Source organism: Abramis brama (genome assembly GCF_963993115.1).
Source record: "Abramis brama genome assembly, chromosome: 11".
NCBI lineage: Eukaryota > Metazoa > Chordata > Actinopteri > Cypriniformes > Leuciscidae > Abramis > Abramis brama.
In genome coordinates, this window is record NC_139973.1 from 6,086,513 (window position 1) to 6,230,691 (window position 144,179).

A 144,179-nucleotide genomic window follows, 5' to 3' on the forward strand; every position below is an offset into this window, starting at 1 on the left:
AATGCTATTTATTCCTGTGATCAAAGCTGAATTCAGCATCATTACTCCAGTCTTCAGTGTCACATGATCCTTCAGAAATCATTCTAATATTCTGATTTGTTGCTCAAGAAACATTTCTTATTATCATCAATGCTTGAAAACAGTTGTGATGCTTAATATCTTTGTGGAAACTGTGACACTTTTATATTCTCTGAGTTCTCTAAGTGGTAGTTCTTATGTACATGGCTAACACTATAAGAACAAATGCTTTGAAACAAATGCTTTGACAGCAGAAATATTTGGTTAATGCCACTTTAAGACCTAATGCACAGATCTAAACATGTGTTATCTTTCTCTACTGTTTACATTCAATTAAGCCATAAACGACTATATTTACTAGGATATTCGCCGAGATGGGCATTAATGTGAATTTGTCCATTAAAGCACAAGAAGACGTGAAAGAGAGCTCTATTTATCTGAGACATTAACTGTCCCAAGCGTCGTGGCCAAACACCATTTCATATACTTGCCAACTCCGATTATTACTCGCTTTTGCAGTTTGGGGAGTGTTAATTTTAGGCCCTGTTGGAACGTGTTCAGATAATGATGTCTTAACTGGAGGCAGTTAATTAGTCAGCCAGTGGTATGTTAATCTTTCTATCTGCAGAAAGCAAGTTGATATCTCAAGCTTTGCGGATGCAGCGAGAGGTGATATGCCGGAGATACATTCCTTTGCTGATATGAGACGTGTTTTGAGGTTTCTTCAACACAACAATCAAGGTTTGGTTGGGGTAGCTGGTCTCAGATCAGTGCACGATGAAGTGTTGAGAGTGAGATGCTTAGCATATCAAGCCACACTCATGTCACGAAGCGTTAGCAGACGAGAGAGTTGCTGACTTCAGAACAGGCTAATCTTCTCATCCAACAAGTCTTATCACTAACACTAGACAGCAAATGGTAGATGGAGAGAGTGAAAGAATGAAAGAAACAAAGAAGAGTCAGAGCTAGCAAACATGCCACAGGGGGTTGTATTTTCCAGGCATTTGCTCACAAGATCTACAGAGATTAATGATAAAGTCAAGGATCTCGGGTTTTACTTTTCGTGTGTTCTCACTTGGGGAATATGTCTTTGAGCCAAATTGAGGAAACTCCAACATGAGAAGAAATGTGTTGTGAGTAGACCTTTGAAAAACATTTTCATTTTTCCATTCTGCTAATCCCATGTTATTACAGAAATCCTTTGTTCTTACAGAACTCATGTCCATCACCTCTAATGCTTCTAAATAATCTCCTTAATGGCAACTTGTTATAATAACTTATAACAATAGTGAAAACATAAGTTATGAAAACCTTTAGGCTTTTTTGTGTGCTTTATTAAAAATGTAGCCGTCAGTGAATTCATTGCAATTGGGGATGCAACAATACTGAAGTTCTGTCTGACACCAATACGACAATAATTCTTTTCATGTTATGGCCATTGACTGATTAAAAAGCCAATATTAAAAATTATCGGTAGTAATTTCTATACTATTTTGTTAAAATATAAAATAAAATGAATATTTATCAAATAAAAAATAAAACGCTACAAAGTAAAATCAATTGTTTTAAATGAAAAGCAATTAGGCATTACAATATTTTAATGTCCAGTATTAAAAATCTGTCAAATATATATATATATATATATATATATATTGCATACATATATAATGAATCTAAGATATGCATTTGCTAAAATTGCAGTGCTACAGAATTATCATTGTTTTTAAAGATAAACTCTGTGTGCTGTTAGTTGGTGGCAAAGGCAATCTAAAATTCAAATAGAGGAAATTAACAATTAAATATCCAATAGCTCCTTGAGAATATTTCGAATACATCGGAAAATATCAGGCAATAACTGATATGGTACATATATATGGTGCATCCTTAAATGAATCAATTTTACGTTTACATGTTAAGGACTACACAACTACATTTAAGCAAAGAAACTACTTAGCAAACACTTAACTTAACTTAACTTAACTTAACTTAACTTAACTTAACTTAACTTAACTTAACTTAACTTAACCTGGCAAAAACTCGCTGCAGCAATACAAGCACTCTAGTCTTTACTTGTTTTTTTAGGTTGGATGTGGATTAATCTGGGTCAGAGTTAGAGGCCAAAAGTAATGTGGGGAATTTGTGAAATCTCTCAGCTTCGTTATTTGTTATTTATTTCAGTTTCTGGCTCCTTTGAAAGCTGCAGCTGTTGTCAGACTAACCTCTGGAAGAATAGCCGGAGCCCTGCTGGCAGCACTGCACTAATGACCCACTGTGTGCGTGTCTAAATGCCTGTTGCTCCGCATGTTTGTGCATACAAATGTTTATTTTTGTGCCTCACACACACACAGAGAGTCAAAGAAACACACAAGGGGTCAGAGGTCAGATGGCTAATGTATCTTCCATGTGGCATCAGAACGGGAATTGAAATATTCCAGGCTATGTCTGTGTGGAATTCTGGATGAAAGAGGGGCAACATTGCCGGGATGCTTCCCATGTTGCTCTGCTCTGACTTGTTTGGGCATCTGTTGTGCTCTGATTATGGAAAAAAAGACATGCAGATAAACATCAGTGCAGATAGAGAAAGACTAAAAGTGGCGTATCAGACGAGCAAAGGCAAAATCTCCTCTGTCTTAGACCACCACTGAGGGAACCCACAGCAGGAGGTCCACTTACACCCACAGAGCAACTTTTCTGTGTAGAAATAGACACTATTAAATGTAAATAGACTGCTGACGCAAGTATTTCAATTAACAACCAAAGAGCAAACATGCTAAAGCTAACCGTTTCAACCACAGTCACAGCTTGTTTGAACATAGTCAACCACGGGTGTAATGCAAGGATATTTACGAGTCATTAGGCAGACTATATATAGTCTAAATGTCCTGGACGTGTTTTAGGGTGAGTTCTTGTGTAGAGTTGGCAACTTCAGTTTCTTTTTTAGGAAAATAAGGGACATATACATTTGAGATTGATGCCTGCAGCTATACGAACTGCCTGACTGAATTAAGTGCTGAAAGGCATTTCAGATGCAATCACCAATCACTCTTTGGCTCAATTACATTGCATTTGTTTAAAAAAAAGAAGTTTTTTTGATGTCGTACTTTAGTGTTAATTTAGCTTCTACCTCTCTACACTAGAGAATTGTAAATCAATGTATATAAATAGTTCAAGATGAACAAAGCAGTCTTAATATTGTTAACTAAAACTAGTAAAATTGTTAAATATATATATATATATATATATACAAATTTTAAAAATGCTGAAATGCTAAAATTACTAAAACTGTAACCGAAATAAAAAAGGATATAGAAATATATATATATATATATATAAAACTAATCAAAATGCTAATATATATATGAAAATATAACAATTAAAGCTAATCCAAAATATTAATGAATACTATAATAGTATATAAATTATAATAAAATACCACGGGAACAGAGTTAAAGTTAATATTTTAAGTGTTTATTATTTTAGACATTTTAATTGGTTAATAATAGCGCCCTCAAACAAAGGTGAAACATGTCTATCATGCCTTGTTTTCCACTCTAATCTGTCATTTTTAACATTTAAACTCTTACCGACAAAACAGATTCTACATGCAGAAGCATTCTCAGCTGTTTAGGTGCAAGATGCTAAAATACAACACACTTTTTAATTTCAGAACAAATTTCTTTTCCCGCACTCAATATATATATATTTTTTGTTTGTTTATGTAGTGCTGACTACTTTGCATTGTGGATGCAGCATAAAGCAAATTTTTTCTTTGTAATTTGCCATTGCAGCTGATGCACATAGTCAGCCATGATTAACTTATTCCACATGCAAAAGTGAACCCGGTGTAAAATAAAACAGCTTTTTATCAGGCTACTGATATGACTCTTCATCTCATTAGAGCATTTATGATTTTAAACAACTGACTATTTCTTTCTTTATTATAATAAGGGGAAAATGAAACTTTATAAATGGGATGATTCTGCACTGTAACAAATGCCTGGGAACCCAATCAGTGAGCATCTGCATTTAAAGTAAGTGTTTGTGTGAGTGTGCATTTGCAGTCACCCAGCTGCCCGATACCAAACCGGGATGCGAATGTGTGATGATTAGACAGTGGATCTTATCTTATGCACAGGGGCATGATTCTGCTTTTGTTCCGCGCCAGACCCCCTTCTCGCCCACCTGGGCTAGGCTGGACCTCCTGCTGCTTGGACGACCGCCACGTGTTAGCCTTCACTGGTCTGGAACCGCTGCGGCATCTCTGGTTTAAACTGAGGAAGCGAGGGTGGGGATATACTTTCTTTCATATCTCAAAGCACTAAGACAGAATTACGCACCAAGCCAGCACACACACTAAAGCCACATCACCACATGATCAAACAGATGACTGATTGCAGGCCTCAGGGGAAAGAGAGAAAGGGGGGATGAAGAATGAAATGGGTGGTGGTTTTCCAAAGAGGCTCTGCACCTCAATGACATCAAATCTGTGTGTAGAGTGTGTGACAAAGAAGGCAGCGAGACAAAAAAATGGTTTTGATTAGAGAGCTGTTTGTGGTTTTGGGTGCATGGGTGTGTTAGATTGGAACCTGCCGCCATTCTAGACAGCAATGTGAAGGGAAAATCCAAAAAGTCAGCAGAAAAAGGAGAGAAAGAGAGAGAGATTATGTCCATAAATGTGTGTGGAAACCAAACGGATCCTGTGGGGGGCGACGTAACCACGTCTTGGAAATATAATGTAACACTTCTCTTCTTCTTTAATGAATGGTTAAAGGTAAAGGTGTAATTTGGCACCATTAGTGATACCAAACAAAATTCCTAAAATGATGATTGTTTTTAAACAGGTTTCCCAAACAGTCCGTCTCCCATTGGTTGGACAAACAGATGGTCCTGCTGCAAAATTCGTGCTATTGGTTGAGTCAATGTTGCATTTTTAGGCTGGTCTGTGTGTTTTAACTAAAAGAACAATGTTTTGAAAGCACCAGAGACACTTCTCAGGGGTTTTAATTTGGTTTGGCATAGTATTGGGATAGAAGAGCGTATCCTAATGTATTTTATTACCTAAGCAGTGAAATAACAATAAACTGTGTATTCATGTCATCTCTCATTACTAGCAAAACCAGTGGTGATCCTTATGAAACATGAACTGTACTGACCGTTACCTTTTAATTCTGAAATTCAGCTATTATTTCCTCAAATAAACTTGAAATGTGAAGAACTGAGTTTGTGCAGCTTGCCTGGCAATTAGACACTGAATTTTATCATCACAGCAAACCACAAGTGGTGAAACGCAGCAACATGGTCTGGCGCTCCTCAGGGTTATGTCCGCAGGCCAACTCTGTTCTCACTCATCACTTCTTAACTGCAACAAACACATTACTAAATGAATGATTGAATGACACAACAGTCACAAACAGTTATGAGGCTGCACAGATGGCTTAACAAAAATGCATATTCAGAATATGAATTTAATTCTTAGTTCTTGCGGCAGTTCAGATGTGAAAGTATTTCAAGGTTTTGTAGGTTACAGATTTAAATTACCTAACCTAGTCCACTAAAACACTCTAATCCACCCCATGCACTTCCAAATCCAAACATATAAGTGAACTCTTGAACTTCTCAGGAACATAACACAGAATCCAAATCATGCAGGTCATAAACACTTCAGCATGCATTGGCTGACGCATTGAAACCCAAAGTGCCAGTTTCAAGGGGTTCTCATCAGCATGTTAAACACCATAAGATTTATACACATATTTTATTACTTATAAACCTCACATGCATTAGATAAATGTAATATCTTATAATAGTAGATATATTATTTAGAGCTGATATTTTATCTAGGGTCATATCAGATTTATTTTGTTGGATTATACTTCCACTGTGTTATCTCTACTGTATTGCATTTCAAAACTATAGTGGCTGGCAGAGTCAAGATAGAATTGCAACATACTGTACATAAAACGGCATATATAAAAAACTTTTCTTCTTGGATGGCACAGTGCCATTGCTTTTTAACACCTACTATACACATATTATATGTGTGTATGAGGTAAAGTGAGAAAAGATTTAAAATGACAGAGTTTATGCAGGAAACCATTGCATCTGTCAAAATTAAATATATAAACATGTGTGTGGGTTTGATTAACACATTTATGTTTAATTTAATGTTGTGGGCAGGTTTCTCAACTTGCTGGCTTTGACTGTGCCCTTTTGCACCTTACCCTGCTCCCCAGAGGGTTAATGCTGGGAGGTTACAAGTTCCCTCCTCTTTTCTCTCTCTCTCTCCCTCTCAGATTCTCGCTCCGCTCTCTCAACTGAGTAACCCAAAGACAGACTCTAACAAGCACCACACAGGTTTAACATCACCAAAGAGAGCACAGAATCAACAGGCGACGTATTTTCAAGCACTATCAAGAAAGGAGATCTTGCAAACTCAGTCAAGGAGTCCTACCATGAATGGAAAACTTCATGTTTGAAGATGAAACGTATCAAAAGTGGATTAAATTAATCTGCATATCTGGTAATATCTTATCTGAAACGCTCTCATTGACGTGTGACTATACAGGAGAGGAGCATTTCCAGATTTGTGTCCTTTATTTTTAAGTGATTTGGAGAGTATAAGTACCTGATCATGGCAGGGGTGAGAATTATTCACCTGTTGAAGACAATCTGGATGGTATTTCTCATGCAAGGTTAGTTAATTTGTTGTCTTATACTCTCTTTTTCTCTGTCCTTTGATTTGAAGCAAATGGATTTACCTATTTCAGGACACTATTCAAAATGCTAAAAAGTGCATGATTACACTTCTGATATATTAACTTTTGAATTGTATGCACTCAATATTTTCATCCATCTCTTTTGGTTCCCATAGAACCAAAATTGTTTTTGGTCATGCCACTAAAAAACTTTTTCAAGTAATACAAAGAGCTTTTTATTCTCTAGTTCTTTAGAAAACAATCTGTTGCTTTAAAGCAGTGGTTCTCAATCCTGGTCATTTTGAATGTCTCCCTTATCTGACACACCCAATTCAGGTATTGGAGCCTCTACTAATGAGCTGATGATATAAATCAGTTAAATAAGTGAGACATCCAAAATGCGCAGCGCTGCAGGACTTCAGGACCAGGAATGAATGACTGTTGTAAAGAAACCAAATATGATTATCTCAGCCTACAACGCAATGGCATTAATCTAATTAATCTAAAAAAAACACCACAGAGCAATTTAAGAACACTAAATAGCCAAAAGGATTCTGTAACAAAAGTGTTCTTTGCTGAACCTGAAGAAACTTCATTTTTTTTGTTATCATAGTACAGCCTATATTTATCATTTATCACAGATCCAAGCAGGCAAAACAGTCATTATAAATCAGAAACATATACCTATGATTACATGATATGGCACATCTAAATTAATGAATGTTATTATGGTATTAATGTTAATGCAAATTATGAGAATCTTAAGTATAAGCTTAAAGCTTAAGAATGACTTCTTGTTAATGTGTGAAAGTATGAGAGCTGCCAAGCAAAACACCTTCATTATCGAGACCAACAAGTCTGAGCATTTTCTTACTGTATCAAGAAAGTTTTTTACAGCGTGCCCCCCCCCCCCCCCCTCTGGATTTCACAAGTGTAATTAGGATCTAAAGGATGACAAAGAGCTCAAGATAAGGTTCGGTTAAAGTTTTGGGGGTTAATTAACCTTAATAAAACCCATGACGAAACTAAACTTGAATTGGCAAACTTAATATGCATGGAAGAAAAACAAAAGAAGGTTTTTCAGCTTTTTCAAAAACTCTCTAGTGGTTTAACTTGCCAATTCTGCTTTAAAGCTTTCTGTGTTTAAATGCAACTCATGCTTACTGAACTAATACTGCATTGGTCATTCTTTGCTGTTGATATCATTTGTGCATGTGCACAAAAGTCTAGAAAATGCTTCTATTTTGCATGCAAAAGTGTTCATTACAAATTTATTTAATCAGAATAAGAGTTTCAGCAAAAGGTTAAATTGTAAAATGTTGAATTTCTTAAAAAAGTTCTTTGCGGCACCTTCCATTCATCGTTGTGGTCTAGAAGGTTCTTTGGAGATGGAAAAAGTTATTGATGTTACATTTATAGGTTCTTCAGATCATTCTGGTTTCTGGCTTCTTCAAAGCACTGTGATGGTTTTTGAATAAAAGTTGTTTCAGGAAATTTAAAAGGTTCTCCAAAGGTTATAATTTTCATTTTTAAGAGTGCACAAGTAACAGAAATTTGGCTTGTTCTCCGGGAAAATGAGTCAGTCAGGTGGAGTTTAAAGAGGTCTTAATATAAATGGCAAAGTTTGGCACGGCTCTTTTCACCTGTCAGTCTGCTCCACGGGCCATGGGCCCCGGACCCCTGTTTTTGATCCAGACTCTTTTAAAGTTAGCAGGGGTGTAGAGGAGGCCATTGTTTCCCGTGACAGCAGATCACAGCGATGGAACTAATGCCACCATTAAAATAATGATTAGAGTAACAGGCCAACGCCATTAACGACCCCTTCTGTTCGTATGCCATTTAGGAGCTGTTTTTCTTCTACGCTTTCGTTCCTTTCAGTCAGGGATGGTTAGGGTGATGAAGAAAGCAATAGGCTTCTGTTCTCACTATCAGGGCGCCTATACAGAACAACAGAGAGAGAGAGAGAGAGAGAGAGAGAGAGAGTGAAAGACTGGCGCAATTACACCCGCCCCTCACTAACTCATGGCAGTTACCCATGACCTCGGAGCTCAGCATGTGTTCATTTATGTGCCTGTACTTACTTGGCCTTTTTTCATCAAACAGCTGAATTAGATCTGCGGAAATGATTAATATCATGCCCATATGCTTGAAAATTCTTCCAAAACAGATAATAAATGCAATCCGGTATATTGCAGTTGGCTGTGACACTGTCTGCTTTGATTTAAAGGGGGACATTATGTAACACAAGGTGATTTTACAAAAACGTATGCCTCAATATTGATAAAGCACGAAGGTTTTCCAGTGTTACACGGAATCAACACCATAAATCTTCCAGCTGCTCTGCATCCATTCAACCTTTTTTTTAAATATGTCTGCTTTGAAATGCATGAGTAATATTCATAAGCAGAAGACATGAGAGAAAGCCTGTCAGCCATTTAAAAGGAGGCCCAGTACTTGTCAGAGAGAGAAAACCATCAATCAGCTGTAGGAGTGAAAGATCAGACCAGTTACTAAATGACTGTCACGTTAACTGATGTGGAATGTGGTCAGCAATGGGTTGGATTATATGGTCGACAAAATGCAAAAATATTACATAATATAACCCCATTTGTATATGATATTCAATACCATTCAAATGTTTGGGGTCATTAAGATTTCGAAAAAATATTTTTTTATATTTTTATTCCGCAGCGATGCTTTAAATTGATAAAAAATAAAAGATGTCAAATCCAGCTTTTACATCACAGGAATAAATTGCATTTTAAAAATATATTTAAATAGGACACAATTATTGTAAATTGTAATAATATTTCATTATATGACTGTTTTACTTGTATTACAAATACATGAAGCCTTTGTGTGCATGAGACGTCTTTCAAAAACATTTAAAAATCATACCGACCCCAAACATTTTAACAGTAGTGTATAAAATCACCTTTATATATTGATAGTTAAAAAAAAGATTTTCAAATACATGTCAAAGTGAGTCTTTGCATATATTATTGAATATCACTGAAAACGTTTCTTTCTTTTTTTTCCTTTTAATTAGGATGGGATGTGGCATGACATACTGAAGTTAGTGTAACATAATCCCACTTGTGTTCAGTTAACAACAGCGAAAGTTGTGTTCTCCATGGATTCTCCATGATGGCAGATCAAGTTCAGAATTTAGTATGGTTAACTGCATTTGTGCCATAATGTGCCTTTAATGCTCAATCACCCTAACTAATAACTAAAACTAGTTGTTTTTGGTTAGGTTAGCAATAACTAGATCCAAATACTTAACAAAATTTAAAAGAATTAAGTTTAAGTTACTCAAGAGTTCTGTCAGTTAGTCACTATCACAGTGATATTGAGTTAACCTTCGGGTAACTTAGTTTGGTGGAGAAACTTTCTCATAATCCCTTATCTAAATAAAAACAATTGCTGGATTAGGCAGGTTTAATGTTCATGAAAAGACAACATGCTGCAGAATTACAAGGAAGTTGAATGATGAGAAGGATTCTGAGTGGGAAAACATGTACGCACCCACTATAGATGACCTCTGAACTGCTCTGTACACAAATCTTATTCACACTCACATGCACACATCAATAGACAAACATATATTCTCCAACCCTTTTCATAAACATATGCACATGAACATAAGCGTGCACACACCTTTGTTGCCCCTAGCACACATATGCATGCACACACATGCAGACTTTACTTTCAATATGAAACTTTACCTTTCTGTAACTGTACATCATCAGACAAAAATAGTGTGACAGAGGGAGTGAGAGAGAGGGGAAGAGAGGAATCTGAGCTCTATCCAAAGTAAATGAGGTGTAAATGGGAGTTTTTTCATCAGGGAGCAGTTATCAAAGCAGGGGTGGGTGGGAGAAAGAGGCGGCGGGCGGCACAAAGGCATTTCATGCATACTAGTACAGTGATGATGGTATCAGATGGTGATACTCTGGTACTCTGATATATGGTTCTGAATCGTTACATTCATATTGTATACAGTACGATACAAACGTATAAGATCATTTAAACCTGGAAATAAATTAAATTTTTTGGATTTTAACAAATGTAAATTAAAGGCCTAGGACAAAACAAGAATGGAATGATGACAATGAAGATCTTCTCGTTAATGTGTGTTCGATGTGCTGTACTGTTTTAAATCTGTCATTTAGCTCTATGCCTATATAGTCAATCTACAGTATAGCTATAGACTTTTTTTGTCCTCTGGAATCACGTGTTTTTTTTTGTTTTAAATGTTTTATTGAACTAATAACTGAAATTGTCTCTCTCACCTCCCCTGTTTCATGCACAGCATCTTAAATAGGCAACGGCAAATGGCAGGAGGAATAGTGCTAGAGAGGAAGGGTTATTTTATTTTTGGCCACTCTTCAGTAATGACGCATTCGGGTGAGTGAGAGAGAGGCTGCCCAAATTGAAATGACAAATAAAAACAAATACATGAAACCAGTCGGAGGTACTTTTGCTAGCCTCGCTTCTTCTATAAATCAATGTCTCCAGTGTGTGTATGTCCGGGGGTGTTGAATGGTTGGAATATTAGGACAGGTAGTTTACTTTGGCTCACACTAAAGGGAATTGCCTGCGAGCAAAGAGACCACACACATTCTACCACAGCCCCCTCTGCTGGGCAATATGATGAACTGCCGCTTTGTTTGGGACAGGCTTCTGTGCCATTCACTTGGAGATAGAAAGATAAGAGAGATAAGAGACTGAGAGAGAGTGTGTGTGTGAGATTAAGAGATTAAGATTAAGAAGTTAAAAGATAGGATCTTCTCCTCACACTGAGAGCGCGCTCCCATTTTGATAAAAACAGTATTGCGCAGACAATCATAAACTAAACTGCCTCATTAATATTCATGAGCTTTGAACATGATCTCAGAGAGTAGCAGTTAAAGGGTTAGTTGTTCAGACAAAAATGAAAATTCTGTCATTACTTACTCGCCTCATGTCGTTTCAAACCCATAAGACATTAGTTCATCTTTGGAACACAAATGAACATATTTAAATCTGAGAGCTTTCTGTCCTTCCATTGACAGCCTACGCAACTACCACTTTTAAGCCCCAGAAAGATAAAGACATCATTAAAGTAATCCATGTGACTCAAGTGGTTTAACCCCATTTTTATGAACAATGAGAGTGCTTTGTTTGCACAAAAAACCCCCACATATTTCTCTCTTTATTTACAAACCATTTATCTCCAAAGCACATTCATGCAACAACGTGAATGCAATTCTTGCATTCTTTCATGTGTCATGGTGCTCTCATGAACACGCATGCGTCCTATTGTGAACGCGTGTTGGAGATTCATTTTTAGCCTATTATAATAGAAACTTAAAATATGACTATACCCGTCCAATAGTAAAGAATTACAATTTTAAATATGTTATAAAATAGCTTTGGAAATGACCCTGGATAAACAATTTCAAGTGTGAAAAGCCCAGAAGCGATTTAAACTGTCTGTTTGTGATGTCCAAGTGATCTTAATACAGACAGAACCTCAACTTGATTATAGGCTGTTGAACCATCTAAAGGCGACTGAGAGCACGTTAACTCTAACATTATATCACGTTATTGTGATCATGAGTTAACAAGTCTTCTTTCACATCGGAAAAACCCCCTCAAAACAGCAGAGCCTGGATCCCTCCCAAACAGCATAAGGAAATAATTCCCTCCTTTAGGGAGCAAACAGCCTGACATTCTCAATAAATGCTCTGTAATTATGCAATCAGAGAAATTTTAGGACCACAGTTAACAAATGGGAATAAAAGCTTTTCTGTTTTGTGCTTTTCAGAGAGCAGACTTTAGCCTATTTGATTAGAAGCTCCATCTGATGGATTAATAAACTAGTATACAAATCTCAAATTTCATATTTTACCTCAAACCCCCCAAAAAAGCACAACTGATTTCAACATTGATAATAATAATAAATGTTTCTTAAGCAGCAAATCAGCATATCACCTTTTCTGAAGGATCATGTGACACTGAAGACCGATGCTGAAAATTCAGCTTTGACATCAAAGGAATAAATTACATTTGAGTTATTTTAAATTGCAGCAATTAACTCCAATTTGATTATTTCTAATCAAATAAATGCATCCTTGGTGAGCATATAAATATTACCATCTCAAATGTTTGAACTGTAGTGTTTATTACAATTATAATAATTAATTAAAATTTGAAAGTTTTTAAAGTCTTATACATGGTACTTTTTTGCTAAGATTTTTAGAATTACAGACAATTCATGTGTAAAACCTCTCATCCCTAATTCATCACAGTATTCCCCCCTAGTTTTTGGGGAAAATGTGCTTAATTTTCATAGAAAAAAATGTCACAATGCAATAATCTTAATTGTTCTAAAAACAGGATTCATTTTCTGTTGATTTTGGGGTTAAATGTGACTTGGACCTGTAATAATTATTGGACATTTGGCAGAGGAGTAAATGATGTCCCAAATAAACTGTTTCTCTCCTCTCAGCCTTTCCTCTTTGGATGAAGTTTGATACAACAGCGCACATTTTTGAGTCTGCGTACAGGGAAGCACTTCTCAGCAAGCAACTTCCCAAAGCTCTGCCTCTGCTAATCAGGTTTACTACACCATTTATCTACAGTGTTCTTACTCAAGGACAGCTCTGCGGCGAGGCCTACGGCAAGGAGATTTACAGATCAAACAAAGATGCCCAGTGCCATGTTGACCAATCTCACTCCTCATGAGCTCGAACCATGTTTGCCTTTCTGTCTGTTTAAAAAAATTGTCAAAAATTGTTGTTTGCATTGGCCAGCGTCACATATCCCTTCCCGTTCCCTTGAAGATGGTGTCTGATTGAAGTGACAAGCCAAACCTCTGGCCTCCTGCCCTTCACCACAAATCCTGGTCAGAGCAGGATTGGGATCTATATATGGCTCTAATAGACTTCATCACGTTTCATTACACGGAAAATTACAGAAATGCAAAATCCTTCAACCACTTCCAGTTAAGCAGAATCCTGTTTATAGATCGTAAAAGACCATGAAGTGAAAATGCTCCTCTTGGAGTTTTTTTTTTTTTTTTTATTGCTGGAGGTACCAAAGCTTTTTGAAGTGTCTGAGGTTTTTTACAGGCTTAATTTATTCGGAAATGTGGCTACAGAGTCAAGAAAAGAGATCAGCACATTATTGCAAACTTAGACCTTCTGGAACGATTTCAGTGAAGCCCTTTGGATTTAATACATTGGCAGCTCTTACATGCAACAACAATCCACATAATCTGTTAATTAAGACTAACTTAAAACTTATGACCCAGCAAACATTTTAAAACAGTATCTTTTTATTAAAAAAAACAAATATAGAAACCTTTTAGGGTTAAGAATTTATATATGCTTTGCTTTTTGCATGACGGCTAATTCACAACTTCAATAATGATAAGAAAACAAAGAGTTAGCAGGTTGTCAAAACCCGACTCTTTGATATAAACGAAGCTTGCATGCAGGCAGATATAACAATGCAATATGATATTTTCTGTGTCTCCTCAGTTTTGTGTGTGATGGGAAGTAAGTTGTGGGAAGTGCCCACCGCCCCCCTCGTACCCCATGCCAACCTCAGCACGAGACTGTTTTGGGAGCCACAGTGCCAGGTTCAGCTACGCCATCTACAGAATGAAGCGAGAGTCACAGCCACCATACCACCCAAACTGGAGGGCCACTGGGTGTCAAGCAGGTGAGAGGCCCCTAGAAAGACTTTTCTACTTTTAAAGTCAACATGAATTCAAATTTTACCCTAATTATGTTCTTAATACAGAATCCTGGCCTTATTGTGAATGATTCATCAGTGCTTGCATATTATCACTGCTGAGAAGTTGAGTAAAGTCAAGCAACTTGTTCAGTAAATCTTTAAAAACAATGGCTACCTTGAAATATTTAACAAATTGTACACTACCGTAAAAAAGTTTGGGGTTGGTAAAATTTAAAAAGTCTTATTATTTAATAAAAAAATAGAGTAAAAACAGTATTATTTTGAAATATTATTAGATTTTAAAAATAAATGTTTTCTATTTTTATATATTTTAAAATGCAATTTATTCCTGTGATGGAAAGCTGAATTTTCAGCATCATAACTCCAGTCTTCAGTGTCACATGATCCTTCAGAAATCATTCTAATATGATGACTTTCTGCTCAAAAACTTTATTATTATCAATGTTGTTGCACTGCTTATTTTTGTGCAATTTGTGATACATTTCTTTAATTCTTTGATGAATAGAAAGGTTAAATAAACAGCACTTATTTGAAGTAGACATTTTTGTAACAATGTGAAAGTCTTTACTGTCACTTTTGATGAATAAAAGTATTAATTACAAAACAAAATCTTACTAACTCTGACTTTTGAATGGCAGTGTAGCACTTTAAGGGGATAATATATGTATAAATGTGAAACTATCAGATGATATTGAATGTTGCAATAATAGAGTTTTAAATTCTACAATAAATTCAAAAAATCAAGTCCCATCCAACATTTTGTCTCATTAAATATCCGGTTTCACTTGGAAATGCATCAGATTATGGGAGTAAAATGGTTTGCAATTGCCATATTGACTAACTTCCTGACTATATTTGTTATTTTCTTCTCAGATGTGAAGTGCGACCCGGTCCAGAATTCCTCACTCGATCCTACTCATTTTACCAAAGCCCCACACGTCTCTTCAGAGCCCTCCAGCACTATTACTCTGACAGTGATTGCCACATCCCAACCTACTCTCTTGTGATCAGGGGTAAACTGCGGCTACGCCAGGCCTCATGGATCACCCGTGGAGCCACAGAAGCAGAGCACCATCTCCATAAAGTAGGGATGGTCATTCACAGCCAGAAAGCCATCCATCATCTCGCGACCCGCCTGCCCTCGTCCTGCCTTGGGCTCAAAGCTAGAGGACACCTGCTGCCTCATCGCTTCTATGAACTCTTCAATGCCAAAGCAGAGAAAGACTGCCTGGGTGCTCTTGGGTTCTCCATGATGGAACTGGAGTTGCTGCGGGTGGAGACCCATCACCATCCTCACAGCCGGCCGGCTCAGGAGCTGTTCCTAGGGGACGTGCACACAGACTGGAACGAAAGGGTGCACCATAGACCGACTGGTTACCAGGAGCCTCTACAGAATGCTATGGTGAGATTTAAAGAGAAACTGAAAATCCTGTCAACATTTACTCACCCTCATGATGTTCCAAACCCATAAGACTTTGGTTAATCTTTGAAAAACAAGATATTTTTAATAGGAGTGTAACAGTACACAGAAGTCACGGTTTGGTACGTACCTCGGTTTTGGGGTCATGTCTTCTTCTGCTCTTTTTCCTGTTGTGGCGGTTAGCAAACAGCGTTGTGTTGCATTACTGCGCGCGCCCCCTTCTGGATTGGAGTGTGGATTGCCTGTGACTGACTGTATTCGTCGTCTGACTATATGCACCGAACCGTGACGTCCGTACCTTGACGGTTCGGGATACTACATGCACTTTTTCACCCCTAATTTTTAATGAAACCTGAGAGGTTTCTGTCCCTCCATTGAAAATCCAGGTATTCAAAACTGAAAAGAACCAAAAAGGTTATAAAGGTGGCGTAAAATGAATCCTTGTAAATCGAGAGGTCTTCTAATTTTTGGGTAAACTATCACTTTAAGGCTAGAGTATTTTTGCTCAAACTGCTTAGGTCTGCTAAAATGTTTCAAACGATGTTCATATTCAAACTTATAGAATATCATGTTGTGCCACCAGACTAAGGTAAGAGTGCATGTTAAATATAACAGGACTGCGTATTCGCTTAGCACTACAGTCAATGTAAAGCAAGCAAAAATAAGGTTAGAAACAATCAAGAATGCAGATGCAAATGCTTACATATATAGTTTATACCTGGTACAAATGTTTAGGGGTTGGTAATTTTTTTTGATATCTTTGAAAGAAGTCTCACTAAGGCTGCATATACTTGACCAAAATATAGCAAAAACAGTAATACTGTACAATATTATTACAATTTAAACTGTTTTCTATTTTAAATTATTTTAAAATGTAAGTTTTCTGATTGTAGAATGTCCAGCATCATTACACCAGTCTTCAGTGTCACATGATCCTTCAGAAATCATACTTGTATGCTAATTTGCTGATCAAGAAACTTTTTATTATCAATGTTGAAAACGATTGTGCTGCTTAAGATTTTTGAGGAAACCACGCTACATTTTCTCCTTGATGAATATAAAGTTCAGAAGAGCAACATTTATTTGAAATAGAAATCTTTCACAACATTATGAATGTTTTTCACTTTTGATCAATTTAATGCATTCTTGCTCAATAAATGTATTAATTCCTTAAAAAAATATCTCACTGACACCAAACTTTTGAATCCTGTAATAATATAAATATTATAAAATTAATAAAAATCCTTGTTTTCTCTCTCAGCACCACATCCACCCCTGCCCAGTGTGCGCCCTGGTATACCGAGCCTCTGAACAGCATCCACCCATTCTTCCCCCATCCCCATCCATCCCTCTGGATCTAAACGGAAATTGGGTGAGCCAACGCTGCGAGTCCCGTCCATCCGTCCTCTTCCTTACCCGCCTTTTTGTTTTCAACGAGGAGCAACGCACTTGGGAGGGGACCTACCAACATTACTCTGACCCAATGTGCCGCCAGCCCATGTTTACATTGTTGGCATCAGGTCATTATGCTAAAGTAGGACAGTCCGTTAAAGTGCGTGGGGCCACTGAGCTCGTCTTCAAGGTGACAAGGGCAAAAGCGATTGTGTTTGACCGTGCGTTGTTGCGGGAATTGAATTCAACACAAAATGGAAGATGTGGACAGGTGGGCAGGTGGGAGGTGGGTGTCGAACAGGACATAACCTGGACGGACGGTTGCGAAGCATTGGGGATACGACTTCCGCACAAAGAGTATGAGCTGTTTAAGATGGGGGTGGATCATAAAGGCCGCCCCCTGTTGTTCAATGGGGAGAGGCCCACGGATGGATCCAGTCCGGATCGACCTGCAAAAAGGCCAACATCCTTTCAGACACCAATGGTGCAATGCAGCACAAGGGTCAGGGTGGAGCCACGCTACAGTTCCTACAGTGATCATTCAACGGGACTCAAGACCACAAGCTCTGCTAATGCACTGCACTCTTCATTGATTCTGCTGACCGTTCTAAATGCATGGTGCTGGAATATTCATCTTTTCTAAAATGCGACGTGCCATTCATGTTGACTGTTCAAATTCTAACCCATTTATAATGGGCATAGCACAATCTAATAGACTGAAGGAGGATCGGTCAGTTCGGTGCTATAGCAAAATGCTAGCTGTAAATGCTCTGAAATATGACTTTTTTTATCTAAAGAGATTTTCATAAAGCAAAAATGTACATAGAAACCTTTTAATCATATAGTACATCAACATTAATTTTAATATCTGTTATTTGGGGTGTTGTTTCATATTTTGATAAGAACTACAGATAAACGAATATCTATTCAAAGAATGATTATTCTGTAGAAAATGCATTTACCAACATTCCAGCAAGTTAACAAAGATGAACAGTTAAAGGCGAAGTACTTTAAATACTTACCAGTGTACAACCAATGGTGCGATTATCTGTGTGACCGATCAATAGGAGGTGGGGGTGTTTGGGGAACCTGTTTCAACACAATCATTATTCTGTTTGGTGCAGAAATGACACACTTCAGCTTTAAGACATGGGAGATATAGATGGATATCCAGATTCTCGTTTGTCTGGGAATGAAGAAAGAAGATTTCCCAAAATCTGGTAATATGTTTGAATTGAAGTGCATATTTGGACTAAATTTGGCATTAACTACCCTGTATTATTTCAACATTAGGGCCTTGTGTTGACAAGGCGACGTAGCTCATTTTTGCCATCTTATACATTTTATTTAGAGTTAATCTTCCAATAATGGTGAGGGTGAACATATTTATTGCCACCATTAAAGTAATTTTGATAAGAAACACAATTTTGTTTTATTTTGAACATTGATTTTCTGTTATTTATGTTTACACACATATTACAAACGTATAATGTGTGACTGTATGCACGTTTAGTGAGCTCTTGCACAATGGTTCAATTCACATCCAATGTTGAATACATGTGCAATGCATTTGAACAGACCTGTCATATGGCTTCCACATTATGCTCATGCTCGCCAATATCTGAAGCGTAAGTTCTTAGAACTCTGCGTACAAATCTCTCCCTCTGTTTATTTGGAAGAACAGGAAGTGTTCAACTCATTCAGTCTTAGTTTAGCAGAGCGTGCGATTTTTCTGTTTTTACAGAGTGGAGTGATTCCTTGTTCTGGAGGCAATCTTCAAAAAATCTGAACTGAAACTGTCAAACATTAAAGTGCATGCATGATATTGATTGTTATAGCTTTGACACAACCCTTACAAAAATGCACCATAGTAGCCATTGTTTCCAAAATACCATATAACCATATAAAGCAATAAATAAATATTATATCTTAAAAAAAGAGATCCTGTTTATTTATTGGTTTATATGGTTTTACAGTATAAAAAAAAAAAGCTGTAGTTACAATGCTTTTTATTGGCAACCAGTTACCATTATAACATTTTATAATAGAATCCTGAGGTAAGTGCATAAGTATTAATGAATCAGTTAATATATACAACATGGTGAATGTGATTTCACGTGATTTCAAAATCTTTGTTGATCCTGGAACAACATTCCAATCAACCAATCAGATTTAAGGGACAAGTTTACTGTTTATGTCAAGTTTAGGCTGATATACAACCCGGGTTAGATGCTTCAACATCAGTTTTATTCAACTATAATTTCCCTCAGATTTTATGGATAATTATGGGTAGGGTTAAGTTTAGGGCTAAATGTTCGGACTGGAATTTTGTTCCAGGATCAACAAAGTATGTCGATCTAGGAACATGTCTTACTTGGGAAAAATCACAGTGACCATACTCAGTCAATTACTAAATAATCAAAGATTCTAGACACTCAGCTCATGTTCAAATATTGTACACAGAAAAATCATCTGTTCTTCATTTAGAAACTGATTTTTAGCAATAATGAGAACCTTTCAAGAGCATGTGCTGACTTGATGATATGATATGCTTCTGTAAAAGCCACATTATTTACAATGATTTGTGAAGAACTACACTACCCATGATCCTGAACAGACCACCAGTCAGAGAAGTCACTGCATGGAAACAGCAAATACCAAGAAATTACAGCAAAAGAACTCCGACTTTCACCCAAGGTCTTTCTACAGTCTCAAACTACTTATCTTTCACTATGTATCCAAATATTTTCAAACACTTTATAATTTATATATATTGTACAGTGTTTTTAGTGCTTTTTAAACCATATTTCTTAATGGGTTACACATTTTTTTTTTTTTTTTTTTTTTTTTTTGGGTCACATTAAAATGTTGCAATTCTTATAAAATCGGTTGTTTGGTTTATAGCCTGTAACTCTATTAAAAAAGATTTCAAAATCCCGATGGAGAATGCAGAATACAGAACCAAATTAAGGCACTAAAAATGTTTTGCAGTCACGGTTGCCCCCCGTGAAAAAATAAAAATCTGCTTGTATGCAACAGTGACAATCTTAGTAATCAAAGATGATCTCAACATGTGCACTTGCCAGATAACAGCCAAACCCAGAGTTCAAACCTAGCAGACATGAAGGATTTGGGATAATCCTTAATTTTGCGACGTCCATCTTCGCAAAGCCTTAAAGGGATAGTTCACCCAAAAATTAAAATTCTTTCATTAATTACTCACCCTCATGTTGTTCCAAACCTGTAAGACATTTCTGTCCCTCCATTGACAGCAACACAACTGACACTTTGGCACTTCAAATAGTTCATAAAGGGATTGTAAAACTAATCCACATGAATTGAGCAGTTTAGTCCAAATTTTCTGAATAGACTTGATCGCTTTACAATATATGATGAACAGATTGAATTTAGGCTTTTATTCACACACTGTAAACATTGATCAGCGTACATAAACAGAAGCTAACTGAACCAGCGTAACAAATGAGAATGAACCTCATTGGTTCTTGCTGAAGCTCAAACGTGCTGCGTAACACGAGAATGAACCTCATTGGTTCTTGCTGAAGCTCAAACGTGCTGCGTAACACGAGAATGAACCTCATTGGTTCTCGCACGTCACACGAACATGCTTGAGCTTCCATTTACCACAACTGATGTGTGAGTTGATGAATTTTTATATGTGAATAAAAGCCTAAATTCAATCTGTTCATCATATAAAGCGATCAAGTCTCTTCAGAAAATTTGGATTAGTTTTACAATCTCTTTAATGAACGTCAAAATGGTAGTTGTGTATACAGAAAGCTCTCAGATTTCATCAAAAAGATCTTCATTTGTGTTCCGAAGATGAACGAAAGTCTTAGGGGGTTTGGAACGACATGAGGGTGAGTAATTAATAACAATCTTCATTTTTGGGAGAACTATCCCCCTAATGAGCAATGTCATACCCAACTGCATTTCATGCAACCATTACCCAAAATACTCCAGCGACTTCCGCTTGCTACTTCATTTCTTTTTACTTATTTCAAGCTATGTCGTTAAAACCATCTGCAGGCATATTCCTGTTAAACAACTCTTTTGGAATCATAAAATGATTGAGTTTGTGGTTTTTCTGTTAAAAGTTATGAAATAATGGTTGCTGGCCGAGGGACGTAACGGAAGAGAACGTGGAGGGCAAGGCGAGTCAGTGAGTCACATCCAAAAGGCAGCAGATTGTTCAAATTAAATCTTGTCGGTGACGGTGGCTCTGGGTGCCATGAGGTAATGCTTTCTGGTTATAACAAGAGTTCCAAAGGTTGGGAACTTGGAAATAATAAATAGAGAGAGGGAGAACAAGGCACATTTCCATACTGACACTCAAAAGCAGTTGCGTCTGTTAGAGCTTGCCAACAACAACAGATGAGTCCAAGCTAACTCTAGAAGTCCAGCAAAACGGATAAAAAATAAGTGACAATTCTTTCTGTGGTTACAGTTAAATTAATAAAAGCTAACTGTCAGAAGATCATATTGCAAAAAGGCCTTCGGCTTGTAATCACGCTTCTTGCTTGTCAAAAGTATCTATAAAAAGATTTAACACAAGGCCTATTTTACACTGTTCAATGAAAGTTACGAAGCATAACAGCGTGACTGTGTCCTAGTTACAATGTCTTTGCTCCATGCTCCACTGCTCCAATTATTATTGCTAATGGGATGGGCGTACTTTGATCATTGGCTCTTGTGATCAAAAACAACACACTAGAGCTGCCGTAGTGGGTCAGGATAACAAAATAAACCGGCTTAAGAACTTTTAAAAAGTCTTTTGTTGTTGACATCAAAGGCCGTGCGCATTTCCCACTGGTAGAAGCGAACTAGCGTGACATCCTCAAAAACCACGAACAAAACAAGGTGAACAAAAACATAACCCAAACTGCATTAAATTCACTTGCAAAGCGGATGAACATGGAAAGTGCACTGTGTGGTGAAGAGCAAGTAAAGTAATGCGATTACAATTCAAGAGATGTTTCAAAGTCAGTAAGGTTTTTAAAAAAAGGAAATTAACACTTTCATTCTAAAAGGATGCATTAAATGTATCAAAAATGCATTTAGAATGTTACAAAAGATTCCTATTTCAAATAAACACTGTTCTTTTGAATTTTCAATTTACCAAAGAATCCTGAAAAGAACAATGCATCACAGTTTCCACAGAAATATTAAAACTGTTTTCAACATTGATAATAATAAGAAATGTTTCTTGAGCAGCAAATAAGCATATTAGAATTATTTCTGAAGGATCGTGTGACACTGAAGACTGGAGTAATGATGCTGAAAATTCAGCTTTGCATCACAGGAATAAACTACATTTTAAAATATATTCAAATTGTAAATTTAAATTGTAATAATATTTCAGAATATTACTGTATTGTGATTAAAAAATTCAGCCTTGGTGAGCATAATAATCGTACCGACCCCAAACGTTTCAATGGTAGTGTACATCATGTTAATAATTTTGCATTTTTTTAGACTATGCAGTTTGATAGTAATACATTTCAATATTGAGATAAAGGAGATTTTTGTTTACTTTTATACAATAGATCATTCTGGTGTTGGTTTGACACTCGATGTTCACTTTAAAATCAGGAAATTAAAAAATAAAATATGCACATCTACAAATTGCCTCATGGTGCACAACCAGCAATCAGCCATAAAACAATGTTTAATTTTTGAATGCTAAATAAGTGTTTTGGTATCACGCATTGCAAACATAATAGTGCGCTTATGTATCCATGAGAACCTGGATTGCTTATATTTAGACTGGAATCATTGTAAATAAAGTAAAACAATAGTGCTCAATTTGGACATGGACCAAAGGATCAAATCAACTGGACTTGACATGCACAGTCCACTGGGGTGAAGTGGTCCAAATTTGGCGGTAAGTTCGCATTTTGCAACCATGCAGGAGAACACGTTCCTGGCTGGCAAACGATAATTAAAAAGACGTACAACAACACAATGCCAAAGATAAAAATTTTCCTTCAGCAAATTGATGCATCCAAACCTCAGAATCTTTGTGGGTTTGTCATAATAATTCCCTTGTAAGGAAACAATCTGAACCAACTTCTTAAACAGATGATGAAATCCAGCCCTTCAACGCAAAAATGACAAAAGTACAAAGACAACATTCCATACTTAACAGCAGCCAAAAAAATCCCCTCAGTCGGCCAGACAACTGACATCGCTTGATGTAGCAGAGATGCTTAAAAAAAGTGTTATTATATCTCATTACAAAAGTATTCTTAACACATGGTAAGCATTTGCACTATTTATAAGAGTCATTATTTGATGGTAGTCCTTCCAAACCATCGTGAAACCGATTTCATCCCACAAAATGATACTACCTCTTGAAACCGATCTGGTACAAGCAAGTTGCTTTATAAAAGTCTTCCAGAGTACAGTAACAGCCTCAAATACACACAATTCATTAATACTCCATCATCTAAAATGGGAAATTCACATTGCTAAAAGTGTTACGTCAGGGCCATATATGCCCTTTTATATTCTCGAATGTACAGACCTCCACTCACAAGCTCCATTAGAAACATCCATTATAAGGCTGTACAGTTCAGAATATATGAGCTGCAGCTGTCTAATAAAATCTCAACATCAGCAAGACCATCTGGCTAAACCACTGACAAAAGGAAATATTAAAAGACATTACATATCTATACGGTCTCTTCTACAGTTCTGTTTTTAAAGTGTAAGTGTGAGGTCCTGTATTGGCTCAAATAAATCCTTATGAAAACCAGGGCAAATGTCTCTAAGATTGACCTCATTCCTAGTCTTTAGTTACGTTTCACGTTTTCAAACTATGCCTCTTGTTTTTAAAGGGACACTGTGGAGAAATTGTGTTTTTGTCAAACAGCAACCCCTAGAGTCGCTGTGGAATACTTGCACTGTCGTAAATACCCCTCCACCCCTTTGTTGTCTGTTAACAGCTCTGATAATCGAAAGCTAGCTAGACATATGTGGAAATTATTGGACTGGTCTAATTATCAGCAATGGATGAATGAACAGCATGTAAAAAAAATTTACATACTACAAGCAAGCGCAACAACATACAACATAGAATGCAAACAAGTTTACAAATAAGAGATTTATTTACTGGCCACTTCGTGCGTTTTCTCAGATCGGATAGCTATCAGATTTATCAAAACGATTCTATTTACACCATGTGTTTTTGCGAAACGGATTTAAATCCGATCTTCAATTCTCGTGCTATATGCAGATTTAATGGAGTGCACGTCACCGAAAGCAACAGATATGAGCTGCATTTTATTGATCATCAGCTAAAATGTCAAAATCAAAGACCGCAATAAGAGAGAGCAGCAGCAACAGCCCTGGTAAGATCATTTTGTTTCTTTACTTTTAATGATGATGATGATTGTGTGATAAGCGTCTGCGACTTACTTTCACTTTGATTTGCGATAGTTTGCACGTTGGCTTGATGATCTGATGCTCAGCTTCTCATCTGCGGTGATGCGTGTTCCAGTAGCGTCGTCATATCTGGCAATAACATATAGCCTATAACACGCTCTCACACGGTTTTTTTATTATTTATTTTTTAGCATTTTTGGGAGGAGTACAATTTACATATGTGGTTTAAACAACCAGATGCATTTACACTTGTTCAGTTTCGTCTGGAATGCGTCTCAGACCTCCTCCTGAAGAGGTTTGAGCGTCTTGAATGCGTTTCGGAGGGCATTTACACCTGTTTTTTTCACGATTGGATAGCTATCCGATCTGAGAAAACGCATGAAGTGGTCAGGTCTAAACACAACAGCCCCCATGACAAAAACATACGCATGAAAGCCGAAAACAAACGCTGGTTGGCATCTCACGTCCATAGACAGTATATAAACGCTCACGTCCGAATTTGAGGAAGTGGTGGGGGAAGTGACGTATGCTGTAAAGCAGTCGAATTTTGTAGTTCTTTTTGTGCTCTGGTTACTACCCGAACCCCGAAGTTACATAGTGCCAGTAAAAGCGATACAGACCCCGTCAGGCTATGACAGACGTGTCATTCAACCTATTGTAAGTCGATGTACCATCACAAGGGTCTTGGAAATATATTATGAAGGTTGAAAAGTTACACGGTGTGGCTTTAATGTAAGCAGCAGAATATCAACCAAACAAAAAAAGTGGTTGTGAGATGCAGTATATATGCCATTTATCTTCATAGAAACCAAGTTGGATAGTCTTATTATGAAAATTCACTGTTACATAGTGTTTGAACATAAAGGTGTGTCGGCAGTGTGTGTACACAACCACCCTATAATAAATATCCACCGCAAGTTTTCTATCATATTTGTGTAAACTACAAAAACGGTGACGGCATGCACATGCGTTTTACGTTTTTAGTAAAGGCATGCGCACTTGGCACGAGTGCTCTGTAAAAGAATGCGCAAGTGCACAGTGTTTCTTTACAAAAGGACATCTCTGACTACTGGCCTGGATTTCTCACCACAATGTTGTTTTTGTGATCTTGAATCTGAAACTCTCATACATATATTTTGTAATTGTAAATATTCTGAAGACTTTTGGAAGCAGGTATCTATGATGGTTTTTGATACATTCTACAAAATAATTAAATAGATGAGGCTATGATATTATTCTTGGACTGCAATACTGGCTCAGATATACTTGATAACACATTAAAGTTAATAATTCTTCTTGGGAAGTTTCATATACATAAAGCTAAAGTAATGTCTATAACACCCTCCTTTAATTTTTTCCGTAAAGATTTTAAAATATTCGATGACTCATTGAATTCAATCACTAGAAATAAGAAGTGCATAAAAAGATCTCTTATACTGAAAAAAATAATTTGTAGAATTCAATGTTTTACTCTGTACAATGTAAGATCTGTTATATGTTTTCCCCAGTATCCGTTTGTCTTATGTTTGATGCTAAATGTCTGTAAGCTTTTATGAAAGTAAAAAAAAAAAAAAAAAAGACTAGGGGAGACTGGGGACAGTTGCAACAGGGGATGGTTGCAACATGTCATTTTTCTCCAATCAGAAACAAGCTAGAGTGATGACACTCATACTGTACATGCACAGTTAGACCCTCCCCCCACTAAGAAGACAGTAGACATATTCAACATCTGCTGCGGCATTTATTGAACAAAACTTGTTTTGGAGGTATGAAAGTAAATTTTTCATGAGATATATTTTTTGTCATACTGTCCAGACATTTTGTATGAATTAATCAAAACTTACTTAGTTTGAATTATTGTTTTGTTGACATGGTTAGCATGTGTCAAAGTCAGTGCATATAGCAGGAATATTATGTTCTGTCATGGCTCATAGGGTTGGGGACGGTTGCAACAAGTTATAAATTGCATGTTTAATAAAGGTTTGTTGCATTGCAAATTGTTCAATTCTTCCTGTCTGACACTGAAATATGGAGGGATTGAATAGCATCTGTAATTCCTGCACACTGAATCTATGTAGGCCTATGTTCTACACATAAACAAACAAAACTCAATAACTGTTATTTGATAAATATGACTAAATAAATAAATTATAGGCTACAATAATATTATTGAAATAAATAATACTATAATATTATAGTAGGCCTAAAACAGTTAATATTTTCAGAATTATATGCTCATTGAGACAAAAAGCTCAAATTAATTAGAGAAATTTAAGGTATTTTAATGTGTTGCAACCGTCCCTGGTGGGTCGGGGTCAGTTGCAACATCTGACTTCTTCCATTCAAATAAATACTGTGAACGATATGTCATATATAATCATCTTTAAATGGTATGGGTAATTGGCAGACAAATGCAAGTTTAATATATACAAATTTGGTTGGTCTAGTCCAAATAGTCTCTGAGTAACTGAGAGAAATGCAAGTGTTGCAACTGTCCCCGGTCTCCCCTACTGGCCTGGCAGCATAATGCAGGTTTTTAAAATCGTTTTCGCGGATCAATTCAAACGGGATAGTTTTGATAATGTTGCCATTAGTACAAAGAAAAAAGTTTTTAATTTTTAGTAGCCTACATCGTTGTCAACGTACCCTCAGAATAAGCTGTTTGCAGTTTCTCCACGACTGTACACAGTCCACCATGTATATCTTCTTGCCAGAGCATTTAACAGCAGTATTCAAGTCAAACAAGCTTAGGCTTCCTAACTTTTTTATATACATTATTTTTGCAAGTTATGTATACATTTGTGCAGATGTCCTGTCATTTTCTGTAACTTGAACATGGTGTAGATCTATTTGTGGGTAAAATAACTTTTTAAAGTTAACATTAAAAGCACTGCGGTAGAGCCAATGGTGGAGTTTAATGATGTCAAGTCTATAATAGAGGTTTACTAGTTTTTCACCTCAACCATAATGTTTGAGACAGTGAAAATTAAAACTCTTAAAAAAAGGTAGACATGGTAGACAAAGGTAAATATGAAAAGTCACTTACAAGGCAGCTGACATAGAAACATCCCCAAAATTCTACCAGGAAGTCCAATGACATGCAAAATATCCATCATTTTGTCAACTATCAAAAGATTAATAAGCATTAAAATTTATATCAGGCACACAGTTCACAATACATTCAGACAATGGAAACTGGACAAAAGAACGAACAACACGAAGTTTTGGTCTGGGGCTTTATTGATTTAATTTATTAAGATGCTACATAGTCCAACAAAGTTGGGGTTTCTTTATATACCATTATAGACTACTTGACTAGGAATATCAACCTTAATTTTCATCTTAGACTCATTATTTATTTATTTATATACATACAAAACGGTCACCTTCATGTTTACATCGTATGTGAAGGTTTGGGGCACTATAATAAGGTTTTCCTTTAATTATGAGCCAGCTGATTGGCTGATAGGCCCCCAAATCCCTCCCTCTCCATGGCAATCATACTCCTTGGTGAACTATACATAAACTGCAGTCCAAAAATCCCTATACCCTGAATGTCTCCTTAAGATACTCACAAAGCAAAGTTTTGCCGTTTTTCAATATCGTAAGCTCCTCTGTTCTTAGAAATCCAATATTTAGCAATAAGATGATTAACTGAAACTAAAGCTTCTCAAGGAGGGGGGTAGAAGAGAAACATTAAAGAAAAAAACGCCCCCACAACACCAAACTATGACACAAATACACATCAGGTCACAAAATGGTCCCCTGTAGGAAGAGTCTCTCTTCGGGTGTCATTTCGGTTATTTCACAAAGACCAGACCGTTGTGCATGGGAAGATGACATTCTTTATATGTAGTGCATTTTTAATATAAACAGTTCTGTGCAATAAAAGCTTTATTCATAACTTAAATCCAAACAAACGACTAAATTAACATCAGAGGACAGCAAAGAAACAGAGGGCTCAGGAAAACAGTGCAGAAATGTCAGGAGTGTTTTTTAAAGCCTTATGCTGCGAGATAAACCAGTGTTGTGTACATTTCAGACCACCGACAAGGCATATCGAAGCCATGCATTTATCTGGAAATGAGGTGTAGGCTTGGCATGGCTAAAATACAGGTTACAATACTCACATGTGTCAGTTTTTAAAAGAATAGTTGCCCTCGAGAATAAACATTTTATCACCGTTTACTCCCTCATCATGTTGTTACGACCTCATATTAATTACTTTCTTCTACGAAACCCAAAATTAGATGCTATGCGGATTGTCCGAGCTGCTCTTTCCCATAAACGTGGATGGGGATTGATCCTGAAATGATCCAAAAAGGACAAAAATTAAAGAAAAACACCATACAGCTTGTGTACCATGTTCTAAAGCCATGCAATATCTTTGTGTGGAACTGGCTAAACCGTTTGTCACTCATAACCTCATTAAGATATCAATTCGTATGCCAAATCTCATTTACATATCATACCATATGCAAAATCTCAAACATATCAAATTGTATACCAAACGCCATGAACAAATTCAGTCCATCTCTAACACAAATCTATTCGTATGGCTTCAGAATAGTGTTAAAGATCTTTGGACTAGTTTTATTTTTGTCCTTTTTCACAGCAACATACTGTAAATCGTGTATGGAAAGAGCAGCTCTTCCTAACAACTTGTTTCACAGAAGCAAACAATTTGGGGTTGGAACAACGTGAAGAGAAGTAAATGATTATAAAATGTTAAAGCCTGGATTTACTTTTCCTTTAACTACTTTTTTTTGTTCTTTTTGAAAGGGTAAAGTGAGAGGGGATCAGTGTTAATGGACCTGATGGTGAAAACTCCTCATGGCATCTTCAGATAGAAAGTTCATAGGGAGAGAGACCTTCAACCAGTTGCATGTACATGGTGCATCAGATATTACGCTTAGCAGCTGCACTATTATTGTATATAATAATGACTTGATCAATAAATTAACTTAGGTCGACAGGCAGCGAAATGGAAACTGAGGTGTGCTAAAAGGGCCTGAAAAGGATATTTCACCTATGGAGCAGCTTAATAAAATATAAAGTATTTTTTTGCTCTAAACAGAGCCATGCATTCAAGCATATATCCCTTACCAAAAGAAAATAATAATAAAGAAAGGTGAAAAACCTATTCTGTTCCTGACAGGGAAATCGGTTTGTGCAAAGCATCATCGGAAGTGTTGGTTTCAGAGACATCAGCTCTGCGCCTCACCGACATACAGAGAAATATAGTTTCAAATGGTTTTTGGAGCAAATGAATAGGTGAACGGACAAAGGGTTTCACCAACACTTCCCCAGTAACAGCAGTTTGAAATATCAGTCACTAACAGTCCATTTCTTCGCTGTTGATTTAAGATGTCTAATCACCTAATAGTCAAACTGTGTTTGCAAGTGAACATTACATTGGCATGAAACGGTGATGGTCTTTTAACAAAAAAATGTGGGTAATTAGTGACGACATCATATATTCTTGCAAAACTGCATGTTATCTGATTTGTCGAGGAAATATATGTTGAATCATAGTACTTGTTGGTACTCAAACATATCTGCTGGACTGAACGGAAGATATAAAACATGTTATTTCAACAACAGTGTGACTGGGGAAGATACTAGAAGGCTTGTTTTTATCATTTACCTGGAGAGTGATTGAAAATATAAAGGCTAAACTTCAGTGAACTGCTGCTTTAATGCACGATGTTTGGGTATGCACAAATTAAATGCACACGTGACACTTTTCAAAGATGTTTAGCATTTGTATACAGATTCAATTTGCTTCTGACCCATTGAAAAAAACAAAAAAAAACAAAACAAGTGATAAACAACATTCACTCTAGCACAACTCAGTCGCACATCTGGTGTTAGAAAATCCCTACAACATTTTAGTGGTTAAAATCTATGATATATTTGAACTTGCATCAGAAATAATTAAGGAAGAGGGGCCAGAATGATTTCACAATTTTGAGGCAAGAGCTGTGTCAGATTACTATTATTAATTTTTTTTGTCTGAATTTATTTCTTTGCACATAACATGATGAAATATCTTGATCTCTTTATTAATTTTACACACCTCGCTAATCCAAAACTACCCCAATGATATGGCATTCGGATTAAACGAATTCTGCATTGGTTACTTGTCTGTTTTGTTTTTGTTTCATCCGCAATGCATGCTTGTAACACTCTCCTCTTGGATTTTACAAGGCCAACTTGCCGACGATGACACCCACAACAAAAAACAGCACAATTAGAGCGATCACCCTGGTGCTCAGCCCCTCCTCCTTCACTCTCATCGCTGAAGAGTGCGGAGCGGACATTACTGTGCTCTTCCTCATCCGCAGACCATCATCTTCCTGCTGGGGAAGTGGAAGAGAGAGATAAAGATAAAGACAGTTAGATGACAGAAATAATCTTGAGAGTTATGAAAAGCGCTTTTGGCCCTGCACGCGTCTCATTAAACAAGCAGCGGTAATGGCCCCCAGCTGAAGCTGATGAGTAAGGGCAGATTATCTTCAGTTCCGACTCTCGATATGCTCAACATCCTGAGGCCGTTAAAAATTTGAACAATATGGTGGAAGAGAGCACAAGTAATGCGGTGGTCAATCAGTATGGCTCAAAGACAGATATCTATAGAGAGCAGGGTGATGGATATAAATGTAACATTGCTCATTTTAAGTGTTTCTTAAAGGTACGGCAGACGAACACTGAACATTTTTATTCTGAAATTATTTTTGCATGAAAAACTCAAATAGGTCAAATAGGCACACACAAAAAAATACATTTTAAGTGGACATCAGTGGGAAGAAATTAATATAAATAAATTATATAAATGCTTTAAAGTAATTACATTTAATTAAATTCAACCTTTCTATTTTGTTTCAGTCTATTGGTAATTTAAGCATCTTTTTCATTGCCTCTAAATCAAATGAAGTGACCACACAAGAACTTACCAAAAAATATTTGTAGAAATCCACATATACTTTCTATTTCCTCTCATTTACAGTATTAAGTTGTTATACTATATATATATATACCAAACACAAAGATTGAACGAAAATGTTATGGTCCTGCGCCTTCCACAGACGACATGTATTTATAAAAATACATTTAGACCGCTTAACAGAGCGATTGCTGTCAGGATACGAGGAGACTATCAACCAGCATAACAAAAAAAAAATTCTGCCGTGAATCGCCTACGGCACCTTTAAATATATAGGCCCTACGGGGGGGTTAGGGAGTGCCATTGGAAAATGGTTTCAGATTCAGGGCTGAGAAATATTATAACATTGTTCTACATTGCAGAGAAATAATAAACCATAATAATAATTTAAAATATGAATTAAGCGCTCAAACGTACACTAAGCTTGTTGCAGTGCACCGACAAAAGTTATGAATGTATCAAAAAAAAAAAAAACACTATCTAAAGACAATCTGAACATCTTAATTTAGAACTTAATTCAGAACAAACACTTGGATATGTGCCTAATAATAGCGCACATTTATCTAGGTTAGCGGGAGAGCGAGTGGGCATGTAAAGTGGCTAACGTTAGGCTACTACTTCCATGTTTTAAAGGTCGATGAATGTTAGGTGAATGTTTAAATGTATATTAGAATGATTTCTAAAGGATCATGTAACACTGAAGACTGGAGAAATGCTGAAAATTCAGCTTGGTCATGACAGGAATAAAATTATATATTTAAAAATATTGAAATAGAAAACAATTTAAATTGTTAGAATATATGTTTTCATTGTATTTTTGATAAAATAAATGCAGCCTTGGTGAGTATAAGAGACTTCTTTCAAAAATCATTCCGAGCCCAAAATTCTGAACGGTATTGTATATAATGTCTTTTTGATGCATAATTTTGTATATTTGAATTCTGAATTTGAAAGAAAATAGCAAAAAAGTGTCTAATGTTTTAACATATTCATGACTATTGCTGACAATGATATTTATGAGAACGCAAATAGCAAACACTCACCCTGATCTGTTTGTTCTCCTCTCGTAGCCGCTGCACCTCCGTCTGCAGTCTTTTACATTCCTCCATGATCTTCTTGACCTCTCCATCATCCAGACTGGAGGCAATGGACTTCATAGACAATGTGGATGATTCCGACTTTGAGAGACTGGCGGATATCTTATTGCTTTCCATTTCATGCTGTGGCCAAAATCAGGTTCACAGACACACACAGACAGACAGACACAATCATAAGCAAATGCATCCATAAAAGAGCCAAGAATCTGTTTTGCTTAATAGTTTTAGGAGAGGGTAACATGAATGTAGTTATGCCTTCTGTCATTTCACACACTGCCTACAGCTCAGAGCTAACATGAGGAAAAACACGAAAACCCATCCACTCACTGTTTTCTCATTTTCAGCGGGCATATCAAAGACACATCTCAGCTTGGAGTCCATCAGATCCTCTGGCTTGGCATCCTTCCACTGCAGGAGAGAACAACAACATGTGTAAACAAGAGCCTACATTTGATTATACACCAAATAAACACCTCATGAGCCGTTTACAAACCGTAGCGACCTGCTTACATACACAACATTTTTAGACATCATAGGAAGATTTCCACCATGGAAGATTTCCCCAGAGAAATGTAGATGATAAAAAGTATTGCTAGAAAATCTCTGAACAATTAAAAATGCACAACTGACTAAAATATTTGTGTGCTTTGTATTTCTCATGCTTGTAACAGCATTGATCCATTAGCCTAACCACATGCCACCTGAGCCAATTGTGGACGTTATGCATTAATAAGTTGCCCATGAAGAGAGTTTCAAAGCAGTCATCTGCGAAGTCTCGGATCTTAAAAAGGTATCCGGCTATGTAGACAGCAGACAGTGAGGCAGCTCCCTCGGTTTTGGAGTCGAGCTTTGGAGCCATCAACAAGCAATCGTGGAAATAGTTCAGGACAGTGAATAAGTAGCCAGATCTCTGCTCTACATTTTCTTTCCGCTTTTCCTTCCTGTCATTTTCATAACCTATTTACCATTACATCTGCTCATGCACACAAATGTTCAGTATGATCTATTTCAGAAAGCTCAGAGAGAGTCATGAACAACCAAGAGATTTGGATATTGCTCTTGGACCCTGTCAAACACTAGAGTTATGTGACAACCCCAGTTATATTACTTGAACAGCAAACTCACACCGCTTTGTATCATATATTGTTGATCTATGCCAGAGGTTATCACAATATTATTGCTTAAATCATTAAATGGCATTGTAGCACACTTTTGATGAAGTCTGTATATAGAAAAACTTCAAAAATAATTGCAAAAGACTTGTGTTAACTAAAAGTTTTTTTTTTTTTTTTTATTGAAATAAAGCTGAAATAAAATAAAATAAAATTATCAGATGGAAAAAAACAAACAAGAAATGCTGCCTAGGCAACTAACTGAAATAAAATAATTTAAGTTTAAGTTCTCATTATCAAAACTGAAATTAAAATAAATTAAGGCTTAGTAGAAATACTTAAAAACAAAAACTAATTAAAAAAAAGAAGACAAAAACACATACAATTACTTAAAGCTGCAGTCCGTAGTTTTTCCTCTCTGTCACCATTTCTGTTCGGAATCTGCACTTGCAGTTATTCGCAGAATTATCAACTTTACGTGGGTTGTGCCTCGGCACGGCACAGCGCGGATGAATCCAATGTTTTGAGGAGAACGTGCGGCTGTCAGTCGCTTCGGTGTGGATACTGTCATTCGCAATCACAGATTCTACTTTTGGGAAGTATGACCAACATAAGAATTTTCACCGGAATATGTAATCTGAACAAGTAACATCCACTTTTGTTCTGACCAACTAAGGGGATAAAAGCATTGTTGTAAATCACGCTGATTAAATCTAATGATCGCTTATCATATTATGTCAAACGTGCAAATTATACTTTGTTCTCAAATTGTTAATGTTAACAACATCAGCATTGCGTGACTACATTTAATGCCCTTCCGATATTATCCTTGTTTTCACATGAGCCCGGTTGCAGTCTCTTTTTTTCTGTAGCCACTCCGAAGTCAGAAGCATTGCATTTTACAATGAGTGAATCTCCAGTTGTCACTGGTGATTGTTGTTTGAACCTTTCTGGATCCGCCATCAAATTGATAAGTTTAATTATATCAAGTGCTGTGAGAAAAGGCTATAAATCTCCACCTCCAACATCCTCACACGCAATATAGCCTACTAACCGAGACTCCTCCTTTATGTGTACAGACGTGACGTAATGACGCAAAGACATGCTCGCATTTCCTGCGGAAATCCACCAGTACCACTGGAATTAAAAACATTATTAGAAGCTTACCGTTTTGAATCGAGCTAAGGCAAGCAGATAGTCTTCTGGTTATGTACTTGCTCAAAGATTTATTTTGGATAATTTTTAACCCCAAAAAAGTAACGGACTGCAGCTTTAAACCCCAAAATTAAAACATAAATAAAAACTAATTCAAAAAAAAATATTGATAAATACTATACTACTAAATAAATAAAGCCAAACAAATAACACTGTTCAAGGCTGGTAAAAACAATCACCTGCAATTAGCAGTTATAAAAGTACATTTTGGACCCAACATATAAGACATCAAGAATGGTTTTATTATATATATATATATATATATATATATATATATATATATATATATATATATATATATATATATATATATATATATATATATATATGGGCTGTCACTGACTAAAGATTTTTGCTGAATAGAAGTTTCTTTAAAAAAAGATTTAACAGTACTGTACATAATTCAAAGCGGTAATCTCTTCTATCTATGAAAACACGATCTATGAAAAAAAAATTCATAGATAGTGTTACTAAAAAAAGGAGAAAATGCATCCAAGAAAAAACAGACCTGAACAAGGGAGTATAAACCTTCAGAAAGCAGGTGGCATGGATCAGTACTCACCACTCCCTCAGTGTCGGTCATGTCAGGTGGGGCCAGCAGAGACTGTACCATGAACTTGTGTTTGCTTTTCTCATTCGGATCATAATCGAACGGTTGCAGCATCACTGTAAGACAAACACAAGAACATAAATACAGTACACATTAAACAATATCTTTAGCGGTTTCCTCATTTTAGTGGGCAGGACAGTCATAAGACGACAGGCAATGTTGGGGGAGAAGAAAAAGGAACCGGATCGGAAATGATCTGAGCCAGATTTGAATTTTGATTTTTTTTTTAAGGAATACAAAAAACTATACAATATTAACATTTCCAGCAGATAGGTTTCTCAACAGTCCAAGGGCCAGATTTACTAACAGCTTGTGCCAGCGCAAACCCTCTTTTTTGCGCTGAAAAACTACTGTCAGGATTTACTAAAGACACGCAGTGGAAAAAATAGCGGTGAAAAGGCGTGGACAGTAATTTTTGCGGCTGACCTTATTGAATATGCATTTGTAGGAATTTTCTTTTCAGATGCAACATTTATGGGAGGAGAGTATCTAAATGAATCATGCAAGGTGATTTTCTAAGGTTTGCGCTAGTCAGTCTACGGTTTTATTGTGGTATTGTTTACCGCCTAATTTGCGTTGGTCATTATGGAAATGACCAGCTGTGTCTGTGTTCTTTATTTTGCAAGTCTTCAGTAGATCACGCGCAGAACTTTGTTTTTTTTGGAATTGCGCTCTTACACTAATCTGCCCTGTTTAGTAAATCTGGCCACAAATGTGATAAAATATTTGGGCATAAAACACCCATGTTTCACAAAATGACATTACTCAGAAAAACAAAAAGACTTAGCTATTCATTTCATATAATCCCACTACAAACGTTGCTGATAAAACTTCAGTGACCCCAGAAGGGCAATTTTTCTTACAGCTCCTAAACAGTGTTTTTCACGTTAATAATAACACATTCAGCCTTTAACTCAAACCAGGTGTTAGTGTGAGGAAGTTCACGTCTACAACCCCATCAGCACCATCCAAAGAAGGCCATGTTATTTGATGTCATTCCAATGAGCAAAAGCTAATTTAGAGCTGTTACCATGATTTACAATGATCACTTTCTTATGCCTGGCGTGCGAGGGCTCTGGCACGGTTGAAATCAGTATTGAAAGCCGATTTCACCCCCATCACCCTTTTTAAAAGACACCATTCGGATTCAAAAGGGTCTTTTTTTAGGGTGAATGTGTGCATGATTTAGGAAAACTGCTGCTAAGTTTCATTAAAAACAAATGATCTCTTAATTTCAAAGGCCCTCTTAGATGTGGCTACTACTGCCGAGCTCACAGAAGATGCACGCCAACTCCCCCGCGAGTTAAAAAACCTCACTTTGGTTTTGTGTGCCATTATGGCAATCAAGCGCCGTCGATATTGCAAACTGAAAACAGACGGCTGAGACAGATTGGGAATGTCCTGTTTTGTCAGTCCCAATCTTTCCGACTGCACTAGATCGGTATTTCACTAGCAGCATCAAGGGGGTATTTTTAAACGTATCAACAGAGGAAGAGGGATTAAATGAGTCTTGACATGACTTTATTTGTACAGTTCACATTAGTAATATTACTAAACGAAATGTGCACTGTGCAAATATTCAGATTTCTCACCCATAGCTGTTGCTATCCTTGACACAAGATGTGGAGAAAGTCAAAGTATCAGTTCAAGTTCACACCATTCAGCTTTGCCATCACAGGAAAAATTACATTTTACAATATATTACAATAGAAATCATTTATTTAAAATTTTAATAACACTTTACAATAATATCTCATTTATTAACATTAATTAATGCATTACCTAACGATGAGCAATATATTTTTATGCCATTTATTAACCTTTGTTCATGTTAGATCACAGTGCATTAACTCATGTTAACAGATACAACTTTTGATTAGTAAATGTTGAGATTAACATTAACTTAGATTAATGAATGCTGTAGAAGTATTGTTCATTGTTAGTTCATGTTAACTAATGTAGTTAACCAATGTTAACAAACGAAACAATGAAAAAATTTACCATAATATTTCACAATAATAAAAACTGTATTTACTGTATTTTTGATCAAATAAATGCAGCCTTGGTGAGCATAAGAGACTTTAAATTTTTTAATGGTAGTGTATATCAGTTGTCACAGTAATGAAAACAGCAATAGACGCTATCGCCCACGGTGTATGACGTTATATACAAATTGCATAACAAATGAAAAACAACTACTTTTTAGACTGAGGATGCGTTTACACGACAACGATGTACTGAAAACAGAAACGTTTTTACTTTGCTTTTTTGAAAATGTTAGCGTACAGACGACAACACTGCCAAACGATCCTCGTTCACACGGATCTACGAAAATGAATAAAAACTTTGTATTATGCTGCCAGGCCGGTAGTTGGCGATGTCGTGTTGTGTAAATGAATGGCCAAAATGCATAAAAGTTTGTGGTAAACAGTGTTGTGTGAATGTGAATTTAAAAATAGATTTCCTGAGATTTTTTCGATGTTCAAACTGCAATCAAACTTTTTTTTTTTTTGCTAAACAAAGCCAGAGACTTTATAGTCTAAGTATTAGGGCTTTGACTTTTGCCCAAAAATCATATTCAAAGTTCGTTTGTTTATTAATATTAATATTTGAATATATTCTAATATTTATTAATAATATTTTGACGGAGATAGCATGGAGTCGATTCTGGCCTGCCTCGCCCCCCGATCCCTCCCCCTCCTCCTCTTCCAGCTTGCCGGGATGTAGTGTTGACAGGTGGGCTCTCGTGTGGCTGGTCGTCGTATATGTGAGTTTGGTCCTACATATTTTACACATCACTTTGTCCTTACTCGTGATTTTTCCCTGTTTCTTTGGGAACCCAAAGTAGCGCCACACGTTGCTTTTCAAATTGTCAGGAGTGTAGATTTCGAACTCCTCGTCAGCCGTGGTTGTTGTAGCCGTTGGCGCGGCCATTGTTTTGGTATGCAAAATAGGCACTAACCAGGACGCTAACTTCACCTACAGGAGCCCTGATGACCAATAATAGCCTTGCTAATGAGCTCGCGATTCATAACTTCACCAGGTGTGAAAAAGCCTCGGAATCTGAATTGAAAACAACGTTTACAAGCAAACACATTTACAAAAAATAATGCCCATAACAGGTTTGAATATTAAAGGCTGCCTAATATTCGTTCGAATATCATTATTTTTTTTAAATATTCGAATTATATTCGAATAACGAAGTTCGGAGTCAAAGCCCTAATAAGTATTAGGTGTTATTGTCTTGAACAATAAAATGGACGGCTCCATGCTGACTATGATTGACAGTTCATTCTCTTGCAGTGATTTAATAATTATTAAAGCACAAGAGCATGATTTCTTTAACAAAGAACATTTTTATGTGATGCTTAAATTTGCAGAACATGGAAAATGTTAGCCCGAAGACGGTTGGAAATTTACAAGAAACAGAATAGTGAAAATAAATTTGATTATATTTAGCCATTTAATGTGATTGACCTGATAATATTACAAAATATTAACTAATTTACGCTCTGAAGTATGCATACTTTTGATCAGATATCTCGAATGTGCAATGTAGAAAGACGAGGATTGTTCATGTACAGAAAGGTCTTTCTGGATCTCCTTTTTTGTTTTGAAAGCAACCATATTTGGCACAATCTCAGTCTTTTACACAAATTTTATGAGCTGTCTGCACATACTGTTCTTTCTTGTATTCTTAAGAGAACTATTTCTAATCACACAGAGCTTGTGTGGTCACAACTTGAGTGGTCATCTTCAAGGCTGTGGACTGTCTGGGGGCGGGACAACTGCAGAAAACTGTCGCCCTGGGCCATGTGCATTCAAACAAAACACCTGACTGCAGACAATCATTCCTCTGCCTAATTAACTGGATCCCTGCAGATAAAAAGCAGAGCAACTCCATTAATTATGAAACATGACCTCGGAATCCCCTCTGCAAAAACTATGAAGTCTAAATGGAGAGAGGGAGAAAATGTGAGGACATCCAGACAACACTAATGGTTTAGAGAGGCATACTTAACTTACTAAGTTCCAAAGCAAAGGTTCTGAGTCATGACAGGGTATTAATACGTATAATCAACAAGTAATTTGATATTATCATGACAGGATTATAAACACTAAGTGATTAACCATAATAAACCATATTCAGCATGTCTCCACCTTGAAGTTAAAGAAATATCATGTCAAAAATCCCAATTACTGATCTCTTCATAATGTTTGGATTGATGGAATTATAAAAAATGAAGACTTAAAGAAAATGTTTAAGAAAAAAACAATAAAACAAAACATAAGTCAACCTACTTTCTGTTAACTCGCAGAGTGTCACAATCACGTTTATCGGTAACCACAAATATGTCTTTAAATTGGAGTTACTTCGCTTAGTGCAGCCAAAGAAATGTTGTTGCTGATCAAATAAAGGCATAGAAGCGTTACATAATGGTGAAATTGGTGTGAGTGTGAGTGTTAAATAAGTGTGTAGTCTTCAGACAATGTGGAAGTGGACATACACTGTATAAAGAACTTGACAAAGGTAAAGTTTCTTCAATCATAACAGATTCATGAGGGATTCAGAGCTTGAAGTTGTTGCTTTTGAACTGTCAACAAAAAACTTCACAACCCAGACAGACAGTGATGTTTGAGAACGGATGGAGACGTGAGGCTCGTCTCATAGGTCTGGATAAAAGTCAAAAGCCCATTAACCAAAATCCATTGTGCATCCCCTCTGATAAACACGCGAGGGAATACTAAAAAACTAGCTTGTGATTCAAATACAGTCAGAGCTATTGTACATATTGACAGGGAGCAGGCATCTCACCATGGAGAGAAATCCCAAAACATCGGAATCAACACAAAATAATGAGAGCAATTTAAGAATGTTCGTGAGATTCCAAGAGGCTCTGAGATTTCAAATGAGTCGAGTTATTAGGAAAACTCTCAAAGGTCTCAGAGACCAACACTGCTGTTGGTTATGTAAAGGCTTCCGTCATGCACAGAGAGCAGTTGGGTAATGGATATAAAGGTGCTGTAACAAATGTCTCCTTCATTTTGCCAACCACAGTATCTCACAGGAGACGGGTCAAGTGTACTCCAAAGACTTCATTAGCTCATTTGCATAAAAAAGTTACATATTCTCATCTTAGCCGCACTGATGGACACGGCCACATCACTCTTGCTCATTTCACATCATAGTTTCTGGTCGTTTTATCACTAATCACGGTCTGCAAAAGTGCCTTCAAATCAAATATTTTAGCATTATTTATTTACCTTTATAGCTTCATTTTAATTGTATTTATATATAGGCTTATTTATTTTTATTTCAGTTATAGCCATTTTAGTTCGTCATCGTAAGCTTTATTTCTGTTAGTTGCCAAGGCAGCATTTCAAATTTTCTGTTTAAGATTTTTATATAATATTTATTTTTATTTCATCTTTTTTTTTAATTACTGAAAATTATTTTTAATAGTTTTAGTGAACCAATTTTTTTGGGGGTGATTTTTGCCATTTTTCGCTTCCATTCTCACCTTCCGTTCAAAAACAACAAACGGTCTGTGTTTCTGATGAGTTGATTCTCTGTAAATTCACACATACAGAGACCAGGACGTGTATAGAAAAAAAGTGTGCCTGCAGAAAGGGCTAACACTTATAACAGGGACGGGAATCTGGATCCGCACAGACAGAAATGCCTAAGGATACACGTCAAGCTGTCAAGCTCACACAAACAGATTTCCTGTGACACATCGACAGAAAAGATCAGAAATGACTCACTATTAAACAATCCCTTTAAAAATGTACCTAAATAATCAACCGGTCATATTGATCAATTACCTGACAGAGTTAATGATCATTTGATAGCAACGGCAATTTTAAGCACTTGGTTCTTTGAAAGACCGCTAATGGCGTTTTCATTACAAACATCTGTCATATGATACACAATATTGACATCATCATCGTCAAAGTGGTTCCTCCACAATATAAAGACTTGGAGCAGATGACTCATAGCCTGTATTTAATGTAATTAAACTATATATGGCTCTGTATCTGCAACAGTGTTATAATTTATTTAAAAAAAAAAGTTATTAAAGGAAGGCAGTGCATGTGTTCCTGTAAATGGAGAGCATTTCTTTTGAGTTTATAACAAAGCAAGCAAAACAATAAATATTAATATAAATCAGGCAGATATAAATAATAAATTACAAATTAATATTAATTTTAAATAACTATTATTATTAATTACGACGCAAGCACAACAATAAATAATATTAATATAAATAAGAAAAGAAGAATAAATAAATACAAACATATATTAAAAAATACGAATAAATAGTAAGAATAAGAATAAGTAGAGGTAGTAATAACAATAACACTTTTATATACATGTAAATTAATATTTATATTTATTTAATATCAGCACTTTAATATCTTATTTAATTCAATTCAATTAATCACAACCTCTCCATTCAACTTGGTTCATCAACCATAACTCCTTCCAGTATAGCCAGGAATCTTGGAGTTGTGATTGTTGATCAGTTAAGCTTCACAGACCATTTTGCTACAACGGCCCGGTCCTGCACATTAGGAAGATTAGATCCTTCCTAACGGAGCATGCTATACAACTCCTTGTCGAAGCTCTTGTTCTATCCAAATTGGACTATTGTAATGCTCTCTTGTCAGGCCTTCCAGTATGTACTGTCAAACCTCTTCAACTGATCCAGAACGCCAGAGCAAGAGTGGAAGAGAGCGCACACACCTCTCTTCACCGGTTTGCACTGGCTGCCAATAGCCACTTGCATCAAATTCAAGGCTGTATTTGCCTACAGAACAACCACTGGCTCTGCACCACTATACTTAAAGTGAACGGCGCTTGGTGGTGCCATCCCAAAGAGGCATAAAATCACTCTCACAGACCTTTTCCTTCATAAGCATTACTTGTTCTATTCTGCTTCTCTATTTACTTATTCCGTCCAAGAATCCAAGACTCAGCTTACTGTATTTATAAAGTATTAAATTACCCAAAAATGTAAATTCTGTCATCAGGTACTCACCCTCATGTTGTTTCAAACCTGAAAGATTTTCGTTCATCTTCCAAACATAAATGAAGATATATGTTTTATGAAATCTGAGAGATTTCGGATCCCTACATTTAAAGTCAATTCCCCTAAAACTTAAAAGATCATCTTATCTGTGTAAGATATTCAACAAATGCCTGCATTGAAAATGTACTGCGTTAGAAAAAAAATTAGTTTACAGAGTTTCAGTAACAGTACTACATTAAACTACTAATATAATGTATAATAATGCAATGGGGTAATATTTGTGGGTCCTGATAATGCCAAATGTCTGATTTTACCAGTAAAAAGGGCTTACATTATTTATAGGCTACTATGCATAGTATAATTCTGTATTTTCAGGTTCAGAATCATGAATATTTTTATTCTGGTGTCACAACTGCTTTACCTGTTCTCTCTTAGGTTTCAGCTATCCCAATTAAAATTCAGTTTTACGGTTCAGACACACCTATTCAATTGGTAATTTACATACAGAAGGTTCAATTAAATCTTGAAATATTGTTAATTCTTTAAGTTGTATGTACAACAAAGTTATTAAAAATTATGTTTTGGAAATAAATCTGTTATTTCAGTTTCATTTTTTAATTTTGTTCAAAATATTGTGATGCGTATCGTATCGTGAACCCAGTATCGTGATACGTATCGAATCGTGAGCTGAGTTTATCGTTACACCCCTAATAATTATAATAATAACAACAACAACAAGAACTATGAAGGCAACAACATTCTTGTCGTCATTTGGAAGCTTTGACAGTTTAAATCAAGAGTGACCAATGGTATCAAAATGCTAATTTTAAGAAAAATGAGGTGTATTTACCAGAGACGTTGATGGAGGTTCCAGCATCAATCACTCCGCTGTTTGGCCGCACGCAGTACCGGCGCGGTGCAGTCGTCTTTACTTTAAAGCACACATTTCTGTCTGTGGGATTAGCGAGCTTTAGAGTGGTGGTCACCACATCTGTAAATGGACCTGAGGGGAGAAAGACAGGACATTCAATTGTTACATTCAAAACTCAGGTGTTGCTCTGTGGTTGTTATCTCATTGCCATGCAGTTGCTAGTGTGTGATGGGTGATGGCTTGCTGCAAAAACATCTCAAACAATATCTGCAGCCAGACTGCTCTAAGTGACCGCATCGATTTACAACCTTGTAACCGATTTCACCCCACCAAGACATAATGACTCGAGACAAATCACATTAGTGGCACATTACAAAATTAGTGGCACATCAAAGGCCAAAAGACCACAGTATTGTTCTCAACCCTGGCACTCGTTTTACACTGCGGCAAAGAATAAGGGTGATTTTCAGGAAAATGGAACAAAGAGAATTGGTTCTGCCAAAGGCTGATGCTAATCAGTCCATATCACAGAATCAATTCATTTTAATGTCTGTGGTGATGAACAGAGACTTGTATGGTGAACTATAAGTTCTTGTATATGAACTACGTACAAGTCACCACTTGTATGGTAAAACTATATGGTGATAGAGAGAAAATTTATACATGCTTTTCAAAATCTTGGGGTCGGGGGTTGTGTTTTTGAAACAAGTCTCTCATTCTCAATAGGTTTGCATTTTAATGAAATTTATTTCCAACCAATTCCTGATGAAATCAAATAATTTTCAACACCTTTTCGAATATTTCACCTGGAATCAAGGTTGAATCGTTGATATGGAGCAACTGGGATATGTTTTTCTCTGTAACAAGAAATAAAATAAAAATGTAGAAAAACAAATAGGCCTAAATTTAGTAGTACTATAAATATGTTTGTATAAACACTATAAATCCAAGGATAACTTTTTTCTATCATAGTCAACATAAAACAGAATAATTTGCAACACATTTTTTATTTCCATAATATGCCAGTTCCATGTGCAAAAACAAATAAAACGGGACTTTTATCCATTAGGCAGAGCAAGTTATTACATTTTGATGATTGATTACAGAGATAAACAATGAAATTGTGCACAATATAACCATAAATATGTGTTGAGAAAGTAAATCGGGCTAATTTTGATTTCACGTTGACAACCATACTCAACCATACATGTTAGTTCTGTCTCAAACATCCTTCACCCTTATGTAATATGGCAGCACCACACATCAAGTATGCAACACCTCATCTAGGTTAATTCTATTAAACCAGTTAAATTATTGAGAGGCTGAGACACTTGAAACCCATAGTGAGCCTTATGTTGTTTGAGCCTTTATGTTGTGTGTTACAGAGGAAAAGACGCAGATGAACTAAGCGCCTTGGGCCTTTAAAACCTTAAAAGAGAGACAAACATTACACAAGGCCTAACAATGGACCATTCTGGCCAAAAGCTTCATGTCTTTTCCATTCATACAGACCTATCCGGAGACCCTCATAGAATTAGTGCATAAGTAATTGCAAAGCATAAGTCATGCAGAAAGGCATCATTCTCTGTATTAATTTTATTAGGTAAATTACATCACCGATCAATACCAAGAGCCTAAGAAGAACAAAAAAATATTTATGAAAAAACAGCCCTTTTATGTTAGGGCTGGGCATTTGGAGTAATTTTGTAATTAAGTACTCATAAAAAAGGGTTATCAATTAATCTAAAATTATAATATAAATGAAAAATAACAAGTATGACTTACAGTAAAATTATAAAAACGTCAAAAAAGTGGAAAAAAAAAGTAAAATAGTAAAAAAGAAAAAGTAAAAAAAAGAAAAAGTAAATTTTCGCAAACGTCACTACACAAATAATGGCTTTTGATTAAGCTGACATTAAGATCAGATTTAAAAATAGGCTAAAAAACAATTTAAAAAAACACTTGCACCTAAAGCTTAGAATTGTAGTAATGCTGCACCTTTAGTCACTTATATAGTACTTTATAGTTACCATATAGTAATGTAGTCTCACTTTAATGCATACGTATTTTTCAAAAAAGATCCTCAGTTTGACCTCTAGAGTCAGACTGAGCTTCAAGAAAGTTCTAGGATATTCTGCAGACACAAATATGTCCCCTGAGCACCTTAAAAAACTCACTGTACACATCATTTAATGTAGAAGAGGTTTTCCTGCCAAACAAGGTACAATGGCGGAAAAGGCCTCGAGCGATTATGCGTGCCTTTCGTATAGCTCAGAAATACCCAACACATCTGTCTGCAGTGATGCAGCGTTCATCTACATGGAGAGATACTTGGCATCCGCACGTGTGCAGATGTGACTCGTCTTTCCAACACTGCATTTCAACATCTGCCTCTCATTTACACCCTGCTTTATAGCCCTAAAACATATTTATTACAGGACCATTTCATGAGCAATACAATAATTCAGTTATCCAAGGTCTGAATCAATGAGCACTTATATAATTTCACCACATAGTTCAAGGTATTAGTGATTCTAAACGGATGGAACAGGCCAAAAAGGTGCAGCCCTGCTAAATCAAACAGACGTCACCATATTTTAACAGCTTTGCCCCATTACTACTACACCTGGACCACCTCAAAATCTCAAACTGCCCTTTATACTTCCTAAAATGACATATAATTACTGGCTGGAGGTACTTCCTGAACTCTACAGACGAGTCTCAGCTTCAGACGCTTTAAATATAAAGTGGCATGCCTGGACGGTCGGGTTATTGTTACCTGAAGTCACCTGCTACTTGAGAGCATCACTAACTTTTCAATGAAGTGTTCTGTAGGGGGTGGAGTCTGAGGCAGGAGGCGTGGTGTAACTTTAAGATGATTTTGGCTTCTTTATGGTGTATGACCCATGCAGACAGCCTTCTCTGGGGGGGAAGCCTTGTCCAGTGCTCAGAAACAAACGCATTGTACCTCATTTATAAAACATAAGCCTGCAACTGAGCTTTGGACTACACCTACCAACTCTGCAGTGGATTTGAGATCTCTTTAGCTTTGATATAATGTCAGCTTCATAATGCAATGTCGGCTAAATGAACTCTTGAAAAACAAATCTGTCAAACTGTCCTCAATTGTGCAGTACTTACAGCTTTTACATAGAATTTGTTTAAATTATGGCCATATATATGCATTAAATCATGATCCATAAAATGCATGATACTAACAACAGAATATAAAGATGCATAAACTTCACATTTTTCAACTTGACAGCCATGTGTGGCTTATATTTATGTGAAGATTACATTTGAAGTGTTTTTCCTACCCAGAGAAATCTAACAAAATTAAGTGAGGTTAAAATTCAAGCTTATTTAGAAAGGAGAGAAAAAGGAAAGAAAAAAATATGTTAATGAATAAGCTTGCTCTCTATTGAAAATTTTGTGCCCCCCTTGTTTTGTGCATAAACCTCACTAAATTTAGTTCACTGGCATTGAAGATTTCATATCTTATGTCATTTTGCTTTATAAGGTAATTTATCTTCTTTTAAGGATACTGAAAATCAAGCCAAAAAATATTGAGTAAGAAAATGATTTCTGCAACGCAACCCATAAGGCTTTTGTATATTTTTGATTATTCTAGTGTAGCATATTAATTGTCTGATAGATAGATAGATAGATAGTTTAATTTAATGCCACGTCAGCATCTAAGGCTATTTTCAATACAAATATCATATAAATACAATAAAACCAAGCAAACAAACACAAGTCATATAATACATAAATTAACATATACCTTTTCAGGGATAAACTTACTGAATAAGTCCTTAAGTGAAATAACTTCATAAAAGAGCATTCTACTTGCATTAAACACAGGACAGTCCAATAAAATATATTTAACAGAGAGGGGAATCTTACAAAACATACCGGTAGTTACATGCATAGGCAATGCATAGAGTTGGGTCTTCACCTTTAAGCAAAAAGGCATGAGTCAAACTTGTATGACCTATACGACGTCTGGTGAATACCACTTGATCATATCTAGTTTTAAGAGTAATTAAAAGTCTGTTTGAAATTCCCGGATGATTTTCATATAGCTTATTATTCTTCCATGTGTTCCACTCCTCTTGCCAATTATTCAATATACTGATTAATAATAGGTCTGACATGTGAGGGAGGAATTTGACATTCTTCATTGTCTGAAAAGAACTCAAACTAACAATTAATATATAGTAGACCTAAAAGCCTGTCGGAAACAAAAACGTTTGGACAATCACATCAGGCAACAATTTTACTGTAATTATACACTACCCTTTGAATCAGGACAATTTTGGAGACACATTTTAGAACTGACACTGTTCCACAGCGGAACCAACTGAGGCTAATCTTCCTCAATTTTAGTGATTGATTAACAACCAAAATGAAACCTGGAAGAGAATGACCTTATTCCCAGCATAGACTTGATTAATGTCAACAAATGAGCATTTACACGATTACTAAGCAACCCTTTAAACAGCAGCACACACACTTTTGAAGACATTAGCATTAACCAATAGCCCTCATGGCCTAGGTAGGTGACATCAGTTGAAAAAGTCGTTTCAGAAGAATCGTGCACAAGAACAGTATTGCTCAACAAGCAAGATAGGAAAACTAAGCAATAAAACGGTGCAATGGTTTCACACTCATTAGCTTTGAATATCAATGCTTATCAAAGGTTTGGCTGTTGATAAGCAAAGATCACATATGGCTTGTTGTGTCAATGTGTCAGGCACTTTGTGAGTGAGCGGTTCATTTCAGAGTTTATTCATAAATAAAAAAACCCCACAAAACTGCAGGTTAACATGAAACTAACAAAAGACGCGACAGGAACCATTAGATTAAACAGTTTAAAGAAAAGTATATTGACAATAGGGCTGGGTATTGACACAAATTTCATAATTCGATTCGATTTCGATTCACAAGCTTGCAATTCGATTCGATTACGATTCGATTCGATTCAATATTGATTATTTTGGATATCAGGTAGCCTACAATACATTGGAAATTTTCTCAAGGAAAACAAATCTCTTTATTATTATAAACTATGGGAGTCAGTTGTAGCCTATAGGCTTCATTAGCCATAATATTGAAGGTAAAAATTAACTGATTTGTATACAAACACTTAAAATACACTTATTTATTTTTATAATAATAAAGTAAATGAAATGATATAAAAATGTAAATGGTGGCTGTCATAAAAAACTTTCCAGATTTATTCAAACATGCATTAAATATTGAAGAACATTAAAAATTATAATGAATATGTAATATGGTGCATATATTTAACAAAATGCTCCTCTCTAGAGTTAATTTTTCTAGCTGACTAACGAGTTTATGGTCACTGGATATGGTTTTTCTGAGGTAAATGTGACGTTACATGACATTGTTTACAAGCTGATTTAATGACGTCTTTCCACGGTTGAAACACTGGTTGAGCGATTCCATGTGACATGATACGGACTTCGATAAGTTGTACTCTACCTTTTAAAACACTTTCAGATGCTCATTCATGTTTATTTTGCGCTGTATTATTAAGGCGGAAGAGAAGATCATGTGCGCTCCACGCTGCTGCTTCTCTAGAGCTGTGCCAGAGCGATCTCTCGCCACAGCGCCAAAACGGTATTTATGCTTTTGAATTTCGTAAGAAAATGGACGTAATTTGAAATCTGAGACTTTGTTTCATATCAATAATAACAAAGCACAAAGATTATTGCGATTTATTGGATGGGATGCGCGCTACAATGTTACATTCATTCGTCAACTGAAAACAGGATGACTAATCGATTTTTGGGATTTAAGAATCGATATCGTTTCGTAAAAATGAGAATCGATTAAAATCGAGAAATCGATATTTTTTACCCAGCCCTAATTGACAACATACTAAATATGTTGGGGAAACCAAATGGCATTCAACATTAGACTGGCATTGATATTTAACTCCTACAACTAAGAGCATGTCTAATGCAGGGTTCAGACTACACAATATCAGCCCGATCCATTAGACGTAGGGTGTCGTGCTGATTCGTAAATGACAATGGGCATCAGGACACAAGAATTTATCGTTTTATCTCGTATAGTGTTAGTGTGTCACAGTGGACACCAACCGTCGCCACATCTGCAACGCTTTGACGTCCCAACAGAACTAGCATGTTTGATTTTTTAGGGTGCTCCACAACGGGTTACGTCACATCTGTGACACTGACCAATAGGAGCACAGAAGCTCTTCCATACACAGCTTTCAATCATGGCGAAACAAAAGAGAGACAATGTCATTGGTGCTGCTAGGAATTATGCAATGGAGAGAAGGTTCGTGAAGCCACGGTAACAATACTCCTGCCTGATGTTTCGACGAAGGACTATCACAACGATATGATAAATGTTGGCGAATGATAATGGAGGCGCATCAGCAACAAGGTGAGTACCGGAATTAGCATTAAGGCTGGTTAAGTTTGCTTGGGTGCACGTGGCAAAAATGACGGAATTGTGCCGTTGACGGAAGTGCGTGTGACCCCATTTTGTGTGGCGGTGTGCACGCCATTTTTTGTGACTTTCAGCGTGGCTTTGCTTCCGAAGATGCAAGATTTGGAGGCGAATCTGGCTGAGCAGGTACGTCCCAGTTTGCGCATGTCTAGATTAATTGCTTACATTTACAAAATGAGCCTACTATAGCAGAAATAAAGGTCCATGAAAATAAAGGTCCATGTTTAATAAAAAAAAAGTCACGAAATTAAATGAAAAAGTTTAGTAAAATTTGAAAATATTTAAGAGATCATTGTTTAATTTAGTTTTAGACATGTTCTCATTTCCATATATTTTGTTCTAATGTCACAAGCAATAATCTTAAGGTTAACTGGATTTTACATGATTCTTTTGTAGTGTGGATTTGGTGAGGTGAACTAAAACAAACTGTCACATGTGTACCTTACTTCTCACTACTTATTCCTGACTCCGAGTCGCCCCGTTGTTTCAAAGAATAGTACAACGGCGAGCGCATTAAGTATGAACGGCTTGTCTGTTTGGAGAAGTGTGCATGCAGTCAGTGGAGCCAGGCGAAAGTATAAATCAGGCTTAAAGCTAACATGCCGCTTCACATTGTTTGTTTACGCTGTAGGATTACAAATTTAAGAATATGTTTAAGATCTGCTGATCCCTACATCCTTACATAAAATCACATGAAAAACTAAGGTGAACTACACTGTATTGGGCATTCAAGGTGAACATGATGGCATCAATTTACTGATTAGATTCAATATAGTTTCCATTGAAGGGGTCAATCTTTGATCTTCCTACTGAGAGTCAAACTATGTGTGAATGATTACATAGTCTTAGTTCTTGTGACCATGTGATGTTTATGCAATTTGGGGGGTACCATTATCTTCAGTAGGGGGTAATTGCCTCTATTGTCTTTAGATGATTCGATTTAGTGGTCATTTCTAAGGCTGTGTGTAAGGTCAACACTTTTAAGGACTGTCAGCACCTTTAAAGGAGAACTCGGTAACTCTAGCGAACTCTAGTCACTTCTTCGCTGATTTTCCCTTTTGTTGTAACATGTTTTCCCCACGAGCTCCCCCTACAGCTGTGGGAGGGTGTATATTTCACAACACGGTCGTAAAAAACTCACTTGCGGCGGCCTCCTCCCCCTCTCTACCGCTGCTCATGTGCGTTTGTTTTGATCGGAGCAAGCCAACTGTATCGTGTGGAGCTATGTCTACCGAGGTGGGTAATCTGGTAATACATCATACATGCGTGTTTGTTTATGTCGAATTGCCGTAAAGCAATTCGTGTTTCGCGCTCGTTCTCATTCTCGTTCTCGCTTCTCACGAGACTTCCAATTTCTATCTTGCCGGGACGGTAGTCCCCAAGTTGCAAGGTTGGTTTTCCGCCTGGGAACGCTGGGGGGAGCGGGGAAAGTCACCAATATCACCAGAACAGGTTGTTTAACCATCCAAATGATTTCTAGACAGTTTTATTACGTTAAAAAAGTTACCAAGTTCTCCTTTAAGGACTGCCCATTGAATGCCTATAAGATACCATGTAAAGTTCCCTTAGTCAGACTTGATGACTGCAGCAACCAACAGCTCGTGTTCTCAAAGAATCCTGCTGAAGATACAACCAAGTCTCCTGGTCTTCGCTTCGGAGTTTCCTACAACGCTCTTGTTTCCAATTGCTAGTTCAGCCTTTTTGATGACATTACGCACATCACTAAAGACAGCAAGCAACGTGTAGTCCAGTGTTTCCGCTACATTCATTCTGCCGTGGTGGTCCGCCACACCAAAAATCATCCCGCCACGGCTGCAGCTTCTCAGTGAGGTCCGATATTGTGCATACTATTGTGTTATTGTTAAGCCCCATTAAAGCCCCACTGTAAAGCACCATTAAGTTTTCATGCACTATATTCCAAGACTTCTAAAGTAATTCGATAGCATAATGTGAGGTAAAAATGAATATTTAAGTCGTTAAGTTAAAGTTAACGGAAACTCATCTCTCCTCAGTCATTCTCAATTCAGCATTCAAACAGCGCGTCGCGTTCGGTTACGACAGTAACACGATAACACTCTCTCCAAGATCATTGTTCCCATTATTATACTTAAAGGTCTATGGTTTGCATAAAATGACTTTATCTCGCTGGAGTTTATTGCGCTTTCTAAATCATATTCCTTTCTCCAGGGTGTCTGTTAGATTACAGCACTGGAGTAGAGAGCACTATGAATTGTTCTTCATGTGCACTGTAACTGTAATTTAAAACTATTAAAAGAAAAGGCTCAATAAACTGTTGCATAGATATAATACACGAAACTTTTCAATGCGAAGCGCTGACTTCGCGTTGCTTCAAGTGCATCATTCTGTGCACGGGATGCGCATACTCGCTTTGCTGCTCTATTATAATATCATATTATAATACTTAGGGGAGGTTTAAACACCTGGGGCCCGTGGGAATATTACTCATTGGCGACGCCCCATCCCCCTGGGGAAATGGGCCTGTGCCACCACAGCTGGAAAAAAATCCTAGAGGAAACACTGTAGTCTGATGTGTTTATGGTCTATGACGCAAAAAGGATTTAGGAGTCAAAATCGTATACTCTGGCACAGAGACTATCATAACAGAAAAAAATATTGTGTTGACTGAACCTGGCATAACGCCACCTCACAGGCTCCTGGTGTGAACAAGCAGTAGGAGAACCACCCTCATTTTTAAAGGGGACATATCATGAAAATCTGACTTTTTCCGTGTTTAAGTGCTATAATCGGGTCTCCTGTGCATCTACCAACCCTGAAAACGTGAAAAGTGCCAACCCAGTAACTTTGTTTCGGTAAGCCTGTCTCTGCAAGCATGTCAAAAATTAAGCAGATCAGATTTCGCTCCCCTTCTGAAGTAGGAAGGGGATCTTATTATAATATTGCCGCCCCTTAATCTGCATGTTTCCACCCACGGCGCCACCGTTTGTTTTTTTCAAGCGACAACAGTGTAACCAGTTCTAACGCAATGGCAAATGTTCGAGCAAAGCATGCAAACTGTTCAGTCGTTGCTGGACAGACGAGCACTGAACACTAAACCAAAAGATGTCACAGCTGTCTTATAAAGACCTCAGGGAGCTGTCAACTTGTGTAAAAGTTAAACATGACAGTACATGCAAGTCGATGAGATTGATCAATGTAACGCCACAACTACATACATGTATCCACTAACCGATACATACATGTATCCACTAAAATTTACAATCTCTTCCTGAGTCTCTCTGTAAGACTCCACTACGGGTTATTTCTGAGATTTGACTGAAATTCTTTGTTATTCCCGGAGTACCTGAAGCTCGTGTAAAGGATCGGTCCTCTTCTGAACGGGGGAGGGGAGCAGCAGCTCATTTGCATTTAAAGGTACACACACATAATAAATATAATAAATTAATAAATTATTTTTTTTAGCTGAAATTTCACAGACACATTCTGGGGACACCAGATTTATAATACATCTCGTGAAAAGGGGCATAATATGTCACCTTTAAAGCACTTACTAAACAATGGACTAAAGACATGACATCACAAGCAATAACAACATTAAATAGGTTTACAAAATGTTCCTGGTTAACTCCAGACAATTCACAAGGTGTGTCCTGACCGTTTACAAAAAATTTAAATATGCCTGAGGTAGGGTGACTACAGAAGGAATGCTGTTTCACTGATACTTCAAGTTGATTTGCCAAAACTTTAACATTAGAGAATCTTTTAGGAAATGAGTCGGTGTGATATTATTTTGAAATATCACTTTGTTTTTAGCAAATAAAGTTTCAGAGGGAGGCAAACGCTCTTTTGCCCATTCCCAGCAAATGCATGAACTAATATGTATAGCTTGATTCCCAATACCAGCTGCTTTGGATTAAAGTGTCAGCCAAATGCATAAATGTAATGTTAAAGTTGAGCTCAATGCACTTTCATTGAGCTCCTTAAAGGGGTAGTAGTCCACCAGTGATAATCCTGTCATCATTCACTCACCCTTACACCATTCCAATCCAAACCTGTATGACTTTTACTCTAGTAAGGAACACAAAAGAAGATTTTAGGAACAAAACCTGTTGACTAAGGGTGGTCACATGGGAGGTGTCAGTGCCTCCACAGCATTTTTATTGGCTGATTTCTTGCGAACTTTAATAAATAGTATGCTAATGTAAACATACAACAATATAGCATTGGTCTCCTGTCGACAGTAATTAGTGTTCCCAGTACATGAAATGAACCCTGGAATTCTGTAAACATCAAATTTATGAACTTACATTAGACTAAAAGCCCCAAACCTTAAAAGTCTACAACATGGCAACTTGTTATCACAAAAATACCTAAATAAGTTTGTTTACGACATAATTATTATCCACAATATATCCATGTCAGGTGGAGTAATAGTAAAGGTGTCTTTTCAATGGTGCCATTGACTTCCTGACTGGAAGCAGCATCAAGGTAGGTTGTTGTCAGTGTTGCCAGATTTCGCTGGAAAAATATGCGACCTGTTCTGAAAAAATAAGCCAAAAATAATCGACTGGCCATATCGAAAAAAGTCAAAATAAGCGGCCCAGTTCTTCATGCTAACGAAAGGCACCATTTCTCCTTCTGATCATCTGAACACGAGGAGAAATGAGCGCTCGCCTTGACAGCTCACTCACAGCGGTCATTCAATCAGAGAAATATAACACTAAATAACGACATACACACTTTGTATGCAAGTAGGCGAAACATTAACAAGCAAATATACGCTGCTGTAAATAAGACTATAATAAAATCAACAGCCCATTTTTTAAGCGACTGTATGAAGAAAAGAAAAAACGCAACGTCGCTAATAATAAGCGAACATGGCAACACTAAACTGCTTCATACTAACCGAATTAACCAGCCCACCAGTAGAGCCTGTATTTTAAGGCCTAAACAGGCTAGCTCGAGCTAACGTGCTAGTCAGTCTCCAGGCAAACCTAGTCAGCACTTAATCTACTCCTTGTGAAAGGCGTTTGATGTCATTCTAATTAGTTTGGAGCGATGTATCATTACGGCGCTGCGCCATATTATCATTATTACTACAAGGATTGAGGCCTGTCAGAAACGCCATCTCACCGCCTCTTTCTGCCCTTAACCCCCTAAAAAATGACCCTCCCTCTTTGTGCTGGGCGTTATAGGCGCTCGTCCACGGCTGTGTCAGTCTCTCCACTCACCTCGGAACCTCAGTTCGTGCTGCGGTTCTAGAAGCAGGACCTGCTCTGGCCTGGCCATCTCCCACTGCGCTTGAAACGCGTTCAGACTGGCTGCGCTGACGGCCGCTCGGACTGACGGTGACGGGCTTGACGGTTGAGGCTGTTAGTCGATGAGGACTTCTGTTACATTTATTTGAAATAAAAACTCCACAAGGCAGTGGAAATAGCTCAGTTACCCGATCCACTAGCGACTGTTGTGATGCAGCAGGAAGGGACTGTGTGTGTGTGTGGGAGAGAGAGAGAGAGAGAGAGAGGCTGGCCGTGACGTCACTGCCCCTGCAGTACTCAGTAGTGGCGACTGATGTGATTGTGTGAGGACTGAGGAGAAGGGTGTAGTAGAATGAGGGAGGGGGTGGGCTGTCTTTATGGGTCATCTGTCATGAACCATCTTATGAAAATGTTACGGTAACTTTGCAGTGTTACATGAACAGTATGTGCATTTGTTATATTAACATGCAATGACCACTGAAGATTTTTTTTATTATGAAGTTTCTTATTATGTTATAATATATTAGACCTATATATAATTAAAAACTTTTATTTTAAAGTTATATATATATATATAGTATTTCATACATTTTTGTATAATTATTTTATATTCAATGAGCCTTATGTTTAAGAGACATGGAATGTTTGTAGGATACCTAAAAAAATGTCACTGCAAGAATAGAAATACTTTTTATAATTAAAATGAATTATAATTCATTTTAATTATATTATTTTAAAAACTGTTTAATACTTAAACTGTTTATTATTTAATATATATCCTAATATAACACAAAAAATATATAATTCATTGTTTGTATCAACTGTTTTTAATATATACCCTAATACACACACACACACACACACACATATATGTATGTATATATATATATATATATATATATATATATATAGTATTTCATACATTTTTGTATAATTATTTTATATTCAATGAGCCTTATGACATGGCTCATTGACATGGAATGTTTGTAGGCTATACCTAAAAAAATGGCACTGCAAGAATAGAAATACTTTTTATAATTAAAAAGATTTTAATTATATTAAATTAATAATATTATTTTAAAAACTGTTTAATACTTAGACTGTTTATTATTTAATATATATCCTAATATAACAAAAAAATATATATAACTCATATATTTTGTATAATTACTTTTAATGACTCTTATATTTAAGAGGCATGGGATATTTGTACACAAAAATAATAAATGGCACTGCAAAACAATTAAAAAGGTAACTAAAATTGTTCATGTTTTTCGTGAACTACCAAATTTTTATATATACTGTATATTTCTGTAAGAAGAGTATTTGGGCTGTGTAGATTTGAGAATGATTTTTTAAAATGGTTAATCATAATGCAAGGATTGTATGAAAAAAAAAAAAATTTTAGAGGAAAAAATCTAAATCTGTTCTTCAAAAGCAGTATAGTAATCCAACTGAATATCTAAGAATGAACATGAATTACTTTATCCTCAGCCAAGATTCTAGAATTGTCGTACTTGCATGTGGTTGAGTTAATTTATGCTCAGTTTGGCAGCTGAATACAAGCTCTTGGAGGACTGTTTTACTTTCCTCAGCACAATTAAAAGATCAGCAGGGACCCCCTGCCAAAGGAGACACATACCACAAGTGTCATATGTATATATATAGCCCATGGGCCAGTGCAGGAGAAACTAGCACTGCTGCGAACAGATTCTCAATCCCTCTGAACTGATTCCTATAGGAATAACCCATGTGAAAGGGTACAACGGGTGTACCCCAGTGACAAGCCGTTGTACCCCTAAAGGTACAAATTTTTCACATTTTTTCTGACAGTGTAACTAAAACTAAGTATTAGGAGTAACTTGTCTCCGGTCTGAATCAGCTACAATCCAAACAAACCCAATGTGTATGTTGATTAAGCATAAAAAGCCCCGCCTCCACTCAAAATGGATTTTGTATAATTTTATTACTAATAAAGAGCTAAACATTTCCCTTTTGCACATTCACAAATGAACAAATAAATGTTATTTTCAAGCCTTCTTTGCATGACAAAACAATAAAAGAGACAAGCTAAATGGCAAAAACAATTAATGATTAGGTTAAATTACTTTTGTAAATACTGAATTACAATTGTAAGTGGTAAAGTAACATTGCCTATATCAATTAATTTACAGAATTCATCCAATGTGTGGTATATACAAGGACGTAAAGTACATAACGAGAATTTCACAACTTTCTTAGGGCCAGCCCAAGACTGTTGGCTCTGTTCTTCCACCTAAACACCACTGCAAACCACACCAGACGGCATATTATCCTGTCCGACCGACTCAAGCGTGTAGTTCCATTCAAAGGCATTAATGCAAAGCCTGTGCTCCCCAGCAAGAGGACAAGCAATTCAGAAAGTGCTTTCCAATTGGCCAGGAATTCAAGAACTTCAAGAGGACTAAATTAGACATTTGGTCTCACTGTGGATCACAGGCTTTGTACAAGACAAACAAACAGCTGCTCTACAACATTTAGAGCAAGCAATGCATTTCCATACATTGTAAAGGCCCGTCAGTGAGTTTAATAACATGTGACATTAGTTGAGCTGTTTCCTTCTTCAATTAGTTTGACATGAGAGAAAGAAAATAAAAGAATCAATTTGAATGATTTTCTCTGTGTAAACATCAATAGTGAATGCTTAGGACTGTCATTTTTCAAGTTGTTTCAACTAGGACGAAAGACACACAGGAATTTTGAAAAAGTGCTTTTTTTTTTCCCCCAAGTATTGTTCCAAATATGCCCTTTTTTAATTTAACAAGCAGTCTTCTAAAGGAAAATACTGTTGTGCTAAAATTCATGGATTAACTACAATTACTGTAATAAGTCTATAAATCTCTCTGCTATTATTACTGACAGCACATATTTTGGAGGGGAAAAGTATCATTATTGCACTTGTGAATTCCTGAAAACATCATAGCGCGTTGGCAGCACTGCATATTATAGAATCACAGGATAAAGGACGGGAATTGAAACTCAAGATTGCCCATAATATCCATTCTGATCCACTAAACACATTCTATGACTCCAATATGCCAATAATGTCAAAAGCACATGTACTAATATCCATGAATTTTTTTTAAAGTACCATCAAAAGTCACATACTAACTTCTAAAAACAAAAGATGGTGTCATGTGTTATACTGAAGTGTACATTTAGATGAATCACATTTTAAGTACATACAACTTTGTCATTGTGGGTATTCAGTTGATAAATCATAACATATTCTATATTCACAAATGCAAAATTGTAACAGATAATCTTAAATTTTGGCTGAATAAACTTAAATTCTACATGTGTAGAAAAAGAGCCACTCAACCACATTGTGTTATAACGCTCTTGAACGAATAGTGTTCATTAACCCAAATCTTTTAAAGGTAAGTTTCTCAGATTGTCAAAAAATAAGACTTTTTGTTTCTTCAATGAAACTGACGCCAGAGCTCTTGAGAAAATATTTAGGCTGAAAAATTGAGTGACAGCAAAGAAGAGTTATTTCATTTGGGGTCATTTCAAAGAAGAATATGTGGTATAATTACTTCCCTTTGCTTGTTTTTTTTTTTTTTTTTTTTTTTTTTTAAAGAGATTAGACGTCTTGCTCTTTCTGAAACAAGACTAGTTTCCAGATACGCTCCTTTTTTATCCCTGTCCAGATGGTAAAAGCATGTTGGATGAGCAGGCCAAAAGTTATTCAGTGAAAGAATGAGAAAGATGAAAAATGTTTACGAGACAATTAGGGAATTTGGCAAGACCTCTCAAAATCACTCAATTCAGTAAAAAAATAATAATAATAATAATGAAAAAGAACAGCAAGGGAGCTGAGGAGACCAACTGCCAACTAACACAAATGGTTAAAATGCAATTTCAGAAACTATTTGGACATACTGCACACTTCACAAAGTCCTGGACAAAAGTCTAAAGCGCACCGTATACAAAATTCCTGCATTTGGCTCCTTCCCACTAACGTTAAAAGTTCTGATATGGAAAACATGCGAACAGATGGAATAGTTATCACATCTAACACTTTGAAACTGCTATTCTTGTTGGCATTCTAGAAGACTGGCCAACTTTCTCTCAAAGCGTGAGGGTTGAACTTCACTAATGCCCAGATTATGCACTGCAAGCAGTAACAACGGTCAGACACTGTAAAACATAAAAGTCTATTCCAACTGCTTATTAGTCCAAGAACAGACTGGATCTGAAGCTAGAAATCTGGCAACAGATGATGTGGCAAATTGGAGCAAAAAACGTGTTACTATTGTTATCTCGACTTGCAAATGGATAAAATATGCAGATGGTTGTGTTGAACTCATGCATCAACATCACTGACCAATCTGCTACTACTACTATGTCACAATTTTTTTTACAGGATTATAAAATTGCAAAGATTTGGCACATTCTTCATATATAACTTCAAATATAACTTCATTAACTCGTCTCAAAATGTCCAAGGCTCAGAAATCTCTTGTTAATGCTTATTATCATTGAACCATAAAATCCCAGAGTTATCTTTATCTGTATTTTTAGTACTACCACTGAATTAAATTTGATTTTTTCCAATTCGAAATATAGGAAAGACAGAAGCGCATACAGCTTTATATCCTATGCAACAGGAATACAACACTGATATTTCTCTAACTGTAAATATTAAATATGGGTTTGAGTAAATCTCGTCACATTTTACCCCCAAAATCACAAGAAAAATATAATGAGGTCTATTTTTAGGAGCATTGAAAAATAGTCCTAACAACAGACTTTAAATTGACTTGCAAAATATAATTTCAGGTTTTCTTTTTCATTTGATTTGAGTGAAATGTGACCTGGATATGTTTATGACAGGTTTCATGAGATTCGCCCATTTATATATATATATTTTTTAGCATATATATCAAAGATGTGCAAAAATAGTGAGACAATAAAGCTGTGTTGCTTGCATTTGGAGTGCTGAAACTCTTCAAATGTACAGACGGACAGACAATAGCTTTACTTGAAAACTTCATAGAGTTTGGCAGAGGTTTTTGCAAGAATGAATGAGAATGAGAGAGAGAGAGAGAGACAGAGAGAGAGATAGAGAGAGACAGAGAGAGAGAGCAAGACAGGACAGTATCTGATCTGTTTCTTTGCTGTCTGATTTTGGCCAGTAATCTAGAACAGAAATGGATCCCCAAGGACATTTGAACGGGGGCTGAAGAGCATCTTTTTTCAAAGAAGTGACCATTGCATCGGGATTCAGACAATTAATCTCATTCCATTATTAACAGAACTTCTTATTTGGCTCCAAAAGGAAGTTCCGTAACTTCCCCTGTAACATCACATTCTTCATTTGCTATTCTCCTTGTTTACTAATAGAAAGAAACTGAGGCTGGAGAGGATCTGGCCAAACTGTTTACGACTGCGTCAGCAGCAAGTACGTTCCCTGGTCGACTCTGATGGTTGACGACGAAGCTTGAAGCCCTTGACTGCAGACCCATCTGCATCTATAACTGGGATCCTTTGACCTATAAAGGAAATGAAATAAAAATGAAAAGGAGCATAATGACATTAGCTACGTTTACATGGACACCTTTTGTTTCAATCGGAATTAATTCATTCTGATTGATAAATCCGATCTTAGTGTTTACATGAACGCTAAATGAAGTGATTGTGTTAATGTGCGGGATAATATGTCACAAGCTTTAAATCGGAATTGATTTTTTGACATGCTCACAATGCACAAATATAGTTTCCCACTGTTTGGGCATACTAACAATTCTTCTATATTGCATCTTTTCTTTGTTTTAAAGAGGAGACTTAGTATTTATCTATTTCAGGTCCTAATTAGGAGACGCGAGCACATGAACCGTTGTGCCGTGCTGCTTATTAAGCGGTAAAAACGCCCCTTTCCCCGCCCAAAACAAGGCGCCTGTGGATGAGAGTCTGAAACAAGGACTGGTGGGACGTTGTCCTGCTCCACTTCAAAGACGATGAGTGGAAGGAGAATTTTAGAATGACACAACAGTCACTATTATGACACTTTATTCAACAACAACAGCTCATTCCGTGCATCATACGTCATTACGCCATTTCTACGTCATTGACCATGTGCAGTACTTTCCAGTTTCAGGTTTCAATCCGATTAAGTGTTTACATGTCATCTCAATCGGATTACAAAATGTTTAAACCACCACATACAATCTGAATGAAATTTATTCTGACGTGGTTACATGTGACTTTTTTATTCTGACTGTGCTACTAGTCCGGGTTATTAGGGTCCATGTAAACGCAGCAATTGACAATAAAAATATGCATGAGAAAAAAAAAGCAAAAATGATTTGCCACTTCAGTGCCTCTACAAAAGTCACAAGCATGGTGTCATGCCTGTTTCTTGACGGAGCAACTGCCAAGATCCATGGTAAAAGATCTGTATCCAGTGTAACCCATCCACTGCCCTGGGTCCAAGTGGCGAGAACAAGTATCCACAGAGGCACTATTCTCACCACCATCAGGATCAATTATAGATCATGCATTCATTATCATTTTAATAATAAATGGTGTTGCAATAAACAGCATTTATCAAAACCAAAGCTGCCTGATATCAAGCTCAATCTAGAGAAGATGATAACATTTAAAATCACAGGGCTCTGAATGAGTGCTTCTAGATTGTTTGTTAAATTTGCCTTGTTAATGACACAATGCACCGATGATGACTAGTTAATATTATACTCACTTATTTGAATGAAGACTTCATTGATGTTAATTGCATTTTTGGCACTGGTTTCAACAAATATGGCATGAATGGAGTCAGCATAGTCCTTGGCATCTTTCTCTGAAACCTCTCTGGAAAACAAAAGGACAAAGCAACAGAAAATGGGTGAAATAAGAGAGTGGAGTAACAAATGTGAGTAATAAAGAGCAGTAGCAATAGCAGTAATACCACACTAATAGGTAATCAGTTTCATGAATGAAGAATTCTGATATTTTCAAAACTCTCAAAAAGTGTAGCATGTTATTACTATTATTATTGATATTTGAGACTAGAAGGATTTAATCAGATACCGTGGTTGAGTGAGAGATTATATGAGTGGGATGAACCTTGTAAAGCTCATGTATTTATTTTTGTGTGATGGTGGTGTATAACTAGCACAGGGCAGCATGTTGGAGGTAAACTTTTGTGTGCTTGTTTTCTGTGCACCTGTCACCTGATCACAGGTGCTGATCAGATTGCACCCGTGCTACACATATCAGGCCGGTCACACTGACAATGGATCAATTTTCCATTGACGCTTTGCTTTCTTAGATTAACCGCCAAGGCAGTGATGTTTTCTTTAAACATTTAGATCAACTAGATTTTTGTTGCTTGTGGGTGGTTGCTAGGGTGTTCTGAGTGGTTGCATACTAGCCCTATAGATATATATGTGGTGAAAGTGAAAGACTATGGGAAATGAAAAAAATCGCACATCCAATAAAATATCTAACCCCAAGTATGAGTAAAAGTAATGCTTTTAGTTTATGCTTTTAATTAATATAATTTGAAATACTATTAAGATCTACAAGTAGGGGTAATGTTATCAGTAAGTACATTTCCATGATGACAGTGTTTGAAAGCAAGTTTTTGGAGCAAACCTCTTAAGCTTGAAGCAAAAAATATGTAAAGAAACAATAACGGCTGTGGATCACCGAGAACAGCACCAGTTGTGCTAGAAAAAGAAATATCTAAGCTTCATGTGCCAGACAGAACAATTGCAAGAATTTTCCCTGATATTTATTGCCTGAATGGCTTGCGGTGCGAACGCTATTCCTCAGATTCAATGTCTCGGTCTTTATGGTTTCGAGAAGTAAAATACAACCACAATGACAGCTGACTAACACTGCCAAAGAAAGCAATGGTGAACCAAGACATATCATTGGACCTGTGGGAAGAGTGAAGCAATTTAAAGTGGAAAGATAAATTACAGACCGCTGAAGAGTGGATTTCTTTTTCATCACAAGTTATGCTTATGGTAACGGTACGTGTGCGATCTTGTTTTCAATGAGTCGAGACAAGTTGACAGCAAATATGTGGGTCTTTTCCCGACGTCAAATTGAGTTGACAGCCATTGCGGGTGCATCCCTTCAAGTTGAATAGAGATGACAGGATGTGAAGTCTTTTGTGGCAAGGACGCTGGAATTCACCTGGCATCAGATAGATCGCATTTGTTGCCAGCGATAGCCACCACTATGTTGGGTGGTCCGTGTTGGCGAAGCTCCTTCACCCAGTTCTTCAACGTCTGGAATGATTCCTAAGTGAGAGATGAAGAGATCTTCAAGACAAGCAATGACAAGCAAACTTTTATGTCATCTACTGCCCCTCATGTTGCTCGAAACCTGTGTGGTCACATTTATTCAGGTGAAAACAAAAAGAGTCACCTAGCAGACTGTCTTCCATTCATTGAACATGAATAAAAGTAGTCTATATGACCTGTGCACTAAGTCTTCGAAAGCCATACGATAGCTTTGTGTGAGGAACAGACTGACATTTAACCCGCTACTCACTGAAAGTCTTACCTCAGCCCATAACTCCTTTAATGTTCCATGGAAAAAAAAAGATCTTACGTAGTTCAAGTGACATGAATTTGAGTAGATGATGACAGAACTTTCATTTTTGGGTGAACTATGCCTTTAATAGCTTTACCAGCAGAGAGATTTGTGCAGTAATAATGAAGAAATGTTTCATTACCTCTTTAGTGATGTCATACACAATGATAGCTGCAGCAGAGCCCCTGTAGTACATGGGAGCCAGGGCACGAAACTAAGAGCGAAATAGATAACATGCAGATGTTAGAGAAAAATAATGGCCGAAACTTTTTAAAAAAAGGGAAAAAAAGCAAGACTTAGCCATCACTGATAACAACCCAACATCCCTTCTTAGGGGCCGAGCGGCCAATCTCAACCTGCATATGCTTATTTTCAGAGCTTTAAAAGAATTTGTACGCTTTGGCGGAGGTCTCCTTCGAGTTTCATGCTGAATTAAAAGGATTGCTCAAACACACACACACACACACAAAAAACGCATGTTATTCCAACTTGTTCCTTTCAAACAGAACAAACAGACAGCGGTTAGGGAAACCCATGGTGAAAAACCCTAGAAGTGAGCCACCGTTAAAACCTAAAGGAGAATTGTGTTTCAGACGGACAAGCCAAGGGAGCTTGAGTAGAGGAACTGCAAGGAAAGGCATATCAACACATGTGGGAGCCATCAGGGGAAAGATGAGCGCAACGTGTCAGAAGTTGTTAGCGTTTAATCATTATAAAATAGCATAGTTGGTTTGTTTGACCCCGGTCATCAAAAATAGACAAAAAAGCCTGATTAATAAAAACAAGCTGGATCCAGTATGTCATTCCACTGAAAAAAAAAGACCTAAAAGAGGGGAAAAGTGCATTATAAAAATGAATGATTAAGAGAGAGGGTAGAGAGAGAAGACATGATGAGAAACCCTGACAGGTTTTTTTTTTTTTTTTTACATGCTTTCTAAAGTTTAGGCGTGAGCTAGCTTGTGAAATAATCTTAAAATCAAATATACAGTTTAGAAATTAACGTGTTTTAGGCAAATTTACAGTTTTGGTTAAAGGAGCTGCAAACATGTTTGTGCTCATTAACAGCATGAGCTGCTAACAGTTTACCATCAATAAAAGTCAATACAGCAAAATGCATAATTGTACATAAATTGTAAATAATATACAGAGGACCCAAAACCACTTGGACCCTAAAGCTTGAGGTGCTCAACTGGTTTTGCTGATCAATGAATCAGTACTAAGTGAGATTAATTATTTATAACTATACTCTACAAATTAATTTATACAAAGTTTATTATTTAATTTAATTTTAGTTAAGACAACAGGTCAGAGCAATGCTTAATCCATCTTTTTTTGCCATTAAAAATTAGTAAATCAAGTTTGACTGACACGGTTTCTCACATTTATAGCTGTTTTTGGCTGAGTTTGCTGCACAAGGAAGAGGAAACGCTTCAGTTTAGCTTTTGACTAAAATTGCAGGATGTCTCCTTAGACATATCCCAGGATTCCAGACTGTGTGGTCCCTCTCCAACTCTCCTCCTGCATTTTCTCTCATCCAGCTTCCTCCAGTCACTCACTACCTCTTCAAATGTATCTTGCCGTTAAGTCGACTATTCAATTTTACAGACCTCGTGAAATCACTTTACTAGCTATAATATGGAATTTCTTCTTTTCGCCCATTTTAAATTCAACTGTTCAAAGTTTGGGGTCGATAAGATTCTTTAATGTTCCTAAAATAAGTTTCTTATGCTTACCAAGGCTGCATTTATTTGATTAAAAATACAGTACTTTTAATGTGGTTTAAAATGTAATTTATTCCTGTGATGGCAAAGCTGAATTTTCAGCATCTTTACACCAATCTTCAGTCACATGATCCATCAGAAATCATTCTAATATCCTGATTTGGTGCTCAAGGAACATTTATTATAATTATTTATTTGAAATACAATTGTAAAAGTCTTTACGATAACCTTTTTGATCAATTTAATACACCTCCAAAGCCACTGAATCAAAACAAGTACAAAACAAGCCATGTTTCTACAATGCTGTTCTAAAAAGCAATGTGCCGGATAATTATCTAATCAAGAGCTTGACAGCCAGTGAAAAGCCCGAACACAGCTCCCGGCGGAGTAAGGAAACTGTGGACAGAACTGTCTTCTCTTCACAAAAATCACAATAGAGCTTGAAGTTAGAAAAGAAAGAAGAAAGAGCCCTTCCAATAAGAGGGAGGAAGGAAGAGAGACAGATTCTGGCTTCAGTTGTTTTTCTCAAACTCTTATCTCTGACAAGGCCTAACATTTCATCCCATCAGGCTCTGGAGCATCCAGAACAAAGAAAAGCAAAGAAAACTTGACCTCTTTAACCACTCATAGGCCACGATGATGAACTTGCACCATCTTTACCGGTGGGAATACATCAAAGCGCTAAACAGGTCCAGATGAGGGTAAAGAGGCTTGATAAGTCAGACTTTCCCATATGCTCAGACCTTCATATGCAATGGGAGCCAAATATCTAAGACAGATTTTTGTTTTGTTTTGTTATAAATTATAATATCAGCAAAACAGTATGAGTGAAGATTGGAAATATGTGGCCTTGTCTATATTTTGAACAAAGAACTGAACGTGACAAACCCCACACATTTGTTACATTTAACCAAGAAAGTAGTGCAGAATATAGCGCAAACCTCAGCAAATAACTTTGCATGATTCATTTAAAAACTCTTCTCCCATAAATGTTGCATCAGAAAGGGAAACTCAAACAAATGCATATGCAATAAGTTCAGCTTGCAAAAAATAACCCTGTATACGCCTTTTCAGCACATTTTTTTCGCTGCGTGTCTTTAGTAAATCCTGACAGTAGTTTTTTAACAGCAAAAGAGGGCTTGCACTTGCGCAAGCTGTTAGTAAATCTGGCCTATGGTATGATACTATTTTTTCTAACAGCTTGTGTGGGCCGCTTGGCATTCTACATTTAGCTTCACATAACATCACAGACAAACATGAGAGGAGATCATATTCCAAACAGCCTCAAGACTGCCGTTAAATTGTGAGCGGTGATAAACATTTCAAAATATGAGATGTCATCCGTACTCTTCAGCTGTCTCTCCTAACGTAGATCGTTTTGGGGGAGAAGAGCGTGTCTAGCTATCTGAAGAAAACCAGCCCCTTTCGAAAGACATTAAACTCTCTCTCGCTCAAATGCATGCCTGCATAATAGTAAGAGAATGCATGCAATACTGCCCTCTGCCTGAACTATAAAGTCACTGCAAAAACAAAAAGTGAAACAGCTTGTTTGTCACCCAAGTGTGTGTGTGTAGTGATTGTTGCTGTGTTTACCCTTTCTTGTCCTGCTGTGTCCCATATCAGGAATTTGTGAAGCTCATTTTGGTACTGCACAGTCTTTGTCATAAATGATGCCCTGAAAATAAAATGCACATGATCAATAATAATTCTAAGCACACACTATACAAATAGGTCTGCATGGAATCTGAGACATCTGCAGATCTCATGTGTTAAATATTTTTGGCAAATTTTACAGTGCATTTAGCTGCCAATAAGACTCTAAGCTTTGTTTAATATATATATATATATTTTACAATATAAGAAAATGTGTGTCATGTGGACCTACTTATAGACATCTTTAGAAAGTGTCTTGCCAGGTGCAGATACACACAAATTGTTTTATGTTCTTTATATGTGTTGTTATGCCCCTATTAACTTAAAAATCTGGTTTTCTGTTATGCATTGAAACATCAATTAGAATTGGTTAAAATAACAATATGCAACCATATTTTTTAGGGCTGGGAATTGACACAAATTTCACGATTTGATTCTATTGATTCACAAGCTTGAAATTCAATAAGATTTAATATTGATTAATTGGGGCCTATCAGGCAATCAGGCAAATTCATATTCATAATAAAATATCTCTTAACTAATGCAGTAAACTATACAGGGAACCCTAGTTGGTGTATCACTTTATTAAAGGCTGAAATAAAATGATTTGAAGGCTAAATTACACATACATTGAAATTACACATAGCCTAAAGAAGCTTTTATAATAATAACATTATAATACATTTCTAATGATGTTTTAAAAAAATATATTAAAAAATATTGAAATGGTGGCTGTCATAAAAACATGACATTCATTAAATATTACATTATAACATTCATTAAATATTGAAGAACAAGTTAAGTAAAAGTACAATGAATATGCAATATGGTGCATATTTAACAAAATGCTCCTCTCAAGAGTTATTTTTCTAGCTTGCCATAATGAGTTTTTGGACACTGAATGGCTTCGCTTTAACTGAAGGCGCTAGCAATCTGTCATGCCACATTAAAGAGCGTGCCACATTAAAAACATATTTATTGTTTAAATTTTGTAATAATTTTGACAGAATTAGAAAGCTGAGACTTTGTTTCCTATCAGAAGTAACGAAGCACAAAGCTTATTATAATTTATTGGATGGAAAGCGCACTACAAAACTCATTCATCATTCACTCATTCACAGAATTCATTCATCATTTGAAAACAACATAGACTGAAAAATCGGTTCTTCAAAATGATAATGCATTAAAATCGAGAAATCAGTATTTTTAACCCAGACCTATTTTTTGTCTATTAAAACTGTGTTTTGGATTCACAGTAGTTGAATTATAGCTGCATAATTTCCAGCTATTATTGAAATTAGAAAACTAAAGTTTAGGAACTTTAGAAAAGCATGATTTTCCTTTTAGCAATATTACCATTGTTTGTGGGCTAGCAGGGAACTGACTAGCCCAGAAATGACTGGCCTGACTGGGACAGCAGAAAAATCTTTATTGTTGAGCCCTGAAATGTGTGTCAATTGAATTTAGACTTATGTAACTGAATTAAAGGGGTCACCTGTTAAATCTTTAACACACTGTGATGCAACTTGCATTACACAATCAATGCTGAATATTAAATCACTTGAAGGAAAGAGAATCTGTATTAAATTCAGATTTCTCAGCACCGACAGGGAAGTCCCAGATGCTGGTTAACAGATCTTGTTTCCTTATTTAAGAGATTGAATTATTATCGTAACATTGTTAAAGCAAATAATTTTTTTATACAATGCTTTCTGACTCTAATCCAGAGGACATTTCAACACACTAAGTATCAATTTGTTTTGCCAGAAACATCTTCCATTTCAGTGCATGTCACGGCTTGCTGCGTTTGCTATGTGTAAATCCTTCAAAACGTGCAGGTTTTTTTCTTATTTTACAGTGCATCACAGTCAGCTTGACCTCCCAGTAGGCATGTTTTGCAGTAAGCTTACCCAATTGTGGGATTAATGTTGGGATCAAAACTATCCTCCACAAACCTCCACACAATACTTGACTTTCCAACTCCTGTATCCTAGGACACAAGACAAAAATCACACACATATATATATATTTAAATGGTGGCTGTTATAAAAACATGACATTATAACACAACATGATATTATTAAACACATAATTCACTTTTGATGCAGTTTTCCATAATAAAAAAAACAATTAAAAATGTATATATTTGTTTTTTGTCAAATGTTCTTATAATATTACATGGTTTGAATATAATAAAACAATCAATATAATTAGATTTTGTTTTGTTTTTTACTTTTATATGAAGTGTAGAATGTCACACTGCCAGATTCTGCTTGGCATGTCATGTTAACTACCCGTTTCCAAATCACATGACTAAAAGGACACATTTATTGTCAATATATGAGTAAATATAGGTAATACTACAAACATTGTCAAATGAAATCCTTGAGCAGTAATTTTATTTTTTTTATTTTTAAACTCTCTAGACATTTATCATCCACTTATGAATGGGTGGTAAATACGTCATCATTCCACAAATGTTACTGTAATACTTAATAAATCTCCAAAGCTTGCACAACAAGTAAAACCACTGACACACTTTATTGCAAGTTATAGCATACAATAACAGTTATGATCGATCATCAAAACAGAAATAAAAACATAAAATACTGCACCAAAACTGCAATCCATAATAGCAAAGTCGAGTCGTAAAAAGTGAATATAAATCTTACCCCAAGAAGGCATACTTTCAACTCTCTTAGCGACATGATGACCTCCAAACTAATGAAAACTTCCCAATCATTCCAAATAGTTTCATAAACCTGATCAGCAACTATTTCTTTTTGACGTAAGAAAAAAAACAACAACACACAGTCTCTATACACTAATGTCGGATATCCACTGCTTTATGATGGTATAAGAAGGCGACGTGGAATACTGACATAACGCGTAAAGCTTCTTATAATATGAGGACTGAAATGGTATATTAATGATCGATTAGTTGCGATAATAGCTGCTCGCTGATCGCCATCTTGAACTCCGGTTGACGAGTCTAGTTATGAGAAGTCATTCCCACGAATCGGTTCTTTCGAACGGTTCGTTTCAATGAACCGTTCAAAAACTGTTTTTGCACGGTTCGTTTCATTGAACCGTTCAAAAACTGTTTTTGCAATGTAATTACGTCATAGCGTGGAAAAACATATATTACACGCTTAAATAATAATAAAAATCGCTCAAATAAAGCCCTATTGGCCATATAAAGGTATATGGCTGCGTTTACATGTTCTATTGTGTTTTAATATCAGTTTTAATGTATCGTTATTTCATGTAGGCTACCCAAGTTCATGATTATTTGGATGACTGTGCGTTTACACTTCAGCAAATTTACAGATTAATACCTCCATCAATGTGGCTGGGTGAATCTTAATAACATATATTTAATATTAAATAAAATGTATTATATACGTCATAGTAATACTTGTACTGCTTTCATTATCATTTTAATAAAAAAACTGAGTGCCAAACGAGAATTGCCATTGAGAATAATTCTGTTGAAAATTCTGTTGTAATTCTGATTCTACGTTTTATAAACGAACCAGTCCAGTTTTTGTGAACCGGTACAACGGATTCAATCAAAAGATCCGACTCATCTGAACAGTTCATTGACGAATCGGACGTCGCTAGACTAGTCACGTGATCGACATTGTCTTATTTTTTTTTCTCATCGAGCGTTCGGTTGAGCGATACAAATATTTACGATATTTTCGCGCGTAAAAGAGTTTTGTTTCGATGAGTTTATCTCTGTTTTTTAAGTATTTGATCTTCATATAAATGCCGGGATTGAAATAAGAGCAGGAAATCTTTTGAGGAAGTGGAGTGACAGCCCCGCTGTAAATCAAGATGGCAGGTAACGTGCTTTAGTACATTTATTTAAAGCTTTATGGGGCGGTTTAAAGAGAATCGGCCCTGTTATCGCTGTTGACTGTAATGCCTTGTAATGCCTTTTGAACATTTCTAGTGTATTTTAGAACAAAGGCCATGAGCCTGGTGAAATTTTAAGTGGATTAACACTAGTTGCGAGTTGTGGAGCTAGCAGGACATACTGGGATATTATGAAAGTACTGTGATTAAGAACTTTTGGCCAACAAGACAATATATGTAATACATGATGATGGAAAATATACTGTACTTTTAAGTAAATAAGTGTGAAGATAACATAGCTGAGTTGACAGGAGCTTGACTGTCAGTTTGTTAGCCAACCTGACCGGGGTCGTTTCCCGGATAACACGTTTTGTTAGCTGGTCACCTTTTGAAATGCATTAATAATGTGTCATAACATAAGACATGTTTGTATTTTATTGCAGACTACAGTATAAAAAGTGTTTGACAGACATAGTCTCCTGGTAAACGGGTAATTTGTTGTAGTCACCTGAGTTGATATTTGAGTGAGATAAGCTAACACTACGATAAATGCCTAGGCTGTGTGTCAAAACCTAGTGAGCTGTCTACCTAAACAGCTTTTTGGGGTATTATGGGTGCGTTTCTGGACTGAAACCCCCAAAATGCGAGTCAAGTTAGATGGCTGACTAGGTTGTGAGGCACAGCCCGACTTCATGTGTAACAGTAGCATGGCTAGAAACTGTCAGTTTATCTACTGTACACTTGTCAGTCTTTAAACATATTGTTGTTTGTGTTTCCACAGGTCTGTCTTTATATTTTGAAGACGGTCATGATGATTTGGATGACTGTGAGTATACAGAACTCGTCCGCAACTTTACACATCAACATCTCTCTATCTGTGTGGCTGGGTGAATCTTAGAAAACCTCTCAAGAACATGTCTGGGTCATGTGTCACCCCACAACCAAAATAAGAGTTTTTTCCCCCTTAATCAAGTCCATTTTAGAATCATTACAATTTTGTAATTATGATGTTATTTTCAATTAAAATTAAGCACGTTTCCCCCTCAAAATCTTATTATAATGGCATATATATTAGTGCTGTCAAATCAATTAATCGCATCTAACAATATTTTCTTATATAATATATGTGTGTGTATATATTATTATATTTATATATTATATATGTCTGTGTACATGTCTCTGCTTGTGTGTGTGTGTATATATATGTGTGATATATGAAGAGTTCAGATGCAAAAGCCTCTAAGCCTCTTCACATATATATATGTATGTATGTATGTATGTATGTCTGTGTGTGTGTGTGTGTATATGTATAATGTAAACACACACATATAAATAGATTATATAAACACAAACTTTTATATTAGATGCAATTAATTGCGATTAATCGATTTGACAGCACTGAAATATAAAAAATGTTTGTACTTTCTTAAATCTGATTTGAATAGAAAATTTAGTGCACAGTAAGAGAATTGTCATTAAAAGTAATAGGAATTAAACAAATAAAACCTTCATATTTTAATAAAAAGTAGCTTAATTGTCATGAAAATGTCAACAGCAAACAAAAATCAACAACAAAAATCTTAATGTAAAATTTTTAATTTGACCCATTCATGCTTTTGAGATCTTTCCCGGTTGTTGTATGTACACTATATAGTTGAAGTGTAGTCTGTGTGATCTTTGCTGGCAGAAACAGACTGCATGTAATAAAATCCCTTAAACTGTTATTGCTGTAAAATAAATAATTTCTCATTAAACAAATTCCCCTTTGTAATTAGATCTGCTGTCACTCTGAATTTCTCTCTATATTTTAAAGGGATTCCTGGTTTGAATGTAAAAGATCTCACATTTGATGCCACCATGAGGCTGTGCCAACAAACTGGACATTAAATTATACTTGGTCGTTAACTGTCTGTATGAATCTGTCTTGCAGTTGGATTCGATGACTATGGTTCAGAGTGTGATGGGATTCGGATAACAGCATTCCTGGATTCAGGCCAGGATAATCTCACCCCTCTGGGTCGGCTGGAGAAATATGCTTTCAGTGAAAACGTCTTCAACAGGTGAGATGTCTTCAACTATGAGGCATGTTATGTGAGATGGATTTCAGTTTTTTTCTCTTTTTTTTTTCTTGTCATGCCATATTAAATGTTTATTTAGGAGTAGTATAAAATGTACCTATCACTTGAATTTAAGTGAGATTTGATACCAAAAATACATCTTTTTATGGTACAATGGTGGAAAATAACATTTTCAATACACAATAAAAAATTTCTATATATCCTAATCATTTGTTTACAAACATGTTCATTACTTTAATGAGCTCATAGTTTCTGCCTTAAATTGATACATAAATAGCTAACTGTGTGATTTGTAAATGTACATTTCTGAAATGCATAACTTTGATACAGTCACCTCTGATAACAGATCACTCTAAATTGTAACGTAGACATGCTTTTTCTGTAAAGCTGCTTTGAAAAAATATGTATTGTGAAAATCGCTATACAAATAAATGTGAATTGAATTGAATTGAAAATAACTAAAAAAATGTATGACAGAATTTACATTTTTGGGTGAACTATCCCTTTAAGTGCTTAAAGCGAACCTGACATGAAGTAATAATGTGCCCGAAATACTTGTAAGGAGCCAGGCAAGTCATTGTAAAAGAACTTGGCTTAGACTTGGAAATGCTATAAACTTTATTCAAGGATTAAAAATTGAGCTGTCATCTTTTTCCAAATAGTTTTGTGCTTATAAATTGTGAAGGCTCATGTCATGTGGCCTATTACGGTGTACTTGATAGCATGATGTTTATTTTCAGGCAAATTGTGGCTCGTGGATTGCTGGATGTGCTCCGGGAGTTCAGTGATAATGAAAATGACTTCATCAGTGTCATGGAAACGGTTGCCAGGATGTCTGAGGATGGAGGTTTGTATGGCTTTTACCTGTATTTGACTTGTCTAGTGTGGTAATTGGTACGTAATGTGTACGTAATATCATGAATATATTGTGATGTTACAGAACCGACAGTGCGAGCAGAATTGATGGAGCAGGTACCAAACATTGCCATGTTCCTCCATGAAAATCGGCCCAATTTCCCAGAAGCCTTCTCACGGTACCTTGTTCCCATTGTGGTCCGGTATCTCACAGACCCTAATAACCAGGTAAGTTTCACTCGAAAAACTGGCTGTTCTTTGAGTTGTTCTTCTGAATAGAAGTAAGGTTGACAAACATCATGGCTTTTGAGTAGGAGTGGGTCAAGGTGGTCGACTAGTCTGGCAACAACTGACTAGTAAGCAATGTTCCCATTATTATGCTTAATTTGTAGGGTTCTGTTTTTTTAAGGAAGACTTTGATGATTGTGTGTAGTATTTATCTGTTAAATATTTGTTATTTTCATGGTGTTTGGCGTTTATATATCCTTAAGGAATGCATCTGATTAATATTGGAAAAAAGCCTAAAGCCTTATTATTCAGGGTTTCCTTAACATTAACTAATCAATTAGTCATTCAGACAACCCTTTGAGTCGGTTTTGTCTGTGCTTTTCCCTTAGGTGCGAAAGACGAGCCAGGCCGCTTTGCTGGTGCTACTTGAACAGGGTCTGATGAGTAAGGCAGATATGGAGGGAAAAGTCTGCCCTGTGCTTCTCGAGCTCACTGAACCCTGTAGTGATGACGATTATAAGATCGAGGCTGTAGCGGTGAGTCCTTTGTGTTAAAGAGAATGCAACACTGATTACTGGCAGCAGATAATACTCATCATAAAAATATGTAAACCATGAGCTTTCATAGGACTGAAGTGATTATATTTCCTGTCGTAACTTCATTCCATCTGTGATGGAATGCTTATCTGTATACTATCTGCATGATACTGTTACTGTGCTTGCTAATTGTTTTATGGGGTTGGGATGAACTTTCATGTTTTGATCTTGATGGTGGATTATGTTTTGTTGCAGATAATGTGCAAGTTGGTGACCATGTTGACTAAAGACACGGTGGAACACCTTTTATTGCTGCGCTTTTGTGAACTCTGCTGTGACGTCAGACTATTTCAAGTCCGCAAGGTAATACTCTCAAAATGTTCCATAATTCTTGAAAGAACTGTTGTATGAGATGTCTTTGCAATAATTTAGTTAAATTAAAAAGAACTAAATATAAACAATAGATATGCAGTACAAAATGAAGTCTATGTAAGTATTTGTCATTCTGTGATTTGTTAAATGTTAGTGGAACAGGTTTATAGTTGGTGTGTGTCTGTGAACTTCTTATATCACACATATGAATCAATCACCTTTGGATCAAAAGTAAATGTAAAAATGTATCTAAAAATTTTGTTTAAAAAAATCACACTTTTGCAGCATTTATTTGGAGATGCCACTTTTTTTTTAAATTTGTTCCTAAAATACACTATCATTGAAAAGTTTGTGGTCAGTAGGGTTTTTAAAAATATTTTTTTTTAAAGAAGTCTCTTATGCTCGCTGAGGCTGCATATATTTGATCTAAAGTACAGTAAAATTACAAACAATTTAAAATAAGTGTTTTCTATTTTAATATATTTTAAAATACAATTTTGATGCAAAGCTGAATTTTAAGCATCATTACTCCAGTCTTCAGTCACATGATCCTTCAGAAATCATTCTAATATGCTGATTTGGTGCTCAGGAAACATTTATTATTATTATCAATGTTAAAATCAGTTGTGCTGCTTAATATTTTTGTGGAAACCATGATACATTTTTCTTTGAGGATTCTTTGACTAGAAAGTTCAAAAGTATCTTTTTTTAACATTATAAATGTCTTTACTTTCACTTTTTTTATCATCAATTTAATGCATCATTGCTGAATGAAAGTGTTAATTTCTTTTAAAAAAAGAAGTCTTACTAACCCAGTATTTTGAACGGTAGTGTATTTCAGTATATTTCTCTTTTACAAAAGTGTGGAAATTCCAAGTCCATGCATGATTATATCAGTATCAAGAGACAAATAAGTAACAATCCTGAGAACACAATGGATAGAAATTGCTTCTATGAGCAAAGAGCCTTGACACAATAAAGTTGTACTCTGGACAAAACAAGCTGGTTAAAACAATGCTGCTTAATGTTGAATGTGTTTGTGACTTCTGTCTTTCAAATAACTGCAGTTATGAAACTTAGGCCTATATTGTGTAGAAAAGGTTGTGAAAAATGTTAATCTACTTTTGAAACTCGTGCTGGGTTGGCAGAAAGCAATGCTGCTTGAGTTGCAGCATGCTTCTGCTTACAACATATCAGAAGACTGAATTTGACCTCATTGCAAATGTCTAAACCCTCTATTTTTTTCTCACCATCAGGTCTGTGCAGCAAACTTCGGCGAGTTCTGCTCTATTGTTGGCCAGGAAGCCACAGAGAAACTACTGGTGAGACCTCTGCAGCTTTCCTTTTGTGCTTGTATTTATGAGTCACAGTGGGCCAAAATGAATATGTTAATTATATCTGAGTGCTAGATCCAAAAAATATCCTTAATCTTATAAAGCCTAACACGACAAATGTGTTAACCAGCACTATCTCTTTGTTCTAACTTCAGATGCCGAAGTTTTTCGACCTGTGCTCGGACAGCCTGTGGGGTATTCGGAAAGCCTGTGCCGAGTGCTTCATGGTTGTTTCAAATTGCACTTCTCCAGAAGTGCGACGTACTAAATTGTCCCCCTTGTTCATCAACCTCATTAGTGATCAGTCACGCTGGGTAAGAGCAAAGATACACACACACTAACACTGTGTTCTAACATGCTGTAATTTCTGTCCTCTCTGAAAGTGAACATGGTTATTTGAAGTTTAGTATGCAGCTATGCGGAGTAGGACTTTGGACCTGTGAGATTTCCGACTTTCTGTTTTCCACTTATGTTAGACAATCTTTATTACATTTTAGAAATTAGATCTGGACAAAGAGGTATGGAGAATGGATGGATCTGTTTTTTAAAGGGAAGGGAACTTCTCTCTTTTTTTCCCTTTTCAGGTACGCCAGGCTGCGTTCCAGTCTCTAGGTCGTTTCATCTCCACGTTTGCCAACCCTTCTATCACAGGATTGCACTTCTGTGAGGATGGAACCCTCTGCGAGATACCGAAGATCTCCTCAGAGAGGTAAGCGCACATGGTTTCTTCACTATGGTTGTGTTTGTAGGGAAAACTACATAGGTTTGTTATTAACTAGTTGTTGTAGTTGATTATCAATCCACTTTGCTGGAAGGTCTGTATAATTAGGCTTGATTTTGGTTCACCTGACCCCTATTTGACTGTTTCCTAGTTACTTCTTTAAATAGTTACATAATGTTCAAAAGGTAAAGGTCAGTGTGATTTTATTTTTGAAGAAAAATTAATACTTTTATTTAGCAAGGTTGCATTAAATTAATCAAAAGTGACAGTAAAGATTTACATCGTTACAAACAAAATCAAAAATCCAATCATCAATCATGGTTTCCACAAAAATACTAAGCAGCACGACAATTTAAATATTGGTGAAAATCAGAAATGTTTCTTGAGCAGCAAATCAGCATATTAGAATAATTTCTGAAGGATCATATGACAAATTCAGCTTTGCATCACAGGAGTAAATTACATTTTAAAATATATTCAAATAGAAAACAGTTATTTTAAATTGTAATAATATTTCACAATATTACAGTTTTTACTGTATTTTTCTTCATATAAATGCAGCCTTAGATGAGCATAAGACACATTTATTTTTAAAAAGCATCTTACCGACCCCAAACTTTTGAACAGTAGTGTGTAGATCACTTTTTCACTTTTTTTATATTGAAATGTTTTTACAAAACAAAATGACTGAATCAATTCTAAATGAACCCCTCTTGACTTTGTAGCCACAGACAGGAAGTGACCACCAGCAATTCGAGTAACATCCGCAATGCCACCATTGATGGTTGTTCAGACAGTCTCATTCAGCCCCGTTCAGAGCAGCTACAATCCACCTCAGACACAGCGGTTCCACCATCACGTCCTCCAGAAGGCCACTCTTATAGCACCAGCCAGAACCAGCCTGAATGCTCAACCCCTTCGTCCCACCAGAAGATGGACGACTGCACAATGTTCAACTCATTCAACTTCTGGAGACCCCCACTACCTGACATTACCCAAGACCTGCGGCTATTACAAGGAGAGAAAAGAGATGTGGTGAAAGAAAAAGAAGAGACCACGAGAGGGGGGAAAGAAAACTTGCCAAGTTTAGATGCACAAGGCCCATCCACCAGCTCCCAGATCCAGAAAGTGTTGGACTGTCTTCAGCCCCACCTAGATGATCCTGATGTTCAAGGTGATTGTGAAAAGAGCTCATGTTCTTTTCCTCTTTTCCCGAGTAGGGAATTGTAGTTATTCATTCCCCCGTTTGCTTTCCACTCGCAGCTCAAGTGAAGGTGTTGTCCGCTGCGCTGAAAGCTGCTCAATTAGAGAGTCAAACAGAAGACGCTGATGAGTCTGTGTCGGAGAGTAATGGTTCCACAGGCTCCCCGACGTCTGATGAGCTCAGTGCCATGAGTGAACTCTCACTGACAGACACACAGATCTCAGACTCTCCCTCCACTTCACCTGTGCTGGTAGATGACTCTGAACACAGCAGTGAGGTGAGAGGACAACTTCATAGTTTATAAATGTCAGAAAATAAAATTAATTTTAGCCATTTAACAATTATAACATTTTAAAAAGTGATCTATTACATTTTTACATTTAAATTGTTATTACATTTAATTAATGTTATAATACTTTACATTTTTTAATATGTTAGCATTATAATTTATATATTTTGTAATAATAATAATAATAAGATTTGTTATTGTAATTTATTCATGTTACACTTTATTGTAAGGTGTTCTTGTTTCAGTGAAATTATACTTAATATTAATTAACTACATTTACTTTAGGGTTAGGGTTAGTTGCATGTAATTATGCATAATTTTTTAGTTATTACTATAGTAACTACATGTAACATTTAACAAGGACACTTTAAAATAAAGTTACCAAATATTTAATCTTCAGACAGTCATATTATTATTAATAATAAATACATTATTTTTTACATACTTTAAAAATGTAATGGATTTTTTAAAATGTTACCATTATAATTTTTATTTTATAATAAGAAGAATAAAAAATATTATTATTAATATTGTTAGAACTGTCCATAGATACATTTAATTCAATTCATTTTATATAAATATTTCCTGGGTAAAGCCTTCAAATGAAAAATCTACATTTTGGCAGGAAAATACCAATATTCCATGTAATCTATCAATTAATATGAGGTCATAGCAATTATTAAAGGACAATAATGTTGTTTTAAATTGTTTTGATGCTGCTTCCACTGTTTGACATGACATGGCAAATCCCCTTCTGCAGTTTTATGTAAATCTGTTTATGCAAATGTCATTAGAAGGAAGTGCTGGCATAGTAACTACAGTAGAGAGTTCATTATACGTGCATTTGTGTGTGTGCTTACATACAGGAATCAGAACTAATAGAAAATGTGGAGGAAGAAAAAGACACCAACTCACAAGTTAAAACATGCGAAGAGGAGAAGTCTAAAGTCCAGGTAATGCACTATATATTTACTTATTATTAATTAAACAATATTTTCACTGTACCATACTCTGATGGAAACACTTGCATGTTTTACCATATAAAAATCTCATGGCTTTACATTGGCCTTAATTTTCAACTGGTTGTACAAATTGCAATCATTGATGAAAAGCACATCAAATGTACAAAGAAACTCTTTTTGCAAATAAACAATAAAAATCTGACTGACCTAACACTCATTGTTTCTGTCGTCACAGAATGTAATTCCACAGCAGTTGCTGGATCAGTATCTGTCCATGACAGACCCCGCTCGAGCTCAGACCGTAGACACTGAGATCGCCAAACACTGTGCGTTCAGCTTGCCAGGTGTCGCCCTAACGCTGGGCAGACAGAACTGGCACTGCCTCAAAGACACGTACGAGACCCTCGCTACAGACGTACAGGTAAAACTTCCTCTTTATATGCATTACTCGTCATGGGTTTTGTTGGAAAATCAAGGTTTAACAAAACTGTCAAAATGTTAAATGTTAGTACAGTACTGTCGCTTAACCTTATATATTTAAAAAATAAATAATATATATGTTATATTATATACTATATATTTACTTATTATTAATTAAACAATATTTTCACTGTACCATACTCTGATGGATTATAATTGTCTTTGTTTTATAAATATGTAATGTATGAGGTATATACGCAGTAGCTTCGGTTTTGCATTTGTCAAATGAATTAACTTTGTATGTGTTACAGTGGAAGGTGCGACGGACACTTGCGTTCTCTATCCACGAGTTGGCAGTGATTCTGGGGGATCAGCTGACCGCGGCTGACCTGGTGCCCATATTTAATGGTTTCCTCAAAGATCTTGATGAGGTGCGGATAGGAGTCCTCAAACATCTGTATGATTTCTTGAAGGTGAGAATATGAAATTTCAGTAACTGAGAAAATGTGGTTTATGCAAAGAGCTTTGAATTGTCCAAACTGAAAAAAATGCTTGTTTGAGAATTATAAAATGAGAGAATTTGTGCATTTCCTTCCCCTTTTTTTATAGCTCTATTTTTTTTTTTTTTTTTTTCAAGTTATAAGTTTTGTTAGAGTTTTGTATTTCAAAAAGTTGAATTTTACAAGCATGTCATGGCTGTCCCAACCAGTGTTATTTTAGTATCGTTTAGTTAGTTTTTATTAATATTTTCAATTGGCTTTTATTTATTTCTATTTCTATATGGATTTAATTCATTTTTATTTCATTTTACTTTTATTTTAGTTATTTTCCAAGGCAATATTTCTCATCTTCGTTTATGTTTACATTTTGTCATCCAATATTTATATTTTATTTTATTTCAGCTTTATATTTCAGCGACATTCAATAGTTTTTGTTTTAGTCAATGCCCCTAACAACACTGGCATCAACAGATCGTTCTGTTTTCTCTTTTGCAGCTTCTTCATGCCGAGAAGCGTCGGGAGTATCTGTATCAGCTGCAGGAGTTCATGGTGACGGACAACAGCCGAAATTGGAGATTCCGCTATGAGCTAGCTGAGTGCGTACTACTTTGTAACACAAAGGCTTTTTTGAAGCTCTCAATTGTGATCTCACTCTTGTGGCATTTGTCTGTCTGTATTTAGGCAGCTTATTCTGATCATTGAGTTGTACAGTCACAACGACATCTATGACTACCTCAGACAAATTGCACTTAACCTTTGCTCTGACAAAGTGTCTGAAGTGCGGTGGATCTCCTATAAACTGGTGAGTCAAGTTTCCTTCAGCTTGTTTCCAAAAATAGTGCAACATTGCAATGCCTTACACTAGCTGTATTGTTTGAATTGGTGTTCTGCTTTTAGCAACTCCACTGGACTGTTTTAAACCTCAGCTTATAGGCTTTTAGACCTGCACATGTATTTAGTGCTTAAAATGTTTTAAAGAGGACCTATTATGCTTTTTTCATTTTTAACTTTCTTTAGTGTGTAATGTTGCTGTTTCAGCATGAAAAAGGTCTGCAAAGTTACAAAGCACAAAGTCACTCCAAAGGAAGTTACAGTATTCTCTATATCACTGTTTCTGAACTCCCTGAAACGCCTCGATTTGTAGTCTTGAGTTTCCTTCTGGGAATGTACACATCACAATATCCCTCATTTAAATAATTCCCACCCAAGGCATGCGCAGGCCTGGTTGAGTTGCGATAGTAGTATAAACTTGCTGTTATGGTAAAGCCAGTGACATTTCCGAAACAAGTGCGAAGTGGTTGACCAATCACAACCCACTGGTCCAGCGACCAATTAGAGCACAGCGCTTTTCAGAAGGAGGGGCTTCATAGAAACTGGAACTAAACAGAGCATTACTGACAGACTGGGAAAAGAGGTGCTGCAACAATCTCAAATATGTAAAAAATAATGTTGTTTTTTGTTGTTTTACATTTCAAGCATGAAAACCTATTCTAGTATTTTTTTAAGATTTGTCTTGTGAATGTGTTTAGGTGGTGGTGATCCTGCAGAAGTTGTATTCCTGTGAAGCTCATGACCTGGGTCTGAATTACATTAATGAGCTCATTATGAGATTCTGCCACTGTCCCAAATGGGTCGGACGTCAGGCATTTGCATTCATTTGCCAGGTAAATTTTACATCAAATTGTAATTTCATGCAGTATTACCCAAAGGATTTACAGTCCCACCATCTTTATATAAATTCATGTGGTCCTGCAATATTTCTTAACTTCTTTCATTGTCATATTATTGCTGCTGTTAATTTCAACTTTCAGTAAATATTTTGCATAGAGTAATTTATTTCATGACATTGTGGGATGAATACATTTGAAATCAAGATACCACAATAATAGACTTGTGTGCAATTAAGTGTTAGTCAACCAATCAGAATGAAGCTAATGACATTTTTATTTATTTATTTATTTATTTATTTATTTATATATATATATATATATATATATATATAAAACCTGCTCTCTTTTTTTGTATAATAAACATCAGGAAAAATCTAAACCTCTAACAATGTGGGAGAGCGATTGAGACATTTCCTTTGTTTCCATTCAGGCAATAGTGGAGGAGGACTGCATGCCCATGGACCAGTTTGCACAGCACCTTCTTCCCAGTCTGCTCAGCCTCTCATCAGATCCTGTGCCCAACGTACGCGTGCTGGTGGCCAAGGCGTTACGGCAGAGCGTGTTGGAAAAACGTAAGACACAAACGCACACAATTTACAGACAAGTTAGAAGATGCGTGCATCACAGGATGTTTACATAGACGTATGTCTCCTTTATTAGGCCCTCCAAGGGTTACAATTAAATTCAAAGTTACTCTATTTTGTCTGCCTGGAAAATGGAACAAAAATATTAACAAGTAATATCCTGTATGAAGTGTATACTTATTTTTGTCCTGTGAAATGCTTTCTAGAATTATAATGTCCAAGATGTCAAGTGTACTTTCTCCAGGCAGTGATGTAAAATCCATTGACTTAGGTTTTTGTTTTTATTTTATTTTATTGTATTTTATTTGGTTTGGTTTTTATTTGGTTTTATATTTTTAATTTATTTGAACCTTATAGGCTAGTGACCATTTAACTAATAAACTGTGACCTAAATAAGTGACCTATTATTAGCACAAAAGATAAAATATTTTGCTAAGTAACTGTTTAGTATAAGTGTCACAAGCTGCGTTTCCATTACACATCAAATTGCGAATTGAGAATACGCCCAATGGAAACACGTCAGTTTCGCAAAAACTCAGTTTTTACACTCGCATAAGGTGGTTTTTCAGTAAATTCGACAAAAAGAATATTTAGCAAAACTGCAATGGAAAGGTTTTTTGTGCATTTACAGGTCACCTGGTGTACGTAAACGTCAATCATTCTTCAAAGATGGTGCGGTATGTTTGGACAGAAGATGAAACGGAGTTCTTTATTGAACTCATAAAAGACAAAAGAATTACGGGAATACTGGGTTCTAAACCACAAAGAAATGCCACAATTTATCAAGACCTCGAAGCAGATATGAGGGAGAAACACCTCATATGTGGCCGCTCCCAAGTATAAGGGGCTTTCCTTGCCATTAAAGCTTGAATAACATGCCTACGTCTCCTTCGATTAAAAATAATGTCTATTACGGTGGCTGCGATATATGTAAACCTACCAACATCCGTTGCCATGATTTTTATATTAACTTATCGCGAGAGGAAATTATCTTTAGTCACATAACATCAGTTAATGGGAACGCCGTAATTTCGTAATCGTTTTTTATCAACAAAAATATCGCAAAATAGTGCTAATCTGTAATGGAAACCCGGCTACAGTTTAGGCATCAGTTCTGATCACCATCTATGTGTGTGCTCTGATCTCAGCATACTTCAAGGACCCAGGCAGCGCTTATTCGGATGAGCTGGAAGAGGCTCTCTCCGAACTGAGGATGGACAAGGACAGGGACGTGCGGTTTTTTGCCACACTGGATACCAACAGGAACGTCATGGACACAGCAGCGCTCATTTAGCACCTTTAGCTCAATCCGCACATGTGAACAAGCACCAGCAGGAACAACACTAAACGGATTTGCAGACAAGTGTTTACAAATAGGAACTACTGACCAAGACCCTCACACACACACAATGTATCCTTATCCTCTCCTAAAATGCTCCACATTTGACAGTATATGCATATATTACGCATTTTCTGATTTATACACAAAATCGGCCTCATTTATCCATAAAAGAAATCAACTTATGTGTAGCTAAATTTAAAATTGGATACTTAAAATATGCAAATGTATGCATATTTATGGTAATACAACTAATACAGCCGTGCAAAAAATATTTTCCACAGTGGTTTTTGCCATTTAGATGGTTAAATTGGGAGATTGCCTTGACAAGCAATTCAAAATGAATGCAAAACTTTTCATACACGAGGCCCACGCAATCTCTCACTTACACAACCTCACTTTAAGCCCCTTCCTCCAGCACACACACACACACACACACACACACCGAACAACCATCTCACCTCTCTGAATGGTGCAAGATTTCTTTTGCACCTTTGTGGCAGCAGAAAGTATTTGGAGACACAAGACGCATCTTAAAGGCGGATCGTGTCGTTTCCTCTCAAAACCGTTCAGATGCTACCAGCTGCCCCTCCAAAGCTAACTGTACATTTGTAAGACTTTTTTTCTTTTCTTTTTTTTTCTCCGTTTCCTTTTCTTGTGGATTTCTTAATACAAAAAAGGACTAAGAAGACATAAGCAGACTGACAGTGAAGTGCTACTAACTCAGGGAGACCTGATATTCAGATGTTTTTAAAGCTGCAATGCCGCAAAATGGTATCGAGCTGAGGCTAAGTGAAATTGTGCTGCATTTACCAACCACCTGTTTACCTGACCCTCAGAATGCACCTGCATCATTGTGGGAAACAGCGATTAGAAACAGCAAACAAGCGTCTTCTCGAGTTATTGCAGCTCGGGAGACGAAAACCTCCCTCTTTTTGCTCAACCCTTTTGTAGCTCACAAGAATTTGCTTTTGTCTTTCAGTACTGATATTTTAATGTACACGTTTTTCTGTGTGTTTTGAGTGAGATCCAGTTGTATGTAACCTATTTGTCTTCCCTGATTGGTGAAGAGCGGTTTTATACCTCGCCGTTTTATAAATGAAAGGGGCCAGTATTTTAGAGGGGTGTCAGGAATAAACCAATGCTTTCCAAGCAACCTTTAAAGCCACTAGAGGACATTTAGACACTGTACAAGCAAAATTGTTAGACATGCCCAGTCGTTAGAATTATAGTAAGACGTCAATGACCGTTATTGGTTAATTATGAGCTGACCTGCAGAGGGCGCTGCTTGGTTGTCTGTGGAAAACAATGAAGCAAGCACACTGTTTAGTCGCATTTGCACGAGTTAATCAAAGCACTCCACAATTCCTCTGACAATTCCCAAATTTGCTTTAAAGTAAACTACGTGCTTGACGTTGATATGACGGACCATCCGTTTCATGGTTGTGCTGCTCTTGGCATGGGCGTACTTGCTTCTAGCTGCTGATCGGTTATCGCTATGCCTGTTTTAATGGTTTATATATTTAAATTGGGGGACCGGACCCACATCAGCACGTAAGGGCAAACTTTGCCAAGAGCACTTTACTAATCATTAAGGGTTCAATGGAAAGTAAATTGCAGGCCCTTTTTTAATATATAAATAATAATAAATCTGCTGGACTGGATGAATCATGACGTATCAGTGGTTCTGATTTTTTTTTAATAAGGCAACTTTCTTGACCAAACAAGTGGTGCTCGGATCCAGTGCATTTATTCTCACAGATGTGTATATGGAATATGTTTATGGACTGTGTATATGGAATTGTTTAAAAAAAAAAAAAAAGGTTTAGTCTAGTTCAGAAATACAGCCTGTGATTAAATTGATATGATTTTATTGACGATATCTACAGGATTCAAGGCCAGTCTTTCTTTTTTTTTTTCTTTTTTTTTTTTCCTGTGGCGATACTTGGTTTGGAATTGTATAATGGGCGAAGTTGTTTTCCTTGTGTTCCCTTGAGTGTTTGTGTGCATGCATCTGTGTGTCCTCTTTGTTTGTTTGTTTCTTTTTTTCATATGCACCATGTTAATAGATTTCTATTTTGTTAGATTGTTATATTTTCCCCAATAAATTCTCCTGTTTGATTTACTGAGGCACTGACATCACTGATATGTCAACGAAACCACTTCATATGTCGGCATACTGCATATGTACTGATCCACTAGTTTTCTCATATTGTTACAATATTAAGATACAATATTTGATTTGATCTCCCCCCCCCCATTGTATACTTCTCAATGTATCATGTTCAAAGATTTTATATCCTAACCTTTCAGGTTACAACATTTGTAATTTTTCTGTGCATCTCTTTTAAAAACAGTTTATGTATTGTTATTTTTAGTATTGGTTAATTAAAATAATATAAATTTGAAATCATTTCTCAGTTGTGCCCTTTATTTTGAAGACGTTTCAGTTAAAACTCTCCAAGTCGATTGATTCATAAGCACTTTTCACAATAAGGAGCCTGTGTGCACAAGTCAACATATTTCCAATGCAAAAGTCTTATAATTAAATTACATTTAATATTGTTTTATACATTTAATAGAGCAAAAAAATTATAACATAACTCTACCCCTGCTGGACTTTTGCGTAATACACCGATTAGTATGATTATATTATAATAATAGTATTTTTATATTGTGTATACATAATTAAGGCTGATTAGTCAGTCTCGTTTATCCTTCTGGGACCCAGGAATAGACTTTTGTCCGCTGTAAAAGACAATATATTTTGGTCAATTTTTCTGACACCATACATGTCTCAGTTTTAAGTCTGGATGTGTGTTAAGTGTGTTTGGAGGTTTCACCATGACAACAGCTTCTCCTTGGTCTTTAAAAATGGCTGACATTAATTTAGTGATCAAATTTTGCACTCTTATGGAAAGATGATACATTTTTGTAATTGTCATTTAAATCCGACTCGTTTTCAAATAGTTTATCATGAATCAACATCTCAGGAAAGTGATATGGGGTTAGGCCTACTAATCAATATATGACTTTCTGTTACAAAACAGGGCACTGTTGTGGACACCAGTACTTAAATCATGTTTATCAGGCATTTTGGGAGACACAAGAAGTGAATGGGGAAATAAATTATATATCAATATTCCTATGAAATATTGGATGATTTATGAAAATGTTGAAAAATTGTTACTCGCATTATTACACTTCTTTTTTCTTTCTTTTTTTTTTTGTATTACATGTTGCCCCTAGAACACATTAATATGCAAATTACATAAAGTGTATAGATACATTGTATTGAATGGGAATGGCATTTATGGCCAAGTAAAATGGTATATCAATTCATTCTGTTAAATCTTTCATAACATAGTAGAGAATCATTATTACACAAAGTTTGGTTTGAAAAATCCTAAAACTTAAAAACTGATTGGTGAATAAAACAAATCTCATTGGTTCTGCCTATACATGTCATTTCTTGCCATTTTATTTTTTAAGCAACTGAGTCCTGGTGTCCACGACAGTGGACATTGCATAACATATGAATAAAATATAATCTTTTTATTCCCCCCTTTCATTCATATATAATATATATTTTAATTTGAAGTATATATTTAAATTGTATGCCTCAATTAAACGTTTATATTTCTAGCCTTGCATCACATCAAAGCAGTATTTTCGTTCAGAAGACTTTTGTTGTGTAGCAGAGAAATGTTTTACTTCCGGTTAACCTTTTCCGGTCCTCTTTCCTGCCTCCCGTTCAAGATGGTGAGACTTTAGTGTTCGCGATTGATCCGCGAATATGTTTTAGTATATGAAATCTTCTTTATATAGTCAAGAAAACTACATGATCACCGAGTATAGTTAGTAACGTATCTGATTTTATTAAATACTGGCCACTATATCGGGATTATTAGATGGTTTAAGTAAGAAGTTTCTGATGATGTTTAGCATGTGCCTTCCTCTTCAGTAGCACGCGGCATGGACAGGCCGGGTATTGTGTGTATATAATATATAAAGCAAAATACTGGCATTTAATTTAAACGGCATTATTAAGACTTCGATGTATCGATTCTAATTGTGTTATCTAATACGTATAAGTTATATAGCAAGACGCTGCAGCCTGTCAGTACTTGGGTGTAAACTGAGGATTGATGCAGCATCTACTGATCAGTTCAGGACAGGCTTTCTAGGCTAACATAAAATAAACAGTAGATTGACACTTGGATAGTTTCGTGATTTGTTTACAATAATTAATTTTGATTGTTGCATAAAGATAGCCACTGTTCTTTGGAAATATACAGATCATATAAGTTACCATAATGGAAAACCATCAGGAAATCGCGATTTTCACATTTACAAAATTTGAGTTTAAAAGTAAAATATTAAACAATTTTTTTAGGTCTGTTTGTGGTTACTGTAGTAATGGAAATCCTGAGAATAAATTTTTTGGAAATTTGAAATTGGACATTTATTTCAAAGATTTCCAATTCTATCAGAACTGCATACAGATCTCAAATTTTGATTTGGGTATCGGTTTAATTTTAGAGATTCCGCTTATCGATTACGATTCCCAGTTTCACTTCCATCTTGGTATTAAAAAATAAGTCAAAACATGTTTATTCTGTGTTTTTGCAAAACATTCTTATGCAACTGAACACCATGAACAAAACAGAAGCCTAAAGAACAACTTATAAACTAGACTAAATTTCAAAATGTCTTATTAAAGACAAGTACACGGCCAGTAATAGAAAAACAAATAAGCAATAGCACTGATAAATACAACTGAAGAACAAAATTCAGAAATTGAAATTAAATATAAAATAACACTGCATAGTAGACCAATGTAAATGTAGACCAATCCTTATTCAAGTTACACAAGTTATTCATTCAAGATCAGTGAGTGATTTTTTTCTTTGTTCTTTGATTAATGTTAACACAGACAGCAGCAGGTTTATTAGGCTGCTGTCACTTTAAGACTGAATGCGTTTTCTTTCTTCGTCCGTTGACATTTACTTCTGGCTGTGTTTGCGAGGATACTTTGACACAATTTTGTGTGTATTAAAGCACAAGAAGACATGAAAGAGTACTCAATTCAATATTTGTGCACTATATGAGAGGTGCCTTCTGTGTACGCGCGTGCTCTGAATGTGCCCAGCACAGAAAACAGTGCACGAGTGCCGAATTTCGCATCATCTTTCACTTGATTTATTTAAAGCCCCATTAAAATGCGCACACAGGAATCGATAAGCAGAATAACATTTTTATAACAAGTATCAGATCCCAGAATTGGAATTGGTTTTCAAGTCCCAATCCTACTCGTGTATGTGTGTGTGTGTGTGTGTGTGTGTATGTATGTATGTATGTATGTATATATGTGTGTGTGTGTGTGTAGAGAGAGAGAGGGCAAAGTAGAATTTTTATAAAATAAATTTTAAATCGCAAGAGCCTAAAATACATGGTAATTCATTGGTCAGAAAATGTAGGATGTTTAATTGAATTATGTTCTGTACTATTTTAATTATCAATTATTTCCATTTTCAAATGCTAGACTAAGAAGAGAAGGAACAACGGACGTGCAAAGAAGGGCCGTGGCCATGTCCAGCCCATCCGCTGCACCAACTGTGCCCGCTGTGTTCCCAAGGACAAGGCCATCAAGAAGTTTGTCATCAGGAACATTGTGGAGGCTGCTGCTGTGAGGGACATCTCAGAAGCTAGTGTGTTTGACTGTAAGTGACTGCTTTAACAACCAAAACATTGACCAGTTCTCATTAGCATGCCTTTCCAGATTAAAATAGTGGTTTTCTGTTTTCCGCCCTTCCTTTTGTAGCATATGTATTGCCCAAGCTCTACGTGAAGCTGCATTACTGTGTTAGCTGTGCCATCCACAGCAAGGTGGTGAGAAACAGATCCCGGGAGGCCCGCAAGGACCGAACACCACCTCCCCGCTTCAGGCCTGGCGTAAGTGCCTTGAAATTCTGTAGTTGACTAATCTTAAAAAGTAAGGGTAGTAATCTTTAAAGGTAAGGGTAGGCAATTCCAGAGAGGCTAGCGATAGCAAGCTAGCTTTGAGAACACGAGACTCCATCCTCCCTTCAGAGCGTCTCCAAAGCCACACCTCCTTCAAAACACATGAACACACACAACAGAATCTGCATGGTGTCACGAGACGAGAGAAGGCCTTAAATTACCTCATTACGACATGGCATGAATGCAGCATAAGCTTGTTGTTTTGGTTCAAGAGGAACTGTAAAGTAAGGTGAAGTAAAGTATGTAAGGTGCCTTCTGTTTCTTTGTGGCACTCGGTGACGCTGGAACATATGCAATGATTGGACGAACATTTTTGGTCCTGAGACTCCCACAGAAGACAATATGAATATCTTTTAATATGTGACCCTGGACCACAAAACCTGTCTCAAGCTGCACGGGTATATTTGTAGCAATAGCCAACAAAACATTGTATGGGTCAAAATGATCGATTTTTCTTTTATGCCAAAAATCATTAGGATATTAAGTAAAGCTCATGATCCATTAAGATATTTTGTAAATTTCCTACCTTAAATATATATAAAAAATATTATAATGAGTCGATGCAGCAAAATCGCGAACAGAAATGGACAACTTTAAAAGTGATTTTCTCAATATTTAGATTTTTTTGCACCCTCAGATTCCAGATTTTCAAATAGTTGTATGTCGGCCAAATTGCCTACCCTTCAAGTTAAAGAAACAGCTGCAGTATGTTAGTAGAGTTACAATGCTTGTATTGTTGTTACTTTTATGTGGATCTCAGCATGTTCTTTTGTCCTTTTTTCCTGCAGGGTGCTCCTCCCAGAGCTCCTCCGAAGCCCATGTGAAGCAAATCAACTGTCACATTCTTTGCATTGTTTTCAGAAAAATAAAAAATATCTGAGACCGGTCCTGGGGTTTCTTTGTTTTAATTGTTGTTTGGAGCTCTAAATCCGTCATTTTTCTCTCATATTCAATCTTAATTTTTTATTTTATTTTATTATATACATATAATTATGTATTATGGTTAACATATCCCCAATATTATTTTACATTAAAAGAATCTGAGCGTTTTGATATTGCTAGTTACCTGATTTTTGAACATCAACCACTAGCTCGTAGACTGCTAGCATAAATAGTTTTAAATGTATGTCAATGTTAAGGATCAAAATTTGTGATGCGTCTTTTGGTCTAAGAGAAACTGGTCATTATTGATTTAATTAATATTCGCAGTCAGTGGTACAACCTCGATTTACAGATTTTTATAAACGCATTAGTAATCCATTGTTTTTTGAATGGCACACCTCAAAGAAATAATGTCAATGTTTTAATTCTTACATTTCCTCTGTGATCCTAATTATTATAGCTGAATAATAAAAGCAGACATATTTAGCGATACCTACATTAGTTATTAAAAAATAAATCCTTAAATTTAAGTAAAATTTAAAAATGAAATATTAAAACTAAAAAAAATCTATTGATGATTAAAGTTCAGGTTTTTGGGGTGCTGCTCAAACTTTGTTGGCGCAGTCAGGCAGCATGTCTCGATCTGAAGACTGACTTCAAGATTGGCTTTTTTTGCATATTACTAATAATACACCCATCTTTACATTATAATAGTTATATTATTTGTATAATTATAATGTGTACTTGTAAGTATGCATAGTTGCATCCAAACTGTTATGCCACTCTTAGGCAGAAAGAAGAAAGTCATGAAATTCCAGTTTCTGTAATGTGTTTAATAAATCAATTAATGTGTCCCTAAATACAGTTAAAATGGGTATAGAAATGTAATGTGCAATAAATCACATGGCGTCTGAATGACAGAATTTGACTCAATTTACTCTATTTCTTTTAAGAACATTTATGTAGAAAGAAATAATGTTAGATGACCTTTTGTTAGCATCTATTCCACTTGCCATCTGTTACTGTAGGATTTTGAAAAGTGCTGAGTGTCACTAAGTCCCAGTGATCTCCTTAGTGAGGTGCGAGTTCATAATCAGCCAGACACGCACAGCAGCCTTGATGAGGACTGTGGAAATTAACCAACAAAATTAAAATGGCTACAGCTAGTTAGTTTCATTCAGTTCATTGGTTCATCCTTTGTATTTTCTCAAACTTCAGGTATTAAAGAAAGACTGGAAACTAATTAAGCTGCTGCCAGTTCAATAACTTCAGGCTCGATTCTTCGACTGTGCTCAGGGAAGATCAACAAAAGAGCACGCGCTGAGAAGAAGCCTGTCTCCACAAGTTGAACATTTCATTAAAAAAGCCATTTTCAAAGGCCTGAATTTTGGAGAGCATTGAACACGATGGCAGAAAGTGACGGAGCTATGGAGGAGCAGGAGATGGAGACACAGGAGATCAACAGTGACGAGGAAGCCCTTAACCATTTTGGCAAATATAGTGAGGCTCGGGCCGCAGTGCCATGGGAACAACGCACATTTAAAGAGAAGGTGCTCCACCACGCTGATCGGATCTTTCTCATTTTTCTTGCACTCTTCCTAATCGTACACTGTGGAGATTTCCTGTATAAGATCTGGTATGTGACCAGCTGGAGAAAAATCTTGGAGTTTATTCTGGAAACTGTGTCATTTCTCTTTACACAAGAGAAGGATGAAGAGCTTATAGAACTGTAGACATTCCTGAAATTCATTCATTTTCCCTGATCAGAGTTCCACTGCTTTATACATCAAGATCGAATTGGAACTGAATCCAATTTTAGGGCTCTTTCAGTAAAGCTTGTGTTAATTACCAGTAGAGCTGTGAAACTTGTTTTATAATGTAAATGGTTAGTGATTGATGTTTTTGCCATTGTGAGGTTTTTGTTCCTGTCAATAAAAAGCTTCTGTCTATTCGATTTTGTTCACTTTTAATGTGGTTATATCTGGAGCTGTTTGTTTTACTTTAAATACGTGCTATTCTATATTTTGGCTATGCTATATTGTGTCTACATACTTTTATCCTGGCCTCTAATAAAAGATAGAGAAGAGCTGATGCAATTAAGGAAACGTTAGAAAGCTTTGTATCAAGGTCAGAACTTAAAGGGATAGTTCACCCCAAAAAAATAATTCTGTAATCATTTAATCACCCTCAAGTTGTTCCAAACCTGTTTGAATTTCTTTCTTCTGCTGAACACAAAAGAAGACATTTTGAAGAATGTCGGAAACCAAACAGTTGATGGACCTCATTGACCAAAATATATTTTTTTTCAAACTATAGTATAGTCTTTGGGCTGTCTGGGCCTTGGGCGGTATCTGGGCCCACAGTGGGCTGCCCGCAAGGGCCCCATTCGGGCCCCAAAGGAGCATGTTTGCTAGGTATGTTCTATGACATTCATCAAAATTTCTTCTTTTGCGTTCAGCAGAAGAAAGAAATTCATACAGGTTTTGAGCAACTTTAAGGTGAGCAAATGATGACAGAATTTTCATTTTTGGATGACTATCCCTTTAATGACGGGTTTAAATGCCACCAAAAGTATACAAGCCCAAGTTCTACAACTTTTTTAGTTACATATTGAAACTTTTTTAGATTTAGATTTAGCTGTTCATACAATATTTACTCTGTATTCACCATATGAGGCGTTGTTGAATGTGTAGCTGTTGTTAGCTAAACTGGAGGGGATTTTGATTCGAAAAAAAAAACTGTCAAGACAATTCATATTTAATTTTATTTGTAGAATAAACAAGTGCAAGACTATTTTTAATGGAAAACTCATCACAGAGATAGGGTAAAACTGCCAAACATTCGCAAATATTGCCCTTAAAAGTCTTGATAGAATCATTGCTAGCACGCCATGAACGAGGAAAAAATAGTATCCAATCATCGTCTCCCATTTGACAGGGCGCATCGTGCAGCCAATCAGATCATCGCATACTGCTTCATTCTTCAGCTATTTTCCTCCGCTCGTCCTCTCCTTTCCGGAAATTGCAGCGTGACCGACGTTTCGTGTCTTTCGCAGACTTAAAGTATGTTTAAATTGACATTTCACTTATATGCTGAAAGTGTTAAAGTGTGTTTAGGTACAGTTTTTTAATCTAGTATTCATGATTAATATTCAACTGTATTTCCACTCGGTAAGCACGTGCTTATCAAGTTATATTATAGGCATACTCCATTTTGTTTCCTTGCGCTCTAGTCAGAGTAGAATTGAAATATGGCAGAATGTAATTATAGTTAATAACACAAATAAGACGTGAAGGGTTGGAAAATGTTCTGGTTATTTGAAATATGTTTTAAAATATAAATATGTCATTAACCCTAAACAAAGCATGTATAACACGCTTGATAAACCTAGTCAGCTGCTTAGCAGTTCAGGCTCAGTAAACATCGGACTTTCAATCTATGCATTAAATTATAATATATATACTTAACTATATTATACTATATTTCTTATATACTTAACTGATAAATTATAGTAATTAATTTCATAATTTATCAGTTAAGTATATAAGAAATATTTAATTTTAACCATGTTTCCAGTCTTATAGCACCCTCCGTGAGACCAAAGATTTCTGCCTATATAGGAGCTGTATTTAATATAGTTGTTTTTTTTTTAGTCAATATTTTCATGTTTGGTCAAATCTTCTTAAGATCATATGAATCAAAGATGCTTATAAACCATGCATCATTTATAATAAATAATAAAATAAATGATAATAAAATAATATTATTCTATAAAAAAGAAGAATTGTGAATTTTGATTTCATGGTGATTTCAATTTATTTTTTGTTAATCCATATATTTGATCAAATGCTTCTTAAAATCATATATGAATAGAGGATACATGTATTCAAATCCATTAATCAGTTATAAATAAGTGTAACCTCTCTTCTAGAATGCGTTACGTGGCCGCTTACCTGTTGGCTGTACTGGGTGGCAACACCAACCCATCCTCCAAAGACATCAAGAACATCCTGGGGAGTGTCGGAATCGAGGCCGATGATGAGCGTCTTAACAAGGTAGATCCTGGACCTAATAAACCTGTTTTCAAATCGGATATTAGAATGATCATCCTAATACAATTGAAGTGTTTTATAATTAAATATCTTAACATTCATCATAACATTAATTTTTTATTCTCCACTCCTTGCCATAAATAAATCTCTTGGGTATATTCTATTATTATTAGTAAACAAATAAAAAGGATTTCCATACAGTTCTGTGTTGTTGCACATTGAACTCTGGTGCACTTTCCTTGTTCTTACTCAATAACACGGATGCTCATGGACAGCAACTAAATCCCCCAATGAGTCAATCCTTCTGTTGTTACTCAACAGGTCATCAGTGAACTGAATGGCAAAGACATCAATGAAGTCATGAATGCCGGTAAGGCTGCATTGCTTTTACTGTTTGACCTACACAAGATTAGAATCATGTGAGCATTTGAGTTCCTCATAACACTCACTTTTTTGTTGTTTCACTTGTTGTTTCAATGTTTCCACAGGCCTCTCTAAGTTAGCCTCCGTTCCAGCGGGTGGTGCAGTGGCGGTTTCTGCTGCCGCCGCTGGTGGCGCTGGAGCCGCTCCTGCTGGGGAAGCACCTGCAGGTGGGTACTTTAATAAATAACGAAACAAAAACCACAGAAAAACTTTTGGTACTTACTTGAAATAAACTAAAATTGACTATAATAAACTATAATAAAATATAAAAAAAATGTAAACTTATTTTATTTCAGCTATTTTCATATAGTTTAAATTGTACAAAAAAAAAAAATATATATATATATATATATATATATATATATAATAAAAGCACAACCAAATTATTAGAAATAAATTAACTATAACAAAAATAGGTCAAATTAAAATGAAAGCAGAAAATGTAAAAACAAAACAAAAAACCAACTAATGCAAAATATTAATAACTTAAATTTTTTTGAATAGTGAAGCTAATTGTAATGTTATAGGCTCTCTTGAATAAAACTGCTCAGGATAGTTTTATTCACTGTCATTGTTTACAGTTTTCCAGATGCATTACATTTCAAATTTTAGCTAAATATTCTCTTTCACAATTTTCTAGCCCTTTTGCTGGTGTTTTTCGTTAGCAGATTGAACGTCACCTGCTAGGCATTGTGTTGTTGCGGATATGATTATAGCATTTCTTCCTCATTCCCTTTTACTAAATTGCTGAAGTCGGCTGATTTGCTCCAGTGATAAAATACTTTGTGTTTGAAGTCTGAAATAACCTGGAAAGTTTATGAAAATATGTGTGATTTGACATTTGCATGTTTGCCTTTCAGCGGAAGAGAAAAAGGAAGAGAAGAAGGAAGAATCTGAGGAGTCTGATGAAGACATGGGCTTTGGCCTCTTTGATTAATCTTTCTTTTGTACCTGTAAAAATACAATAAAAAAAGGAAAACATTTGTGTTTAAAGATGCTTTATGATTTTTTGTCTGTGAAATGGTAAACCATTTTTGTTGTCTAAGTTGAGTAGGACTTGCCAAAACTTGTTGCATCCAACCTTTTGTGTGAGCAATACACAGAATTTATTAATCTTGGTTAATGAAAAATACAACTGTTTATTGTTAATGTTAGCTCAGGTCCATTAAATAATAACAGACATGACTTTTGATTATAATAATGGTCTTCTAGTCAATGCTGAAATTAACTGACATGAATTAATAAATGCGTAGAAGTATTTTTCATTGTTAGGTCATGTTAACTAATGGAACCTTATTGTAAAGGGTCACTGCTAAAGTTTAACATAATAGTCACATTTGTTAGATCAAATCCTTGATCATGAAAAATGAAGGCTCGTTTCAAGTTATAATTACCAAAACCAAGGAATTGGTCTTCATTAATAAGGTAATATTGAAAAATAATCATTGTTTCCTAAACATTCCTACTGCACCTCCTCCATCTCCCGTTGTTCAACAGGCTACTTTGGCTCCAAACTAATTTCATTGGTAGACTCAGTAGTTGGCATGTCAAAGCACTCAAAAATGATCATTTACAGGAGGAAGGTGACTTCTAAAATAACAAGTGTCTGGCAAAAGGCTTCGAGCATGTGTTGGTCAGATGTCAATTGCAGAATTGCAGCCATCAATCACTTGTCTCTGGTGTATAAAAATAGGATCAGGTGGCAGAATAACAAAAATTGGCAAAACCCTGTCATGCTGACTGGCCACTGCCTCTCTCTCTCTCCCTCTCCCTCTCTCTCTCTCTCTCTCTCTCTCTCTCTCTCTCTCTCTCTCTCTCTCTCTCTCTCTCTCTCTCTCTCTCTCTCTCTCTAAAATAAGAGTTTAATTCACTGCTCAAAGTAAATCAGGGTTGCAGTATAATGAAGAAGCTTCTGCTGCTCTCCACTCCAGGACTTTAAATATATGATCTATCATGTAAGTAGCCTAAAATTTTACACATGTAAGATTAGAGATGAACTGAGATTAACTGGTGGGTTATATGGGAAATCTGTGCCATTTAAAAAACATTTATTTAGAAAACACATGAAATTTGTAATTACCGGGGTTTCGGGGGAAAACAGCCTATAGTCCCAGACTAAAATGCAAGTTTGAGCTGTTTTAACTGAAAGCAACTTGCACTGGTGTATCTTAAAATATGTCAGTGCCACTGTTTTGTCTCAAGATGCACAGCAGTAATGTTTTTTTCTAAGGCATGTTTATAAAAGCTACTTAAATGTCCTTGAACTAAGGCCTAATCCTGGCTTAATCTAAGCCCTGTCTGTGACACCAGGCCTACATGTTTTACATTAGGTTTTAAATATTAGAATTTGTTTGTCCAAATCTTTTAAAAGACAACATGCTTGCAATCCATTAGCAACAATGACATAAACCAAGCCAATCTGTGAGGATGACGTGAACATGAAGAGAACAAAAGAAATCAGAGAAAATGACATAAATGAGGAAGAGGAGCAAAGGTGGGGCAAAGGGGAGCATTCCGAAGAGATAAAAACAGATACTGAGTTACTGGAGGAGTGCCATCATGGTCTTGAAGATCTACCCTGGAACCTGAACTCACTGGAGCAGTTACTATATATTAGCCTACCAGCATGGATGGATATACAAAGAGGTGAGGAGCCGAATACACATGATAGTTCGAGATTCAATGCACTTCCAACATTATCACTGACACTCTCAGCTGTCACTGGTGATTCTGGAGTTGGGAAAACATTAGCTGTGCAGTTGAAGAGCAAAGCTTTATGGAGGAAAGTGGGCAGCCCTCCATCACTCTTTCCCTCATTACACCCATCCCACCTGCTCTACAGAACGAGAGGCAAATGTCAGGCACATGCTTTTGTGGTACAAGTTGTTTGTGACTAATGTCGGGGACACACTTAACGACTAGCTGAAATATTCTAAGACTGAACTGAACACACTTACAGACTGTTTCCAACGACTGGAGCAGATTTTAAACATCGACTGAACGCAACTGTCTCTGGCTCAGCGTGGATCAGTCGTTAGTATCAAATTACATTCATATGTGTGTTCCCGGCTTTAGTGAAATTTATGACAAACACTACCTAACTAAAAAACATACTCTAAGAACATTATGCTAATGTTGCCATTAAGTTATAAAAACGTTTTCTCCAAACGTTCAAAACGTCCCGTTTTTTAAATGTTTTAAAATCATATTTTCTTAAATGCAAACGTTCCGTTTTGCAAACATTATGGGAATGTTACTTTGGAATGTTGTCTGAACATTCTGAAACAATTAGTAACATTTCAAAATGGTAGACGAACGTCCAACTAAAACGTTTCAGAAAAAACTTTGAATAATTGATGTATAAATAATACATTTTGTGGTAACGTTTTGAGAACATTATTAAAAACCAGATGAAATCTTGGAACAATTTTGAACATTCTATTTGTTACTGTCATAACTTTGAGAGAACCTTGCCAGAACATTCTGAGAACGTTCCCTTTTAGCTGGTGACATACAGCCCCGAAAAGTAGGCTATTTAAACAGTTAATTCATGTTTAAAATGCATGAATACAGTATAATTACCAACCATTCAAAAGGTTTTTTTTTGTTTTTTTATTAATTTTATTCAAATTTTATTTAGGCTGATATTTCAAATAAATGCTGTTCTTCTGAACTTTATTTTCACCAAAGAATCTTGAAAATAACTGTTATGGTTTTCACAAAATTAAGTAGCACAACTGTTTTCTACATTGATTCAATGTTTCTGAAGCAGCAAATCAGCATATTAGAATGATTTCTGAAGGATCATGTGACACTGAAGACTGGAGTAATGATGCTGAAAATTCAGCTTTGCCATCACAGTAATAAACTGTATTTTAAAATATATTAAAATATGGCAGAATCTGAAAGAACCTTCTACAAGCAAAACATACCACAAGTAGAAGTTTGATGATGATGACAAAAATGATGACTAAAAAGACAGTCATAGTTAATGTCATGAACTTTCTTGCCAGCTGAAAAGTTATTTCTGAGAAAATCTCTAGAAGCTTTTGTTTGCAGATTCCACTTAGTTTGATATTGTTTAATGCCAGAACTTAAAGTGACATAAGTGTCCGCAACCCTTTTGAGGCAACTATGCACTATATCCAGTCTAATGTATACTGTGTACTATACATGTAAATATGCACATGCTAAAATGAAATCTCTCTCTTCAGCTTTGCTTTGTAACCTAGCAGAACAGTTTGGCATCTGGACCTTTCACAACAACATCTTGCCGTGTCGTCTCATATCCTACGCCTTACTGCCGTAGACTCTGCCCACTACAGCAGTCATCTCGTTCATCTATAGGTAAGATCTTTAGTCTAAATCAGTTGCTCATATTCTTGTTTGAGGATCTTATCAGTAGAATAACATTCCTTGTGTTGTTTTGCATGTGGTGTGTGAACTGTGAATAGATTTTTGCGCAGGGCGAGGAAACTTCCCCACCAGGCTCTGAATGCAGTCAGGGAATTCAAACAGGAAGTGATCGAACACCTGCGGTTCCCCCTCACACACTTGAGAAGACTGTTGCCTAACAGGTAAAAAACTAGCAACGCTTTCATACATGATTGAACTAATCAACATGAAATGACACATTTTTCTTCCATAATGTGACATTATTTCATGAATTTTTCCAGATTCCTGCTTTTGCAAATTCCACCTTTGGTCCCCACGCCTGCTCTATTTCTTGCACCCTGGTCCTGTCTTCCCCCTCTTTCTTTGACTTTCCTTCCCTGTTCCTCTTTTCCTTTACTTTCTATTGCTTGGCGTTTTCTGTCATGCCGTCTTCCTACTTCAACCTGGAAGAAGCACCCGGAGCGCAGGAGCCAGACCCAGCCTCTGTGGTTTAGACAACCATCCTTCCTCTGTTTCCAGCTCGCTGGATCCGGCGATTTCTGCAGAAAGACAGATAACATCATTACAGATGCAAAGCCACTATCTTCAACCTTCCTCTTGCAGCTCAACTTGGAGTTAGAAATGGACAGCCATTCTGAAACACCACAGCTTCAGAAGGACACGCTAGATTATGACAGAAGCGTATTACTAGACTTGGACAAGCACAGGAACGCAGCAGTAAATCTCTCTTCTCCTTGTATCTCCTACATGGATGTGCAAGAGGAACAATACAATTAAAAACAATGACACTGACTACATGTTTGTTGTTTCAACTTAAAACAGTGTTCATGCTGCCTTTAAATTTTAAGTTTAGTCAACTCAAATATCCAACTTAGTACAACTTCACATTTCAAGTTGTCTAAACTTAAAATTTTAAGGCAGCACAAACACTTACTTTTTTTTCCAAGTTGAAACAACTTTTTTTTTTTTCAGTGCACATGTAGAATATTTGGTTGATATGCTGAATATGGAAAGATATGCATATCCGTGTTGTTATTGTTAACTAGAGCTAAAACTATTAAATATTGTTTCCGGGAATTTATATAAAGCTAAAATAAAATATAATATAAATATTAGGTGAAAAACTTAAACTTAAAAAAACTTAAACAAAACTGAACTAACTGAAATAAAATAATTACTAAAATTAATACTAAAACTATATAGGATTTTTCTTTAAAAAACAAAACAAAGACTAATACAAATGGCAATATTACTAAATGATTATTTCAATTTAGTAGTAAGAATAAAGTAAACATGTAATAGTAAACGTGCCAAAGTCATATTCTGTTTTATGTATGCAAGATTGTTCAGATCTAATAAATGCATTATCAAGTTGGATTTGTACAGCCTGATTTATTGAAACTGCTTATTGCATTTATACAAAAAAATAAAAAATAAAAAATACACAAATTAAGGATGGATAAAATGAAAATAAAAATTAGATTGCGCACATCAGCATAAAACTATAGCTGTCAGTAGTTGGCTGTAATCATATTACTGACATATACTTTTTTGTCATTCATTAACTGTTTTTTATCTTGAATAATTTAAATTTGGTTTTAGAAGAAAATAAATTAAACCATGAACAACACTTTACAAAAAAATATTTATTCAATATATTTACACTTATCTTTATGGTGTAAAACTTCTGCATATGCCCGCATACACATTTACAACATATTTAAAATATATACATGCTTAGTGAGTATAGTTTACAAATTTGAGGTATAATATACAGATTACATATAGGCATTTTGGCAGACGCTTCTATCCAAAGCGACTTACATTGAATTTCAAGGTACACATTCACATTCTTATCAGTTCTTGCTTTCCCTGGGAATCAAACCCATGATCTTGGCTAGATTTCTCTAGCTTTGTTTTTTAATGTGCACTTTGCAACATTATATGCAAAAGTTTAGCATGTTCATATTAAGAGCGAACCGCTCATCTCACAAGCTGGTGATTTTGGTTTCACATAGTATTTCCTCCTAAATTTCACATTAACTTAATAATGTTTTATGGTGTAAACAAACCAGTTATTTCTGGTGTGTTTGCACACTATTTGGATTATTGTGCAAAAAAACAAAATGCCTATTTTAAAATCCTTCATTACATCAGTTCAAAGGTATATCCAGTAAAACTCGGACAACTTGGCCCCGTTTACACCTGATATTGAAATGTGTTTTGGTCGATTGGATCTCAGACGAGGGGTGATACATTCCTGTTTACACCTGGTGTTTAAATCCATCTCTTTTGTCCACTTTCAACCACTTCTGTCCTGATTTCTTAAAGGGGAGGGTCTATGGGTGGGTAAATGTATGGGCTTTTTCAGATCTTTTGATCTAATGGATGAAATAAGCTCATGCAATTTATATATGAATGCGTCTGGAGACAAACTTCAGTTTCTGCCAGACAATGCCAAACGCGGTGAGTGCATGTTAGAAATCAGGAATGGTGAGAGAGCATTGTGTTTGGTACGTTTTTCTTTTACGTTTACGTCTTCAAACCAAATTTGTGTCTGAACCAAAATCCCGCCTGGCTAGTGCGTTTACCATAATGGCGGTCTTTTGTAGCTTTTCTTTTTTTACAGTCTACAGTCCGAACGAAAGCAATCTGGTTGAATGGTCGAAAGTGGACAAGCTCAAAGCGTTTTAGACCCCGTTTACACCTGTAGCGTCGTCCACTTGTGATCCGATCGACCAAATCGTATCTTAATAGCATAAGCTTCTACAAGCTTATGAATTCTTGCTCAGAGTTCTGCGTGTTCCGATCCTCTGCTTTAATGTCAGGGAGATGCGGATGGCTCTCGCTCATGTGAGTGAAGCGATCTTGGAGATACTGGTTCCCAAAGCCCATGATGTGGCCTGTAGCCTGTCGATGTAGATTAGCAACTTGGGCTGTGAAGTCCAGAGTGAAGGCGAACTTCACCAGCTCTGGTGCCGCGACGGACGGGCAGGTTTTCTTATTTGGAACTTCTGCCTGAACATATTGATCAGCCATTTGCTGGAAGGATCTATAGGTGATCCCGTCCAGATAAGTGCTCACGGTGACGTTCTCTTTCAGCTGAAGGGACAGGAGATGAGAAAACGTTAGTGGGAAAAGGGAAATGGGTGGACCTCCTTTAAATACCACACTACATGGAACAGGTTAACATTTTATATATGTTTGAAACTGAAATAAACATCTGCAAAACTAAAACAAAATGTCTCAGTAATGTTTAGTGATTTCAGAAGGAATGCGATACACTTACCCTCTTATCTATTATGTCCCCTTGATGTTTTATCAGTTCTGTGATTCTCCTGACAACCTCTTCTTGTGAGACTATAGTTGCAGAAATATGATAAAAAATGTAAGAAATTGTATAAAAGATACTGTGCACTTTGAACATCAAGAAAAAAAACAACCTGAGACTAATGCCTATTCACTCATTATTCACTCTTCATGTGTCTTTCAAAACCTGTATACTGGGTTTCTTTTTCGCTGAACACAAAAGATGATTTTTAAAAAAAAAATTTACCCAGCTTTTCCATACATTAACAGGTTAAGGTGGCAACATCTGTCAAACTCCAAAGGACAAAAACACCATAGAAGTAGTTCAAAGACTTCTGGAGCCTTTGTGTGAGAATTTGCAGAATAGAGAATAAGATTTGATAATGCGGAGCAGAAGTTCTTAATTAAATGATCATTAGTATTACTTCAGAAGTCATGGACTCCTTTTATGGCACTTTATAGAGTTTTTGTCCTTCATAGTCACTATGAATAGTTGAAAATGTAAAATTCTTTTTAGCGTTCCACTAAAAAAAATAACAGCACATGGTTTTGGAACAATACAAGAATAAGCAAATAATTCTTTAAATGACTAATGAAACACTTTCAAATTGCTTGAGTGATAGCTTGCCATTTTTAGCCACAAATTAAAATTCTGTTAAATTCAGTTGTCCAAACCTGTATGATTTTCTTACTTTGGTGGAATGCAAAAGAACCATTTTGAAGAATGTTGGTAACCAAACAGGGTTGCAATGGAGACATTTCTCAAAATATCTTCTTTTGTGTTCCACAAAAGAAAGAAAGTGTTTTGAAACAACATGATGGTGAACAATCCATTCCATCTCATCCTTCTTCAGTTGTCTTGAGTAATTGGTAAACTGTGACACAACTAGCTGAAACCTATAATGGTTTATGGCGTCCTTTCTACCTAATATTTAACCCATCTCATTTGCATCATTCAAATAGAGTCTATTATAATAACACTCACCCTTTACACAATTCTGGTCTGTTGGCTGAAAAGTGGCATTGTCATCGGCTGGATTGTCTTTCACTTCATGCACAATTTTCTCCAGTTCTTCTGACATTTTCTCATAGTACGAGGTGGTGGGTTCCACCATCTTAACAGCTGTGAGAAAAAAAATAAATGTATTTAGAATTTTCTTCCCATATATATGTGAACTTTCAAACTAATGCAAAGAACATACATAATACAGCTGAACATACAAGCTGTAAATCTGAGACATACATTTTGCAGTGGACATATCTCCACTTCGCCTCCATTTTGACGATCTCCTGTGAAACGGTTTCTTTTTCGAAGATTTTGAGCGCCGCAGGTTGATGTCACCATTTGATTTGCCATCAGCTAAAGGCAAACAAAACATTTGGGGTGTTGAGGGTTGGGAAATTGGGAGCTGTTCTTCAGTTCTCTGATTATCTTGTTCCTTTTCAATGTTTCCTTTGGAAAACCAGCTCAAGAAAGTCTTCCATACAGTGGGTTTCTTTGTCTTCTTGCCTTCTTTGTCCTTCCTTTCCACTGTGGAAGACTTTGGCGTCTTTGAATGAATTTCTCCAACAGTAACTGTACTTGTTTGGGGGGAAGCATCATTGCTTTGCCCTCCTTCTTCCTTGCCCTTATCCAAATTTTTAAACCACTTCTTGGATTTGCCATTGGACTTCTGAGACCCATTAGATCCATCGTTGCGACGCAGACTGCCTTTAACTTTCCACTTTTTGGATTTCTTCTCATAAGACATCTCCTTTTTGTCCAGTTGTGGTTCAAGGACAGACTCATATCTAATGTTCTCATCTGAGATGGAGGCTTGTGATGTCAAGTTAAGAGATGTATGTTTGTGATCTCTTGTCTTCTGCTCTGTGATGGCGACCCATTTGCGTGCTCTGTCCTCCTGTCTCGGAGGACACTGAGATCCATCGTTAAGGCTGAGACTTCGCTTAACATACACCTCTAGCAACCGTTTCTTATCCTTTGCTCCAACTGACAGCAGCTGAGGGGTGTGATGGGAATCAGCTGAAATGGATGCCATGCTGTCATACTGTAAAAAACAACAATGCAAATTAACATTTTTTTTTTTATTAAATATTTAATCAAAATTAACAAAAATAAAAGAACTTAAAACAGAAAAAGTGCATTATACAGTGACAAGTTAATCGTTCAATACTAATAATTGGTCAAATATCGTCCGATTAATCGCTGCATATTATGCTATAGGCCTAACAACACCTCAGTCACATCCACTTTTTTTTTTTTTTATCCCCTTTCAGCGTTCCTCAGATCTCGGAATTGCAGCTTGATTTTCTTAACATACGGATGAGTAAATTAAGACAAAATGTACATTTTTGAGTGAACTGCCCGTTTAAGAACTGTCGCTATTAAAAAATAGGCTACGTTTAAATAGCGTAACGACACCCGTATATTCAGCTAGCAACGAAAATACAACAAATTACGAAATTACGATATTACAATGCGAACATTACTGGCATGCATTGAAATGTTCGAATAAACCATTGATTATTTGACTTACAATTTCTCGCACTCTTTGATATTCGTCCTATCTCTTGTGGTGTGACAGACTTGTTTGTGTCTTTAAGATACCTTTGGACATCTAGGCAACGATTAAAGACGCCCTTTTTTTTTTAAAGATCCACCAATCAGCAGGCGCTTCTACGGGGTGACATCACTCAGGTAGGCTAGCACGTCATGTGATGTTTACAGTTTCGACGCAGTCTATTTTTTTTTTTATTACGACGCACATCAGGGAAATGCCACCAGATTTTTTTTTTAAAATGAAACCTAACCTATATAATTCCAAGTGGATTTGAAGAGGAGCTATAGTTGTGTGCAATAATAGCGAATAGAATAAAACAACTATTAATTTCCCCTCAAATTTGCCTTACATGGATTTATGCCTAAACCGTGACACACAAAAAGATTGCATCATTCTGTAGTCAGTCGGCCATTTACTGTAAGTTAGATGGCATGTAGCCTAGCTAAACTGTGTATGAGGTAAATAAATTCCTGAATCATAGCCTACTTATGTAGAGTCGCTTCGGATAAAAGTGTCTGCTAAATGATTTTAATCTAAATGTAAATGTAGAGACCTAAGATAAGACATGGAAATCTGACTCTGGCGCATGATAAAAATGAAACCAAGAAAATACAAGTGGGTATGAGACATTTTTTTTCAGGGAATCGCATTTATGATTTTATGAAAAGTAATACATATCAAATAATGCACTAATGTTACCAGACAAAAATTTAAAGTTAAGAGTCATCTCATCATTAGCTGGAGATTAAAACAAGATATATATATATATATATATATATATACCAGAAACAATTTGGTCTTCACTTGGAAAAGACTTTGCTAATTTGACCATTCATTTGACTGAACTTAATACATTATGTCACATTTTGTTGCATAAAAATGAAAGAGAGGGAAAATTCTGTCAAACCAGTTTGTCATGTGTGCTTGTTTACACGTTTCTTTTCACCAAAAAAGGACATTAGATCTTTTTCATACTTTCACAATTCATCCTTTGATTAAAACAGATGTAGCCTAATAGAAATACATAGTCAGGTACTTGTAATTGTTCATTGTTCATATTGTAGCCATAGCAGTTTACTGAATTGGAAAATACATAAATGCATAGATAGGCTACATAGCCTAATTGCATATTACATTTATGTCCTTCCTTACTTTCAAAACATATGTCTATATTGAGTTAGTGATGATAACAAAAAATACAAGTGTATCCAGGTGATTTCTTTTACTTTGTATACAGTACCAATAGTGTAGGTGTACATTATGGTATCCAGTAAATGATGACAGATGCACTTCACATTATATACATTACTTCCTTTATGGCTTACATATGCCATATCCTGTAAAGATACATTTCCATTCTGTCTTGATTTATAATTCTGCATATCACATACATCTATTTCCATATGTGTAAGATGAATTAACTGAAGGCATCTCTTGTGTATTTTCTTTGTGGTCGACTTCCACTGAACAGTTCAATACGATGGCCACTAGAGGTCGTCTGAAGGATGTGTGGGCAGACCGCGGCTGATTTACTGAAATCATGACAGTTTCCTGGAAGGCATTTGACTTGTCACCTTGTTTTCACTCAATACCTTTTGCATTATTGCACGCACATGCAAAGCCTATCAGTCTGGGAAATGATGCTTACTCATACACATAATTCAGTTTTATTAGAGTAATTTGCGAGTGACACAGTAATCAGCAAGCCATACCTGTCTGCATGTCAAATGATGTGGTTTGTGGGAAATGCAGCATGCAGACAACTTTAAGGAAGTATCTGTTCATATGATTTGGACAGATGGGATTTTGACGCCATAGGCTGAACATGACCTTTGTTGTCAACAGAGGTGGACAAAGTACACAACTTCCTTACTTGAGTGAAAGTACAGATTGGTCAAATATTACTCCGTTACAAGTAAAAGTTGTAAAGACCGATTCTTACTTAAGTAAAAGTACAGAAGTACTCGTTTTTAAAAGTACTTAAGTATCAAAAGTAAAAAGTAAATGTCAATGCATTGTTTTATTATTGTTGCATTGTTGAATGTAATACTTACAGTACCTTATGCCTCTGAATCTATGCCTGCCTACCCTCATATCAATATCACATTTATTTCTAGAACACAGTTCCATTAGTGGGATTGAATATGAGATTGAATAAGTGCACTCAATAACGTCTACAATGGTTTCGGACACCCAAATGGTGTTCCCTCAAATAGTGCCCTTGGCTTAGTTTTTTGGCTTTGATGTCAACCTGACTTTCATTTCCAACCAAAATCCAACGTCTGTCCGACGTCGGGTTCTGACGTAAATCTGACGTCGGGTTTTGGCGTCAACCCGACTTTCATTTCCAAACCAAAATCATCCCCCGACTGACGTTACTACTTTCTACTCAAGGACCTTGACAAAAATATAGTGGAGTAAAAAGTATGATATTTGTCTTTCAAATGTAGTGAAGTTAAAGTAAAAAGTTTCCAGAAAAGATAATACTCAAGTAAAGTACAGATACTCAAAAAGTGTACTTAAGTACAGTACTCAAGTAAATGTACTTTGTTACTGTCCACCTCTGGTTGTCAATTTGGCATTCAAGTGTGAGTGAGTGCAAACAGAGACACACATCTATTCTCATTATTTTAAACTGAGTAAATGTATGATTTGGAGGTTCCATTGTCCAGGCAAGGACTTGTAGGGACATGCAAAAGATAAAGTATTCCCTTCTTTTTTAACAATGCATAGCAGGCAGGGCACTGTCCAAACACACATATGTTCTCAGACAGAAGATTAATGTTTGCTGCATAATATGGCTTCTAAAAATACAAATGCTTTCTAATGTTTTTCAGTATTTATGTAGGCTAGGTTATTATAACTAAAGTGCTACTGAATGAAGTGAATCTGTTTCTTTGATACGCCAAACATATGCAAACATTTCAAATCACTGTATTCAACATATTTGTTTGCGGTCTTTGTGTATGTGGGTAATTGTTATGAATGTATAAGGGAAAATGTATTTTAGATGTTGGGACTGATTCCCATTTCTTTTATGTAGTTTAACTACCCATGAGAGTGTGTTCATAATATATTAAAAAAAAATATTTATTTTACTCTGAACTTTACTCCAGTTATTAGACCATCATGTGACTATTTTGAATTATTGAGTGAGACCAAAACATCACATAAATAATGAATGAACTGGGTGTAACAAAGCTGGGTAATTGAGTCAGAGCAACAGACGTGAAGCAACAGGGGAAATCCCTCATGGGATGAGTAACATTCATTAGTTGATTTTACAGCTTAATTGAGACAAGAGGAAGGGAGAACCTTGAAAAAGAAAGTTTTTAACTTCTTTCTTATTACATTGTAACACATGACAAACATGAAATGTTAATAAAAAATTGTATTAAAATGAGTGTATGTATGTGTATAAATAAAATAATATGTTTTTAAAAATGTCTAAGTTAATGCTTGCTCAAAACAATCACTTTAGCAAAGTTTGTACTATTTTCGGTTTATTTTGATAAATAAAATACATTTTTTGTTCAATAAATATATAATGTCATTAAATTATGTTCATTTTAAAAATACAGAAATAAAATTAGTTAAAAAAAAGTAAAGATCCTGAAAGCACTGAGCGTGATCCCATAATAATTTAATAAATATTTACAGTTGTATCAAATAAATAGCCTATATTTTATTAGGATTAATATTATATTTTTTAATATTATGGTTTCATTATAAATATGGTGATTATCTCTAAGGTCGACACCCAATTTGATATATGATATTTCTCATCTGAATCTAACCATGTCATGTCAACAAAAGGAAAAGTCAGCCAGCTGTTTATTATCATATTCATTTTTGTGCCTTTCACCCCAAATACTACCAGACTTTTACATACTATTCCGTTATTGAATTAAACTGTTGCTTTAATTACCTTGAACAAAACTGTAAAATATTAACAAGACCCTTGTCTCAAAATATAAACAATAATTTGATCGATTCTCATTTGCTTCATAAATCTACAACATAAAAAATAAAAAACCCCATTACATTTTAGATCAAATGATTTTTTGTGCCATCTAGTGGTTTAAAGCCTTGTGAAATGTAGCCTAATAATTATTTTTACAATGTTTTTTATTATTCGTATTTTTGATAATTGTTAGTGTGTATGAGTTATTGTAAATGTATCATTTTGGAGGCTAATAAAAGTAGAATGGGTGTGGCTCAACTTTATTTAGGCTATTTTGCGGTAGTTCTCAAGTAGCCTACGTTAGGCAAGTGTGTAAGCGTTGCGCATGAGCACATGATGTGTAGCCTACGCGAGCAAGACTTTTACACTCAATGGTGCAAGAGGTAAGTTAGTTTTTGCAGAATTTGTTCTGATAGTGACGCATTTGTGGGGTGTTAAGAGACATTTTATACTCTATTGGACATCACATTTAATCAAGTAGGCCTACACTAAACATTCTATCCGACCTGAGTTTTTGACTGAACAAATAAACAGTGTTGATGTAAACTGTATGTCATTTATGTCAGAAAATACGTACTGAGTGTTTTAAAAAATGATTTTACGAACCTTTGTACACAAAACTCACTAATTTTAAGACTGACATGACATCACTGGAAATAATGATGAATTGCAGTTCCAAAAGAGAATCAAATGTTGATTCAGTAACCACTCTTAACTGACTCAGTGAGTTCATTCAGTGAAGGATTCACCAGACTGATTAAAACAGAGTATAACGGAGTACATGGGATGCATCCAAAATAGCATTTTACTCCGAAAAGTAGGCAAAAATTACCCGGAGATTCTGGGCCTGTCCAAATACCCAAACTTGCGGTCTATGCGCTTGATTTGACTTACATGACGTGGTATTTCCTGTATTTGGCCCAAGTGTTCAAGTGGGCATGAAGGCTGTAATTGTGTGTAGAACATTTGATTATAGTGTTGCAAAAATGCAAGTGTTTACAGAACTTTATTTTGATTTTCAATACTTTGCATTTTAAACTAAACTTCTAAATGTCTGTTCAGTAGTCCCTATGTAACAATAGACACTATTAAAAAATTGATGAATACAAAAGAGCAATAAAGATGTGATAGTGATCTTGAGTGATAAAGAGCAATTGCAAATGTTGTACAAAATATATAGCCTAGCCTACTCATCTTTGCATCAATAACATGTGCAACACTTTATGTTTTACTACCACATTATATGTAATATCTATATAATTTAACTTGCAGTGGAATGTTTTCCTCAACATCTTGCGATTTGGAAGCACATGAGTTCCCGAATATAATGCATGATGGGATACGCTTAGTGTGGGTTTAGTGTGCGTCAGGGTACAGCTCTCTGGCATTTTTAAGACATGGGACAGTCTTGCGCATTAACTTCCTGTTGTGTGCAGTGCACACGCTCTCGAGTGGCCAAGATCGCAAGTGTGAGTATTTAGACAGGCCTTCTGAAGTGTGAATAATGGAAGGACACTTTACTATCCCATGAGGCCACAGGAGAGAATTTGTGAATTGCAGTGAAGCAATGCAACTGACGCTGGTAGGTCACATGACAGTGATAACATGGCGAATGTAGTATGTCCAGATTACATACTACGCACATTCATACTATATATAGAACATACTTTTTTAGCGGTTGTTAAGTAATTACTTATTCAAAATTAGTACCTAAGAGAGTATGCGATTCCGGACGCGGCCCATGACTCTTTTCGATCAATTCTTTAATGGCCTCTACAATCTTAGATCATGATGCTTTTGAAAAACACAGCCCTGGTTCAATTGGACACATTCTGAACATGTACTGCTGTTGTGTTTTTGTGCGCAGTCTGAAAGGATAGCTCAATAAGACATGCTTTCTTGTTAACCATTTAGCGTTTTTTTCCCTCACTAAGAACTGATATTAGTGTTTCTTTTCTTTTATAATATAATATAATGTAATGTAATGTAATGTAATGTAATGTAATGTAATGTAATGTAATATAATATAATAATATTAAAGTAACAATAATATCAAACGTTTTGTGTAACCTTTTTTAATTTATATACTAATTGGATAGGCTATCATGATCTTCTGTAAACGTTGTAGGTTTCATGATGACTCTTTTTGTCGAGTAATTTGGATTATGAGCTTGATTATGAATCAGACGTGAAAGTATTGATATCTGAGTGAGTTGTTTACTGTGGTTACTCATTGAACATGAAAGGCTGGCATTATGCAAATGACTGGGTGATCACTGATCAGACGATAGTAAATGCAACAATGCCTCCTCTCATCTGAATTAGTTTTTTGCCTGTATATTACCATTGAGCTGAAACTGTTGTCCTCCTTACAGATATACAATTTTTTGTCCCCCTTAGTCATTGTTGGATAGTGTTACTTTAGAAGAATTAGTGGTTTACACCCTGTACACACAATCAATTCCTGAAGGACGAGATCAAGTCCTGCCCTAAATTTTTCTCATTCAAAAAGCCATTTCACTCAGATATACTTCACAATAGGCAATAAAAGACAATCACAACTTCCGTTTCATGCACTCTTGCAGTTCAAACAATGAAGCATGATGCTTGCAATGCCAAGCTTGTGGATTAATTTTCAGGAAATGCATTATTAAAATGTATTCCTTTAGAGGAATTTAAATTGGCATTTGGATAGAAATGCCAAATTCATGATTCAGATTAAGTTAATGTTACTGCAGACTTTTATAGTTTAGGCACTTGCAATGCAGTTTTATCCAAAAAAGTGCGTTCAAAATAGACATCATCCCTGGACTTAAACCCAATTAAACCCATGACTTTTGGCATTGCAGGGCACAACCACAAATATCGTCTGGTCTGCATACTAAAGTTACCGCAGTAATCAGGATTGCGTGAAACTACAAATTGAACCATGCTCAGGTTATAGGGGTCAGTTTCTTTCACTTTCTGCCTGTTGTAGATGTAATCAGTCTTACCCAGCCTTAAATTGCTATAGTAACTTGTTCCAGCCACAGAGCTAGAGAGACCTGAACGGTCTTAACCGTGCAAGACTAGAACAAAATGGCCGGCCATTAATTGTTTATAACCACATCTCTCTCAATACACTGCTTGACCTTACCTTGCACCTGACCAGTTAAGTATATATGAGACTGAGGGTATCTCCAGGGTATTAAGGCGATTGCAGCCTTTGTGTGATTTTTCTTTCCTCAATCTCCTAATTGGTCCTATCAGGGGTTATCAGTCTAGTGTCGGGTTTTAGAGATAAAAGCAGATAAAATTAAGGACACATCGTTTAAGGCACCTAGTCTGGCCTGTGGTGTGACCGGTGTGACTGCTGAGGAGATTTTCATATATTTTAAGTGTTGTTATTGATTATTTAATTATATAAATGGCAATGCATATCATTCCAAAGAAAAAACCCCAAAAACGTACAACCTCTTGTGAGCGAGCCAAGGAGGATGCGTTTCTTTAGTATTTCATTTTGTTTTTGACAATTTGCATAAACTGTTTGCTGAAATTAAAGGGATAGTTCACCCAAAAATGAATATTCTGTCATCATTTACTCACCCTCATGTTGTTCTGAACCTGTATGTTGAACACAAAAGAAGATAGTTTAAAGGAACACTCCACCGTTTTTTGAAATAGGGCTTATTCACCTTCTTTCCTACATTTAGATAAGTGGGCAAATGCATTTTTGTCTCAGTGCATGCATTGTTTTAGTTTGACAGGGTCGGCGCTAGCTTAGCTTAGCATAATGAATGGAATCCTTGCTAGCTGGCAACAAAGGATTCCATTCATTATGCTAAGCTAAGCTAATGCCGACCCTGTCAAACTAAAACAATGCATGCACTGAGACAAAAATGCATTTGCCCACTTATCTAAATGTAGGAAAGAAGGTGAATAAGCCCTATTTCAAAAAACGGTGGAGTGTTCCTTTAAAGAATGTTGGTAACCAGACAGTTGACAGTAGCCACTGACTCCCCTAGTATTATTTTCCTAATATGGAAGTCAATGGCTACCGTCAACTGTCTGGTTAGTGGTTAAAATACTCTTCAAAATATCTTATTTTGTGTTCAACAGAAGAAACAAACTCATATAGGTTCAGAACAACATGAGTGTGAGTAAATGATGACAGTATTTTGATTTGTGGGTGAACTTTAACAAGTATTAAACGATACTTACAAACGTTTTAATTGCTTTGCCTGGGGACTATATGTTTGCTTATCTCTAAAAACACAGGGGGAACTAAATTTTTATGACAAACAAATATTGCGATATCATACTTCAGAAATGACACTGCTCAGATGACGGTTATATAATACCTAGGATTCGTCTTACATAACCACAAAACATTACCAGCATTCCCTTACTACTATATACATAGTTTGGTATTTGGTTACTTTGCTGTCTCACTTCTCAATATTTTAGTGTCTCAACTGGACTCTTACCTCCAGACAAGAGTGCTTCTTATGACTCCCTGTCAAATTACTGAAATCAATCATGTCTTGAAATAACCCCTATGAAGCAAACAGAAAAAATAAAGCTGATTCAATAATTAAAACAGTGAATATATATTCATTTAGAGGTTGCTTTAAAATATTTTAAGATATTACTTTTTTTTTTTTTGCAATAAATGTGTAAATATTTTGACCTGTGTTTTGATTCACAGCTCAACTGAATAAATGGATAAATATAAGGCATTTACATGCAAAGCAAAATCTAGGGTCAAAAATCTAGGGTTGTCGTTTGGGTTTTGCTTAAATTATGACTTTTCTGCAATAAAATAATGCCATTTAGGGTGTTTACATGGCAATAATCATGTAACATCATGCATGCAAACATGCTTTGTATTCTTTCAACTTCTTATAAAATAAGAAAATACTTTGTCCATATACGCAGGAGAAATCATAAGAGGGGAAATACTGTAGCTTGATGGGCAACTATGGGTCTAGTGAACATTAAACTAAATCAAAATTTGGTAATTTAGAGCAGCCAAAATAAATGAAAATGCCCGTTACGTCTGTATAGACGGTGCGCTTTGAAACATTAATGGGTGCACACATACACAAACAAAATGCCCTTAAAGATTAATGTGCTCTCATTGTGGGATCTTGCACTGTTTGGTCTCCGTTCCCGAAAAACTCCACAGGTCATGCCAGCAAATCATGGTCACTCTGTCTGAGTGAACTGGACAAAATTTTTAACCTCTCCAATACTGTATAAAAACCTTATGAACTCTCGAATGCTTGGAGTTGATCTTGTGGTCTATGAATAATACTTCAAAAACACAGATAAGAACATTTCTAGTTTGAATGTTAGTTTTTTTTAAAAAAGAAACGAATTTATGTTCTTTAAAAGTGAAAAAAGAGCTATGATGAATAAAAACGGGAGAATGTTGTCAGCTTTTTATAAGAAACTTTATTCAGTGTGTCGGTGGTAATCCAGATTTTATTAATAATTTTTGTTTTACTTAAGTGGTGTATGTGTAGATGAGGGCACCAATTTTTCACTCTTTAATGTTACTTTTTGTTTAGTTTTGTATGATAAACATATTTGATTTTGTGTTGGGACGACACATAATCATAGAATGAGAATCACACAATGAGTCCTTGTTAAATCACACAAAGATGGAGCCATTAAATTTAATATATATTTAATAAAAGGCACTCAGAATATCATGAATAAAATATAGTGCTTAAACAATCAAAATATATCATACAGCCATAGCATACATTCACGAGATGCTAAATGCCATAATCACATAACACTGGCATTATCACCTTAGTCAGTGGGAATATTGTATAAAATCAAAATAGAACTCTCAGGATTTATTGAACAATGACTTTCAATATTGCTATTAATATTTTGCCATAATATGACATAAAATGCATGCCTAAGGGAATATACTTACGATTTTTCCATTGACACAATGGAGGGTTGATTTAAATGTCATATTTCTACCTCTAGTCAAAGCATGATAATTTTATCAAATTCATAGATCTCAGTGTTTCCATGCATCTTTTACAATCTACAACAGCATAATAAAAAGCATTTCAAGTTCTATATTGCAATTATACGTTAAGTGTCTCAAAAATGCAATGTTAACTGCTGGCATAAGTTTAATTTTCAAGCTTCCCTGAAAAGTGCTGTATTGCTTTGCTTTAGTCAGTGCTGAAATGCTACAATCAAAATATGCTTTGGAAACAAATATTTGTCCTCTCTATTTTTTTCAACTTTGCTTTTTACAAAAACATGCAAATGTGCAATATGTTTTATGTGAATAAAGCAGGAAATATTCCCTCCTGCAATAAAGAAACTTCAAGTTATGGAGCACAGATTTCTATGGGCATAGTTTAATCACTAAAAAAATTAAAACTGTTTTCATGATGAGCGTAACAGATCTTATTCTTACTCCAAAGACAGAAATTGTACTCTTATGAAAGACAATAATATCTCATAAAAGAAAATCTATTGCAATCATGGGTAAAGACAGACATATGCTTATCTGCATGATTGCATGACAAAAACTTTGTGTAAATGTTTTCACGTAGCTATGAATGTTACTAATATGCTTGTAAAATAATGATTCTTCTTGTTCTGTTCATTAGATAAACCTGTTACGTTGTGTAAGTCCTGATGTTGCAAACATTTACAAGTAAGTCTTTAGGCTGGATGATATATTCACGGCAATCTTTTCCATCTTTCAATAGTGGCTGATCGTTCATTGGTTTTGTTTCACTATACAGTACATGCAGTGTGCGATCATGCTCTCTGCCTTAATGGCTTGTCAAGTCAGCTTAAATTAGTGTGATGCATGGAAATGCATTCTTAAATAACACTTGTTGCCTCCATCATCAGAACCAACCTAAATTAAATCTTCTTTTATGTGTACTCTGTTTGACCGACAAGTATTGTTTTGAGTGGCTAACCCAACCCATATTAATTCATGCTTAAATTCTTGTGCGTTTTTCAGCCATACATATTGATGTGCATAACAAGTAAGGCTGATAGTAGGCTAATGAAGCCAAATAAGTGCTGTTTATCCTACTGGCTATCATCACTGTTGTCATATACATTCGGTCAAACAGGGGACAAGATATGATGTGAAACTGTCTGAAATTACCAAGCAAAGGGGTGTACAAAAACTTTAAGTCAGCATAGAAAGAATTAAAAAAAACATCTCACCCTAAAGATAGAGTTCTAGTGTCTCGTTCTATGTGTATGCTGACAAAAATAGAAACACCAGAGGAAATGTGGGACGAGCAGCAAGCAGATGCTGCCACAGTACGGTGGGTCATCCAAATATAACATACTTGCATGCGTAAGATACTGTATTTAAATTTAAAACAGGCCTGATTATGTTTGACAACTACCAGGGCTGTTAGAGGAGACATTTGGTGACATTGAAAGATGGATAACAGTTTGGCATACGCTTTTCTCTCACAAGCAGCAGGGACAAAAGGTGATGTCAGTGCAAAACTCCAAAGGAACGACAACATCAGCAAAAGGTGGTGCTGGGTGGATGCTCAGAGTGCAGATTCATGATTCCTCGGCTTTAATTTGAGGGACTCGGCAACACAGGCACTTAATCGCGATTAATTAAATGCTTGTTTTGACCCCAGTCAAATGCAGCCGTTTGCCTCGCAAATGATGACGAGTACTTTTTTGTCTTCTGTGATTCATGTTCCTTTTCCAGTTCAGTGCATTTCAGTTTTTATTACTGTAAAGCCTTAAAGGGATGTTCCTTACAATATTTTTTGCTTCCTTTTTTTAGATAGTGCTTCTGAGGTTTTATAGTCATCCAGCTGTGTTTTAGCAGCCTTTGGCTAAAACAGCATCCTGTTCGAGTTCTTCCATTGAAACAGCACATTCTGGAAAGGTACTGTTGGTATATGCATAGCATTAGGTATATATATGTAGAGCTCTTAAATAAACAGTTGTCAAACCATAAAACAGAGAGTTTCTAAGTGCATTGTTGTACAGTCATTATTGCGAGTCATTTGAAATATACCAATCCTTATGGAATGCCATTTTTTCCCGTCTGCCAATTCCCATTGCTCTTGTCCAGCGAGTAATTGCTTTCATACTTCTCCTCAGCGCTGGTTTTCTGATTTGCAGCAGCCTCAGCAGCAGCGTCAATCACGATTTTGTCCGCCTGCTCCGTTCCACGATGGTAGAAGTAGTTGAAGTTGGAGACAATGACGGGAACGGGAAGTGCAATGGTCAGCACACCAGCAATGGCACAGAGGATCCCAACCATCTTCCCCCCCAGTGTGATTGGGCACATGTCACCGTAGCCGACCGTCGTCATGGTGACTACAGCCCACCAGAATCCTTCCGGGATGCTCACAAACTGAGTATCAGGTTCGTCAACCTCAGCAAAGTAAATGGCACTAGAGAAGAGGATGACGCCAATGAAGAGGAAGAAAATAAGCAAGCCCAGCTCCCTCAAGCTGGCCTTTAGGGTTTGGCCTAGAATCTGCAGGCCCTTGGAATGGCGGGACAGCTTGAAGATCCTGAAGACGCGCACTAATCGGATGACACGTAGTGTGGCCAGAGACATGTTCTGGCCGGCTGTAGTTTCTTCTTCATCATGGGTGGCCATCAGTTCTGTTATGACGGTAATGAAGTAGGGCAAAATGGACACAACGTCAATGAAGTTCATGATATTACTGAAAAATTCCCTTTTGCTGGGGCACACCACAAAACGTACTCCAAGCTCAAAACAGAACCAAACGATACAGATGCTTTCCACCACAAAGAAGGGGTCAGTAAAGACAGAGGCCATGGCCTTAGGATGAGGAGTAGGGGACAGGAGCGTGCCGTTGGCGTCACGGGTTAAGTTGACGAACGCAGGTATAAATTCACGTTCATCACGGAATTCCGGGAGCGTCTCCAGGCAGAAGATACAAATAGATATAGTGATGACAAAAACAGACACTAAGGCTACTGACCTGGCAGCGCTGGAGCTCTCTGGGTACTCAAAGAGCAGCCAAAACTGACGGTGAATCTCACTGGTTGGGAGTTGAGGCTCGGGGTCTTTGATGAAACCTTCATCTTCCCTGAACTGTTCCATGACCTCATGCCCCAGTCGATAGAACACTATCTCATCCGCAAACACATCCAATGGCACGTTCGCTGGCCTCCGAATCTTACCTCCGGACTGATAGAAATACAAGATTCCATCGAAGCTGGGGCGGTTGCGATCAAAGAAATATTCGTTCTTCATGGGGTCAAAGTAGTCAATCCTTCTTAAGGGGTCTCCCAACAAGGTATCTGGGAACTGATTCAAAGTTTTAAGTGTTGTCTCGTACATCATCCCTGAGACGTTGATAACAACTTTTTGTTCGCCCTCTTCGAGTTTCTCCTTTTCTGTAAAATAGTCCTCGCAACAATCCTTGGCTACTTTTCCTAAGAGAGCCTCGTTGGGACTGCCCTCGCTGCTCATCAGAACCTTCCAGTTGGAGATCAGACTGTTGCAGCTTGAAGTTCCTTTCTTGCTGAGTGTTGGTGGAGAGGCTAGAGAGCGCCTTGGACGTCTTCCTCTCAGAGGTGAGTGTGTGGGTGAATTTATGCCACAGGTCCCCTGGTTTGGTTCTGGGACATCCGAGGTGGGTGAGGTCGGATATCCTGAGTCGCTCGGGTCTCCCAGGTTGATTCCGATGTCGTCCAGGTTCTCAAAGTTGACCAGAGGAACCTCCATGGCCTCCCTCCCCTCCCTGGGGCTGAGCTCAGGGTCCTAACCCAGGATGAGAGGACAGACAAGCAGCCAAAAGCACAGGCCAGCCAGCCCACTGTGCACCTCAAAGTGCGAAGAGATCAGGGAAGATTCAAGCTGATTCTGCAGTATAGAGCCGAATCCCAAGATACTGTCACCTGATCTGCAGATAAAGACAAAGGGAACAAATCAGTTGTGTTATTGCAAGGAAGGTAAGGTTGCACCTTAGTCAGGCAAAGAAAAACAAAGCAATCTAAAGTGATATAAACTACAACAAAACAATGAAAAAGGAACAAATAGAGATTTTAGTTTTTCGCACCATTATTTTAAGCAAAGTATAAAATCTTAGCTAACGTGATTCACACAACTGCAGTCCATTCAAAATGAAGCATGCACATTATAGGTTAAAGGATTTATTCTCAAAAATTAAGATTTTTAAGATTAGTAATTTTTTCACCATCTTGTTAAGTCAAATCTTTAAAATTACCTTCTTTTCAAGGCTTTCAAAACTACCATAAAAGTATAATGAAAGTCTTGAGTACCATATTCCACATCTTCTGAAGCTTTGTATGAGGAACAGACTGAAATTTAATAGTGACTTTTAACAGTCAACCGATCAGACTGATGTGTTAACAAATCATTCAAACCTGTCTTGCAAGCTAAAAAATCTACCAATTAATTGAAAATATTTAACCCACAGGAACAATTCAACAGAGATGTGAACGATTCCAACACTTCTACTAAATTAATCAGCTCTACTTTTCTCACAAACACCAAAAAAAAAAAAAAAAGTCTTGATTTTATTGACTTAATTGAACAACTATTGTGATACTTTTATGGCACTTTTTAAGTTATACCGGTGTGGTACTATATCATTGGGGTGAGAAAATGCTGTCAGAATTTTAATTTTTGGATGAACTAATCCTGTAAAGATATACAACTAACAGATAGCATTTTAGTCTCTCCCTGAAAACTCCTTGAATGTGCCTAAACAAACATAAATAATTCATCCAAACTGTCCATATTTGTGTGCTTGAGAGCTGAGAACTGCACTTTTTCGTAATTTCTCCCTTATGGCCTCCTGTGGCAACACACACACAGACACTTTAATTCACATCTTCTGTATTGTAGTACAGGCGTTTAAAACAGCAGTAGACCTGTAGTTACATTTCTGCATTGCATATGGAATTATTAATGCTCAACACAAATAACCTTTTTCAGATTTAGAAATTGTAAGCAGAAATAAATCTGTGGTTAAAGACATCCTTACATCTGAGAGATTTCTGGCCCTCCATTGACAGTCCACACAACTACCACTTATTGATCAGCGGCTCAGTCATACTTGCTTAACGCGTGAGAACAAACCGCATTGGTTCTTACTGAAGCTTAATCATGCTGCGTAACACGAGAATGAACCTCATTGGTTCTTGCTGAAGCTCTATCGTGCTGCGTAACACGAGAATGAACCTCATTGGTTCTTGCTGAAGCTCTATCGTGCTGCGTAACACGAGAATGAACCTCATTGGTTCTTGCGGAAGCTCAAATGTGCTGCTGCTGCATAACACGAGAATGAACCTCATTGGTTCTTGCACGTCAAGCGAACTAGCCTGGAAATCCAGACCTAAATCTGAAAGATTAATGGTCTGGCATCAACTAATGAAAATCGCCCAGCTCGAGGGGCGGCACCAAGCATGCATTTGAAAATCTCACTGCATGCAATTGGATAACACTACGACCAATCACAACAAGCCCCATACGCTTAGCTACCAGCAGAGCTAACTGGTAGATTAGACTCTTGCCGTATCCGGTCGGCAAAACAGCAAAAACGTCCTTCTTGCAAAGGAACGATTCGAGCGGCGTCTTCTGTTCCTGTTTTAGATAAAAAGTCTAACTCGTCCATTGTAGCGGCCAAAGCCGTTTCAAACAACTGGTGTTCATCCATAGCCATCTTGCAATGTTTACTAATGACTTCGATGTCACAGCGCTGTCGTCATCTGTTTAGCTCGCCTCTGGCCCGCCTATATCAGATAACCCGATGTGATTGGTGCAGCTCTGATACAAGGGCATATTTAATGAGCATCATTACTCGACGCCAGAGTAAACTCGCTGAGCAAATTCAACTTGTGCTCTCTGGCGAGAACTCTGGATTTCCAGGGTACAAGCGAACATGCTTGAGCTTCTGTTGACAACTGATGTATGAGTTGATAAATGTTTATGTGAATAAAAGCCTAAATCTGTTCATCATATAAAGCGATCAAGTCTCTTCAGAAAAATTGGACTAAACCGCTCAATTCATATGGTTTCGTTTTACAATCTCTTTACGAACTTTTTTAAGCATCACAGAGATCACAAGATTAAGCGTCACAAGATTACAGGAACACATCGGAAGGAATTACTCTTCAAAATCTTACAAAAATCTCAAAAGCTTACAATGACTTCAGTCAATATTAGGTCGTTATCATGTTATTCACTTTAGAATACTGATCCAAATGAATTATGCATTATTCATGTTAATTATGAACCTGTATAGTAGTTCACTGGGAGGTATGAAAAAAATAGTAGTTACTGATTAGCTAATAGTAAACTACCACATTCAACTGAGTGCTATAACTTACTAATTTGTTAATCAGAGTTTCTTGTTAGTTAATAGTAGTTACTAGAATGTTAATGGTGTGTTACTCATTTGTTCCTGTGTAGTTATTAATTAAGGAAGGAACAGTTTTCTAAAGTGTTACCAAAATATGTTCATTTGTGTTTTGAAGATGAATGAAAGTATTACGGGTTTGGAACGACATGATGGTGAGTAAATGATGATAGAATTTTCATTTTTGGGTGAACAAGCCCTTTAATGTTTCATGTTTAATATAAATATTCATGTTAGTAGTTTTGATAGCTTCTGTGCCATCAGTTCGGTGCATCTGGGCAAAAAATGGGTGCTTTTTGGAATTGTTAACTTGTTTATAATTAACGTGTTATATTTTAATTTATGTTAATTTACTGTGTTTAAGTTTTTATTTATTAAGTACAACATCAAGAGTGATTTTCTATGCACCAGTGCCCTACATTACAATATTAGTTAAAGTAATTATTATTGTTGTTAACGTACACTCTGATAAGTGTGTTGAAATAATTTTCTGTGGTAATCGACAGCATCTATGACATTTTTATTTTGTTTAACACAGAACATTCCATTAATATACATGTTCAACATTCCAAATCTGACTAAAGCTTCTTTTGGATTCCAGTGCTGTTCCTCTCAGGGTCTGTCACCTGCCAAGGTCAAAGGTTGCAGGTCAAGGGTCTAGTTCAGGCCTCTTATCTACAGCGTTCTATTTTCCAGAGAGTTTAATAGAGACAGGTAACCATAACCTGAACAGAGGATTTAAACAGCTACCCCTAGTACCACTTGACACCATAGAACCCACAGCCGCCAAAGAGAAAAGCTTCTGGCTCCATGACAGCTTGTGTGGCTACACTGGAAGGTAACGCACACCTCTCACCTTCGCTCCGCATTATATTCCATTGACCCTATTAGTATACAGCAGGGCCTATCTTTTCCATTGTCGGAGGAGTATTGTTGGATGGGTGGGTTACTTGGGCATTCTGTTTCATGTGGCCACATTTTTTTAAAGCATTGGCAAGATGCTTCTAGTTTATATGGGAACTGCAGCGCTGGTGTTTAGTTTTGCAGGAAAAGTTTCAAACGGTGCACAAGGATGAATAACCGCATCACACTGCTTAAATTGTTATAGTTATATTCTCAGCTATAGTGGCCAAATATCTATACAGTATCTGTATCTACCTTAAAGGGATAGTTCATCCAAAAATGATTTACTCATTGTCATTTTTTCCCCAAACCTTTATGCATTTCATCCTTATGCAATCCCAACATTTTTCAAAAGATAATCGGTAACACTTAGGTTCATTAGGTAACATTAGTTAATGTATTAACTAACATGAACTAACAATGAGCAATACATTTGTTACAGTATTTATTAATCTTTGTTATTGTAAGTTAATAAAAATACAGCTGTTCATTGTTTGTTCATGTTAGTTCACAGTGCATTAACTAATGTTAACAAATACATCCTTTGATTTTAATAACGTATTACTAAATGTTGAAATTAATATGAACTAAGAATAATAAATGCTGAAGAAGTATTGTTCATTCTTAGTTCATGTTAACTAATGTAGTTAACTAATGTTAACTTATGAGCCTTATTGTAAAGTGTTACCATATATTTTTGTGTTCCATAAAAGAAAAAAAAAGAGTTTGGACCAACTTGAGGGTGATTAAATGATCACAGAATTTCTATTTTTAAACTATCGCTTTACACACATTCTATTCAAGAAACTTTGCTTTTTGCTCATTTTGCATCTTAAATGTTCTCTACTGTTATTTTCTTAGTATTCTTCTCAGACAGATTTATGTTACACAATCGTAATATTTTGCACTGTCACTGTTAACCATATCCCATGCACTCTGCACCTTTTGTTTATTTATTATTTATTGTACTACTTTATATTTATTTATTTCCTACATTATTCAACTGTAACTGCAATGATCTTGTGAAAGGAAACTAATCTCATTATATCTGTTCAATGGCAATAAGGAATTCAGTGAGACTTGACTGATATATATATATATATATATATATATATATATATATATATATATATATATACTATATACTATATACTGTGTGTATATATATATATATATATATATATATATATATATATATATATATATATAGACACACACACACACAATATGATATCAGCACAACTGCAGGGTTTACAGTTCTTTTTAGAGATTCACATATATAACGGTACAGTTGTGTAACGAGAGCAGGTTGGACAAAGGTTACAACTGACAGAAGCTTCCGTCCTTATCCTGCAGTGCCTAGTCTGGGGAAAATGCTGAAGATGTGAAAATGCATCACGGACAGAGATGACATCTATATCCTTCAACTGTGCATGTGTGTGTGTGCTCGTGTGTGTCTAGAAGATTGATCACCAACGTGTGGGAAAGTTCCCCCGCATGCATCACAGGTACAAACCCATTGTTTTGTTCTAAACACCTCTGGGGCTGGTCACTACCATGTGCACGTGTACAGGCACATTATACAAGTATTGTACTGTATGTGCTAGATTTTATGCATAATTCTGTGAAAATACGGCGTCATATATCTGAATCATCACAAATCACGAGTCTCCTGGCTCGAGTCACAGAAATATAATTAGACAATATGCTATAGCTGTCTTACTTCTGAAGTTGGACATATATTACCTGATTCGTAGCAGCACAGAAGCTCTAACATACATTTTCAACTTAAAAGGATAGTTAACCTGTCGTCGTTTACTCAACCCTCATGCCGTTCCAAGCTGTAGAATTTTCTTCCTTTATGGTAACACTTTACAACACTTTAATAGTTGTTGCGTAATAAAAATACAGCTGTTCATTGTTTGTTCATGATACTTCACAGTGCATTAACTAATGTTAACAAATACAACTTTTGATTTTAATTATGTAGTAGTAAATGTTGAAATTAATAAAGATTAATAAATGCTGTAAAGGTGATGTTCATTGTTCATGTTAACTAATGTTAACCTTATTGTCAACCTTATTGTAAAGTGTTACCGAAATCATTTTAAAGAATGTTTTGGTGACCATTGCCTTCCATTGTATGGACAAAAACAAAACCGACATTTCTCAAAATATCGTATTTTCTGTTCCACAGAAGAAAGCAAGTCATACGGCTTGGAAAGACTTGACGATGAGTAAATGATGACATCATTGGATTTTTTTTTTTGGATGAACTCTCCCGTTAGGTTGAAAATGTATAAGTTAGACCTGTACGGCTATGGATCAGGTAATATCTATCTGATAAAGGGACATTATCCCTTTAAAGTATTTGATTAAATTGAAATTGAGTATATAGTGGTTATAATGAACCACATAATTCAAAGATTTACTAACACAGATTTTTCAATTTACATATAAACATTTGAGTCATAAACTTCTAAATAAAAATTTCATTACAAACCTCCCTCATCTTCTTGCTCAAATCCAACATCAAACCAAACAACAAACTATTTCTAATTCTAATCATTATCTCTCTCCTCAATTCATAAATCTCGATCACAGCACATACTGTATAAATGAATGTGGCTTGACGGAGAGAACACAAGATCAGCATCTTATTTTATCTTTCTAAACTTCTGTAACAGCTCTACTCACATCCGTTGAATTCTTTTCGATCAAAATTTGATTGAAAGTCCATTATCCTTTCTATAACAGCATCCAAAGGACATAAATCACATGCTTAAGCCAATCTATAAAAACAAACACGGAAATACCCACCAGGGAGAACCTCTGGGGTAGGACGGTCCCTCTGTGCGCACTCTGATCCAGGATGAGTGGGGCTCCTCTTTTTGCCTCTGTCCCTCTCTAGCCTTGCTCCTCTTCTCAGCCTGCATTGCAACCAGATTTCTGCACACCCTTGTGTTCTGTTTAAGCTCTCTCTCTTTCAGTAATCTTATGCCTCCTGAGTAACTTGAGACCCACGGTAGCCATCAGGGAGACGCACGCACTCACACACGCACACACCTTACCTTTCGCATCTGGCTTGGCTTTAAACCTTAGACCAGGTTCTCCTTTCTGTGTGCGTCTCTCTCGCATTCTGTTTGCTGTACTCAGGGTGCCGAAGTGTTGGGGTGTCAGAGGAGGACCCCATAGTGCTGGAGCCGGCAAGAGCTCTGCGGGGCAAACAGCGCTGAGTAAAGGACGGCGGGTCTTGTGCTGCTGCAGAGTAAGCAAACAGAGCAACATCTCCAGGGCGCGAGAGCACGCACACACATACACGCACTCGCAGACTCACAATTACTCACTCGCACTCGTAAGTTACATAGACGTATAGTACGCAGTTACACAGACACCAGCAAAGTACAGTACTAATACTATTATTGTCCTGCATATGTACATATGCATAAATGCCTTTGTGCATAGGATACTTGGAAAGACAACTTGGAATTTTGAAATTTTCAAGTTTATTCTTAAAAAAAGTGGAAAGGAACAGCACTCAACATTGAAATTACAACTCTGAAACTGTTAATGGTAAACATTGACTTTAAAGAAAATAAATTACGTTAATGAGTTAAAATTCTTGCATTACATGATATTTGGAGAGACGGGTAACATTAAGTACGATTATCCCATCAAGCTTTGAATGGAACATCAATCATTGAATACTGTATTTCACAATGCTTTGACTTTACTTTTAATTTCCAGTGTGATGAGTATAAAATCATAAGTTAATATCCATTTCTTTCTCTATCTTGACTCATTTGATTGCCAAAAGCCACTTTTACACACACTACTGTTCAAATGTTTGGGGTCAGTAACATTTTTTCTAAATGTTTGTGAACAAAATGCTCACAGAGGCTTGATCAAAATAACAGTAAATTTATGAAATTATGGTTTTCTATTTTTAATATATAATAAAAGGTAATTTATTCTAAATAAGGAAAATGAAAGCTGTATTTTTAGCATTATTCCTCCAGTCTTTAGTGTCACATGATCCTTCAGAAATCAGAAATTCTGAAATCTAATATGCTGATTTTCTGCTCAAGAAACATTTCTTATAACTTTTGAAAACAGCTTAATTTTTTTATGGGAACCCTTATACGCTGATACGTTTTTTTTCTGCATTGTTTGATGAATAGAAAGTAAAAAAAGGTATGAATTTAAAAGAAATTATTTTTATTTTTTTTACATTATAGATGTTACATGTTATATAACTTTTGATCAATTTTATGCATTCTTGCTAAATAAAAGTATTTATTTCTTTAAAAATGTCTTACCCCAAATTTAAAAATTATGATAGCTGGACGTCACTTGCTGAATTAAAGGTAGGGTAGGGAATTCCAGAGAGGCTAGTAATAGCGAGCTAGCTTTGAAAGCATAAGATCCCATCCTCCCTTCAGAGCGTCTACATAGACCCTCCTCCTCCAAAACACAACAGAGTCTGCAAAGTGTCAGGAGAGACAGCGTTAAATAATAATGAACGTAAACAACGTACAGAGCTCTTGTACCACCTGACTGCTGCAGATTCATTTTGCCGTTGATAGTGTTGACATAGAAACGCATAAATCCGAGTCTGAGGACGTGAACATCACTAGGTAGAATGTCACGGGATGCCATCTCGTAATTGCGGTTACATCATGGCGTAAATGCTGCATTAGCTCTGTGTTTTGGTTCAGGAGGAAATGTAAAAGGTGGCTGCTGTTTGCTTTTGTTTTTTATTGACAGTATTCTATTCTAGTATTCTATTCTGAACATTGCCACACCTTTTAATGTGCAGAACCACCAACCCCCCCCCCCCAACCCCCAACCCCCACCCCCCACCACACACACATACACACACAAGTTTGTATAATGCACACATCACATATGTTTCAGCCTCTTTCCATTATATCAGCTCAGGGGGGCTGAATTGGCATCACTGTCAAACACATAGGCACACACTTTAACTTGCATAGAAACACACACAAATCACATCACACACATCTCGGGCTCCGTCCTCCCCCATCAGCTCAGGGGACCTGACTCGGCACCCAGTATCGCTGTCAAACACACACAAGCGCGTACGCTCTCACACACAAACATCTGCAGCAGTGCTCGGCAGCGACTCAGCCACTCAACGCAGTCCAACTTTAAACTGCTTATACAGGAGATCCAGTGCAATTCTGTGTAGGGTCCAGAGGCAGAAGTGAAAGGGGCCATTCATCAAGTCTTCTTTTAGCTTCTTGCTGATGTCTGGCAACTGCAAATGAAACATACAAAAGGTAACAATGTATCTAAGTGCTGCAGGACACCGATTTGGTTCCAGACAATCTGCATGTCTCTACAAATGTTCAGCAGAGCCTGAGTAAGGGTTTTGAGTAGGTCGCAAAAGTGCTGAATGATCCACTGTGAAAAAGGTGAGGAGAAGTTGAATGTCACCCAATTATTGATTGACGGAGGGCCATGAGACATTGGTGGCTTAAGTGTTCACTGTATCAGTTGATTGGATATGTGCTAACCCATCATACTCTGAACAACATGAATTCATGTCATGCTTTAGTTTCAGGGACGACACAACCATGGATCGTTCATTTGCGACCTACTCATCACAGCCTGATGCATGCTGAACACAACAGTGGATGGCATTTCGCAGTTTCCCAGAGTTTGGCTGCACAGGTTTTTGACCACTTTATCTTGTCATGTTTACAAAGGTACGTAACAGGCTACTTCTGTGACGGTCAGTTAGTCGTTCAACTCGTGTTTTGCACATGAGTTTTGACATTTTAAGATGCCGTGTGGAAAATGATGAACAATAGACTGTTGTTATTGTGGCGAGCAGGACGAGGCCGAGGGCCGTGAGAGAGCGGCATGAGGCCGGTGGCGTGATTACTCTGATGAGCGACACCTGCGAGACGCACCGGTCTCGAATCTCTCACGGAGGAGCGGAAGCATAAAGGAGGAGCGACGACAGTGAAGAGCGAGAGAGGACAGGCCTGATTTTATGTGGTGTTTTGTTTCTGTTTTGTGTGGCCAGCAGTCGTCCGTGAGGGGCTGCTGGATTTTACTTTCATTTTGTATTTGGTTTATTTTTATCATTAAAATGTTGAATGTTCGCCGGTTCCCGCCTCCTTCTTCCCGTAACATCTGAACTTCGTTACACTGGTGCCGAAACCCGGGAAGAAGGAGGAACGCGCTGTCAAAGAGCCCTCGCCGCTGTGGGGAATCCGCGGTGCCATCGAGCATGGTGAGCAGAGTCCGTCGCCATGGACGCTCGAGGCGGTGCGCTGGAGTGAGTTGCCGGGGGGACGGTCGAGCTCGCTGCTGGCCGCCTGGGTGCTGGAGGGACGGCTGCCGTCCGTGAGGGAGAGGAGGAGTCGCCGCCGTTCGCCGTGGGCCGGAGCCTGCTGTCGTCCGCCATGATGGGGAGGAGCAGGGAACGGGGGATTCCTGCCGTCTGCCCGTATCCGGAGGAGCCGTCGCCGTCCAACAGGCGGCGGAGGAGCCTCGTGCCGTCCACCGAGGGCTATCCAGCGCCACCGCCAGGCACCGCGGAGAAGAGCGCCCAGCTGGTGCAGGGCCAGATGGCAGCGCGTTGTGGGAACCGGACCAATAATTATTTTTTTTTTTCCTCTCTCCCCTCTATCGTCTCTGTCGCTCCTCATGCTTTCGTGTCCTTTTCTCTCGCCTCGTCTGTCCATACCCCCAGGTACCGCAGCCGCCGTGTTTGGTCTCCCCGGATGAGGGAGGGGGGGGGGGGGGGTAGAGCGCAGTCTCGTGGGTACCCCCCGGCCTGCGAGGGGCGATGGGGGTATGTGGCGAGCAGGACGAGGCCGAGGGCCGTGAGAGAGCGGCATGAGGCCGGTGGCGTGATTACTCTGATGAGCGACACCTGCGAGACGCACCGGTCTCGAATCTCTCACGGAGGAGCGGAAGCAGAAAGGAGGAGCGACGACAGTGAAGAGCGAGAGAGGAGAGGCCTGATTTTATGTTGTGTTTTGTTTCTGTTTTGTGTGGCCAGCAGTCGTCCGTGAGGGGCTGCTGGCTTTTACTTTCATTTTGTATTTGGTTTATTTTTATCATTAAAATGTTGAATGTTCGCCGGTTCCCGCCTCCTTCTTCCTGTAACATCTGAACTTCGTTACAGTTATATTTCTAGCTGATACACCAAGCACTTCGGGAAGATTGCAAGTGGCATATTTAAAAGAGTTTTCTTTGGGGCACTTTAAATAAATGGGATCCTTAAGCACACTTCCACTTTGTTTTTAAAGTTAGATCTTTGTAGTTTCATACCGCAACAGTCTCTCCTTCTTCTCGCATTGTATCTTTTAAATGCTGCATTGAACGTTGGTTGAGTCGTTCAAAATTTGCGGCATAAGTTTTGTATTTTTATGAAGGCATGAGTAGTTTACAATTTTTAATTTTTTACAAAACATTCTGTTGCACTTATAAACTTTGCGTTTGTCAAAACTATGTTCATCAGATGGGCTATCCCTTTATATTTGAGCCAGAATAAGCTGCACAATTTACCATATTGATAGTCAAAAGTCTCGCTATGCGAAACTACGTCCCTCAAACTTTGGGAAAAAATAACTGTGTCAAAATTACAATCATTATTTTGAAAGAAAATTTCCTATGTGTTGCCCCCTGCATTTGATGGACCACCCAGGCCTACATGTGTACTCAAAGCTAGAGAACTGATCCTTCTGCCTTCCACTCATTTTGTTACATAATACCTGAATTGATTCAGTAGTCTTGTTCTCATTCACTATTCACATCATTCATTTTAAAGCTGAGGTTTCTACCTCTTGTTGTCGTTTTCAAACACACATGCTTTCAAACACGTGACTTTTGTTTGACGCACAATAACCCCACCTGGGAAAAACAGTCACAAGTCAAATTTCATCTAAGCTGATACAAACACAGTTGGCAGTTTTTGTGTCAACTAAAGTAGCTACTGAGAATTAATTTGAGCTTATCTCTGCATATGATAATGGCATATAGAGGACTGTGAGGGGCAATTAGTGCAGTGTCATATTCCAAATAAGAGCAAAATCCCTCATTCTACATCCTGAGGTTCCTGTGCGCCAGAAGGCTGACTGTAATTCATTCTTGACGTCCTTGCCAACTTAAGCAGAACTGGTGCCAGGAGGCAAGGGTTCGCAAGATTAACAGAATGAACGCCCAGTCATGAATTTGAAACGGGAGACAGAAAGAGATAAAAATGAGAAAGAATGTAATCTACTGCAATCTTGCCAGACGAAAACTGTATAGAGGGAAAACTCCTTCAGTCATAAGTGAATTTTTTTAATCGTAATGGAAAGGGTGGTGGACTGATGTTTTGCAAGGGTTAGTATTTTGATATTTTCCTGTCTTGAGATAAGTAAATTATTTTGGCTAGTTTATTACAGGGTTCCCGCGGGGTCTTAAAAAGTCTTAAAAAGTATTAAATTCTGAACTTTAAATTTAAGGCCTTAAAACGTCTTAAAAACAAGCAGATTTTCATCCGCGGTCTTAAATTTAATTTAGTCAGGTCTTAAAAAAGATTTTACCCTCGTTCATTTCCAGAAACGCTGGCCGCAGAAAGTTATTACAAAGTAGCAAAAAAGTATCGAAGTCGCTCGCCAAGAGGCAGTTCACATATCGCGTCTTTTTCGCGCTCAAGTTCATTCAAATGTAGGCGCGCGCGCTCGTTTTTTTCCAGGCGCAGCGAGATGAAAAAAGACATGAAGGATGCGGGTACACCCAAACACTACGGGTGTTTTTCTCTCCCCCGTAAATAAATCTTGTAACAGAGCTACAGCAAGCGTTTTTCGGCGCTGGAAATCCATAGCCACTAAAACTTTTTTGTCATTGTGGAGAGCGCAGTGCATTAGTTGCATAGCAACGACAGACGCCACGTGAAAATCTGACCGAATTTTACTATTAATAATAAAAGTGACCGAATTTTACTTTTAATAATAAAAGATAAGCTAAAGTGTATTGTAAATGTCAGTAAATCATTTTTTATAAAAAGAATAAGTCAAAAAAGATCAATTAAAGTCTGAAATATGTGAGGTTTATCTTTTTATAGAAACCTTTTTTGTCAACTTTATTTGAACTTGTACATGTTAGTATATAACATGTTGCAAGACACTTTTAAAATCTGGCTATCATTTTTAATCGTATTATTTTAATGTTTATGTTATGTTTATGTTATATTGATGCTAATTTTATTTGTTATTTGCTGTTTTTCGACATAAAACTTGGTGAATTGATTTCATTGTGTAGTATTAGTACTTTTTGAACAGGATTCTGTGATAACAGTGATAATTTTTGGCACTATAATAATTAAATGAAAATGATCAACTAAAATCAACTAATTGTGTTTTTTACAGTAAGCCTATAATATGCAAAGTACAATTTTCTATAAAAAAAATTATATCTGATTCTGTTCTTTTCTCTGACACGCGTTGTTGGGTCTGGAAGGTTACTAATGTGATTGCTTTATCTGTAAATTAAGTTAAAGCTTTTTCAATGACTGAATTCATTGAAATAAAATGAATTCTTTGATTTGAATATTTTTTGGCAATGCCTCGTGTAGGTCTTAAATTTCAATCTTTATGGTCTTAAAATGTCTTAAAAAGGTCTTAAATTTGACTAACTGAAACCTGCAGGAACCCTGTTATTAATATTATTATTAAATAAATTTAATCTAAGTAATGTGTTTTGAGAGCCTGATTACAAAAACAAAAGTCTCAACTGTAAAAGCCATGTCCCATGTTCTCATTATAATTTTACATAGCCGATATGACAGACTTGTTTCACTTTACTGTATTTTCCTTTTTGAAGCGATTCCAATCATATTTCAAGCAATTCAAAACCATCATGTTGAACAGTGCACATCTGAAGCGTCTCAGCTGAAGGAAATAATCCATTATTTATCGGCTTTAATATATTAGACAAATGTTCTTATTGTGCCGATAATGATAACATTAAAAATTAATCGATATCTGCCGATACCGATATGGTGGCCAATATATCGTTCATCCCTAATTTATATATATATATATATATATATATATATATATATATATATATATATATACTGAAAGTACTCAGTAATATTAATTAACTGCATTACTATAGAGTTACGGTTAGGGTTAGTTTGTAATTATGCATAATGTATTGTTATTACTATAGTACATGTAGTAACGTGTAACTACGTCACCTTAAAATAAAGTGTTACCAACCAACATTTATACATTCAGAAAATGTTTTGAATATACTACTGCAGAAGTAATAGGTTATTACATTTTTCACCACATTATTCTGTTATATTACTTTTTATCATTTTTTAACAGTTTTGTTTTAGTGTTCTTATGAGCAAACACCCTTTTTCTTTTTAATTGTCTTAAGTTAAGTGAAGCTGGCTACATTTGCTTCATTTGCATTGCTGCATCACACCCATTAAAGGATTGAGCTTCAGTTTCCCGATGAGGCCAGAAATGATCCACTCGCCCAGAGGGATCGTGCCTATAAAGGGTTCTGGATGTAGTCCAGAGCATCACTCAGATGGTATAAATCAGCAAATCCCCTATAAATAGAGATAGAGGCTGCAGTGTAGAGAATTTATAATTTTTTGAGAGACCACTCCCACTCGCTTGTTACTGAAGCGTCATTCCATCATCTAAAGATTTCTCAATAAACAGACCAAGATACACTTAAGGTTCCCACCTATTTTGGAAGCGATCTATCTGTACCTGCCAGTTTTGGAAGCAGCCTGTTAGCGCAGCCAACCCTCTTAATTAGTTCTGCAGCGGCTCTCACAGGTGCGCGCCAGCTCTCCAGAGTCCTTTACTCTTGTATCAGTCACACTCTGTGGAGCCATCTGGCCAGCCTATTGTACAGCAGCAGAGAAGTCCCACAACACCGGTGTTGTTTGCGTTGGATAAGCAGAAGCAATCTGGAATGCAAAAACAGCGTATTAGAGAATCAAGGTTTAAACTGAGTTACATCTGAAAATAATGGTGCCTGAAGGTAGCCGTGCCCCTCCTGATTATTCATAGCTGGAAAGCACGGGTTGATATATTTTTGGGCAAATTTCCCAGAACAAGCTGTTTCACACTAACTTGCATATATTGCAATATTCCTTTAGACTTTTTTCCATCTATAAACTTCTAACATTCATGCTTGTGTACTCATTATGACCTTGGAGATGCTGTGCGCAGAAAGAATGATTACAAATATTTGCTTCTTTTTTTTTACAGTGACCACAAAAGTTAGTTGCACATGGACAAATGTATGAATTGCATTGCATAGTAATATTAACTAAGTGTAATGCAATGCCAAGTGATTACAGACCTTCTAACTGGACAACCAGAAAGTGTATACACTTTTTTAAATTAAATTAATACTTTCATTCAGCATTACACTGATCAAAAGTGACATTAAAGACATTTATAATTCTACCAAAGATTTTCATTTTAAAAGTAAATACTGAATTTTCTATTCATCAAAGAAGTCTGAAAATAAAATGTCACTTTTCCACAAATATATGATACAGCACAACTATTTTCATCATTGATAATGATAATGAATTTTCTTGAGCTCTAAATCAGCATATTAGAATGATTTCTGAAGGATCATGTGACACTGAAGACTGGAGTAGTGATGCTGAAAATCCAGCTTTGCTTGGATTAAATTACATTTTAAAATACATTAAAATATACAAAAAGTTCAAATTCAAGTTCAGTTAAATTGCAATAATATTTAAAATTATAATTTTTTTTTTTTTTTTTTTTGATGTAGTTGATCAAATAAATGCAGCCTTATAAGAGATTTCTTTCAAGAACATTAAATAATCTTACTGACCCCAAACATTTGAGCACTGCAAAAAAAATTAAAATAAATGTAAGTAAATGTAAGTATTTTTTTTTATATCATCTTTATCATTTAAAACTATCATTTGTGAAATGTTTTACTTGGAATTTTTGCTTTTGCTATCTCCTTTTAAAATAAAATTCACCACGTTGGATATTTATTGACATTCATAAATTTTTAAGTGTGGCTTTAGTGTCCAAATGCTTTTTTGCGGCCACTGTAATTTGGCTATTTTCTGGCGTGTCAAGAGTTAAATGTCTCTCGCCTGTGTAGTCTTACATGTGAAATGAGACTTAGGCCATTAAGGTCTACAGTTTGTCTATAGTATTTCACAGACCTGACCATACCGAAGCAGACTGTCTATCACCTTAGCAACACTCTCACGGACTCTCACAGTCGAAAGGACTCTGCTTTTAACACAGACCGACTGTGCTCTTCTGTTGTATGCGATCAATAGGTCTGAGAGTAATGGAATAGCTCCATTGATTTTATGCAGTCCAATTCACTTACAACGAAATTATGAAATGGGTTTTAACATTTACACCTCTTGTGTCTTTAGTTTTACCCGCATTGATTCTTTAAATACTAGTTTGTTTATGGCCTGGTTATGAAAATGGGTCAGGCGGTAATTTTAACATTGAAACTAATGCATGTTGGGGGCATTTATTGTATTGCTTCATTATTTTGTGTTTTGCAGAGACTTGCTGTACATCTCGTAACTAGAGGGCAACCACCTGAGGGGGATAGTTCACCCAAAAATTTAAATGGCCATCATTTATTCACCCTCATGTTGTTCCAACCCTGTATGAGTTTCTTTCTTCTATGTTGAACACAAAGGAAGATATTTTAAAGAATGTTAGTAATCAAACAGTTGACAGAAGCCAATGACTACCATAGTATTTTTCCCCCTGCTATGGAGGTCCCATAGGAACTGTTTGATTACCAACATTCTTTAAAATATCTTCTTTGGTATTATAAACACATACAGGTTTGGAACAACTTGAGAGTTAGTGATGATAATTTTCATTTTTAGGGGAACTATCTCTTTAAGCACACTGATCAAGGGAACAGTGGTGGTAGCTTATAAATCACCTTTCTGGGGTTTGAATGTACAATCTTCTTTGTACAAACTTTTCGAGTTATGTGTCTAGGTAATTAACAGGAGAAAACACTCATCTTCTTTTGATGATTGTTAAGAAAAGTAATCTAATACTCTCAGAAGTACATAAAGACAACCTCTGGCTATTGGTTCAAGCATGGTCAGGCTCAAATAGAATCTCCGCCCACAGAACTGTCTGTCATTCACAAAGTTCCAAACATTCCGCAGACTTATAAATAAATATTTTGGCTAATTTGATTATGCTTTTAGCCACCAAGATGAATGTAGTACTTTCATTTTCTGTTTGACACTTGTTTGCCCAAAAATACAATATCAGTTTTTTTTATAGGATTGGATTCACAAAATTGCCCAAAATATAACAGTTTTGATAGATATTTTCTGAAACCTGAATACAAAACCATTGCAAGAGCTTTTATGAAGTTGGACTTTGATTCAAAACCTTATATATCCCTTGGGACAACAATCCCCTGAAAGACTGCAATGACTCCAGGCCGCTAGAGAGCGCTGTCTGCCCTCTCCTGCAATGACTCTCCCAGCCACTAGGTGGCACCACCTGCTGCTCTCTGTAGGGAAACTGTTAGGCTGCAATTGGAAAGCAAGAGCACACCGTGTAATAAATCATCGACACATCTCTGGGTTCCAGTGATTCCTCTCAGGGGCTGGAAGTCTAGGCTCGAGTAGGAGAGGTGCTGGTGGAGACTGAGACTAGACTGGTAGGACTGGAGCAGCTTGAGATATGGACTGGGTTGCTGGGACTGGAGAGGCTTGATGAGCAGTCTTAACTAAAGAGTTCACAGCAGGTGGTGCAACCTAGTAGCTGGGAGAGTCATTGCAGGAGGGAGCAGACAGCGCTCCCTAGTGGCCAGGAGAGTCATTGCAGGAGGAGTCTTACACCCCTATGTAAGGAATTTAGTGTTATTAGTGTTTATTATTTACTTATGGAAGCATTTTCCATGTTTAAAAATTAGTGAGAACAAAAGTGTTATTTCAGTTTGTCCTTTGGCATATTGTTTAGTATTTTTGTCCTTTTCTCTCTAGTGACGTTCCCTCTGTAGTAGACATGCACAGATACTGTGTGGTGCTGAAACTTGATCTAAGGAGCCCTTGTGTTGTTGCACACTGCCCCTAGTGGACAGGAGCAATTTTGTGAAATCATCTGCTTAAAGGAAAAGTGTTTAGAATAAGCCACTGATGCACTTTTATTGGATGCTTTTAGATCACATTCACGTTTGAAACAAAAAAACATAAAAATAAAACTGTCCTCATTTATGCATTTAAGTAAAAATAAATCCCTTTAATATTAGGGAGTCAAGAGAGAATTAAACTTCTTACCCTTGATCTTAAACTATCTATAGTCTCTGGGTCTGATAAGTCTTTTTTTGTTGCATTATTTAAATTCATGTTACCTTAACCAAATTGAATTATTATCTATGACATTTCTGTTGCTTTCCATAGGAAAGATTCCCTGTTGGAGAGAGACTATGCTGAGCTTGCAGTTGGTGATGAAATATTAACTCATGGCGGATATTTTAAGACTTCTCATATCTCTGGTAGGTTACAAGAATCATGCTGTACCCAACATCAATACAGCTGACATCACTAGACTCAGCAGGAGACACGGTCATATAGATTTGTGATGGAGGTTATAAATCTGATGAGTTTAGATTTAGAATAAGAGGTTGGAGTTTCAACTCAGTCGGCCTCTGGGAAATCCCATTTATTTGTTTTTGTATTTGTTAATATAACTTCCCCCATGGATTTATTCTTAACATCTCAGTGATTTAGTTGATAAAATCCAGATTTCTTTTCACTGAAAATAACTGACATACGCAGCTAAATCCAACAGTATGTGGCATATCTGTGGTAAACAAACACAGCCGGTTAGGGCAGTGTGAGTGAAGTATGACTCGACCTCCCTCTGGTTCACCAGTTTTCCATCTCTCAGGGTGGAGGGTGTGGCTCAGGAGTCCGTGTTCTTGGATCTGAGTCCAGGCCATATGGCAACTGAACACTTGGGAGCTGAAAGGAGATTTGAATACTGTCATTAGTGAAGCGTTGCATTATAAAATAAAACAGTTTTTCTTTTTCTAAACCAGATTACAAGCAGCTAAACCAGTATGTTATGTCCAAGTTAGGGCATAATTATACAGTATACATTGTAGAAACTGTCAGAGTATATGTTTTGCAGATAATAATAATAATAATAATAATAATCATACAATATGATGTAGCTTGTGGTTTCAGAATTGCTGGTTCAAATTTCGCCCCCAAATCAAAAGAATAAAAATTACTATTATTATGATTTTTATTATGTTCATTATTTTATATTATTATATATATTATTTATATATACTGCATTTATATATTTTTTGCATTGTGACTTTTTGTCATAGCAATTAGGGACAGCAGCAGATTAATATTTAAATTGTTTATAATATAAATAATATAATATAAAGTATACATCATAGTAATATTCGTTGTACTAAATTTAATTTAATTTAAAATGAAATTTTATTAAAAACAAAGAAACAAACAAACATTATGACCGAACCAGATGATTTTAATTATTGTAATGACAGTTTGTCATAAAAGTAAAACAAGTAAGTAAGTAAATAAATAAATAATAATAAAAAAGTTCTTAAAATAGTCTGTTTTCTATATGACCCAGGCATTTATTTGTGAGATTCACCCATACAACCAAATATATGATCTTGTTAGACAGTGAAAATATATGTGCATTATATTTCATGGCACTGCCTTTAGAGGGCATCTATTCTCTCCTCTCTTCAATGAAACATTACCTCATTATATTTCAGGGCACTGCCTTTAGAGGGCATCTACGCTCTCCTTTTCAATGAAACATTACCTCGGGCAGCACCAGCACACAGAGGGATTGAGATTTCCAGAATTTAAATTCTGTATTTGTAGTCTTATAGCAATGCTTAAGTAAAATGAGCTAGAATATCTTTTTTATAGCCTATGCAAATAGACTCCTGACGGGGGTGTCAGTCCACATTCATATAAATAATCAAACTGAAACATATTCAGTCTGCATTAAAAAACTGCATTAGAAAGGAATCATTCTTTACTCTGGAATGCAGTATAGCTACTGTGATATGAGAGCAACACAAACATAATCAATATTCTATGAATAGGGCGAATTAGGAATGATTTGCTGGCGAACAAAATCTTTCACATAACCTAACCATAGGTGTCATATTTGATCCCGCATCTCCCGCTATTCTCGTCTCCTCTGAACATTCTGTCCTCCTCCTATTGTCACTTAGACACACAAATTCTCTCTTTCTCACCTTCCGCGCCCAACTCTCTAGAGCTTATGCCAATATACATTGACAGTCTTTATACACCAGCCTTGTCTATATCGTCCTCTTAGACACGCATACAGTTCCCCATGATTTTTGCTTCCAAAGAAATGGCTATTTTTAGCATACCCTCATCACTGTGGAAAGTGCAGAGGACTATACGCTGAGCACTTAAAGCGGAACGAAATCAAAGATGCCACCAGGCACCTTTCCCTGAATGGTTTCAAGCTACCAACCTTTTCCTCTGGATGAGCTAATAATATCGACATCAAAAAGCTCCTAGTGTTCTGAAACAGTGCATTGCTGTCATTATTTGCTTTTCTAAAATTATCTGCAAAATAGTAGCTCTGAGCAACTCAATGACATTTAGACAATGCACGACAACATGGAGATCCATTGAAAGGAACAAGCAACACAGCTTTCGGGTTTCATATATCATCTTCATTGTTGTATTTGCTTTAAGACAGTATTGATCATTTGGAAGGGTTATATGCATGTCTCCGTCCATAGATTGTCCACTGGTGGTGCTTGTAAAGTGCATCTTTACATCAAGTAACACTGAAGACATTTTGTTTTTCAGTGCTTTACATCCTAAAAAGTCATGGTTGCGTTATAGTGAATATTATAGACCGGATCACACTAACAGGAATGTAAAACATTCAGTGTGTTTTGGGGGTTGTCCTTTACAGCCAGAATGGGTTGAAATAGACTACATTCAGCTCTCTGCCAATTGAGGTGTTTGTATAAGTCTAGACTCCCTCTGTCTGGCTGTTGAGCACAGACTATAGGGTCTGAAGAGCTTTACAGATACACACACATGCCCAAACACACACACCCACACACACACACGCACACACACACACGCACACACATACACACATATATAACACTGTATTGCATAACTAAGCAATAGGAGAGACTTTCTTTCTTTCTCTCTTTCTTTGCAGTCTCAACAACATTTGATGGACAGATGCAGGGCTTGTCTCAATCACCGCAGCCTACTCATATACTCAAGGCCAAAGGCAATCAAAGCGTGGTACAACATGTTCTTGCAACTTCACTGTATTTTAAACCTCTATCAAAATCTCACTTTATTTAGTTTATTCACTAAATTTAGTTTATGCTTCAAGTCAACATGGAATCTAAATATTTACTTTCGTAATAAAGTTCCTGGATTTATTGTGTATGATTAAACAAAGAGAAAAAAATTGGCCTTTGAAATGATGTTCCTTTTCTGCAACGTACATTGGATAACATCAACCAATAGGCAAATAGGTATTTAGGCATTGTTTTGGCAAATTCACAATCAGGTTTGGATCTTTTCATATCAAGTGCCAGCCTACATTTCCCCCCACTGAAAATACTATTTCACCAGAAAATGCATTACATTACTAAAGTAAAATGGGTTGTGAATATTGTTTCATGTTGCCTTAACCTTAAACATTGTTTAAAAGTTTAAAATTATGTTATTAGTATTTAATTTTATTTAAACCAAATTCAATTCAATTGGTGTAAATCTGTGTGATAAATGTAATATAATTAATAATAGTAATACAGCTTTATTGAAAGGTGGTTCTTTGGTTATATAGTTTTGATTGAATTTGGCCTTTAAAGGGATAGTTCACCCAAAAATGAAAGTCATTTTTATCATGGATGGATGCGCTTTGATGGACTTCCAAAAAAATATACCCATTGACTCCCATTATAACGCTTGGAAGAGCCAGGACATTTTTTAAAATAACTCTGATTGTATTCGTCTGAAAGAAGAATGTCATATACACCTAGGATGGCTTCAGGGTGAGTAAATCATGGGCTAATTTTCATTTTTGGGTGAACTATGGCTTTTTTTCTCCCCCTGTCATTTTTTTAAACGAAAACACTGTGGAGACAAAAAAATTGATTGCATAAGTACATCCTTCTAAACCGTGGCAATGCATGGACTGATTATAAGATGCTTACAAATATGATTTTGTGACATTCAATGCTGTCATTTAGCCTTTCAAATGACATTTAGGAAATCAACACACAATGCAAACGTAATGCGAGAAGCTAGTGCAAGCTAAGCAATGACTGCGGTTTTCCAGTGTTTCACAGATGTGGAAAAAAGAAGGCTTCAAAGAGGTACTGTTATAGCCCTGACATTAGACACAGCCAGGTCTAGCACCAAAATCACAATATATGTTATTGCCACACATTAAATATGAAGTTACAATGACAATGTGTATTAGGATGATACATCTGATTCACCAACAGCATACTGTCCAATGTCATGCATAGAAAACTTGCTGTTTGCCTGCATTAAAGCTGAAGTGTGTAATTTCTGCTCTCCTAATGGAATTACCAAAATTATATTTTCAAAACAGCCCTTCCAATCTGCCATTGCTCAGACAGACAGATAGTTTCACACTAATATCACACCATTGAGTCAATTTTGTGGTGTTGGGCTGCTTAAACAGAGCAAAGATTTGAAAGCACCACACTGTTTTGGGGAAATCAGTCCATGAAGGGATTAATTACAGCTTAGATCAAATAAATTATTTGAACATAAAAAAATACACACTTCAGCTTTAAAGCATCCAAACAAGTTTAGTACATATCTTAGGCATTGACTATGCACCATATGGTGAAATTGAGTTTCATACACTTTGTTAAACCTACCCCAACTGTGCGCATTGCAGTGATGTCTATACTCGGAATTAAAACAAGATAACATTACATAACATATTAGCAGCAGCAGCAGCTGTGAACGCAGTATCTGCTTCTAAATGAGCAGCATCAGCACATACAGTTTGCAAAAAAATATATATATTAGAGAGACGAAGACAAAGGCACCTGCAGCCCAGGTGAGATACTGAAATAGATGTGGTTGAGAAACCTTCTAAGGGTGCACAGTCATTGTGCCACATCAAATAATAGAGCCAAATCTTCAATCCATCCATTAAAAGTCAAATTTGGTGTCTAAAGAGAAGCATGAAAACAATAAGATGCTCGAGATAATGGCTATACTTGATACAATATAGTGGCTATACTGCCTTGATAATGGCTATACTTGATAATATAAGTTTGAGGAGAGGATGCAGCAACTGTGAGTGGAGCCAGAACTTTAGTAGAAGGTCAATCAAAAGAAGACCGTATTGACTTACATAGTTTCCAAAGCTCTCTGCTGATTCATTGTTAGCGATAAAACAGTCTTTAATGCAAGAGACCAGTGTAAGCCTGTATATCTAGATTTCAAGGTCACCTGAAACTAAGACAATCAATGTCTCAGCAATCAATGCCCTAATGCTGCACTGTCTGTCCAAATGCAATGCTGAGTGTCTTTTTATAGATTCACTTGCAAAACAAAACCTGAAAAAAGCACCTTTGGATCACAATAAAACAGATAAAAATAGATGATCCTGTATATATGTATTATTTACAGAGCAAGATACATATTGTCGCAATATCTAGCTAAGTTTCTGTATATCACTTTCTCTTGAGCTGAAAATCCATGCCATTAGAATTGAGGATTGAGGCCATGCAACACTTTAATACCAGTGTTTTTTCTCGATCCAAGCCAGTAAAAGAAAAGACAAAACATCTAACACACTCTTATCAACACCTGAAAATTATTTCAAGACGATAGACAAGCCAGTGATTAAAAATAATCTGACATCATTGCTACAAATGTGCTTGGGGACATTAAAGTGTGAACTACAATATGGCTCATTAAGTGGCAAAGTTATTTGAATATCAACTACATTTTGGACTATCTCTGCAGCTCGCAGAATATATACACTGAACAGTATCCTCTTACACACAATACATCAAGCATTATTTTTTCTTCTGTGGCACTAGGGTGTTATTTTGCTTATTTTTCATTTAGCATTTTCTGTATGCTCTTTTATCCTGAAGAACTGCAAATAAAAATGGTTAAAAGGTGATATGAGATGAGAAAAGAAAAGCCGTTGAACAACAGTGGACACAGACACTGTAGACTAAAAATAACATAAAATATGACACGTAGAGACATTCATCTTGTCTTCAAAAGCTTTGCAGAAGGATAATCAAGGAGTAGATACAAGTGTTGTCCATACATATGTATTTTGGATCCACACACAACTGTCGACACAGAAGCAGGCCGCTTCAATGACATTCCCAGCTGATCACTATACTGTAGTAACACTAAAATAATAAACAACCGTCTTGACTCTATGTGAATATTGGTGTTCTTAACAAGCAGCATCAGAGTGGATGAAACTTCTGTGAGTATTCTTTGTATCATATACGTGAACTGCGTGTGACGGCAAACCTTTTTAACAGCAGATGAAGCACACAAATGACGTTTCTTTGGCGAAGCTTGGCTTTGAGAGTAAGATGTTGACTGAAATATGACACTCATGTGCTGTTTATTTGTGTTCCACAGTTCCATATAAATACTTGGCTCCTGCTCCGGATAAGGTGTTGGATGATGTAGATGACTCCATGCGAACACTGATGAATACTTGGATTGTGGATGGATTTGGATGTACGGTTTCAATGAGGTATGTTAATAACAATCCTCCTTCGAACACTGTTTACTAGTCCTTTTTAAATTTTAAATGAAGTTGGACCTACTCCCCAAATGACTAGACATCTGTCAGCATTTTTTTGATATTAACATAATTTGTATTGGCTAAAGTGCAATTGGCTGTCTTGAGGTTCTCGTCCTGAATGTCCTCGTTGCTGTTGTTGACACCTTCTTGGATCTCAATGTAG

At 36.4% G+C, this 144,179-nt stretch overlaps 9 protein-coding genes and 3 long non-coding RNA genes across 15 annotated transcripts in view; 6 read left to right on the forward strand and 6 right to left on the reverse strand.

Annotated features, from left to right (window-relative positions):
* The first annotated feature begins 879 nt into the window (after nucleotides 1-879).
* On the forward strand, nucleotides 880-19,144 carry apcdd1l (adenomatosis polyposis coli down-regulated 1-like). 3 transcript variants are annotated; one of them, XM_084127661.1, is made up of 6 exons: nucleotides 880-1,151; nucleotides 6,312-6,538; nucleotides 6,623-6,710; nucleotides 14,243-14,426; nucleotides 15,336-15,864; nucleotides 17,144-19,144. In XM_084127661.1, exons 3-6 carry the CDS (start codon nucleotides 6,650-6,652, stop codon nucleotides 17,915-17,917), a joined length of 1,548 nt encoding a protein of 515 aa, XP_083983787.1. In that variant the 5' UTR covers nucleotides 880-1,151; nucleotides 6,312-6,538; nucleotides 6,623-6,649; the 3' UTR covers nucleotides 17,918-19,144. The 3 variants fall into 3 exon arrangements, with proteins under 3 accessions (XP_083983787.1, XP_083983788.1, XP_083983786.1); XM_084127662.1 differs by lacking the exon at nucleotides 880-1,151 and adding an exon at nucleotides 4,184-4,303; XM_084127660.1 differs by lacking the exon at nucleotides 880-1,151 and adding an exon at nucleotides 4,184-4,303 and having other exon boundaries at nucleotides 6,312-6,710.
* An 8,827-nt stretch (nucleotides 19,145-27,971) lies between these two features.
* On the reverse strand, nucleotides 27,972-55,615 carry vapb (VAMP (vesicle-associated membrane protein)-associated protein B and C). Of its 2 annotated transcripts, none has more exons than XM_084127663.1 (6): nucleotides 55,281-55,615; nucleotides 43,543-43,695; nucleotides 35,611-35,714; nucleotides 33,049-33,129; nucleotides 32,668-32,844; nucleotides 27,972-31,040 (listed from the first exon to the last, which is right to left on the reverse strand). In XM_084127663.1, the coding sequence occupies exons 1-6, from the start codon at nucleotides 55,336-55,338 to the stop codon at nucleotides 30,882-30,884; spliced, it is 732 nt and encodes a 243-aa protein (XP_083983789.1). In that variant the 5' UTR covers nucleotides 55,339-55,615; the 3' UTR covers nucleotides 27,972-30,881. The 2 variants fall into 2 exon arrangements, with proteins under 2 accessions (XP_083983789.1, XP_083983790.1); XM_084127664.1 differs by having other exon boundaries at nucleotides 27,972-31,037; nucleotides 55,281-55,612.
* Nucleotides 55,616-57,254: 1,639 nt separating this feature from the next.
* rab22a (RAB22A, member RAS oncogene family) lies at nucleotides 57,255-70,273 on the reverse strand. Its single transcript, XM_084128167.1, has 7 exons — nucleotides 69,946-70,273; nucleotides 69,184-69,263; nucleotides 67,214-67,295; nucleotides 64,042-64,113; nucleotides 63,498-63,604; nucleotides 62,053-62,162; nucleotides 57,255-60,844 (listed from the first exon to the last, which is right to left on the reverse strand). The coding sequence occupies exons 1-7, from the start codon at nucleotides 69,979-69,981 to the stop codon at nucleotides 60,744-60,746; spliced, it is 588 nt and encodes a 195-aa protein (XP_083984293.1). The 5' UTR covers nucleotides 69,982-70,273; the 3' UTR covers nucleotides 57,255-60,743.
* Nucleotides 70,274-70,874: 601 nt separating this feature from the next.
* On the forward strand, nucleotides 70,875-86,639 carry ppp4r1l (protein phosphatase 4, regulatory subunit 1-like). Its single transcript, XM_084128291.1, has 20 exons — nucleotides 70,875-71,120; nucleotides 71,916-71,960; nucleotides 73,065-73,194; nucleotides 73,953-74,059; nucleotides 74,153-74,295; nucleotides 74,685-74,831; nucleotides 75,087-75,194; nucleotides 76,460-76,525; nucleotides 76,693-76,851; nucleotides 77,122-77,246; nucleotides 77,984-78,432; nucleotides 78,522-78,739; nucleotides 79,618-79,704; nucleotides 79,949-80,134; nucleotides 80,445-80,606; nucleotides 81,129-81,229; nucleotides 81,315-81,435; nucleotides 82,163-82,297; nucleotides 82,734-82,875; nucleotides 84,036-86,639. Exons 1-20 carry the CDS (start codon nucleotides 71,114-71,116, stop codon nucleotides 84,179-84,181), a joined length of 2,784 nt encoding a protein of 927 aa, XP_083984417.1. The 5' UTR covers nucleotides 70,875-71,113; the 3' UTR covers nucleotides 84,182-86,639.
* Nucleotides 86,640-87,912: 1,273 nt separating this feature from the next.
* On the forward strand, nucleotides 87,913-91,137 carry rps26l (ribosomal protein S26, like). Its single transcript, XM_084128703.1, has 4 exons — nucleotides 87,913-87,988; nucleotides 89,772-89,949; nucleotides 90,051-90,181; nucleotides 91,039-91,137. The coding sequence occupies exons 1-4, from the start codon at nucleotides 87,932-87,934 to the stop codon at nucleotides 91,072-91,074; spliced, it is 402 nt and encodes a 133-aa protein (XP_083984829.1). The 5' UTR covers nucleotides 87,913-87,931; the 3' UTR covers nucleotides 91,075-91,137.
* A 2,921-nt stretch (nucleotides 91,138-94,058) lies between these two features.
* rplp2 (ribosomal protein, large P2) lies at nucleotides 94,059-96,600 on the forward strand. The gene is made up of 5 exons (XM_084128704.1): nucleotides 94,059-94,194; nucleotides 95,064-95,187; nucleotides 95,506-95,554; nucleotides 95,673-95,774; nucleotides 96,468-96,600. Exons 2-5 carry the CDS (start codon nucleotides 95,065-95,067, stop codon nucleotides 96,542-96,544), a joined length of 351 nt encoding a protein of 116 aa, XP_083984830.1. The 5' UTR covers nucleotides 94,059-94,194; nucleotide 95,064; the 3' UTR covers nucleotides 96,545-96,600.
* Nucleotides 95,064-95,491, reverse strand: LOC311092213. Its single transcript, XR_014608218.1, has 2 exons — nucleotides 95,384-95,491; nucleotides 95,064-95,209 (listed from the first exon to the last, which is right to left on the reverse strand). It is a non-coding gene; the product is annotated as an uncharacterized lncRNA (long non-coding RNA).
* Nucleotides 96,601-97,433: 833 nt separating the features above from the next.
* Nucleotides 97,434-101,376, forward strand: LOC311092308. The gene is made up of 5 exons (XR_014608235.1): nucleotides 97,434-97,562; nucleotides 98,002-98,253; nucleotides 99,822-99,954; nucleotides 100,062-100,184; nucleotides 100,284-101,376. It is a non-coding gene; the product is annotated as an uncharacterized lncRNA (long non-coding RNA).
* Nucleotides 101,377-105,925, reverse strand: LOC311092309 (uncharacterized protein). The gene is made up of 5 exons (XM_084128903.1): nucleotides 105,849-105,925; nucleotides 104,555-105,359; nucleotides 104,297-104,434; nucleotides 103,292-103,362; nucleotides 101,377-103,104 (listed from the first exon to the last, which is right to left on the reverse strand). The coding sequence occupies exons 2-5, from the start codon at nucleotides 105,348-105,350 to the stop codon at nucleotides 102,769-102,771; spliced, it is 1,341 nt and encodes a 446-aa protein (XP_083985029.1). The 5' UTR covers nucleotides 105,351-105,359; nucleotides 105,849-105,925; the 3' UTR covers nucleotides 101,377-102,768.
* Nucleotides 105,926-117,532: 11,607 nt separating this feature from the next.
* On the reverse strand, nucleotides 117,533-119,557 carry LOC311091674 (potassium voltage-gated channel subfamily A member 10; the record flags this gene model as incomplete). The annotated part of the gene is made up of 1 exon (XM_084127682.1): nucleotides 117,533-119,557. The coding sequence occupies one exon, from the start codon at nucleotides 119,555-119,557 to the stop codon at nucleotides 117,872-117,874; it is 1,686 nt and encodes a 561-aa protein (XP_083983808.1). The 3' UTR covers nucleotides 117,533-117,871.
* Nucleotides 119,558-141,641: 22,084 nt separating this feature from the next.
* The window catches only part of LOC311091675 (potassium voltage-gated channel subfamily A member 2), a 5,392-nt gene continuing 2,854 nt past the window's right edge, over nucleotides 141,642-144,179 (reverse strand). Inside the window, exon 2 of the mRNA XM_084127683.1 lies at nucleotides 141,642-144,179. This exon is cut by the window's right edge and continues 1,487 nt beyond it. Coding sequence (XP_083983809.1) covers nucleotides 144,050-144,179 — 130 coding nt within the window. The 3' untranslated portion in view covers nucleotides 141,642-144,049.
* The window catches only part of LOC311091676, a 9,664-nt gene continuing 9,331 nt past the window's right edge, over nucleotides 143,847-144,179 (forward strand). Inside the window, exon 1 of the long non-coding RNA XR_014608146.1 lies at nucleotides 143,847-143,965. This is a non-coding gene — a long non-coding RNA (uncharacterized lncRNA). The remainder of the gene's footprint in view (nucleotides 143,966-144,179) is intronic.

Excerpts from the sequence above, each read along its gene's own strand:
- rab22a (XM_084128167.1), bottom strand. The coding sequence starts at position 69,981 with ATGTCGCTAAGAGAGTTGAAAGTATGCCTTCTTGGG. Across the intron at positions 67,296-69,183 it reads AACATTAATCCCACAATTGG|GGCATCATTTATGACAAAGA; the intron begins GTAAGCTTACTG and ends TTTTATTTTCAG. Across the intron at positions 62,163-63,497 it reads TGCGATCTATCTGATGCCAG|AGAGGTTTCAGAGAAAGATG; the intron begins GTGAATTCCAGC and ends TTTGTTTTCCAG.
- vapb (XM_084127663.1), bottom strand. The coding sequence starts at position 55,338 with ATGGCCAGGCCAGAGCAGGTCCTGCTTCTAGAACCGCAGCACGAACTG. Across the intron at positions 43,696-55,280 it reads GCACGAACTGAGGTTCCGAG|GTCCATTTACAGATGTGGTG; the intron begins GTGAGTGGAGAG and ends TTCTCCCCTCAG. Across the intron at positions 32,845-33,048 it reads CCGCTGAAAATGAGAAAACA|CATGAAATGGAAAGCAATAA; the intron begins GTGAGTGGATGG and ends TTTTGGCCACAG.
- rplp2 (XM_084128704.1), top strand. The coding sequence starts at position 95,065 with ATGCGTTACGTGGCCGCTTACCTGTTGGCTGTACTGGGTGGCAACACC. Across the intron at positions 95,188-95,505 it reads ATGATGAGCGTCTTAACAAG|GTCATCAGTGAACTGAATGG; the intron begins GTAGATCCTGGA and ends GTTACTCAACAG. Across the intron at positions 95,775-96,467 it reads TGCTGGGGAAGCACCTGCAG|CGGAAGAGAAAAAGGAAGAG; the intron begins GTGGGTACTTTA and ends TTTGCCTTTCAG.
- LOC311092309 (XM_084128903.1), bottom strand. The coding sequence starts at position 105,350 with ATGGCATCCATTTCAGCTGATTCCCATCACACCCCTCAGCTGCTGTCA. Across the intron at positions 103,363-104,296 it reads AGACCAGAATTGTGTAAAGG|TCTCACAAGAAGAGGTTGTC; the intron begins GTGAGTGTTATT and ends CTGCAACTATAG. Across the intron at positions 103,105-103,291 it reads GGGACATAATAGATAAGAGG|CTGAAAGAGAACGTCACCGT; the intron begins GTAAGTGTATCG and ends CTGTCCCTTCAG.
- apcdd1l (XM_084127661.1), top strand. The coding sequence starts at position 6,650 with ATGGCAGGGGTGAGAATTATTCACCTGTTGAAGACAATCTGGATGGTA. Across the intron at positions 14,427-15,335 it reads GGCCACTGGGTGTCAAGCAG|ATGTGAAGTGCGACCCGGTC; the intron begins GTGAGAGGCCCC and ends TTTTCTTCTCAG. Across the intron at positions 15,865-17,143 it reads AGCCTCTACAGAATGCTATG|CACCACATCCACCCCTGCCC; the intron begins GTGAGATTTAAA and ends TTTCTCTCTCAG.
- ppp4r1l (XM_084128291.1), top strand. Across the intron at positions 79,705-79,948 it reads AGGAGAAGTCTAAAGTCCAG|AATGTAATTCCACAGCAGTT; the intron begins GTAATGCACTAT and ends CTGTCGTCACAG. Across the intron at positions 80,135-80,444 it reads CCCTCGCTACAGACGTACAG|TGGAAGGTGCGACGGACACT; the intron begins GTAAAACTTCCT and ends TATGTGTTACAG.
- rps26l (XM_084128703.1), top strand. The coding sequence starts at position 87,932 with ATGTTTTACTTCCGGTTAACCTTTTCCGGTCCTCTTTCCTGCCTCCCG. Across the intron at positions 87,989-89,771 it reads CCTGCCTCCCGTTCAAGATG|ACTAAGAAGAGAAGGAACAA; the intron begins GTGAGACTTTAG and ends TTCAAATGCTAG. Across the intron at positions 89,950-90,050 it reads AGAAGCTAGTGTGTTTGACT|CATATGTATTGCCCAAGCTC; the intron begins GTAAGTGACTGC and ends TTCCTTTTGTAG.